At 40.2% G+C, this 135,595-nt stretch overlaps 1 protein-coding gene across 1 annotated transcript; it reads right to left on the reverse strand.

Annotated features, from left to right (window-relative positions):
* Positions 1 to 77,722: 77,722 nt before the first annotated feature.
* On the reverse strand, positions 77,723 to 120,789 carry LOC138241691 (SH2 domain-containing protein 4A-like). Its single transcript, XM_069195376.1, has 9 exons — positions 120,510 to 120,789; positions 119,234 to 119,598; positions 104,599 to 104,743; positions 102,021 to 102,141; positions 97,058 to 97,105; positions 93,203 to 93,247; positions 92,902 to 92,934; positions 90,349 to 90,493; positions 77,723 to 80,583 (listed from the first exon to the last, which is right to left on the reverse strand). Exons 2-9 carry the CDS (start codon positions 119,418 to 119,420, stop codon positions 80,357 to 80,359), a joined length of 951 nt encoding a protein of 316 aa, XP_069051477.1. The 5' UTR covers positions 119,421 to 119,598; positions 120,510 to 120,789; the 3' UTR covers positions 77,723 to 80,356.
* Positions 120,790 to 135,595: the final 14,806 nt, after the last annotated feature.

A 135,595-nucleotide genomic window follows, 5' to 3' on the forward strand; every position in this document is an offset into this window, starting at 1 on the left:
GCACAAAATATTTGGTATGGTTAATGTTTGTTAATCATTGTCATTTCATTCAAATCATTTTTAAATAATACAGGCATCAAATATTCTCAGCGCAAAAGAAAGAACAACAGTGTTAGGAATCTGAATTCCAAGTAAATTCTAGGAAGTGTGTCTACATGCCTCCCAAAACTTCTTGTCAGTCTCCTTGAGACAAAGAGTATTGAGCCCCTTGAATCCTGATGTGTGCAACTAAAGTGTGAAAGCTGTGTGTGGTACCAAGCTAAAGTGGAAAGGGTGTGAAATATGGGCTCTGAATAAGAACATGACACAGAACCCACAGCCTAGAATAACGAAAACAGGCAGAGAATGAAAGAAATGGGTTAGAGCACACGCTGGAGTACGTGACATCACTGCAGGTGTGCAGACTCTGAAATGTCAGTGGGCTGGACACACAGCAAGAAGAATGGCTCATCGCTGCACCAAGTAAATGCTGGACTGGATCCTCAAGTTAGAAAAGAGACCAGGAAGAGAAACGTCTATGGCAACATGATAGTATCAGGACAAGACAGTGCAGTGCAATCTGTGATTTTACTGTGTGACATCACACTACTAAAACGTGAAATTGGAAACGTTTCTTATTCGTTTGAGTTTTATATTTTGTATCACAACATCAACTTCCACCATTTCGTACTGCAAAACTCTATATGATGAAAATTATGTGCCCCGGAGAACTTCTTATGTTGTGTGTGTTTAGCCATTGTCATACTCTAGACACTGTCATATTCAATATTATGTGAGATAAGGGAAACCTTTAAGCCTGGAAAAGGGCAGATAGTGATTCAGGAGGAGTTTTGATGGAAGTATTCAAAATCCTGAAAGGAACTGACGATGCTTTTGAAGATGTTCTCAGGAACTTCTTCAAAAACATCAGTGCAAGCACCCCAGGCCCACCAGAGGAAATAATTTTAGGGAGCATGCAGAAAACAGGAAACACTTCTTCACATAGAGAGTCTGAAGCACAGAGGTTAGCTTGGACAACATGATTAGGGAATGTGTTCCAGGCCCTTATGGTGTTGTTAATCAGCAGTTCGGGAGGAGGTCAAATTCTAAACTTGCACTTCCTCTCCCCAATGTAAATACTCCCTAGCCGCTCCACAACTCTGTACACATCTTATCTACACCCCTCCCTCCACCCCAGCTTCACCCCCGCAGCTGCCACCCTGCTTCATTCCTCGTAGGTGAGAAGGGCTGTGAGAGCAGCTCTGTTCCTCGACCAGTGCTGTCACTTCTTCAGCGAGGAGAGTTAACTCCACTGGCTAGGATGTTAAGCGTGCTCTCCCTTTACATTCCTTGGCTCCTGTCCTCGTGATTAGGATCTGACTGAACTACTAAAATTATACTGTATAAAAAAGAGCATTTTGTATCTCACATGCTCCTAAAACATATTTTCCACTTGTGGCCTTAGGTCTTTTGTATAAGGATGGCAGGTTTTGACTCGGTCACTGCTTTTCAGGTCTTTGAGTGCCTAGATCAAATCCTAATCTTTGCTGTTCTAGACTAAAAATATTCAACTAACTCAAACGGTTTGAGCTTGAAATCCCTCTCAAACTAGGGATTAGTCATGTTGCTCTGTCAATGGATTAGGATTTAGTCTAGTTCCTTTCATGTTTACTGCCTATAGAGCAGCATCATTACTCTTGCAGCATGATAGCCAAAACTTAAGAGTATTCCAAATTTGACTAGTGCATCTTGTGATTTGAACAAAGCTTCTGGTGATCTACATTCTGCTCTTACATCAATGAAGTCAAGCATTTTGTTGTTCCATCACAAAATCAATGTTGTTGCTTATGAAAAGCAGAGGACTTTGGCTGTTCACCTAGAGGATAAGGCCTACCAGGGCCCTGGGGTTATTCTTGTATTATTCTGGTCCAGAACACTTCACTGCTGGTCCAGAGGTTTGGGAGCACAAGGAAAAAAAATACCATATGAAGGCCAGATCAGGCAAGCAACACTGTCACTTCACTTGTGATCCAACTTGTGATTCTTAAAAATGAACTCCTGATGGCTTGAAATATTTTGTAATGTTTGTCTAATTATGTTTACCTGTATATCCATGTAATTTTTTTTAAGGGTGTTCAGTTCTGCCACTTTAATCCAGGAGTCCCTTTCATTCCCTTTCATTCCCATACTCTACTCTCCCCTTTGTGCAGGGTGACAGCAGATTAGGGAATTCCCCAGCTCCACAGTCCACTGATACAGCTGCTCGAGTGAGGATTCCAGCAGGAGAACAACAGTTTTTGGTAATCTTCCAGGAGAATGGCTGCTCACAAATTCAGAAAGTTAACAAACTATATCTAAATTGTCAAGTTGTATACTTTGACTGAACTTGGAAACAAACCAACATACAGTAGATCATAAAAGAAATCAAAGCATTTTGAGGTTTGTATATCAAATGAACAGAATTGTCCCTATTTGATTTTGTTGATCTTCGATAGTTTTACATTTTATCTCCTTAGCTCTGAGTGATTCTTTGCTGCGTAACAGAGATTATTGTGAAGTCATATCTGATACTTTCTGTTGATTGATTCCTGTAATCACTTAGCTGAGGAGTCCTCAGTTACCATCACAAATTGAAATAGTAGTGTATTCTGTACCTAACAAAAACAGATACTCATTTACTTGCTATACAATCTATGTTTAAAAACATAATTAGGCCAGAATGGATGAATTATTGATTTTTTAACATTCCCATTAAAATGCTACATATAAAATACTTGTTTAAGAGTTTGAATTTACGGACAATGCAGAAATAGGCCTTGGCTTTCTTAGGTTTCGTTGCTGGAAATTGCACATTCTCAATTTCTCTTCATGATTGAATCATTTTGGGGATGAAGGTAACTCAGAATATGATTGGAAGCCCCTACTGGCTGAGACACACAGGAGCCTCCTGCTTATTTTCTTAATAATTAATTAGCAGACCAGAACCAAAAATTTAGAAACAGCAATTTAGAAAGCGATGCACATTCATTATGCCTTAGAGCCCTACAGATATGAATTGGGCAGAAAAACCTCACTGATATGAAACATTTTGTCTGAACAAGCGTTTTTACAAATACTTTATATTTTGGCAGATTTGTTAAAAAATTCAAATTGTAACCAGTCTGTTCTTTCAAAGTGCCAGAAAAATGTTTTTTTTTCAATATACAAAATTAGGTTTACATTATTTTGAATATGAACTTTAGACATGAACAACCAATTATTGCAAAAAATAAAAAACTAGTCTGAACCATATTCAATAGGCAAAATGTGTGAATCTATCTTGCATTGTCTCACGCTGATGAACACAAACTAGAATAACAGTGTATCTCATAGACTCTCAATTTAATGCCAACCATGCAATAAAGATATTTTTTCATAGTATCCAACAGTGTCCCAATGTTTCTGCAGAATAAATGCCTTAATCCTGACTTTCTGACCTGATATGGATGGAGTCTAAAGGTTTGTTCCCTGTACTGTAGATTTTGGACCTCATGGACTCCTGACGTTTTGCTGATTGTTTTGCTCATGGATTGTGTGTAGACTCGCAACCCATGGCATCTGTTTTTCATTTCTTCAGTTAAAATAGTGTGGGTGTTTGGGTGTTTTTAAGAATTGTCTGTTTTTTTCACTTTGACTGTCTTTCTGTTGCATATATAATGTTGGTTTGGGGAGGAGGTCAGTGTGCATTGGAGTTTGGAAGTCACAGAGTTAGAACTTTCAAACGCTTTTATGGTATTTTCACTTTACTAATATTTTCAGGGCTTTTTTTCACATTTAATTATATTTTTTGTAAATCAAAATGGTCCTTCACCAAAGTCAGACAGCAGCAGGGCTGGACCTGGCCAGTCCTGGACTGTCCTCTTCAGAAAAGCAGGCTGCTGCAGTGGTGTAGGTGGATCAGTAGGTGGATTAGAGTTTCCAATCCAATGCCGCTCTATGGTGACTGGAGACACTGTGCTGTAAGAGGTGTTTTCTTTTGGATAAGATATTAAATCTAGATCTTGACTTGAGGTACTAATCTCAGTTCCCTGGTTAAGTTCTACATCTGTTTTATGCAACACGCCCCCCCTGTGTTGAAGCAGTTTCTCTCTTTCCTGCCTGAACAACTGCCTGTGCAGTGGGGCTTCTGTCACAGAATGGCTGCTCTTCAGCTGTGCATGAGTGAGTCCCCTGCTATTAAAGTACTTCGGGATTGTTTAGGATGAATAGAGCTAAAGTTTTAGGGCAAAAGCTAATTTTACTGCTGAAATATATTGTCGCCCCATTCACTGCTAACATGATGTGCAGCTCTGGAAAGACACCCCAAACATTTTTCATTGTGTTAAGGTCTCCACCCCCTTTTTGAAAGTGGATAACCAAAATGCCAATGCTACCAAGTCAAAGGGAAACACTTAAAACAATTTTACTAATCCTTACAGTAGCATCCAAAAATATTTTTCTGCCTATTCTTTAGTTTTTATGTTTCTGAGAAAAGAGCTTGAGTTGCCAGCCCTGAGTGGCACTGAATGGTTTAAGGTTGTAATCCTGGAATGGAAAGTCATTACTGAAATGCATCACATGCCCTGAACTGTTAACTTTGCCCACATCAATCTCTCCTACAAAGGAAGTAAACATGCTAAAAAAAAATTAACGTAGCTAAAACGTTTTGCTAATAATATTGCTTGTACTAAAGATGTTCTTTTTGTGATACCAACACTAAAAAATAATGCTTGTATTCTAGAAAGAGCATTCTCATTCAAATAAGAGGATTATTAGTGGATTTTATTTCATTAGTCTTCACTTTGCTCAGCGACAGTGCGGAGGCACAGGTAGGGAGGTTCGGAGACTTGCTGCGGGAAGGATCTGCGTGCCTCACATCTCTGCACTGCTCCGACTCGACAGGCCCGATCAGAATTAATTGCATTTCAGAAACACAGACGCTTGTGTTGAGGCCAAGTTTAGGTCTTGCTGTGGGGAACCATTTAAAATTCTGCCTCCCATGTGGTTGCTGGTTTCAGCTTAATGACCCCCTTTTTCTGTCTGCAGCAGAGCACAGTCATTTCTGTTCAACAGAGAGTATCTTTTCCAACCCCTATTCACAAAGCCTTACCTCATGTGACACTTTTAATGGTGTTATGTTATAGCTTCTTAGAACAAACTTAATATTGCAAGACTTGGAAATGTGGAAGCCTGTGACTATATATTAGGAAATTTAATTTATAATTTGGTATAAAGGGGATTTGAAGTCTCTGGTTTCCAACATTATATAATAACCCAGAACACAGCATCAGATCAAGCTTATGTTATTTATGTAATTTATAAGGGAAACCAAAGCACATCATAATTGCATTAAGCTGTTGCAAGAGTTTGATGGGAAATAAAAAAGATTGTAACCACCATGAAAACACCCTGGGAGATGTTTATGAATGAATGGACAGCAATAGCAATCACTGCTAACAGTGTGTGGCAGAATGGCCAGAGCATGTGCAGCTGCAATTGCTAACAAGGAGCGTACTGCCTTGAGAATTTTTTGCAGTTAGCAGAAGGTGGCATGGTCCAGCTTATCTTGAGAAACTTAGCCATTTTTATTGCGCTGAATCATCCTTTTTTATTTGCATTTCGGTAACATTGTCCAGGAGGCTCCACAGCAAGTGCTCAGACCTGGTGCTCTAACATTCCTTTGTTTCTTTACCATCCTCTTGCCAACACACAGGGGCTTCATATCCTGATAAGATGGGAAGCATTCGTTCATCTGATCTCTATTACATTTTCGTCAATAGGCAGCAGGAGAACAAGGACTCCAGTAAAAAAAGGGGATTAGCCAACGAAGCATGAGCATTAGGTGAGTGATAAAGTAATATTGTTAAAATCTAATAGAGCTGGAACAAGTCAACATATAAAAAGGGATGGAATATTATTACTTAATACTTAGTACTTGCCGTCTGGAAAAAGACCAGTTCTGGCCGAAGATCAACCCTGTCATACCTCCCTTCACATACGTGGAATGAACCAGGGAGACAGCTGCCAGGGTGCAGTTGGGGTGGAGACAGGGAGGCTATAAAAGAGCAGTGGGTTGCCAGGGAGTATTTATACACAGGGTAAAGGAAGTGCGAGATTAGAGTTTGACATCCTCCCGGACATTTGCTAAATAACACCGTTTAAAGAAATATGTTCATTTAGCCATGGGACGGCCTGTAAAGTGGCTTGTGATATGAGCTGGGTTAAGCCAAACACACTGGTATCCATTCCTATGCTGTGACTCTGGAAGCCAGTTGGAAACCCTGCACAGAGGCTGATCTAACCTTCAGTTTCCTGCGGTAGAGAGAGGGCTGGAGTCTCAGAGTCAGGGCCTCGTTTCGCCCAGCTTCTGATCTCGTGCTCGTGCTACTGTCTCCTGTGTTTTTACATGTCCCCAAACTGATCTTAGGAGAATGAAAAAGTACAAAGGAGCACCGACTCATGTGTGCCAATAAAACTCATATCACAGAAAACGTTTTTCAAGTTTTTTAAAACTTAAAAAGACCTTTAGAGTACAGATCCACATGAACACATTAGTATGGCTTCCTAGAGCTTTCAGTTCCATGGTGAAACTGTTTTGTGGAACACAGCAGTTTAACACTAATGTGACTTCCCTGGAGGAATGGCTGATGCAGCTGTGGCAAACCCTGGAGGAGGATAGAGTTCAGCAGCTGGACGGTTCAGCGCCTAATTGGGTTATTGCAGTTCATGCTTTTTGTAAAGGGAGAGCGGTCAATGGTATAGGTGATCTTGAATAGGAAGTGGGCGGGAGAATTTGGTTTTGCGAGCTTCTTTTGGGTTTATTTATATGGTAAAAATAAGTTAATTTCTTGATCGCATGCAGTAGACTTTCCCCAATAAGTTATTCTGGACAACAGGTGTTCAAGGTTTCATCTGTTATTCACTGTATTTACTGGTCCTAGTGCACTTCCTAACCTGCCTTGACAGACAAAGACACACCTTGTTTAAACAAGTAAGAGCTCACATAAAAAGGCCTTAACACAATGCAGCCCACAGTGGTAAGACAACTGACCCCAAATGGTGGCTTATGCTCCATAATAGAGTTGCAGGAAGAACTTCAGGTAAGGAAATAAGTGCTTTCCTTTTGCTTCATTAAATGAAAAGATTTTAACCATGCTTAAGCCAACCCCATATCACCCCTTAGAAAAATGCAGTTTTTTGTTGTCCTGCAACAACAAACCCTTCACAACATACAGATCAGGAGGATCTCTGTTTAACTCATCAAGTTTGGGCACTGGCTAAAATCTCTACAGCAGGTACAAGTCTCATGGACCAGATCCTGTTGTGCCTTCTTTTACTTTATGATGCACCACTTTCAATGTTAATTTATTCAATTAATAAATAAAAACATTGCTAAACAAGACTTATTTTAAAATAAAAGTACCTTTTGATCAAACTTTGCATTGCTGTCCTTTCATAATGTGCCTGAGCCTGATCTCAAACACTGCTCACATGAAGGGCAGCACTGCCAGACCACAGGAAGCCTGCGCCTCCAGGCAGGGTTAGAGGTGGTGGTTCGAATGGAAATCTGGAGCAGAGGGGTGCAATGTCTAGGGCTGAGGTCAAACTACAGAGGTGGAGGTTGTGGCCTGAGTTTCTGTCCAGAGGAGGTGTCACCTGGGTCATTTCATTTAAAAAACATATTGTAGTTCCTGCACACTATATATAGAAAAGGACTGGTTTTGAACAGAGCTGTAGTGTCCTAGTTGTTTGGTTTATGGTCCTCGCACTACACTTGAAGTATATAATCTTCTACACACCTTGACAGGTACTTCTTATCAGAAGCACAGGACTGAATTTCAAGGTCAGTGTGAGGTGTGCAGAGTTCTTACAGTACTCAGTGAAACTTTACCTGACATATGCACTCTTAAAGCTTTGGTACATGTTAATAATGATACTCTAAAGGTTTTGAAAGTTTCTCCTGTTTTTCATTTTCATATAATAGTTTATCTGTTCAGATAACTAGGCATAATTGCAACGTGCAAGTATTTGTGTGGTTCTGTGTTGTTTGTAACAGATTTGAATAGTTCTGTTTTATGTACCAGCTAGTCCCATGTAATTAAAAGATAGAAAGATACCTCAGTGTACGGGGATAGTTACTTCATCTACAGAGAGACTGGGATTTTAATGAGTTTGAGAGTCCACAGATTGGAGACTAGTGTGTGACAGCTTCCTCAGTAAGACGAGGAAACACTGAACAAAGTGTGAGTTTGCTGGGCCTTCAAGAGGTTCTGTAGTCTTCCCCCAGGACATGTCTGTCATTTTAAGAAAATCAGCGTTTTTTGGGTTATTTTAAGCAAAATCATTTTAGCAAAAAAAAAAACATTCCCAAAGCAACCATTTGCAAGTTACTCTCTCTGAGCTGTTTGCATTGAAGATATACTGTAAATCTGTTTTTTGTCATGTTCTAAATCAGTCTTAGACAGCAAAGTTTTGTCATTTCTAAACAATTGAGTAAATATTGTCTCTTCGATATTGTCTCTTCCTCGTAAACTTACTGGGCAGCAGAGGCCTTGAGGAGAGAGGAGGGCAGTTGACTCAGGACAAGGTCAGTGCGAACTGCAGAGGTTTTCGCTGGTTGATGTGGTTTGTAACTTATTCCAGTGTTGCTGTGCTACCTAGTCAATAACACATGGGCTAGCTGATCAATAGAGAGTCAATACCTTGCAGACCCTGGTTCTTTGTGCAGTTACTGATTTAGCTTCTTCATTGTGCCTGCATAGTACAGTATGCATTCTCAAGTATGTATCCTAGTCAAATCAGGGTCACAACAGTGAATGTGAGATCTTCAGAAACATTTTAGACTATGGAACACAAAGACAGAGATTAGTGACTTTTTTTAGTTACTATTTACAATTATTTCCTTTAAGCCTAGAAACTGGTTATTTCGATATGCGTGTCTTCTTATCTTTACAGCTGTATTTAAATTCTAAGCTAAAGGGTCCCAAAGGTTCTATCCAGGTTCAGGCCCTGTTATCAAGTTACTGAACAATACTATGACAATCTCTTGCCTGGCGTTTCCTCACAAGCTGTATTCTGTCGAGCACCGCGTTTCATTAAGGGTATCAAATTTAAAGTCCTGTAAATCCAAACAGAAATACAATACCAGCTCCTAACTAAAGTTAATAACACGACTCAAAGGTCATCTGCTCAGGATAACAGCTCCTTTATATATTCAGTCTAGACCTCTTTATTGAGAGAGAAACAGGTGATGCTGCAGAAGGGCTGATGGGACATGTTGGTCTTGCTGGTGAACTGCTTACCTAAATTACTGGGGATCCCTGGGCTGTGTCTGGACAGTCACTGTGGTCCTTAGACAACTGTTGGCTAAATACTCTGTTCTCTCTTTATCTCTATTTTTGTTCTCATGTGTTTGGTGTGATCATGATCAAGAGACTGAGGACATTTGCAGTTCTGATTGGTTGAGTCCAGGTGTGCAATTCGGATTATTCGGGCAATTTTATTAAGGTGGAACGATGCTCTTCTTCTGCATAAGTAACTTCTGCATCTCTTAGTTTCGGCTGCACATTAGCAAAACAACAGCCTGTACAAGTGCTTCCTCTTTGCTGCTTTGATCCCCAGTCTTTACACATGACAGTGGTCACGGGCAACAGGCCATTCTGGAACATTGTGCCGTTTCTTTGTCTCAGCATCAGCTTCCAGGCTGTAATGACTTTGTTCATGCCTGCCTCTCCAAGATCTGGAACTGAAGTAAAGTTCAGTTTTTGAGTTTTGCTGTTTTTATCCCTCTGTCTCTCCCACTGATGTCTTTACAAACACCGGCACAATTTCTTTATCTATTGAATGTGATCGGCGTGAGGCCCTTATGTATCCAGCAGTGTCATGTTTTTCAATTTGAATCCAGAACCTCACGCTGCCTACAGTAGTGCAGCATCTTGCTTGAATTGTTGGAGTGAGAATAAAAGTTTTATCATTTTTAATAAGGCGTTTTGTGGTATTACGTCTGTAACCAAGACGTTCTGTGGTATTATATAATATAAAGTAAGATATTAAGTATATGAAATCCTATATAAAACTGAGGCCACAACGCTATTGCATACATATGCAAACTGTGATATCCAGCAGTGGGGACTAGGGGGAGCAGCTCATGAAGCAACATGGTGGAATATAATAGTGGGGCAGTCGTCTGCATTCACACAACCTCCCCAAGATGTCATTTGTGGTAGAGAGGAAAGAGTTCCCCCAGCAGCCGAGGTGCGAGTGAGGGCACGCCCCGGAACAAATTCCAGATAACACTCTGAAAGGGTATGTAGCAGAGTAGCATTAACCCTCTTGAAGCGATTAGGAAAAAGAGAAAATACAGACACAGTGCTCTTACAGCGACACGCACAGATCTGTTTTCAGGCGTCACTGCTTTCCAGACCCTGAACTCCCCCCCAAAAACTCGATTCCTTTCCTGTTTCAGACCTCATTAGAATCCCATAAGCCCTTCGCTCTGAACCGCCGCCCCTCGGGCTCTCTGTCAGCGTTGGCCTGCAAAGTGATTCACACTGCAGTCCTGGCTGCCAAGCGGTCAGTGCGGCTCACGCAGGGGCCTTGCGGCAGCCAGGATTTTGTCATTGCTTGAAAGGTGAAAACAGCTCTTCAGGTAGAGGGATGCTGCTTATGTGTACTTGAAACCTACCTCCTGATTCTTGATGACATAAACAGCAGGATGGCAGCATTAACAAGCTTACCATTTTAACAAAAATTGCATTGTGAATTTCTTTATAGAAAATGCACCATTATTTACTAAAATATCTGTATTTTCCAGTTTCTTTTATTTCTAAAAGAGATTATTCTGCGTGCAAAAGCGTTTGAGAAAACTCCCCCTAATGCATTGCCCTGGAATTACTGTGCCCTGTTTCTGTATGGTCTCCAAATCTGATCTTTTATGAAGCATGTGTAACAAGTTAGTGACAGACCACTTCTGAAATATGCAGATGGAGACCAGACACAGTGTCACATAGGTCTTGATTTAGTTCATTGCTGGGAGGAAAAAGGGCAGATCTAGAGTTCTATTTACATTCTTATTACTACTCCTGGCCTTCACTCCCTACTCCAGCTTCTGCTCAGAATGATCTGGGATTGAAGGCTTTCCTTTGAGATGAGCAACACAAATGCAATTGTCATTAAAGAGTGTAAAGAGAAAACGTGACAGGTGTCATTACAGAAAGCGCAATTACAGCATCATTTCTTGACCTTGCTGACTAAAAGAGGTCATGCCTTCTCATTAGAGCGCAGTGGAAAACAGCCCAGCATCTCCTCTGTGCCAATCAATAAGTAATGCGCCTTCTCAATGCTCTAATCAGTGTTACTCTCCGCACTATGTGTTACTGACGCTTTGAACAGGTCTCCTCGACCCTCCAAACGAGGCTCAAAAAGGACAACTCAAACTTCTTACTGAAATACAAGATATGTCTTATTTCAATAAGAAAATATTTCGAATATGCTGAAACAAATCTTTCAGAACAGTCCCCAATAAAGCCTTTTGTGACGTGTCTTCCTCTCTACAATCATGGAGAAAGTTTGCACACACTGGCTGCACTGGTATTTGTTTTCTAGTGAATCATACATTGGTAAAACTGTTTAACTAGCTGAGCACGTCCACATTTTGAACATCCAAGCCAAGCCATCCTGTGCGTGTGTGTGCATCCATGTGTGCACGGAAATCTTCAAAGTGCAGCTCATGAATCTGCGCAGGGGCCAGCGGTCACCCACACGCACAGACGCGCAGGCCCAGATTATGTGGGGCATTTAATGCGCAGAGGCTGTCTGGAGAGGTATTTGAACCTAACCTCAAGGCAGGCAGGGAGGCTGAGTCTGACTCAGCTCTCCGCTGAGACTGGGGGGGAGGGTGAGCAGCAGGGCTCCAGTGGATTCTGCAGTGTTTTCAGTCCAGTAGTTCAGTCACCAACCATGCCTATTAAATCAAGGGCCCCTTTCGAACAAAGACAGCCAATTATGCCAAGCTGTGCCGTGATTTTCCGTCTCTCTTTGTTCTTTCGGGCTGTTGTCCAGCGAGCTAAACCTGATCCCATCTCCGTCAGCTCCCTTCCCGACTGGCTCCGTCTGCGCCGGCAGAAAAAAAGGGGATTTGTTTTGTCCGCTGAGTCGCCTGCTCCTTCTGCTACGCCCATTGCTCTCTCTGCAGCAGGTGCACCAGGTACGGGCAGAAGAGTTTAAAAGGCAAAGCAGCCTGAGCTATGTAGAGCTTGATTGGAACAACGTCTGCAGAAACACTAGTTGAGGTCAACCAAAGCATACTATGAAAATGAAGATGAATCTGATGAAAAAACAGGAATATTAAGTGCTTGGTAAATACAATTCAAAGTTTTGCATTTGATTCTAGGGATTGATAAACATCTTTTCCTGTTGTAGTGAAGAAATATTTGTATACATGTTGTGAAAGTCATAAATGCTGGCCAGAGGTTTATCAGTTAGAAGACCGCTGAAATGGGCTTTACTTTTCTCTAAGCCAACATTCACCCTGCTCTCCAGTTTGAAGGACAAAGACTCCAAACACTCACATGCACTTGAACCAGACCTTCGCCAGGTGGATACTGGGCACAGAACACCTGAAACGTATGTACAAAGAGGCTGTTCGGGACACCTAACTCGTTCAGGTGCTAGTACCTACAGTAATTGATCCAAGAATCTCATCCAGGAATTTTTCAAAAGAATCAAGGCAATCAGCTTTGACATCATGCCTCTTTTGTAACCTTTCTCAAGCTCTTCTGTTCCTCTGTGTCAGGGTTGTCTAAGGTTTGACCATCACCTGAGCAAACACACTAGTTATTACCCAAGATAGGGTCTTATGACAGCTCATTAACAGTTCATGAACAGACTCATGCACAGCTTTGCACTTAGATAAGGGGCTAGGATATAGGGGAATGTCATTAAAGCACAGCAGGAAAATAAAAGTTTCTACAAAACAGATGTGTTCTTCTCCTTGAGCCTTTCTTTGTCATTGAAATTCAAAGCTTTTGTAAAGAGGAAAAAAGTGTTAATCAACAACCTCCAGCGGAGGAGCAAGAATTCCTCTGGTCCTGTATTACAGTTCTGTGGCTTCAACTTATCAGTTTGCCATTTTATGTTAAGAAAAAGCTCATGTAGGAAAAACAAAGTATTTTAAGATGGTATATATTAGAGCTGATAAAGTTTAAATCTATAATTAAAGAAATAGCAGATGTGTGCACATGGAATCATGGGAAATAAACAGCTGATGGGTGATGTTCTTTACTATGGAACTGTAATGGTACTCATGCAAACTGCACAACACACACCATCTCAGATAAGCTGAAGACGTGTGGCTATTGTCTACAGTTGAGGACAGTGATTTCAGATATAGGAAAGGTTGTCTTTTTTCAGATTTACAATGTTCCACTTTTTCTGTGCGTAATCTTTTAAACTTAAATTTAATCTATTTTCAATGCATAATGTTTGTCGGAACTAGGTATGTGCTGTTTTCTTTAATGTACTTATAACATACGCGCAAAGATTTTTAATTCATTTGATTTATTTGATTGCTAGTACCTAATTAATATGAGGATCTTATCCAGTCAGTTCTTGAAAGAAGGCAGGGTATTAGATTCAACAATGTAGTTGGGTAGCTTGTTCCAGACTCCTACGTTTAATGTGAAAAAAAAACTCCTCTTGTTCTCTTGCGTGAGTGTCATTGTTGATTTGGAAGACGTTTATAGCCACTTCTGTTCTTTTAAAATGAAAAAGAACAAGTCATTAGCCTGTCAGAGTAAGACATGGAAGACATGGATCAGGCTGCTCTTCTCTGGACTGAATCGAAATCATCTTCGATAACATAAGACATGGAAGAGGTGTTAGTGGGGCCAGCAGGGGGCGCTCACCCTGCGGCTCATGTGGGTCCTCATGCCCCAGTGTAATGACGGGGACACTATACTGTAAACAGGCGCCGTCCTTCGGATGATACGTAAAACCGAGGTCCTGACTCCCTGTGGTCATTAAAAATCCCAGGGTGTTTCTCGAAAAGAGTAGGGTGTAACCCTGGCGTCCTGGCCAAATTTCCCATCGGCCTTTATCAATCATGGCCTCCTAACAATCCCCCTCTATAAATTGGCTTCATTACTCTGCTCTCCTCCCCACTGATAGCTGACGTGTGGTGAGCATTCTGGCACACTATGGCTGCCTTTACATCATCCAGGTGGATGATGCACATTGGTGGTGGTGGAGGGGAGTCCCCATTACCTGTAAAGCGCTTTGAGTGGAGCGTCCAGAAAAGCGCTATATAAGTGTAAGCAATTATTATTATCATCTATATGCTGTATTTTCTATAACATGGAAATCAAGATTGTATGTTATATTTTAAAATAATTTCTTACTATTGCATGGGACACTAAGAAAATAAGAAAGGATACTAAAAATCAGGCTATTTGTGTTAATTTCTAGAAGTTGATCCAAAGATCTCATCAAGTTGGTTCCATATTCCCAAATTGTAACATAACACCCTTCAATTTAAATTCTGCAATTTAACCTGGATATTTTTTCTTTTTTTTTGTATTTCCCCACATCGTCAATAAAATGTGAATAATAACAGTTTCAATAAACACACACTGTAAAGGCCAATTCACACCGAAAGCGTTTCTGAAGCGTTTTTTAGCCGCCCGTCTCACGGAACAGATACGCCTCCATTTTAAGCCATGTTTCAATCCACACCGGCGGAGTCTCATGTCAGTCCTTCAAAATCGGTCCTTTTACGTGCCGAGTCTGTTCTTTTCCACTTGCGCGCCTGACAGAAGAGTAAACCCCGTAGAGATCCATCCAAATCACACAAAAACTCACACTTTAAATACCTTGCGAACTATATAAGCACAATCTACAACAATATTATGATCATGGTGGACCACTGATACAGTGCAACTTTTCACTGTCTTGTCACGAGCGCAATGACCAGCTGATGACACCGACACGGTGAAGTATTGTGGGTCCTGAGCCACTATAAACAGAGGTCTGTTGCTTGTTCACCCTCTCGTGTCGGGTTTTAATGAACTACACTGTGTTGTAATTACAGGTAGTCACGCTTCGACCGCTTCTCCCCCTCCCTCTCGAATGCTCCGTTGACTTTCCCGTGTTTGAGTACGGAACGCAACTGTCGGAGTTGGGCTGGATTGGACGGATGGTCGCTTACGTTACGCTTGCGCTGCGCCGACGTGTCGCTTCCGGTGTGAATTTGGGGTAAGACTGTTTCGTGCACAGCTTCTTCAGCTGTGGTGGTTTCACTGTTTTCTAGAGTTCAGTTGAGAGAGGAGTTGCCTCGTGTCAAGTTCAAGAAATGTGCATTTATGTGCTTTACCAAGCGCTGCCGGTGTCTCCGGTAAGGGGAGTTGTGTGTGTGTGTTCTGAGGAAGGGAGGGGTCTCCAGTTTTGTTGCACTTAAGGGTGCTTTAAAATTCCGCTATATAAATGGATCAGATGGTCAGTTTTCAAAATAGTTGTAAGGTTACATTTATAGATGCAAAAAGCTACCTACTGTCAACAAGTAGGATTAGGGTTTATTTACTAACGTGCAGTTAATCTATAACTCTACAGTACAGGCTGGTTATCATCACATTTATTTTCAGTCTATTAATACTTCGTTAATAACTTCCCGGAGAACGTCTGTTATTGCAGGCTGTCATTCCAACTGAGGATTTAATGAGTTCAGTATCAGCTTAATTGGACCAGTTTGACATGTCTTCCCAGCTCTTCTGTTGCTGGTACTTCAAAGAGACCTAGAAAACGCACAGACATACTGGCCCTCCAGGACCACGATAACAAACCTCTGTCCTAGACCTTTTCCAAGTGAAAAGGCTGACGGACTTGAAATGAATTAAATACATTAATTCTCTTTTAGTTTCAAATTGTGGCCCTTTGTTCTAATGTTACGATCTTTAAGAGACACTTGAGTCTGGTCACTTCTCAAACTAGATTGTTCTAGACTAAAAAGGTTTATTTCTTTTACTTTGTCCTTATTCCCCTGTAAAGAGAATTATTTAAGTTGTTCTCCTTTGAACACTTTCTGAGGTTAAAATATCATTTTTGAGGAGTGTAAACAAAAAAAGAACACAATATTCAAATCAATTTAAATTAAGCATTGTAACACTTAAGCATAACTTACCTGGACTGACATTTTGCACTCTTTCTGTACAGTCTGTTCACATTGTTATTGATTTCCCATCTTGCGTTGACAGGACATTAACCTGTGTTCATGAACACCCTGCTGTATGTAGCTTCCTGCACCTCAGAGTCACCCATGCGATATGCATAGTGTTTTCTTGCTACCAGTGACGATCACTTTGCTCTGCCATGTCTCTTCAGTGTGCCCTTTTGACTCTTTCTGTGTGCCATACCCCCTGTTTTTCATGTGCCAATTTAACTAGTTTGCTATCTGCGCAGAAGCTCAATCTTTTATATACTCCAGATGAGGAAGTGCGCTGGGTCTAAAGCACAGTCCTGCCCACACCACTGCTTCCATAGGCCTGATTAGAGGTTGTGTCCATTAGGATGAAGCTCTGTTTACTGTTCGTTAACCGGTTTTCGTCCCGTCTGTGTACATTTCCTTGGATGCCTATGGCTTTTATTTTGAGAGTCAGCCTCTTATGAAGGACCTTCTCTAAAGGGATATGAGATGAGCTACTTGTGTTCCGGGGACCCTGCTCTGGAAGCAGCACACAAGAGCTCCAGCTGACAGCACCCATCTGGAGCAATGCTGGGCAACCCGAATAGATCAGTTGGCTACTGACCACAAGTTAGAAGTAAGACAAATGGCAGATATCCCATGGTCATACTTAATTACCTGCTTTAAAAAATGGGCACTTAATTTTATTTTGGAAGTGCTTAAGAGACCTTGGGTGGTCTCCAAAAGCTGCATACACTCCAGTAATGTAGACACATCCAGCAGAAATATTGATTAGCTGTGTAGTGAAAAGCTCATGTTTTTAAGCTACACAGACACTAAAATAAAAGCTGTTAACCTAAAAAGAGGAAAATAATTAATCAAAGTGATTAAGTTTATTTTTTATGAAACTCTGTTTGATCATTATATCTTTGTAGAACCTCATGTTAGGTTAGGAGGGAGCAACCAAAGACAGGGTTTGATTTAAACTTACAGGAATGTGGGACTCACAAAGCAAAGGGAAGCTCTTAGACCAGAGTGGAGCAGAACTCATTTGCCTAGCTGTGCAATTATAACCTGCATGCAAACTAAAACGAGCTATTGGCTAAATATTATCATAATCAATAATGACTACCTTTACGGTTTAAATGGTTTGCTGACAGCCTGGGGCCAGATTCTGCCAATTAGTCAGATTGGATGAGGCCCCAGCCGGGTGAAATCTGCACCCTGGAAAGTGTGTGCGATTGGACTCAGGATTCAATCTGTCATCTCTCAGGCTCCTTCCAGTGCCCAAACTGCACCTCCCACATCAGCAACAGACAAACTCACGGCACCAGTGTCGGGTCTCTCAGTGGGCAACTCAAATGCAGCTAAGGACCCTGGGATGGGAAGTGAGGCCACAGTAAGAGGCTCATCTTCTGCTACTTCTGCTACTGCTGTACAGAGCAACAGAGACCCAGGCCAAGCAGACAGGTGTCCTACAGAAGGATAAAAACCTTTTTTATAGATTTCCGTGTGTTGCAGAGAAGGTATTATCAATGTGTGTATGTAATTTAGGAATTTCCTTGCAAAGATAAGTGCTGACAAACAGATGACCTGGGGACATGCCCACAATGTTTTTATCCACCATCGGCAGCGTGCAGCTGTCATCTTCTGCCTTTCCTGAAAGCATAGAGCTCAAGGAGGGATGGCGAGAAAGAGACAGCCAAACCCAGCCTGCACCCCTGTGGGATGAGGGGGAAACTGGAGTACGTGGAGAAATCCCATGTAGACATGGGGAGAACCTGCACCCCAACCAGAGCTAAACCTGGCACCTATGAGGCACGAGACACAAGAGCTACAACAAGGGTTGCTTGGGATCTGTTTTCTCCACGTGTGGAGTGGAACAGTAAATAAAAATAGAATTAGAGTCAATTAAACGTTCTCTGAAAATGGAGGAATACAAGTGTGCACATTTGTGTCCTGGCTGCTGTACGGCTCCACCAACCTTAAAGGCACCTGTATTCCTCATCGTGTGGCTTTATGTCAGGGATGTTCAGCCCTGGTCCCGGAGAGCTGGGGTGTCTGCAGGTGTCCATTCCAACAGGCTAAATCAGCTCATTGGCGGATTCACTTGGTAAGAATCTCAGGTTTTAACTGCTCTTCATGTCCTGGAGACACCTACACAACCTGCAGACACCCTGGTCTCCTGTACCAGGACAGAACAGGCCTGTCAGTGTGGTGAACAACATGTAGCTGAAGATAGTGTAATAGGGCCCAAGCCTAGCGCTGGAATACATGTGAAAGAGATGACCGTTTTGAAGAACAAAGGGGGAAATAAAACTTGTGAAACAAGAACCCTATGCATTGTGACTCACTTCATTGCATTCATTTAGTTTTGGTTTTTGGTTTAGGAATACTGTGGTCATTCTTAACACTTACTGTCATGTTGTAAGTCAAATTCTGACAATATAATTCCAATATGTACCTTAACTGCAGGAAAAGGTTTAAAATGGTTACACAGAATTTTTGTTTCCATGGCCTGGAATACAAAAAAAGAAAAAGAAAATGAAAAGAAAAAAACAACCCTTTCTTTCAATTTTGAAAGTGGTCTTGAAATTGGTCTTAAAAGTCTTACTCACCCACTCACATTGTGGTCATCCTGAACATAGTTTTCACTTAGTCCTGCCTTCCAAATAGAATTTCTGAACAATCTCATGCACTACTGACCTTGGAAAAACTGTTACGCAACTCATTCCGTGTACTAATTCACTTCAGATTTGACATCTAACTCTGTGACGTCTCAAAAGCTTTACTTTAGATATTCTGACTCCTAGACACGCCTGACAGCAGTAATTATAAGGCCACCTGCAAATCTTACCCAAAGATAGAAAGAAAGTAAAATAAACACAGTAGCCATAAACACTGCTCCTGCTGATATTTCAGTAGTTTGGTCAAGTTCTAGCTAATGTGATGAGATGAATATTAAGGGACAGAGGACTTACTATTTAAGTGTTTGGTGACAGCTCGCCTGGCTGAGGAACTGACAGCCCTTGCCCTAAAGTCAGAGCTGCTACCTCCATAAAACCCCCCAATTACCAACACAGAGTTCTCCAATAACGAAGCTATCAAGCTTTGTTTGATCGCGTGTTTGGACATGCAGGATTTCAAAGAAGCACCAATCAGAGACTTCACTGTAGCCTGGAGTGAATGAGAAGCATGAATGAAGGAGGTGCTGGAGAGGCAGTAGAGTCAACAAATCCTAGATCAGTAAGACTGATGGTGGGCAGTGGAACACGCTGCTCTTACCCGGAGAGAGAAGCTTGAGGTCGTTTACGATGAATGTTCGCTTAAGCGGTCGAAGAGGAGGGGGGTGAAGGGGAAAGAAACACATTGTCATAGCAACAAGGACTATGACAGGAGCTCAGGCACCCAGGACGGCGAGGGCCGTGAAGGGGAAGGCCCTGACCCCGTGCACAGTGGCACCATGTGCTCCCACCCGAGGGGGGGAGTGAGTGTAGGTGGCCGGGGGGGCTCCTATGAAGACAGTGGAAAGGGGCACTGGAGAGAGGGAAGACCCAAGAAAAACAAAGATTGGCTGGGACCATACAGGCCGTGGGTTGAAGGTCCGAGCAGAAACGGAGAGAAGGGGGCATGAGAGGAAGAGTGGAGTGTGTCAGGAGTCTGTGAAGGAGAGGAAGTGGCTGGGGCGCCTGGGAGATCCAGACAGCGGTGACGACGTCAGGAGACCTGGAAGAACAGAGGCTCACTGTCACTGCTGCAGGAGCTGGTTGTTTTCTCAGTTGATTTTGAGTCTTCTCAGATACTATAATAAAAATTAATAATTACTTACACAGGGATGGCGGGGTTACACCCCTACTCTTCTCGAGAAACACCCTGGGATTTTTAATGACCACAGAGAGTCAGGACCTTGTGTTTTATTTACATCTCATCCGAAGGACGGCGTCTGTTTACAGTATAGTGTCCCTGTCGCTATACTGGGGCATTAGGACCCACATGGACCCAAGGGTGAACGCCCCCTGTTGGCCCCACTAACACCTCTACCAGCAGCAACCTTAGTTTTTCCCAGGAGGTCTCCCATCCAGGTACTGACCAGACTCACACCTGCTGAGCTTCAGTGGGCTACCAGTTGTGAGTTGCAGGGTGATATGGCTAATACTGGTTCTTTAAAAAAGATTGATGGAAAAAGAACTAATAAACCCAGTCCTACTCTAAATCCTCTTGTTGGATGGTTTAACAGAACCGTCTAGTTCTAATCATCAACATCTTGGATCTGTTAGGTACATCCATCTAAAACTACTGTCAGCTGGAGTCAGAAAGACCAAGTGTTTGTTTTGCCTTAATCCTAACTTTATTTATCCTCTTCAGGTACCTTACTGCAGAATTCTAATGTTCGTGTGGATGTGGAGTGCAAGAGAAGTCTGACTCTGAGAAGGCTGAATTGATAGAAAAGATGCATGCATAGAAAACTCAGTAGAACAATATAAAAAGATTAGAATATTAAGGAATAGAGTACTTAATATTTTAGTGTTTGGCGTAAACACACCTAACTCGCTGACAGAGGAAATGACAGCACTGGCTGTAAAGTCCTTTAGCTACTAAACTATCATATGAGCAAGATATGGTATCTTACCTGTTTGCAACCTCTCATGTTCATGGTAATGTTTCAGTTTCATTATAATAGTATTTATACCCTTTTCCAGAATTGGAAAGATTTATTGTTTGACAGGAATATTGTGGTGATGTGGGCACATAATAATGATAACATCTTCTCTATCTGACAGATTATAGTATTGGTTTCTGCTCAGATATTATTTAAAAAGTACAAGACATTTAACACTACAGAAGCTCACTAAAACATTTCTTATTTGAGGTTCTGCAGTAAAGAAAAGCTTCCTATATTTAAACTGCTTGATCTCAAACTCAGTGAACCCAACAACTGTTTGAAAAGGTGAGAAATTCAACAGAGCCGGCAGCCAGCCAATCTCAGTGCCACTTAATATCCGAGCTGTTTGCACAGAACAGAAGCCATTTCGACTACCTTGCTGGCACTATTGTGTGTATGTGGTGTTCATTCCCGTGCTGTCAAAGAAAAAAATGCAAAACTTCGATAGACTTCTGCCTCCTTGAGTTTTTAAAAGTGTGGCTCATGTTGACCTTTCTATCCATTTTAACGTCTGCTTTGAAATTACAGAACGCCATTCGTCCTGGAACTGCAGGAATCCCTCACACCCACTTGGTGTTTCAGGACAGGGTGCTGTCAGGCAGTCGACTATTTCAGCTCAGCTGCACTGCGAGACCGCCGCAGGGGAGACCCTCACAGACTCCGCCCAGTCTTGCTGGCTCTGCAGCTGTCGCTTTCAAGCAGGGATCCCTAACCTTGAAAGCTGGGAACAGGCTCGTCCGATTTCATGGGAGAAACGGCCGGGTCTGGGCAAAGCTTGGATTGAACAAAATTAAGGAAAAGATGCTTTTTCATGGACCACAAGTTTGTCTAGGGGACAGTGTGGAGACTCCCACATGCAGATTACAATATTGCAGAGGAGAACAGGCTACGTGGCCCATGTTGTGCATTACAAGTGAGATTAATGTACATTGTAACTGGGTAGTAATACTAGTAACGTTCTAGATAGGAAGTGGAGGATCCAAAAATTCCATCAATGGGTTCCACAGTGTCAGTTTTTCAAACTTCCTCTACTCTTCCTTGACCACAAACTGGGAAGATCCCTGTGTAAATTTGTCTCAGTTTTCCCAGCCGTGATGAGCTGGATCAGTGTTGATTCATCCCTTTATGGTGCTCAGTGATTCTCTGATTAGATCTTTCTGGCGAAAAGACAATGCAAGGATGCCTTAGCAGACTATACCCCTCTCATCCTTGACAATACTTCACCAGTGATGTTGCCCCTGTAGGAGCAAAGCATTGGCAAAGTCTGGATACAAACCAGTAACTCTGCTACCTTGTCATCCCAGGTCACGTCAATTGTGATGTATATTACAGTTTTACCCTTGGCTGGCTGCTATCGTTTAAAAATGAATGAAGCTGCAATGAGTTAATTTAGGCCCAGCACTCGTGTGGACTTAATGGCTGGAGGACTGGAGCTCTTCCCTTGTCTTTTCACTCGCTGGGCCTGAAACCCTGGATTCCCCTACAGGAAACATTTTGTTGAAGTAGGGCATTCATTTCATTCGAGTGAACAAATTTGCTTTCCTCAGACAATGAAGCTGAAAAAAGGAACTTTCTTTGAAAAATGCTAAAATCCAGAAGCCCCTTCAAATCTTATGCAGTATTCAAAAACGTCTTGACTCAGGCTTTCTGCAGAGGATTTACTATGCTACTGCTCACCTCGGGTGTGTGTTTCAAATCAAACAGGTACTCAAAAAAGCATGTACAGTATGTGCAAGTGCACATATAAACTGAAAATATAAATCGTTAAGGCACTACATACATGTAGTCCATCATACATTGCATTAAACAAATTAATTCATGAGGTTATTTGTACAAGAACCTCAAGCTGAGCTTCAGTCACACCTGTTTTCAAATCTGAGGCTGCTGCTGGTTACAGCCTTTGACTGGAGAAGAAAAGGCAAATCCTGACTACACTGCAGTACCATCAGCACATCATCCTCATATGTTTCACTTAAAGTCTCCCATCCCTAGAAGAAAAAGAGAAAAATATTTTAAAGATGTTAACTCTAGCAAACGTACTAAAAACATATGAATCAATGCAATCAACACTTCTGTACAACGTTATGACAAAGAAACAGCCTGTTCCAGAATGGCAGACCTCAGACTTGACACTGGGTCAAGGCTACAGGCCTTCCTTCTAAGATCCTGTGATGAATTAAGGGCAAAAACTGCATCCGCCTTCTCTCTACAAACACAAGAATGCAGTACAGGCCAGATGTGAATTAAGCAACGGAAATATGGCCAGCTTCTCCAAATCAAACCAAGATACAGTAGGTTCACAACATCAATATCTAAGATCTGAATGTGGTGTAAAGCATGCAGCTTGCTTAGAGAAAAATGATGCTCGTTACTTGTTGTAATACAATTCTTCAGGTTATTTATGCTCATCCTAAAGGACGTTTGTGCTTTGAGAACTTAATATTGACTGCATATATAACTGACACGTCAGGTCAGAGTCAAACATTAAGAAACACACTGTGCAAGATAACATTCAATCACAGGACTTGGTGCAGGCTTGTAAGATTCTGGCAGAATCATACGCTTAATGGAAAACCTGTGTGTGTTGTACGTAAAGGATTAAATATGATTAAGTTCTGTTTCTTGGACATGTTTTCTGATTTTTAGAGCAGGGAAGGTGGAAATGGGCAAGCCTATGAATATTGATTATGGTAATGGAGGCTGGGCGTCCTGACCCGCGGTGGAGACTGGAGCCACTTTGCCCCAGCAGGGATGACAGAGCTCGCGAGAGAGAGGTGACCCTGAGCAGCCATTGTGATCTCTTTGCCCACGTGGTTCTGTAAAAGACAGATTTCCCCAGGAGACAGAGACAATACCTTAGAAAAGCAGTGGTTGTTTTTGCTGCATTAATGGAACAGATTTCTTGCGGTGTTCATTGTTAATGGGATGAAAAAATACAGAAACCCATATTGCATTTGATTATCAGTTGTACCATCTGATGACAGTTTAATATCACTATACAGTACAAGCTTTTTTGTGATGAGCAATAATTAACATAAAGGTACCGAAAGATTCAATGATGCCTCTGCCAGTCCACCTGCTCAGGCTCTGAAGTCTGCATTTGGCCTAGTACAGTATACCCTGATGTACTGATCCCTTTGTGTTCAGGATAAAATTTGGAAAGTGTAGCCATTTTGACAAACAAGTCCATCTGAGATGCTGTACCTGTAAAGGTCTGATTCTTGCCAGAAATCAAGACAGTTAAATGAAAATATCAATAACAATACCTACAGAAAGAAGTACTGGAAATCAATTTTAATACCAATTTTGCAAGAATGGATAATTAAATTGTGTTATTTAAGAATTGAAAAAAGCTGGACACTGGAAAGGTGCAGAACTATACAATTTCAAGAATACACAGTAATGCCAACTTTGTATGGAATTTGATTGTATGGATTGCAGTAGGTGGGTAGAGGAAGCCAATAACTGTTCTGTGGATATTGTTGTGAGTTATTGTGCTGTGTAATAAGCTGTCATTGTCATTATGTCTTGGGTGTTTTCCTTTTTTGTGTATTTTGTGATATGTTTAATGTTACTTGACTATTATTTTAAAACAATAAAAACATTCTTATAAAAAAGATTTACAGGAAGCAATTAAACTACGATTACAAAGTTCTATCAAAGCACCTTTTTTCCTTTTCCTGAGCCAACTGTTTTCATTCCCCCTGAAGTGTGATGGGAAAGTAAACATTTCTGAGTGGTGATAAAATGACTGGTCACACGCTGAACCCCGCAGGAGAAAACACTAGACGTTCTGGCCTCGCTGGGAAAAATCCAAACTGCTCTCGTGCATAAGAGGATGCAGCAGAGCACGGCGTCAGACTTTGGAAGACATAGATCTTTCTTCTCACCTCCCGAGATCTTACTAATGATCCCCTGCTGCTGCGCCCCTGCTGTCTCCTCGGACACCGCTGCAGTGCCGGGTCAGGATGTGGCAGCTCCTGCTCCATCGGGAAAGGGACTGGCCCACGCAGGCCCACCAGAAACACTTCACCGTTGATCTGGGCCTGCGTCAGGAGGAGGCTGGGCCACGCAGCCGGGGAAGCGGTTTGTTTGCTGGCCTCATTATGTCAGCCTCGTTCTGGGTGTAGCAGCCGGTCACAGCATGGCCCCCTGTCCTCACAGCGCAGGCCAGAGGCAGCCTGACGTTACTCTGAGATGACATGAGCAACTTGCGGCATGTGGACTGAGGATTCATTGTCTGAGGGCACTTTAGCTGAGCTCTGCGTTGCAGGCTGCGTGTAATTTAGCAATATCCAGCAGGTGGGTTGGAGGGAAAAAAAAATCCTTCCCAGAGTGTTTTTTGTCCCAGATTGATCTCTGGATGCACATGTGCTTTAAGTGCTGCAGCTGAGTTTTGAAGACATCGCAGCCTTTGTGTTCAATGAGGAAGATTCTGTAACTGAAGAAACCATCAGTCTGAACAGATTGATTCAATGATTCGCTAACCAGCAATGACAGTGGCCTGCCAGGAGCTCCTCTGAGAAAGGGTTTTAATGATTAATAGGTGAATTTTTTTAACCAAATTCAGCTTTGATTTAATTGAGAGAATGGGATGGACAACCTTATCGTGTGGGTAATTGGTGGAAAACAATGCCATTATTTCAAATTCTTATATATTATCTTATTATGCTCATATTCAGGAAAGACTTGAAAATGACACTGGTGGGATGAAGATTTTGTAAACACTGGGTTCTATCTACCAGTGAATTTCTTGACTACCAAGTATCCAAAATGAGGCTGATGGGCTTATCATTCCAGTTTGCCATTTCACATCTTAAGTTTCTTATGTTACTGCTGGTTTGGTCTTGTTTCAGATGTCATTACAAATGTTTGATTCAGTGGAATAGAAACACATTATGAAGTGACTGATAATCACCAATATTTTTCCAATTACTTTGTTTGCAATGTGCAACATCCAATGCACACAAATGCAAACCAGTTTCGGAAGACAATAACAGTGATCATATTTTTTCTACTAAATATTTTACCAATACAATAGTGATTAAATAACATTTTAAGTATATTTCTGTTTGAAAGCAGCCATGCAATTTTTAAACACATAATCCCTTTTATCAGAATGCTTGTCACCTGCACCATTGAGTGCTCCAAAAATCCCACTGAACTGCAGCAAACATTGGCTCAACGACACACCAACAGTAACAGAGGGAGCAGAAAAAGTGCCAGGAAAGAATGCCAACACAGTCAGTAGGCACTAATTGTCCGTGTGACCCTGAGAAGACCCCTAAATCACATTCACCCAGGAACCCTAACAACAATTCACTCCACAGAATGAATTTTAAAATGAACACCAACAAAATACGGCAGATAAGAGGAGCCCAGTTTTCACACAGGAGAGCACCCAATGAAATATTTCTGCTTCGAGATGCCATGGAGATCTTCCTGTTGCAGCAGATAGCGTTCAGAGAGGATTGAGGAACGAGTGTCAGAGCGATAACCTCACAAGACCTCCATTTTCACTTGGGTTTGCATTTGGTGACAGAACATTCAAGGCGTGGGCCATTTTTTATTCACCTGTTTTACCAAGATATGATGGCTAGCCCAGTGGGGGGAAAACAGTTACAGATCCAGAGACTGCGATATTTGTGATATTTCTGGATGTTTAGTGAAATCAGTGTGTCATATCAGGGACACAGGAACAAAGTAATGTGAAGCAGAGCACAGTCAACACTACATAACCAGCAATATTTTAACACTATTTTAGAAATTAGCAGGAAGAAAAAACAGCAAGTGAAAGCAAAACAAATACAAACGTGTTGCTTCCAAAAAGCGTTCAATCAGTGCCTGATCACAAACTTGCCTATTTGCTGAAGTCCAAAAGCACAGATGGTCTTCAAATCATTAACATTAATTGGCAATTAGAAATAATTACCATTTTTTTCACATTTGACAAGATATAAGCAATTCATTTCCACAATAATTATGCCTATCAACAGAAGTCTAGGAAGTTTGAAAATGATGCCATGTGTCCCCCAAGGACAAAGAGTTATTGCATTTACTTATTAGAATGCATTTTAGTTAGTTGTTCGAATTGGACTTTCGAACTGGACTTTCAATTTCATATTCAAAAGAGGTTCTTTGTTGATTTATAAAGGTTGAGAAAAGCCTGAAGTGAACAATCATGACTATTTTGACCAGCAAATGCAGAAAGAAAAACTGCCCATTTGTCTTGTATAGAGCAGTCTTTGATCAGTGTGTAATGCCAGTACTGAACCACCAATCTCCAATCAAAAGGTCCATCTCGAACCCGGGGCAGGCCTCTTCACTGTGCGTCCAGTTAAAAGGTCCATGAGCTGGACGCACAGTGAAGAGGCCTGCCCCGGGTTCGAGACGCGAGATGTGACCATACTGGAGGGGGAAAGATGAGGACAGAAGGTTTGCTGGATTTGGATCTTCAGGACCTTCATCTCACAGTGGATCCAGAAAGGCTTGGTGCTTATCAGCCTTTCAGCGACTCACATATCTTGTGATTCCATCAATTCCATTTTGTGAGCCAAAAAACATAATGCTATTTAGGCCCAATAGTCATGTCAACAATAGCAAATGTTTGGCCTTGGAGACCATCTTTCAGATGTCTGAACAGGTGAAAATTGGATGGGGTAAGATTTGGACTCTGGAGAGGAGGTGGTAGAGGTTTAAAACACAGTCTGTTTCAGGTGTTGATGGATTCCCAGGGTCCCATTCTCATACAGCACAGAGCCACAGTCATCACTGAAACACCACTATGTGAGCTAGATTGAGAAGCCCTTGAAGCAATTGTGAAACTGTGCCAGCTGGCACAAGCTGTGGACCTTTTAGAGTAAAACACTGAAACACTAAAATCGTACAGGGGGTGATTCCATTGTCATTGTTGCTACTGTCATAAATTAATGGGGGGTAATGTCATGAATAAATGGGGCTTCCATAGCAAGGTGAGACCTACTGGGATGGGAGACCTCTAAAGAAGACCAACTACTGCTCTGATGGTAATTTTGACAGACCACTAGGTGACGTTCCTCCCTCTGGATTACCATTTGCAAACCAATGCTCCAGTATGGTGACCGGAGACACTGTGCTGTAGGAGATGCTGTCCTTCTGGTAAGATGGTGAACTGGGCTCAGTAAACAGTTCCGTTTACAGGATCAAGATCTTGTGGTGTTTTTCAAAAAAGTGGTGGATTAGGGGTGATACCCCTAATGTACGGATACAAAAATGGGAGACACTGAGCTTGAAGAGGCTACTTATGAAAAGGACTGAGGTGCTTATGTTGACACATTATTTACAGACAATGTGATGAAGCTATTAAAAGAAAAACAAAATGCTAGGACATATAATTAAAAGAATTAATAAAATGAAGTGTAAAGTTAAAAATGTATAATGCACTAGCAAGACATAGAATATTTTGGTCTATAAAAAAAGTCCTTGGTGTTGCTCTTTAATCAGTCCAGAGAAAACCACCCAATACATGTGTAGGCTTAAAGGAGAATGCTATGTGCTATGTCAAAAACTAAAATAAATACATTTCTTTAGTCTTTAACGGCTAATGACTATGTGGGGGTCCAAGAATTTGAGGCAGGCAAGGAAAATGTCAACCTAGTGGGTTTGTTCAGAAGTACCACTGAAGGACTCAAGTGGAAACTATATGAAAGCGGATTGACAGCTGAGAATGGGAGGCACCTTCTTGCACAGAGGCTTCTGGGGTTTGGAACAAGCTGCCCAGCAGCAGCATGTAGCTGAAGCCAATAACCTGGGTTCTTTCAAGACATGACTGGATGAGATAATCTGATCTATTTGGTGGTTACTACATGGGCAAGTTTGACTGAAGGGACCCCTATTATTTGTAACCTTTCTTGTGTCCTTATGTACAGTCTAAATTCCACCCTGAACTCGCACAATCTTCCATAAATTTTCTCCTTAATTCAATTGCTGAGACAATTTCTCACTTTCCCACCGATCTGCCATGCAGTGGGGCTGCTGGCTGGCGTGTCACCCAGGTGGAACTGAACTGCAGTGGTGCATGAATGGACTCCCTACTATGTGCAAAGTGCTTTGGGATGATAAGTGCTATAAAAAGGCAAGTATTTATATCAGCGTAGCGAGGCAGTGTCTTGACGAAGCTTCTGGTGTGGATCTGTCCTTCATTTCAGCTGGCAGCTCCTGTCATTGTTAAGGACACAGAAGCCCAAATATTTTTAATTGGCCATTAAACATACTGTAGTATAAATACATAACTATTGTTAAATGATGAGAGCGGCCTTAACACAAGTGAAAACACCTGATATCATGAAACAATTACTTTACAATTCACCAATTGGCTTTTTTAAGTCATAATTACGATCACCAGTTTCACCGCATTCCAGTCTTGAGAGAGGGTGGCGTACTGACTGAGGTCCACTTCCCTGTCTGGTTTGACAGAGGCCCGCGTGTCTGTCTTAGACTGTTTGTGTACGGGTGTCAACACACCAGACAGGGCTTTCTCAGTAATGGCTCACCTGCTGCCAGTGAGAACCCAAAGAGAAATCCTCTCATTTCCTGTGCTGCTTGTGTCAGTGGCACGGCTCAGCGCTGGTGATTACGCACTCTGGGCAACGCAGGCAGCTAAACTGATTGGTAAATGGGGAGAGGGCTACTGGCGGCCTGTCTCACACTGCGCCTGCAGTCAATCCCATTTGAATTTCAATAACAAGGACTGCGCCAGATGCCTGGGAGCTCTAAGCTCTTCTTTAAAAGAGTTTATTTTTGTGCTTTTGGGCTGTAAAGTATTGGAGTTCCTGGAGATAGTATACGTCTGTGGGATGTCAGGAGCCCTGGCAGGGACTATATTGACGCACTGTAATTTGCTCATTTAATTGTTCCCTTTTAAAATAATTAGCAATGGTTTAATATTAATAGTGATGTGTGGCAGTGCTGTCAGGATTTGTCTTTGACTTACTCAGCTCTTCATCCCAAACAGAAAAGGAGTTTAGTATCTGCAGTATAGTGAAGGTTTCCTCTCTGCCTCCAGGTTTTGAATGTCAGCTTGCAAACAAAGGCAACACGGGATAAATGTGTTTATTTTTAATTGTTGCTTAACTTAACTATCTGAGAAGTCTGACATCAAGCAGAAGGGTAGAAATGAGATAAGTGGGCCCTTCACATCAGAAGAGGCCGGTTTTAAACAAACAGATTGTACTGTTTGCCACTGTATTCTTTGATTTGGAGTGCTGAACCCAGCTGTTAGTGTGCTGCATGTTGCCTGCTTACCGCAGTCATTGTGAACAGGAATGGTGTTCATGGATGAAAATGCAAGTTATGTTGAATAACAACATAATTTGGATAAGGAAATGACAAAACAGCACTGCTTGTTGTTTTTGTTTTTTTGTTGTTTTTTAGGGGGTTAGTAAATTTTGGTCTTGACTGAAAATGACTAGATGACTGAGATTTTGAAGTAAAGCACTTTTTTTCCAATGGAAAGCTACAAAATACAATATTAAAACAGATCCCTAAATGAATCCTTGAGGTTTTTGTAATTCTTTGCATTGGCATGCAGTCCTCTTCAGCATCCTGATGTGCCCTGCTCTGTCCAGTGAGTACTGTGCTCTGTATCTTTACTGAATTACAGCATCTAACTCAATATTACTGCTATAGATTGTTCATTTGTATAGTGTCTAACTGACAGCAGAACTTCTGGACTTAATTAGGCCTGAGACATCTTCTCTAAAGCTGAATTTACAACAGAACCACAATGTGCTTCAGCAGGGTCTTTGTGCTATGTTATCATTTAATACTCATGATAGGAACATTGAAATTGTACCTTTTTCCCATCTCTGCAACATTGCTCAGATACAGTCCGTGCTCTCTCTGATGCTGAATTATTGATCTGTGTTTTTATTTAATTAACATTAGAAGTACTGTAATGTCTTATTACTGGGATATCTAATAGGGTGCTAAATATGCTTCTGTATAGCCAGAATTCTGTGGCTTCCATGCTTTAAAAAAATGTGAGAAGTAGAGTGGATTTTAAATCTCTCCTGTATTCTTCACATTAACTGAAGGACTTGCTGTATAGTATAGTCCATTTCGTTTTGATCCAGGTCTTATTCTACCTGAGACTGTGCTCCACTCCATGGGCGAGAGAGCTTACTTCAGCGCAATTTCATAATTGTGGAACTCACCTCCCAGATCCATTAAAAACTCTATGACGGTAGTCATTTTTAAAATTCACTTAAAGGCCTGTTCTTTTTCCAACAGCTTTTAATTTATTCTTTTGTTTTACACTTGGTTTTCCCCCAGATTCTCTCTAGACGACACTTAGTTTAGGATGGCAACTACTGCTTAGTCTCAGCTCCTGTTGTGTTTAGGGAGGGACGCTATTTCCTTTTCAACTCTGCTCCTTTAGTCATGATTGACTGGCACTTTGCCAAAAGCAATTCTTTGCTGAAGCAACTTTGGGGAATAACACAAGTGCCCACCAAAATGATTCTGTTACTTTTTTGACTTGAACGAATAAATTCAAAATGTTCTGTAATGCTGTGGTTTGTCTTGATCACTCCTTTATGTTTTGGATGAAGGATGACCCCACACGCTCCTGTATGGCGCCCCTGGAGAAACAGATTGAACGCAATTGTGTCAGAGCAGCCAGACCTCCCTGGTGCACGATCAGAAACAAATACCAACAGGTGTGTTGGAATCTGAAGAGTCCTGGTGTTCTGGTCATGAAGTGTTTGTGTATGATTGCATTTTGAGTGCTTCCACACGCGTTCTTGTAAGTGGCATTTGCATTTATAAGGAGATTGTTTAATTATGTGTATATGCTTTTAATTAAGGCTGAAGTGCTCTGCATAATTAGTTGTAAAAGAAAGTTGGGGGACAGCTGCCAAGAGAAAGTCTTCAGGAAAGGGGACCTAAAAGATGTGACAATCTGGAAAATATTGTTTTTCTATCAAAAGGGCAATGTTCTCAGTGCAGTAGTGCTCTTGAATGAACCCATTTGGAATGCTCCATCCTTACTTTATCACCGTGTTAGAAAGACTGGGATATAGTGTATACTGACCTGTGGTGGCGTGGTGGCATGGTGGCGTAGTGGTTAACATTGCTGTCTTGCAGTGCTAAAGGTTCACTTCCAGACCTGGGGTGCTATTGGTGGAGTTCAAAGACATGCTGGTAGGTTCATTGGTTTCTGGGAAAATTGGCCCTGGTGTGAGTGTCTGCCTGTGTCTGGAAATGGACTGGTGTCCCATTCGGGGTGTATCCTGCCTTGCGCCTGTTGCTTGCTGGGATGGGTGGATACAGCTGTCACGAAGCGTTCTTTCAGGACCCTATGCAGACAGCACAATCCGGGGAAAAGGAGTGGGGAAAACATGGGGAAAAAAGCATGCAAAGGGGCTGGAAGGAAAACAGGGGGCATGTCCAAGGTGGGCTGGTGTTCAGGGGTGTGTGTCAAAGGCAAACAAGTCCAAGGGAGTCTGTAGCAAACAATAATCTAACTTCCAAAACCAGGAGATCCATTCAGACACAGACAGAGTTAAAAGCCGGAGCGGGTTCCAGGGAAGGGTGGGGGAATAAAAGGGGGTTAACGGGACCAGAAGCTCAAGTCCCGGACTCAGAAGTTCAGGACACCGTTGTGAAGCCTGTGCCGACGAGTCGCTCCTAAACTCTCTGTTAGGTGGGCTTCAGGGCATCAATCTTCCAAAGCTGAGCCCTGATTGGCAGGAACATCTGGCTTTTATAGGACGGGTGCAGGAACCGGAGGCAGGTGCAGGAGATGAGCACTAAACAAGGAAGGGCTGGAGCGTCCTTAAGAGGAGGGGTTTACGAGCGTGACAGCAGCAACTTGAAAATGGATGGATGGATTTACTCATCTGAAATCCATGGCATTTTGAAGTAAGAAAGGGCTTTATCAATTTTTTAAGACAAGAATTAGGACAGCTATGATGACAAATGTTGTGTGATGTTTTCCAGGTCCTTCAGACAAGTGATAAAACATAGACCATCTTCAGGTTTTAATCAGAAATTCAATATTACTATAGGACTTTAGGATCATAGGTAGCTTTACATTTGTGACAAAAACAAATATATAAACACAATGGTCATAGACACGTAGTATTTCAAATACAGCCTTAAGTAAAACAGTACAGGCAGGTAACAATGTCCAGGGGAGTTCATCTACTGATGGGGAGGATAATTCCACTGACAATGAATGGATTTGGGGATTATTATCACACAGAACTGGGACTAAGAGAAAGCCTCCTTGACTAAAATGTGCATTAAGGGGTGTTAACCCTGTCTTGTCTTGAATGGATCCCTGATTTTTGGACTTTTTGGACTTCCCTGGACTAGTTGCCTTCGCTACTCCCTCCGAGCACCGAATCACCGCCGTCACGCCCCCCTGTCTGTCAACCCCATCCAGTCCTGCTGTACCTCCTCCTGATGTCCTTCTCCACGTACTTCCGGATTATACTATCCGCATAGGGTCCTGAACTACGCTTCACGGGACCCTGGACCGGCTCCCGTTACATTTACAGAGTTTGAGAGGCAGAAAAGCAAGATATTCTCAGTATAATGTATAAATCCTTTTACTATTTTAGCAGATTTTGTACTTCTTTTGATATTAATTATTGATTTTGTCATGAATAAATTAACTCTCTCTTCCTGAGGTTTTGTGTAATGTTGAATTGCATTAGTCTTTTGTTGTTTAGATCTGTTATTGGTACTCTAAACAGCAGCCCAGTGGACGCTCCCCACACGGTGACCAGGGTTAGTTTCACAGTGCAGGCAGGGGCTGTGCTTGGGCTTGTTTGTGGAGATGACTCAGAGCCCTGCCCACTGTGAAGAGAAACATATTGACTGTGCATCCGTGGGCTCCCTGCTGTGCCACCCAGCCCCTCTTTTCCTGTGTTCTTTTAAAATGATCTCAGCAGCTCTGAGTGCTATATGGAGCATAGCGGGGTGGTGACGACAATGTCAGAAGCACTGGGGCAGCCAGATATGACCTTGCAAATATTCCAGGTGTTCCATCTCAGGTGTAGCGAGTTTCTTCACAAGCCATGAGCAGATTTGCTAATGCCTACCAGATGGGCCCGCGAGGCAGTTTCCGGAGACCACAGATAACACTGCTTCATCTCCGAACCCAGCTCTCTCTGTGTGGGATGGCAAACCTCAGTCACATGCAGCTTTATTGAATGGCACTGCGGGCACAAGAAAGACACGCTCATATTGCCAGCAATGTAATTTCACATTTCTGTAGATAGAGTAGTATATAAACAATACAACCATACAATACTGGAAGGGTCCCCTGTTTTCAGGATTTTTGCAGTCTGCTATCCTTTCCTATCACAGCAATCAAAATTAATAGCAAGTCAAAGTGCTTTTGAGCCATGGCTCAGCTAATCTTTAACTCTTTCCCTACACACCTCCCGCTTAGGGAAATCACCTGTAAGTGTGAGTAAGTTGTCTTAAAGCAAATAAAAAATAAATTAAATAAAATCAGCAAACCTTGGGGATTTGCAGTAATTTGCAGGCCTGGAAACAGTCACCTTGCTCAAACCTGAATCAGCTGCTTCTGCAGCATAATCAACTACAAAACACTGTAAATGTCAGCTCCAAAACATATGTTTCTGAGGCTGAGTTGTCATTTAATTTCATCTGCAAAAAGAACGGATAGACAAAAGAGAAATGATAACTAAATCTCCTAAAAATAGAACAGCAAGTAGAACAATTACCAGAGATCTCATGTTTAGAAACTGCCATGCATAAGCATACCAGAATATAAAATAGATGATGGAAGAGACCAGAGCACAGAAAGTATAAATCCCATTTGATGTGTTACAGTTTTCATACAAATAAAGATGTCCAGGTGACTGGTGCTACTGTTCTTTTCACCTTCTCCTGGGTTTTGGCTGCCCTTTTAACTGTCAGCACAGCACAGACGTGTCCCAGGAGCCAATGATGTCCTACTGGTTTAAGACAAACAGATGACCTCTAGCACATTGCAGCCACTGGCCTCTAATTCACTGTCATTAAATCTCAGAATCAAGGAATCATAAATTGATTTTTTTATAAAAAATATAGAACACATATTAATAAAACATTTAAGTACTCTGGTATTGTTTTGTGAAAGAAGCCATCTTTAAAAATGACCAATTCAGGTGAAGCCGTGCTTTTGAATTTTCACAGCCTCACCAAATCTTAAAATCCAGAACAGGAACAAGGAGTTAAAAGGAAAAGAAAGTAGCGAGGCCAGGCATTCCGAGCCCCGGAATCAGATGGTCAGGAAGCCGTGAGGAAGCCGATGCTGCCGGGTCTCTCCTGGACCCACATGTAGGCGGGCTTCTGGGTGTCCATCTCCCAGTGCTGAGCGAGGGGTAGCGAGAGCGCCAGGCTTGAATAAGGAGGGGCAGGACTGGGGGCAGGTGCACATAATCGACTAAAATACAAAAGGGTCGGCACGTCCTTTAAGAGGAGGGATCCCGATCGTGACAGTAAACACTTTCTATTACAGCACTAAATAACTGTGTACATCTTTTCCTGGATAATAGCAGCAAAAAAAGTGAAAAAATTTAAGCAGCAAAGGTATTTTTTATTGTGACATCATTTTAGAAAGTGTGAAAAGTACAAAGTATATGTACCAATAAGATCAGACCATTAAACTGGCTGTAGGGCAGGACAGGACAATAAGGGAAATCTCTTTCTAATTTCTCATAATGTCCTTGCAGTAAACTATTTTTGTCTTACAGTAAACAACACTGATACTATGAGTATTTGTGTTTGCTGATAACTTGGGATCTAGGAAAAATAATATGATTTTGTGTCGGAGTATAATTCATGCCATTTTAAAAAACGTTTTCAGACAGTTTTAACTGTCTTAAATCCTGTATATTTTATATAATATTTTACTTTGCTGTTTCCAATCACAATCTAAAAGGCTCACCTACACTCAACCAGTATGAGAATAATGCCGGAATATTTTATGGTAAATGTCAAAGTTTAAAATAACCAACACAAAATGTAACTTTTGTCATAAAGAAAAAAAATTGAATTGTTGTTGGGAAAATCAATGACTTGGGAATGTTGTCCCATTGTGTTACTTTATAATCAAGGATACAAAATCAGCCTTCTAATCAAATCACTTTAGTGCTTCCAGGTGTCCTGTGTTTATATACAGTATAAGACATACCTGTAACTGTCACATGCCAGACTTTTTTCCAGTTGACCTACAAAACAAGCTGTGGGCTTTTCCCAGCATGGGAAGTACATGCAATGACCTTGTATAATGACAGGTAGCAGATGTAGAAGCATTTTTATCTCAACTGACAGGCTTCACCAAACACAATTCACCATTCTTTATATCCAATATATATCAAATGTGGCGATTATTTTTTCATGAGGTTTACTTCCCCAGAGTGTGTTGAGATGATCCAGAAAGCTGTGTATTGAATGTGGTTCGTGAATGCGTTGCGTTGTCCCTGAGAGAAATTCGTTTCTGAGCTCTCATTCAGGCTTCCTGGGAACCAGGCTCTGTCTCCCAGGATGCGGCACTTTCTCCAGACTGGCTCTGCGCAGCCGATTCCCCTGACTGCGGTCTGTTACAACACATCAAAGAGAGAGAAAGCCTTCAGGAAAATCTGTTTTAAGCTTGCATGTTCCTGCTTAAGTGCCTTTTCGCTAATATTTAAGCTGTAAGCAGTTACTAGAAGGTAGAAAATAGTGTAAACAATGCTATTCAGTGATGCACACCCACGAAACCCTGCTCACCTCCGAGAATTTAAACTGAATTAATCTCCCTAATTGCAGTGAGTGCATTGCAAGTGTTCACATCCCTGACAGCAGCCATGTGCCAGCGTACATTGTCCTTATTCCACACACAACAGCCACGCAGAAGCATGGGGGTGGAACGTTATAACTGCAGGGCTGCATCTCGCAGCACGCAAGTCTGTAATCATGCAATATGAAGCCTTTCAAATGTTTAATTTTCACATTTCTGCTGAAATCATAATTCTATTCCTTGCTGTTACAGCATGTAGTGCCAGTCATCCCGTGGTGCCTTACATGTGGTTCTCCATCCACCACTATGGCTGAAGCCACCTGTGGGTGTGCAGGAGCCTTTCTGTTCCAGCAGCGCCAGTACATAGTGGATCAGGGGGAGATGTGCAGGGAGAAGAGAGGTTCAAGCTCAGAGTTGATTTTGTCTAGGACGTTGGATTTAAATACCCCTGTGTGGTCATAACATCTCATCTGAAGGATGGCACCTTCTACCACACTGTGGTCTGCAAACTGGGGCATTGATTTGGAAATTTTGGTTTGGAGGACAGAGCACAGCCATTAGGGTGTTTGTCCATCAAAATTATTCACAAGAGAAGCCCATTTTTCTTGAGAGATCTGCTATTCCAGTCAAGACCAGACCTCACCTTGCTGACGCTTCATGAGGTACTGATTTTTTATTTTTCATACAGAGAGACTTATACAGTTTATAACTATAATATATATTGTATGTAATTAATTATATATAAGGTATAATAGATACTTTGATATGAGACTTTCACATTGTTGTTAATATAATTTTTGGATTCTAAAGTAGTGATGATTATAGCTATGTCCCTGTACACAACACATACAAAGATATTACCAAGTTACATTTCTAAAACTTGCAAATTAACATTCCATGGTAGGCACCTAGCTGTCTTTAAAGTCTTAAAACTGGAATACAATATATCCTTTAATAGGTGATAAATTTAATACATACAGAGATTCTTGAGCACTCTCTCGGATGGCTGATAATTCCTGGCCTTGTTTGCCATCATACAGTAAGTGCACTATCATGGCCCTGACATTTTGTGCAGTATAGTCTTTCATCTGGCTAATACCTTGCAAACTACTAGAAATTAATAAACACATGTGCCAGTCTGTGCTCATAATCAGGCATCAAACACTTTAGCACTAACATTAGAACAGAACACAGTGATGTATGCAAAGAAGGGTCCATTATCTTTTAACCTTGAATAGAACTCGGGAAGGGTGAAGCCTAACCAAAGAATAGTCGGAGAGAGACCAGATTCTCTGCACTCTACCAGCAAGGAGCTCTTTTCTAAAACTAATCAGCTAGTTACCACCTCACAAGCTGTCTTCAGAAATACGAAGAGAGAAGAAAAGCTGCCTAACCTCCTGAACCGGCTAGTGGCTAGGCAAGCTGGAGAAAAATTAAACTTCATAGGGATGGTGACAACAAGCTTGACCAGACATTGTGATTTCCTTTGTGAAATGTTTATGGAACAAGAAAAAAAATATTTTGGTCCTCACCCGGTTTGATGGTGGTATTCAACTATACTTGAAACCTCACCAGCGTGGTTCTATTTAAAATGAAAATACAAAAGAAAAATCAGCTTTTGGACTGACTGACTTTTACCTTTAATACCTTGCATTGAAACTGCAAAATACTTGAAAAGCTATTTAGTGCGAGCGAGTACAGTGTGTGTCTGAGTGTGCCTGAGGCTCACTGTCTGGTTATGTCTGGTTTAACTTAGAGCTTAATTCTAACTGCCTTGGTTTTCACAAGTATATTGTTGATCTAGTTATTTAATTTATATTACTTATAAAAATAATGAAGAATAGAATTAAACAAAAACTAACTAATAGTCCCAGAAATGAAGAAAAGAATGCAAACCACAGTACAATGCAAGACAGTACAGGTACTTAATTAAGAGATTCTCTTGTGTGCTTCACTTTGCTTTTAAACTCACGCAAGGAATGAATCCAGGTCTGCGCTGGCATTGACCTGGACATTTGGATATTCACACAGCATGCAGGTCTGTCTGTGGTCCAAGTTAGGGAGAGTCCTGGAAAGAAATTGGCAGAATCTATGACTGTATATAAAAGTTCATTAACCTTCTCAAAGAGTAACAAAAGAGTATCTATTGCTGGCAAGTTGCTGCAAATGTTTTTTCTTTGAATATCCTCTGTTGTGCCCAATCATGGCTGCACAGGAACAAATGCTTATAAAACATATTTGCTACCATATGTGAATAAGACACTTCTGGATAGGGCATACAGTTATTTCCTTTTGTAGTACGAGATCTCTGAGATTTACAGGTGTTCCTATTCTCTCCATAGCAAACATATTTTAAAAGTCTGATTTAAAGGCTGTTTCACTCTGGGAGGACCGTTAATGAGTTGTTAAGAAGAATTATGTTCCTGAATGCATTCAATTTACTACAGTAAATTAGTTATATCTTCAGGTAATCCAAAATGTACTGCAAACCTTTTATTGCTTACTGTTGTAAATCTGCCCATGGTAAGAGAGAGAGCAGTCAGTCGCAGTCTGGGTGAGAATGAGAGTGGATCTCTGGGCCGTGCTCATTCTCACACAGCTGAGCCCTGTGTGGCGAGAGACGCCTGTGCAGTGGATCAGTGCTGAGACGTATTGGGAGCTACACCCTGCACGGCAGTCCACAGGCACCCATTGTGAGGAAGGAGCATATGGAGCTGTCTGGCTACTGCGCGCTGTCTTGCCCTCGGCGTCCCTGCTGACCACAACAAGACATTCAAGGCAGTGCAGATTGTAGGCACACTGGCCCCTACTCAATCGCTCCTCACCATGACAACGCAAACACCACCCGGTGATTCTCGGCGATGAATCCCAGTCTTGCTTGTGTTGGAAGGATGACTGGGAACATGCAAGATGCCTAGAAAATGACACAAGCACTGCAGTCTGTCAGCTGGGTTTGAAACACACTTCAGCATTGCAACCATGGAGCCTCGAAATTTGTTTGAATATTTTTAATATGCCTGTCATTTGAATGACATAAAACTAGACTCATCACATATTTGACATATTTATTTCCCACACACTTTTTTTTGTTCGGTAGGATTCTTTCACTTGCTGAAAATATATTGCATTTTACAGTGCTTATGATCCTTGATTGCTTTACGCTTGGACCAAGATTATATATGGTCATGTACCTGTGTAAAAATTAAAACAAATATGACTAATCTTACTAACTGAAACAATGTTTCTATTTTAATACATTGAACATTTTACATGCGACACAAAGAATAAAAATAATTGAGATGGTTGGATATTTCTATCCAGCAGTTCAGTGAGAAGTGAGGTATGGAGAATGAAATGCATCAGAGGTGTCCTAGCTGAAGGAACAGCAGCCTGACTCTAAGGAGGAGGCAGGATCCTCCTCACTGTCACAAGGAATGAGCCAAGGAGCCGCTGCAGGGGTGCTGATGGGGTGGAGGGAGGGTGTAGGAGAGATGTGCAAAAGGAAACTCAAAAGGAGAGATATATACAGTATATTCAGTATATTCATAGAAGAGAGGAAGTAAGTGAGATCAAAGATTCCTCCTAAAGTTATGTAACAAAACCATTTGGTAAGATGTTGGTGAGAATTTGAAAAGGGTTTTAAATTCTTTGAGGTTTGACTGAGATTGAGAGAGACAATCTGAAAACAGCTGCGGAGGACAAGGCTGCCTTGTCAGGCTGTCCATTCGGTCTGCAATGCAGTAACAGGGAGTCCTGGTTCGCGCTGAAGGAGGCCGAGGTGTGGGCAGTGAAACACCCAGCAGGTGATTCATACCTCACCAAGTGGTGGGGTGACAAGGTAGCCTGAAATGCAATAGAGATGTGGGAACTGTGTGAAAGGATTACACCCCAGTGAACATTTTAATAAGGAACAATGGACATGAGCTCGCACTTGGACTGCAGAATGAATCGGCCAGCTGGAGGTTCATGATTCAGATCCAGGGGATGCTACTGATCTATCTGTGGCAGGAAACGCACAGAAACTGATGCAAAAACTCTCTGTGACCTGAAGTGACCAGATGACATATTGTGTATTGATGACTCCCATCAATAAACGGACTCGTGAGTTAGCAGGTTTATCATGGGCTCTTGTCTGTTCTGTCCTCTCCCTGACCTGCAATCCCCACAGTGTGTGTTCCTGATTTCCAGGGCGATGTTCCTGATTTCCAGGGAATGATTTGAAGGACACCAATGTGTTATCCTGGTCTCCTCTAGGGCAACATGGGAAACTGCAGCATTGAGTCAGCTTCAACAGTAGTTTATAGTTACACGTTTGTTTTAAAACAAAAAAAGATTAGTCAGGCTGTTGCTTCTTCTCTCTGCTTAACTGACCAAAGCACATCTCTTCCCTCCTATTACTTTGACAAAATCCATTAGTATAACATTTGCTTAGGAGACAAATCAGAAATAAAATATCAATATGCACATGAAGTGGGCTATTATTCAGAAGCGTATTCTTTTGGACTTTTACAGAGCACAGAGTTTTTACTCTGTCTGAGGCAGTGAGCTGCAACAATCATGACACTATTTCCCATGTCCGCCTTTCACACAAAGTGCAGGGCTCATGGAAAGCAGACCATTAGGCCTGCGAGCTCTGTCAGGCAGCACTCTTTCTCCCTGGCTAAGTCCCCTCCTACACTTGTCTTGGGATTAAGAGTACCTTTCCTCAGAGCCTCCCTCATAAATATTCAGAGCTCGCTTCATGGGGGAGGCAGTTCCCAGTCTGCCAAAAACTGCACAGGCTGGAGCAAACCACAGAGCTGGAGAGGGGGTGGCAAAGGTGCGAGCGTTTCTGGGGTGTGATGTAGTATTTATATACTGTGTACACGTACTGTATAGAAAAGAAATCCAAAACATCAAAGTGGAAAGTTGATACAACGGACAAAGATGCTTTCTGAAGCGGATTCAGCCGACACAAGTTGGAAGAAAAGAAGAGGACAAAACTGAAAAGGGAAGGATGAGGAGTAATGTTTTGTCAGCGTACAAACGCTCCTGCTGCTGCAGTGTGTCAGGCCAGCTCCCGCGTGTGTGGGTGAGTGAGCCTGGGGAGGGGCTGCCGTGCGAACAGACGCGCCCGGAGACCTGCGGACGTTGCATGGATCCCTCCAATTTAAACTGAAACCAGCTGACAGCAGAGACGAGCAGAACAGCATCGGTCAGAGGAGTAGGAAACCCACTTCCTGCCTGACAGCTGCAGCAGGGATGGGATGCGATCCTTGTCTTATTGGAACCTGTAAATCTGCAACATGCTGAAAGACAGCAGCCCTTGTTTAACTTCCCCATTGAAGCAAATATTTAGTTCAATTAAGGGACTCGGAGCTGGGAATCGAAGGACAGAAGACCTGTTATAAATAAGAGGGGGCCATTTGGCCTAACCAGCTGATTTGGTCGCCAGTAGCTTAAATGATCTGAGCATCTCTTCCTACCACTTATTGAAGTAGTGCTGTTTGACAAATTCATCAGCTTTATGACATTTATGATATTTAGGGTGCTTTAACTAGTATTAAATATTTTGAATGCTACCATAGTTCAGTTTATTTTGTAATTCTTTGCCTTCTATAATTATTTTCCATTACTACACTCGAATATAAAGATATAAACAGGATGGCACCTTGGAAAAACATGCATACATACACAACGGTCTTCATGAATTGTCCCATGTTTTCCTAATAAGAGAAGCCATTAAAGAAAAAAACTGAAAGTGTGCCTTGTTTTCCAATGATCCAGCCTTCTTTTATTTCCTCAGACATGGTTTCAGAGAGACCCTTAACAGAGCAGTTACCCCTTACCTTTATATATGAAGCATTTGTTCTTGATTACATCCTTGTTCGTGGCCTCATCAGTCCTGAGTATCACCCACAGTAGAAGGGACGCTGCTGGTTTATAATGAGCTCTGATACAGATTAACACTGTAACCCTGTGATGCGAAAACCAGCAGCCAGAGATCATGCTGGCAGATTTGACACCTGTACTCAACAGGAATATTGGGAATGTACATCCTGTTTAAGAAGACACAGCGGCCCTTAGGAATTAAGATTGTTCTTGGACAAAGCCTGATCTATCCAACATGAACCAGAATAATTGCTTTTCTCTTGGAAGGAGAAAATGTACAGTAATACAAATATTTTTGTGATTGCAAGAGCAAAAATGTCAATTTCTGTAAAGTCAGAAATGTCACCATAGACACAGAGGTTTAAGAAACTGGAGTCAGTACAGTAGATCATGCTGTGGGACGAAGAGCTCCCGATGTTGGGCCACTATTGATGAATTGGAGAATGAGACCATGAGACAGGGAATTACTTTGGGTTATCTCCATTAAGGCCACATGTATCTGACTTAAGAAGTCCCCTCAAATGTAGTCTCCCTGTGCTTTAGTGAATTATTTGAAGTCATTACAAATTAATTAAAGAGTCATAAAAATGTGGAGTAATCCAAATTTTAGAATTGTGTGCAGGTGGAAAAACATTGTCTTAGACTTCTATCCTACTATTTCCAAGGCAGGTGAGTACACAAAAAACAGGAGCAGAAAAGGTAGGGGCTCTGCATGTTGCTTGGAAATATCGTGTTGTGTAATGTTAATCAGCGTTAGAACAGTAAGATTAAACAACACCCTTATCCATGTCCTTAACATCTCTAGACAAACCAGCTTCATTCTCCTCAGGATGCAGTTGGCCGTTAATTATTGGTATGTGGCCCTCACTTCAAACTGCGATTGTGTAGTGAAGTAGATGTCTGTTTCTTTAAAAGAGCAGGAAGCCACAAATTTCTAACAGAAGCAGGGAGAATGCAAGACTAGCACAAACTGCTGATGATGCTGGTCCCAGTGTTCTTATTTTCAGTTCATATGCTTAATTTAGCCATAAAGTGTACATACTGTATACCTTTAACTTGAAATAAGCCTTAGTACAGCTCTGTAGAGGGGGTTAAATCTCCTGCATCATAAAAATTCACTGACTTTAGCCCAGAAAGGCAAAGTCTAAGATGCAATTTTCCACCTCTTAAAACAACTGTTTCTCCACTAGATCACAGTTCGGTCAATAGTCTCTGGAAGGGCTGAATGCGAATGATTTCTGTTTGATTTTCCTTTATTTCACTTAAGTGTTTCATCTGAGTTCAACATCGGCATTTTGTTTTTGTAAGAGCCTGTGCTGAAGCCCCCTGCTGAGCTTAATTCAGTGCATCTTTCCTGTGTATTTTCGTTCTTGGGTAAAAGCCGGAGCTCTTAGGTTGTGTGTCGTTGCCCAGTTAAGGTGACATGTTCCACGTGTTGTACAATGAGGTGTCCTGCAGAATTCAGTACAGTCCTGCAGAAGAACCTAAGAAAAATCGCCAATGTATGATGTAAGCTGGGAGGGTGAGGATTTTCACACACAGGGACTACAATTTCACTTCCTCATTTGCATGGGTACAGTCCCGAATGTTACTAAATGGAGAAAACAATCCCTAGTCATTTTCCTATTGTAGAAGTTTAAGTCCTCCCTTCAGCACAGAATCTTGCATGTACTGTAGCAGATTTCAATGCTAGTTCAGAGGGTAGCACACTTTGCTGTTTTACAGTATATCTGTCCAATAGGGAATCTGTTCCTCAGAGGACCACTAGTTGCAAAGAGTGATAAATAAGGTAACTTTCAGCAGATTCAAGGGCAGTGGTGTCAGATCTTTGTGCTGGGGATTCCCAGTCCTTGATATCTTAAACCTATCCTGAATCAGTGGCTAAAGATCAGTAAATACTAGTTAAGTCTCTAACTTGTTAGGAATTTGAGAATCATTTGGAAACAAAATAAATATGCTGGTAGACTAATGTCCATGTGGCATGGCTCTTCTTCAATGGCAGGACACTCTGACTTGTGGTGTTTTTTAAGAACTTTTTCAGCACCAGACTGGGATGGATATCAGTGCTCGCTGGCATTGTGACAGGTGTCTTAATTTTAAAGTAATGCTGATGACACAGATGTGGTTTTCAGGCAGAAAAGGAAAAAAATAATTCTCACTACTGGGTAGGCAGATTCACACTAATTTGTGGACTTTGTTCGTGTTTGTGAAATCAGAAACATCTTCTTTACATTTTTTATACTTTGGACAGCACAGTCCCAATTCAGAGACTACTTTCAAATCAGCAAACCCTTTCAGGCAAACATCAGTAAAACATTTACTCATCAGAATACAGCAATACTGTGCAATGAACACTGATAGTGTTCTCTTATTCTGATATTCTTATATTTTAAGCGGGCTTTGTGTCAAGGTGAAGCTGGTACAATAGCTGAGGCATTTGGATTTGGTCTGTGATAGATTTGTTTGTATTTTATATCAGAAATTTCTGCTTTCCAGCACCTACCCTGGACAGACTGTGGTGCACAAGTGTTATCTGGCCCAGTCAATACTATCACTCCTCTCAGTTTTGGTGAGGGGATTGCATTGTAGATTAATATATGCCTATCCATGTTCTATACAGATCGATATTCCAGTGTGCTACATCACAGCAGCTCCTCCCTTGTCAACCACACAGCCAGTGCTTGCAAACAGTAGAATGCGTATGGAGCTGAACATGCAGTCTGTCCTCAGCATGCTTTATAAGTCATATAGAGATGACTTAACGTGCTTCCCATCAGGAGCCAAGGTGAGGCTCATTGTGGGTATAAAGTATGTGTCTAAGGTTGCCTCCATCTTTGCTTCTGCTTCTGCTGACTGGCAGTGTGACTGTGCAATTCATTAGCTCCTTTCCCTGAAAGGTGCTTTTTGTCTGTCAAGGAGATTTGTAACTGGAATCTTTGACAAGATATTGTCACCAGATCAAGCGACAAAACACACTACTGGCAGCACTGTGTTGAACGCTTGGCCAGCATAGCACTCCCAGTATGAGCGCAGACTTCTGGGAGAAGTACTTACCATTACATTTTCAAAATTCAAACCCCGGTAATTAGTAATGAAAGGCTCTGGCTGCTTCACATATGTTTTTAAAAAGCTAATAAACCTACAGCTCAGCAGTACCAAAGAGAGACTCTAGCCCAATACTTTAAGGTACAAAGACCAGAATCTAAGCAGTTAGCAAATGGATCTTGGGCTGCTCTAGTGGTGAGAGGCTCAACGCAGATACAGCGCTTTTTCAGCACCAGCCCAGGATGGGTATCAGTGCTCGCTGGCACCGTGACAGGTGTCTTACTTCTCACCACTGGTTGGCAGATGCATATTAAATAAACTATAAATTCTCCCCTGGAAGATCAGAGGCTAAAACATAGTGTTGTAGCTTTTTTATCTCGCTAAACTCCAGGGCTCGACAATCAAGGCCCCAAAGAGGCACAGAGATAAACCCAAGCCTCCAAACAAACACAATTGTCCGCCAGTAATCAGTCGACTGTCACAGTGTGCAATCAGCCTGCCGCACAAGCATGGCTCTCCCGTTACCATAATTTATGCAGTGCAATAACTTTTAAGATACCACAATCAGCGACGTGTGTGGGTTTGAGTCAAGATCATGGTGGAAAAAATCACTCAGAAATAAAAGAGCCAGAGGCATTTCACTAATTCCTGTCTTTCCTGTGGAAGGGATGCGGCGTGTTTTTCACACCTTTGGTAAGATTGTTTCTGCTTCCCATCGCTGCTCTGTGTTTGAAGGACTCTCAAGCTTTTCTTTTCCTGACTGTTTATTCAGATTCTCTGTTTCAAGCTAAGGAAATATTCAGTTTAAAAAACTAATTTGCTATTGGGTTTTTAGTTTTAGTCTTGTCAGACTATGAAGGTTAAAATAACCTCATAGTAGCTTGAAAACTTTTTTTTGAAAGTTCGGATCATTGAACCACAGACTAAGACAGCTGCTAAATAAAAGGTTTTTGGACGCAGCTTATTTCAGTGAAGTTACAATATATTCAACAGAACATATTTATCTAGTCCTGTTCCAATCTAAAAGCTTTCAAGAGGGTTTATAAGATGATGGTAGACAGGTGATTGGTGCTTTGTGTGATCCAATTATTTGACTTGAACAGGTTTTAAAATTACTTTCTATCACTCGTGTTTTGCATATGTGTCAGAGATACTTTTTCAACTTTTTTTTTACTTTAGCAGATGATACTGAGATTTAAGTTTTTGATAATTGCTAAACAAAAGAGATTCATTTTTTGTCCAGCACAATTTCAGTACTTATGCGTGTTACATTTTGTAGTCATTTTCAGAGGATACAGTAAGTACTAGGTAAAATCAAATTAATTTCTTTGTTTTCCCTTCTGATAACATTGAAAAGCCATGTTGCTCTTTTTGTACTCTTCCTAATTTTTGAACCACCAGTTCTTAAATAACTTGATTCAACACTATATTGTAGCTCTTGTAGAATAGTACAGGCGATTGAGGACCTCTTTTCCTCCGAAATGCTCACAGATCCATCTGGCTGAGAGTCCCAGAGTGCCAGCAGCACACGTGGTATCAGTTGGAGGGGTGGTGCAGCCCACACTGAAGAAACTGGAAGCTTATACGCAGCTGGCAAGTCACAGGGGCTGCTACTGAGTATGAAGTTCAGAACACCCTGCTGGGCTTAAGCCCTCCCAGCCCTGCTGGGGTTTAGTCAGTTGCCAGAGGACTATGGCCAGAGGTGACTTCAGACTTAGCCTGTGTTGCAACAGCAGTGTCTGGACTGAGGACTCCAGGCAGGCTGCTTTCTGGTTGAGCAGCAAGCAAGCCTGACCTAAATAATTGTTAATGTGGGTAGTAGTATCTGAATGCTTTGTGCATATTATCTCCCTTTACATCGTCAAAAGGGATAGTCCCAAGATAAAGCAGAATCTGGGTTTACTAACGTCCTCAGTGCCTCACTGTTTACAGAATCACAGCGCCCGTTAATACTCTGGGTAACAGTTTTTTTATCCACCTCAATTTAAATTATGACATTGAAAAAATTGGTTGTCCTTTAAATAGAGAAAATCAGATTACAGTTGTATGTGTGACATGCTCATCTCTGCACTGTACAATAATCTCTGTAAATAAAAATCTGTAAATGGCATAGCTTAACTCTTTAAAATGCTAGATAGATACTGTATTGAAAATAAAAAACATGGGCAAATGGGTTAAAAACCTGCTGGATCAATTAGAAAAAAGTGTCTCCTCCATTTCATCCAGTTCTATTCCAAATCATGGTTCAGTTCGTGGATTTATATGGTGTTCAATACTTACAGAGAGGTAATGTTTTTAAAAGAGAAAAGATGGCTCTGCTCCGACCTTGAAAAGCATCAGAATAGGGTCCCTGGACTGAGTCCCCTCAAACCACAGACCCCAGTGTTTCTCAGACACTTGCCTGACAGCAATAGGTTCTCCCCTCTGCAACTCAAGGGACATGATGACAGAGCCACTCTCCCTTTTATTTTTTCCACTGTGTTGAATGCAAAAGCTGTTAATATGTTCCTGACTAAAAAACATGTGATAAAATATCTTAAGCTTGAAAGAAAGACTCAGTTTTCCAAAGCACAGGTGAGAGCGTATGTTAAAAACACTTCCATCTTTTGGCTTTCCCATTTGAGACTTTGTTTCCCCCAGGAGTTATTTAACCCTGCAGTCCTACAGTCACACATGTTAAAACTAGCATGTTTAGCCAGGCTTAGAAGCACGCTGCCTGTTTGATGGAGAGTTAAAATATATCCTCGTCCCTAAAAGCCCCTAAAGTGGGCTCCAGCAGCGGCCGTCTGAGCTGAGCCCCCGTGCTTCACGGCAGGTTTTCCTGGGTTGTGGCTCGCCTGCTGCTGTCTCCCTGAGCTGCTGCTGCGAGGCGGCCTGGCTCTGGCTGGCCAGCGCTGCCCTGCCTCGTGCACAATTGGGGCTCCTCATTAAACACATTGCTGCCCACCGCCCTCCCCTGCTTCCTTCCTCTTCAGCCCCTGGTGCTTCCGCTGGGCCTGTGCGCGCGCGAGCCAGCTCCGCTCCCTCCCTGTGGGGGCCAGGCAGTGAGCATCTGTCAGGGCATCTGCCTGCTCCGCTATCTGCATCCTCACACCGCAGAGGCAGAACAACAACCCCGAACACTGTGCCATTTTCAGAAGGGGAGCTGTGTGCATTTGACACTGTTAAAGCCAGAGCTGTCGCTTGCGATGCACATTGCTTTCTGACAGAAACACAGGCGCACCAGGACATATCAGATGCATGTGAACCTCCAGTGCACAAGACTCCTGCGTCAATGAAATCGCAAAATCAATGTTAAGGTTTTGACTACCTGACTCCTTCCAAAATTTTGTCATTTGTTTTGCAAATCGGTTTCCAGATGTGTATACAATACTCTAAATGAGGTCACCAAGTAATAAATAGTATTTGTTTTAAAAATGGAAGCTGAAACAGGCCCTGTATCTTTCCTCCACTGCAGCAATATAGGAGCAATTGTTACTAAAGTAGTTTCAGTAGATTTAAACCTGACTTCTAGAGTAACATTAAACAATAGAAGAAGTGGATTTACTGTACTCATGTACCTGTATTAATCAATATGATAGAATTACTGCACGTGATATCCTTGACATACAAGAGAGGACAGGCAGCAATGTTAGAGAATGAAGAGGTTGAGAAACTGGACAGATTTCAGGAAGTGATCTATCTAGGCACAGAACAGAACAATAGGTAGATGATCTGCTGCAGTAAATATAGCAGTTTTAACAAACCCACAGAAAGTAACGACGAATAAGCTCCAAGCAAAACAAAAGCATCAAAGAAAAGGGATGGGAATTGCAGAATGACTGGTATGAAATACACAGTGACATTGAAATCACTCTTGCCTGGAACAAGAAAGGTGTTACGAGGTTTTATACAAATATTGAACATCATCAATGGAATTGGCACAGTTAAACCCAACAGACATTTCAGGCTCAGCAAAGCAGACTGGATCAGAGGCCACAAATGGAAGCTAAAAGCCGCTGTAATTAGGACACAAGGTTATTTTTTATACAAAGAGATGTGGGTGTCGGGAACAAACGACAACACGTTAGCATTTCGTGGCACCTCATTTCTCTACACAATAAAAAGATTTGATGAAGTGAAACCATGGAAAATAGACAGAATGTCCTCCTCTCATCTGTAATTTTTGTCATGTTTAAAATAAAAAAAATGGTTTTAATAGGACTGTGTAGTGCAGGAAGTGAATTTCCTTGAAAGGTCAAATTTGGATATACAGTATCTTATGTCAGGAGTAAAAACAGATTTTGGTGTAGCATACTGTAAAGGGTGCATTCCTGATACTGCCACAGACCACTCTGACTTAAAAGGAGAGCCTGCAAAGCTGTTTACCCTCATTAATTGAATATACTGATACTGGGGAGCCTGTCTGAGGCTGTAATTTCCTGCAGCAGTCCCTCAAGTCGTTTGGAGATACTGTGCTAGCAGGTGGCCTGATGTCTCGCAAGACAGAGTGGCAGGAGTTTGTTGATATTCTAGTAGTGTTCCGCTTGTTGGGAGCTTTAGATGTACGAGCACTTTTGGCAATAGTATGTATTAGCCTGGCTGCACTAGAGACTCTGACACGTTTTTAATCCAGTTATATACATACTGTGTATGCACCAAGAAACCGTTCTACCACATACAATCACTGCGTTTTACTGCCTGTCCTAAATTAGCTGCACTGCCTAGTAGCTGGTAAAGGAGATAGACTAGCTGTTGACTACAAATGCAGTAAAAAAGAGACTTTCACCAGATTCACTAAACCCTGTGGATTATTCAGTGGAGCAGTATGGTATTTTAATGAACGTAGCCAGTGAAGAAGAACATCCCAGCATCTGTGTGTATTTGTTTGAGCCAGGATAAACCTACAGGATGGCCAAGCTGGGTTTTGGTAGAGGCCCATGTTTTTTTTTTGCTAAAGACTCAGTGCCAGATCTCCTTTGTCCCTGCGTTGTGCAGCCTCCGCTGGAAAAGAGGTCTCGTTTGATTTTCTAATCTGAAGCGCACTGCTGGGAGTGGGAGTGCTGTCTTGAGGAGAGGAAAACTGGATCAGAATAAATCATTCTGACTTTGGAATCCCTCCCCACATACTGTATCTGGATGTGCGTGCTGGTGGTGTTCCTGTTTTTCTGTCCTTTGTTGTATAAAATCTGCAGCAAAAAAAGCAACAACCTTCCAGTTTATCGTGAAAGTTCCCCAAGGTTCAATTCCCAAGGTCTGCCAGTGCTGGAGGCACATCATTTCCATTTTCTAGAGTGGGAAGTGGCAGGAATATGCCGACCTATATAGTATGAACCATATAAAATGCAATATTTTTCTATAAGAATTCTTTTAAAACCAGTGGAGATTGAGATTTTGTTCTCACAGGTGTGTGTGGCTGTTGAAAATACTACTGAGCACAAATGAGACGTATTGTATTTGCAAAGGTTTCCAACAGAATATGAACGTTTACCTCCAGGACATACCATATAGTGGCGTACAGAGGCAGACACTTATGGAACAGTTAAACTTTCATTACTAAAATTAAATTATGATAATCATGGGTTTACTTCTTCAACAAACACCATATAGATTGTCCTAACTTGTCCTAATCTACTTGAACTAATAAATGTGATTATTCACATGCTGACCAACATGCATAAAAGATTGAATATAAAAGGGTCCATATGTGTAATTTTCATGCAATGTTATCAATTTGTTTTTAATATTCAAATGATCATTTATTAACTTCTGTACCTGCTGTCCTTGTACTTGACTTCAACTTCATTCTCTTTCTTTGAACCTTACAGTGTTTCCTAAGACTTATGCCAATTTAGATTGGGTGATTGGGCCATCCTGAGTCTTCCAATGTGCTGCAGCAGAGTCTCTCTTGCTGTTCCTAACCTCGTCAGGTTACCACTTTATTCAATCACTCATTTGTGACCACAAAGCTTCTAACCCCATGGGATTAAAGTTTTTTGGAGGGGTGTCATGTTCCTTTTGTGAGTTACTCAACCCTTTACTGGACAGGACAGACACATGAGCACAGCACATTTGCGTTCAACAGACCGAGAGTGCTAGCCCTTGGGTTTTGGAAAAGGGTGTGTCCTTGCGATACTTAGTTTTCTTGCTTTAAAAGCCATTCTGCCTATTTTGTCTAGGCGTTCTCCTAGCTATCAGAACATGTCATTTGAAATTATTGAAAATAATTGACCGTATACAATTTCTTGTATTAGGAATTTTTCTTTTCGCAGACCCCAGATTGCTCTCAATGAGACACACAGACAGGGAGAAAAGCTGTGGGTCAGAACGCAGGGTTGACCATTAATACGGCTCTGTCACAAAGAGTTTTTCAGGACCCTATGCAGACGGCAGAATCTGGAGGGGAGGGAGACAAACACGGGGAAAAAGACTAGGATTGGGGCTGGAACAAGAACAGGGGGACGTGTCCAAGGTGTGCTGGTGCTTTGGGGGGGCGTGGCCAAGGCAAACAAGTCCAAAGGGAGTACGTAAGAAAATCCAGAGAATGCAAAAGTCCAGAGCTGGGTGGTCCATCCTTGACAGACAGAAGTTAAAAGCTGGAGTGGGATCCGACGAAGGGTCGGGGGAATAAAAAGGGGGTAACAGGGGCAGGCGCTCCAAGCCCCGGACCCAGATGGTCAGGACGTTGTGAAGCCTATACCGTCGGGTCACTCCTGGACTCACTGGTGGGTGGGCTTCCGGGCGTCCATCTCCCAATGCTGAACCTGGAATGGTGTGAGTGTCTGTAGGGAAAAGGCTGAGACAGGAAGCAGGTGCACAAAATTGGGCCTTGATCAGGGACCCAACAGAGTAGGATTCTTCTGCCGGCCGCAGGATACGAACCAGCAACATTCCAGCCACAGGAGCAGATCCTGACCCACAGAGCCACTGCCCCACCCTGAGAGTGGACCTGAGAACACCTTTATTGCATCCCTGGAGGCAGAATCCTGTGGGTTGTTTTCACAGACTGCAGCGTAATCTAGGCAGGTGAGCAATACTACTATCACCATTTGTTTTTAATTACTATAGATGTATTTTTTTGAAAGTCCAAAACTTCAACACGAATGACAAAAGGTTAACCAAGAAAACAAAAAAGTAAACGCCATCTGTACCAGTTTTCTGATCTACAAGAAATTTCCCCAGAGTGGAGTTTGCTGTGTTTCTCTCCCTAGACTCTGAACACACAATGGTAGGGGTTCATTCTTAGAGCGACACAACCAGGTGTCACATGCATTTTTACTGCTGTAAAAAAACAACCACAAATGTGAAGGATATTTAATGATACGCAGCACCATGGCTCATCTCTGCATCTGCGTGTCTCTGATTATCTTTTTCTGTGCTTCTGCCTTTAATTTAACATTCAGAGGCGGAGCTGGCAAAGCGGGTATCAGGCTGGCTCTGCTGAAATGGCTGGAAAGGATGTTTATCCACAGTAAATGGCTTGCAGCTTTCTGGAAAGTGTCTGAAACCTTGCACCTGCTTCAGCGTAGCGAGGGACTTCAGATATTCCCTGCTTTCCAGGGCTTGAGCTAACAGTGTCTTTATGGATTTGTGTGCAGCATGGCAATGTTGAAATGAACACCCCAAAAGACAGCAAATTGTTTGCTTTTCGCCCACAACAGGGCACCCCTAACCCCATGTCAATGTCAGCTTCGTGAACCAGCTTCTGTATCAGGTTCTTATGTACAGGGCTGAGTTGTGTTTGCAGTGTATATATTAAGGTGTTTTTATATGTTTCTGAGTCAAGCTGCTTGTTTTAATGTCTGTGTGACGACAGCAGAGTTGAGGGGGAAATTGTTAAAGACCTCTACCACATGACAAGAATCAAATTAAAACACACGCAGGGGATCAAGGTCTTCTCTTAGTCTGAGCAATCATGATGCTTAAGAGTTGAAATGAAGTCTAAATATCTCCATCACCTGAAAAGGTCCTGAGGAGAAACATCAGCATATGGATATATCTATCAAAATTGAACCCTGAGTCCTGAAATAGTATGAACAATCAGACCTGCTTTTTGGGGATGAAAAATAACAATTTATTATATTTAAAAAAAATAAAATTCAGGATGTTCTAGGTTGATAAGGACACTCTTTCATTTCTAAAATATTTCCCATTATTGTTTTCCCATGCTTTAATAATAATGACACCACCGTCCTTAGAAACCACGGCCTGACTATCAGAGAGTCATGGTATCAATAACTACTAATGCTCCGTGACTGTGATGCATCATGAGGTTTTATTTAATAAACCTGTGGCATATTGTTATGGTACAGCCACCTCACATTCCTATGGTCCTGGGTTTGTTTATGGGCTGGGTGGATTTTGAAGGTTCTCTTTGTGTTTGCATGGGTTTTCTCCCGCAATCTCAGATTCCTCCTACCTCCTGAAGACAATACAGGCTCCTTTGAATTGTCCGTCTAAATGAACCACGTTGGGGGGAGCTGGGTGCCCATTTTCTTTACCCCACCCTAGCAGGCATGACTGGCACCTCTCTGCACTTCATTCAGACGTGAGTACAATCTGATAAACATGTTGTTTTGGATTCCATTGATCATGCGTGTGCATGATTTGGCATCAAATACTCCCATGCTCTAAGAGATCAAAACCTACTGTATTTGGTCCAGACAACATCAAGGCTCCCATCCACTGTCAGATCCAGCACTTGATCTTCTACCTGCTGGATACCCACCGTCAGATTTATTTATCTGTCCGTAGCTGATTTTCCCAGGCAGTTCGAAATTTGTGCCGTCCGTGTATTTTTAGACATTGATACGACTTGCAAAAATGAGCTCAAGCTGCTTCCTTCTCGTTTGACTGGAGGACAGTAATAGGTGACAACTGATCATAAACTCTTTGTAGTTTCAGTAAAAACAAAAAAAAAACTGTGTATTTGCACTTCCAGTCACATAATATAGAAAGGAAGTCCTGTTCTGGGCTCATCCACGACCATAACTAATTCAGTGCCTGTGCTATGAAACCTCTGTGCTCATTATATGGCATTGCCTCTGGCTCATCTCATGCCTCTTTGGCAGAAGTTGCAGGCAGCTCACAGCTCACCTTTTCAAGATGCTCAACACAGCTACTACAGGCGCTGCTGCTGCTTCCTGGAACATGGATTTGCAGTGGAGTACAACACAACCGGCGCTTACATAGCCCTGTTCATTGCAAGGCACCCCAGGGCACTACACATTAAAAACAGTTACAGAAACCATTAGCTCAATATATAATCCATCTCAAGGACAGCTTCGAGCAGAGAAACCTGTCTCGTGATTCGATTCAGAAGCTTTAGCTGTACCAGTAGCAACATTCCCAATGCAAATTCGAACAGGGTTCCAGTGGCAAGACAAACGCAAGATTCAAGCTCCTCCAGGTTTGAGGTTCGAGGCACAGTCTGTGCCATTTAGCATCTGTTTATCTCAGGTCGCGGGAGGGCGTAAGCAGCACCAAAAGTTACTCTAAGTGTAAGGGCCCAGGACCATAAAGAGACGCCCAGGCAGTATATTTCTGGAAGCCAACAGAATGAACAAAGAACAGGAGTGCTGGGCCTGGAGGGCTGTGGCCCAGTGATCTCCCTGAAGGCTGCTGAGAGGGACAGTACATGAGAAAAGAGAGTAACCAAATGGTAAAGACAGAAGTGCGAACACTCACGGTCATGCAGCATACACAGTACCATGGAGTTCAAGCATGTTCATAGCCTCAAGTGGGAGTGTGAATGTCCACCTAAGAGATAATGGGATGATCCCACTTGTAAGTGCACCACATTTCACTGGACTGCAATGCAGTTTTCACAGTTAAGCAGTGCAATTCTTCTAACAGACTTACTTCATAACTAACCATGTACTCCCCATTAAACATTAACCAAATACTCACCTGATAAATAAGACATATATCTTTATATAAGTCATCAAATGCTGAGTTTCAGAATGTGAATAGGGCTCAGAAACCATTAACCCTTATACAGTACCTGATGCATGAGCGATAATTTTATATTGTTTCACAGAAGTGGCCTTAGTACTGTATCTCCAGGGTTAACTTTATACAAAGTGTGTATTAATGTACAAATGGAAAATAATTTACAGAAGTTTTGATTTTACACATTTCCATGTGATTCTTTTCAATAAGGCTGCAATGTCTTTGGAATATTTATGACAATCTGTTTGAAGTGTAACTATCTGTTTTGCAGTAAAGCTGCCAAAATGTTTTCATAAGAAAATTATAAAGGTCATAGATGATAGGCCATTTGGTTTATAGTTTGCTGATAGCCAGGTGAACAGTGGAACTCTGCAGTATCTTGAAAGCTCCCACCTGTGTCCTGTGGTTCATATTTCACTGGTAAAACTGTAGTGAATTTGGTTGAATTACATCAGTGCGTTTGAGAATTTTGAATCTAGTTCCCTCATTCTCTATGCACCAGACTCTCTGTCCAGGGCTCTGTCTTTCTTTGTGTGGAGTCTGGTCTTCTCTAAAATGAGAGGACCCAAATTAACTGATCTCAGATTAAGAGCTGGACTAAATTAGACTGGAGCTATATTGTTCAGTGCCTTATACAAAAGCAGGAGAACCTTGAAATGTGTTCTAACTTTCACAAAGCCCGAACAGTTTACAGTTTTAGAACTGCAGATTTCAGGCCTCTTAGGTAGAATATAACCCCAAGAAGAAAACATTTTTAGTAGACTAATCTTGATAAATAAAAGGAATGTATTAATATTGTAAGAACAGACAGACAGAGCAAGGGCTTTATCCAAGCAATGTTACAGTACACATATCCTTGTAACATTCTTTACATGAGTTTCAAATAAAAGTATATTGCCAAAAGTAAAACCATGGTTGTTAACTCCTGTAAGGGTTTTATTTCAATTATTTTAATTTTAATTTTATTCAAAACCAACACTAAAGGTATGACCTTTGCAATGTTGATGTTGGGAACCTACAATATGAGCATAGCTTCAGACTTGTGGTAGTTTAGCTTAAGAAAGTTTTGTTGCCTCCATTTCTTAGATATCATCAGATAGATACGTACAATATAAAGCACAACTGTAGTAACATATTTGGTCTGTATTATAAGCAACTGGAGATTTTGCCTGTAACACTTCTACCTCATCTATAGAAGCAGTATTTTATATAGAACTATCCTCACCCTGAGGTATATTACTTTTTATTTATTGGTAAACACCTAAGATAATTATTTATACTTCTCCAATTTGCTTATCATTTAATTAAATGAAAGATCCCTCATCATTTTCAGCAAGCCATCTTGTCTCATCATTCACTGTTGTAACAAAAGCACATTTTATCCTTCATTGCAATGTTCATATCTGTATTTTTCTTGGCCTTTGTAACATCCTTTTTCACCCGTACTTGCAATTCATTGTACTCTTTCCTTGACTGGGTGTTACTCTTTTTTAATTATTCTGTAAAGTGCTTTCTTTCTCCTTAGATTTTGTCTTCAAATCAAATCGATTTATGAAATCATGTGGGAAAGTTTACCATGGACATGGGCCTCTGAGGATATGTCAATTCTTTACTGACAGATATTACTTAAGGGAAATATACCTTACAGTGATGTGCTAATTTAAAAACACAATTTTGTTTTACTATCAATGTTTGTGGTGTTTTCAGTAAAATGTCTACATGCTAGCTGTCTACATTTATTTATCAAACCATGTGGGCTAATATTGTGTGAACTACAGTATGTAGTTCTATTAGATTGATAATGGAGGTTAATTTTATAATGTAGAGCTGTGAAATCAATAGATAATAACTAATCAACAGCTACTAGAAGAAAAGGCTGACAGAATTTATTGTGGTTAGGAAAAAGTGTATTTAAATTTACTTCACAATGAGCAATTTTTGAGATGTATGATTTCACAGATCATGCAAAGAAGCTGTTATCTTCAAATGCATTAAGTCTGCTTAGAGTTCACAAAGAACATCTATATCAGAGATTTTCAGAAAATGTATTTGTCAAGATCAGCGAGTAACCTTATTTTGGAAAGCAATGGATATGGGGAAAATATGGTGTTTTTTGATTAATTAATACTTTACATCTTTTTAAATGGTGCCATTTAAAAGGTGTTTAAAGGGGTGATGTGGCCCTGCTGCTGTAGTGCTTTATATTTTGTTTAACTAATTCTTGAGATGAATCCATGTCTTTATTTCCAGCAGAATATTCCTCTACTGTAGCCCTTCATTCTCTACTGATTCATATCTATCTTATCCATTTACTTCTCTTAAACACTGTCCCATTCCTTCTTAGTCTACTTTTCAGAAATTGTAGACCTTTGCTTTGAATGTTACCTGTACAAATGTACTTCAAAGCATACCATATTATAATCAAAATCCCCTAATGGTTCCTTAATAGTTTCTGATGACTTCATGTCAACAATTATTGCTGACATGTAATAAGAGGTCTTTGTTTCTTTGGTGTCCAAATATGGGCTTCTGTTTTATGTATTCAAACCACAACCCAAAGGGAAAGCTGTCTGAATGTCTCTATCATGGTGAAAAAGACTGCGAACATTTTTATTTTTTAAATGGGTTTAATCTAAAGCTACCTTCACACAATGCTATGTTAATACATATCTAGAGAAGTCCCTTAAAAAGCCTGACAAAATAAAATCTGTCAGTAAAAATGGTTCATGAAGAGTTACATTTTGCAATTTTGAAGTGACCACTTTTAAAAAGATAATACCAGAACCCATACGCTGAGAATAAAAGCACATTGGATGTGATGGTGATTCCTTTGGACTGAAACAGGAGAAAAACAGAAAGCCTCAATCAGTTCTTTTTTTAATTTGTAACCGAAGGATGTGATGCAGTTTTAAGTTAAATGCCAGTAAAGTCTTTCCAAAGGTGCATACATTTATTAATCACTTTATTTGGTAAAGTACTATGAAATGGATCCCTATGACAGATAATGCAGTTAAAAGGTTTGAGCAATGATTTACATATTTTTTGTAGTTGACAAGCTGTAGATAAAGTCATTTTTTTAGAAACAAAAAAGAAAAATCCGAAATCTGATTTTATGATTTTACAATGCATGAACCCTTTTTTACTTTTAATTTCCTTATAGTCTCTTCAGCTCCTGTTTCATGGGAGCTGGAATGTCATTCGCCCAGATTGTTACATTGTCTCATCATCTGGAAGGGGGCTTGCCAACTTTTGTTCATGACTTGGATACAAATTAATCTTTGACACAGCAGAACACGGCCCTGCACGGAGACAGAAAACATGAACAATACATTTCCCTTTGTTTCCGTCGAGCTGTTTGGTGGGTTTCTAATTGGTGAGTGACATGTCCTCCCCTGAATCCCCATTCCTGTGAACAGTGTAAAGGAGTGATGATGCTTCGTGAGCTATCAGTGCTTTCGGGCCCATCAATCAGGCTGTCTTGTGGCCTCTGTGGTGCCTGAGAGCAGCACTGGTCTCCATTAAAGTGACTAGGTGGGGCTGCCGGAATGGATACAGTTCCTCCCTGGTATCAGGAGACCATACTTGGAGTCCGTCCCAGAAAGAGGGGAGAAAAACATCTTCCCTCACTGGCAGCCGCAAGCAGAGAGAAAGGCATAGGCCTGGAAGCCACTGGGGCCCCATCCTTGCGGCCACAGTAGCCTCCTTGTTCTGCATGATAATGACGAGAAGGCGATCTGACTCACGCCAATAACCAGCTCGTCCTGAGGCAGCTCGGTCTCTTTACAGTTCATGTCAGTGGAGCATCTGCACCTACAGTACCTTTGCGTCGGCTGGGAGGAATTTCTGAAAGAGTTTAAGAAATAGAGCAGCACGGAATTGTTTTATAAAAGTCGTTCTTTTAAAAATACTTTGATGCTATCCGAAGTCTCAGTTTTCTTCTTCCAGGAACCTGAAAGAACGTTTCCACGGTGTGTTCAGAATTCCCAAAAAAAAAACTCCAGATACCTCTAAGATTCTGCCTTCTGTACTGTAGTTTCTTATGAACAATATTTGTACAGCTGTCAGATTTATGACACAGTAAATAAAGATAATAATATTTTGTAATTCAATAACATAAGAACATTAGAGAGGTAACAAACCACCGGTTTGTAGTTAATTGATCTTAAGTCAGAGTCAGCAACTTCAACAACATGGCAGGGCAATGTATTCCATGCTCTCACAACTCTGTGACTTTACTTTACTGTGTAAAGAAATGCTTCCTGTTCTCAGTTTTAAGTTCACTTCCACATACTTTTAATTTATGTCTTCCAGTTTTCTGTTCGCTATAGTGTATCATATTCAATATGCAATGTGTTATTATTTAACCAATATGATATACTTTTCTCACACATCCTCACACACTTGACAAATGCGATATACATCACATGACTCTGCCCACAATCCCAGCCCAAAAGGTCGGGTCTGCCAGAGTCCCTGAGCCAGTTGTACTGTAGACAAGACCATGTTAAATTTTCAGTCATGGTGTTTCCTAGGTGTTGTTGGTATATGGGTTTACTGGACACCTGACATTACCCTTGTGGTCCTAACCTGTTGGGTATAGTTTGATTCTCAAGGTAATCTGTGTCCACAACGGATTAATCAGATGCTTCCAAAACAATAGAACTTAACTGCTTGTTCTCACTTAAACAACTTAATTGCATACCAGGGTTCCCATGTTTACAGGTTGTACATCGTTGATTATAGCAATTGCAGGGTCCCTGGCAATTGTTTCTGTGGGTGTGTCATGGTCTTAGTAGTGTGACAAAACCACATGAAGTAATAAAAATAAATCTGAGAACAACATGGTGCAAAATGAAGCGCGCTTGAAGTACTTTTAAGCTGAAAAAATAGTTTAAAAAAAATAAAACATTCAATAAAGTACTAAATGGTGTATTCAGTGGATATTCCAAACAAGCTTATAAACACCATGCTATGTTTGAGTCAAACAAACTATGTTACTACACACAGACAAGACTAACTTGCTACACCATGAGTGCAAGGTTAAATACAATAAGCTCCGCCCCTCAGCTCCTGTTGATGGACAGGGGAGCATCCATTTAATCTAGGGTTGAGACAGGTTCTGTAACTTAACATAACATGGAGGAACAAACAGATAAGGTCAGACTGTGGATCTATAACAGGTAAGAACTATGCAAACAACCAATACCAACATATAATGAACTTTTTTCCAAGTTGGCAATGATAAAAGGTGAGCAAATAAGATACTTATGATAGCCCTTAAGAAAGATCATGTGATGATGGTGTTCCCAAGCCCTTTGTCACAGATTGTATAAAACAAATTCACAATTTACAAACATTTACAACAATAATAGTGATTGTTAGGATGGCTTCTTTAATATTAATGCAGGATGATTTGACTGCTTTATTACATAGTTGTTTGTTTTACTTTATTAAGTCAAAGAGAATTGTGCTCTTTGATAATGTTTTGTTGGAGTAAGTGATCTTGTGTTATCATATCGCAGCCTGTTCAGGTTTTCTGACATTTTTATGCAGCTTGCAGATACTTACAATGTGGGTTTGAATCTGTCTAAATCACATGAAGACAGGCTCAACCAATATGCCAGTAGTTTACACACATGGTGTTGAGAACAGTAAACACTTTTTACAAAGACTGGGGGAAGCCAAGCTGACCTTTTTTAGGAAAGGACTGAATGAGGCCTCAAAAACTTCATTATGAGAACTACAATAAATTAAACCATCAGGCGAAGTGTAATAGATCTAAAAATCCGCTACATGCTTTTCTTTGTGTAGCAGATGATCACAGCTCATGAATGGGCCTGTGACACTGCAGGTCATCGCACGTCACTCAGCAGATCTGTTGGAAAGCACAGCCTGGCTCTTCTTTGAGCAGCAGGTTGTGCTATTGGGTGCCAATGATTTCAGGAGGGTCCATATATATTTTTGCAATTCAGTTGCCTGCAGCCAAGCAGCACGACTGACCTCTCTGAGGTTTCATGAGGATGCTGAAATGCCTGATTCCTGTGGACAAGGACAGTTGTGCCTCTTTTTCAATACATTTACAGCAAGATTCTGTTTCCTTTTAATATGTACTACAGTGGCTCAAACTTTTATTTTTAAATAACATTGCTTTCTAATTCATACACAGGTCACATTTATAGAATAAATACACCAGAGTTTCCCTCTGCATCTGCAAGTATAAACTGAAAACAACCTTCTTCCAGCCCTTGGACTGTGCATCACCTTGGGAAGGGCAGCGTGCACGTTTCAAGGCATTGATCGAACATTGTCGATAAAAACCAGAGGCGTGCCGACAGAGCCTTCAAGGTATTCTGTACTGGCCAGAGTGCACTGCAGTGAGCTGACTGTTTGCTTACATTGCACAGTGTACTCCAAGGCTTCCTTTATTGTTTGTGAAGAGCCTGTGGTGAAATAACCAATAGTAAAACTGCTTTTCTCAGCTGCTGTCCTATCATGAGTTACAAGGGATGTAAGCCTCAGCATGTCTTCTCCTGCTCCCATGAGGTCTGGGATATTTTTTAACAATAGGAAAGTCACATACTTTTTTTCTCGCAACTATCCAATCACTAGATCAGAAAGATTGGGCCTTTAGGGTCAGTGGCAGAAGGACTAAGGATTAGATGATTTCTCTTGATATTGTGGTACATTTACAAGAAAGATCTGTTTACTTTAGAATTCACAAAGAATTGCATTTAAGAAAAACTAAGAGAAAAGGAAAGTCTTCATACTAGATTTTGAATCAAATTTCATTGTAGCTGCAATTTTTTCCCCTTCCCAATGTTTTAATAATGCTTTGTAGTGTCAGGGTGCTCACAGCCATCACAGCTTGGACTCTGCAGACCTTGCACATTCAGGCTTGGGCTACGTCCACAGCCCGGTGTGACTCAGATGGGCCTAATGGCAGCGCACAGCTGGGTCAGTGCCAGCTGGGGTCACTTCCTGGGTGTGTGCAGTCTCATGGACTTGCACCTCTACCCAATTGGACCCTAAGGGTCCTAGGAATTGCTGCAGAGCTTGTGGTCTGTCTACAGAAGAGAAGGTCTGTCACATGAAGAGTTTGAAGGACAGGCAGGTTGGTGGGGCCTTTACCTCTTCATTCTCCTTGTGTGGGTATAGCAGTTGTCATTGTGAGTCAAGATGCTTTAAATAAGTAGACATAAAAACATGAGAGAGGAGGAAATTAGTAGTTAATTGATCCAAAGATCTCATCCAGCTGTTTCTTGAATGAAACAGGATATTGGCCTCAATAACATGACTGGGTAGCTTGTTTCGTACTCCCTCAATTCTTCGAATAAAGAGAGTTAAGTGTCTCCTGTTCTCAGATGCAAAAACACTTCCACCCAGTTTCCACTTGTGCCCTCCTGACTCGTGTTTCACTGCTCATTCTGACCTTATTCCTACTTTTGATGTTAATACATTGAATATAGTTAATTCTTAACGGCACCTACTACTTTAACCCTATTGTCTGTAAGAAGTGGCAAACATTCGTGAGGAACTGAGAAAATTTCCATGGTTTCCAGATAATAAAGTTCGCATTGATGAAGATTGAAATAATGGAAAATGTTAAAGATGAAATAGACTTCTGATTCAAAATCTAACTCATGAAGTGCTTGGATGCTCAATAATCACACTGTCCTTTGTCAACAATACACAGCCTTGCTCTCATTCTTACTCCCTATAAAAGAGTCAAAGCTTGACCTATAGCCAGAGATTAATTAGCCTGTTTTTATTGTGGACATTTTTTTCTGTGCTGAAAAAAGAGGAAATACTATGGCACTAAGCACTTTGATGTATAAAGGTTTTGGTGAAGCACTATAAATTTAAAGCATTTTAAGGAATCTTTTAAATGTCAGTACGTTGAAATGCCAGCAAACCTGTTGTCTTATCAAATATGCATAACATGGTAATGGAATGGATTCACAGAAGGCAAACATATCTGTCCAGTTTTTCCATCTTCCACCTCCAACCCCAAATCCCATGTCTTCCCTAAACACTTTACAACCATTAACCCTCACTCCCACTCTCAAACAGCTGGCCTTCATTTTGTGAGGAAATCATCCAGAAACACACTTAGTACATAATATGCATCATTTGCTGAGGATTTGGGTTAATTTAAGTTATTGTTTGTGACTGACATTTATTTTCAGTTAACTGGAGAGCAGTGGTTTTCCATCACCCCACAGCTTGTAAGAATATAAGATCTTAACACAACATTTGCAAATAAAAGGAGGACATTTGCACCATCTTGAATGTTTTTTTTTAATGAGACAATCTAGCCTTTCCCTGAGAGACAACAGGGTATTGGTTTGAACAACAGCTGGGTGGCTTGTTCCTTACTCCAATAGCACTTTGTGTAAAGTAGTGGCCTATTTTTTTATCCATTTTAAATATGCTTCCCCTTAGTTTCCCCTTGTCCTCTAGTTTGAGTTCTAGTCTTGACAAGGGATACGTCCACGGGGCTGTCTTGGTCACTCTCTTTTATGGTTGGAATACTTGAATGAGGTTCCTATATAGTCCCCTCTGTTCAAGACTAAAACATTCTCTTCTATTAGCCTGTTAGAGATGGACATTCCTCAACCCAACAGCTTCACCACTTGTTCCATGAGGTTCATTACAAATTTTGATAAATAGGAAGAACGTCGGAGGACTTTCATGAACAGTGGGTGAGAGCAGCTTGTTCAAAGCAACCTAATGTACAGCATGAGCTGGGCCTGAGCCCGGATGTCCTTATCTTATCTTGGTTATGATACCAGGTATCATTGCCTCTAGCAGCAGACCTACAAAATACTGATCTTGGGCAAATAGTTTTTTTTAAATGCATGAATAGCTTTTGAATTTTTAAGATGTTTTTGGACATGTTTTTGGACTTCTAATAAAGGAGTTTTGTACCTTCTAGTAGAATTTTGCTGCACAAAGGAGAAACTGCTCATACAGCTTAACTTTGCAGGTCGGCAGTGCTGACAGGGTTGGAAAGAAAGACATTGAAATAAGTATCATACTGTAGGTGTGTCTCCTGTCTCACTGCAGCCCTCTGAGCTGTTCTTCCTGTAATTAACCTACGGCCCCTGAATCACTCCGCTTGCAACATGGGGTGAGTGTAATATTGAACAGGGGTGGCAATGCATATTCATTACAAGGCCTTTCCAAAGACGCTCTAGGATACTGTAGGCCATCTGTAGGTAAAACTGAACATCCTCGAAATGCCTAACCTCAGTCTCACACACCTGTTCATTATCACATCCCACTGGCACACGAAGAGGTGGCTATTAGTTCTAGTATATATCACACTCTAACCTTTCCCTCCAACCACATCTGTCTTAGGCAGTTATGGGACCAGTGCTTAATGTCATCTGTCTGTGGGCATCACCTGCACCATTCTGTGCAATTTCTGGGGTGGCACTCAACGGGTCTCTGCTGTCCTTGATACAGCTGAACAAAGCAGGACTGTTAACATAACTTCCAGCTGATGAATTGAAAGAGTGGTCATGCTGGATAAATGCATCCTCTGCACCCACTAAGGGGCAATATGTACCAAGATGTGGATCATTCGTGTACGCAGAAAAGGTTGTGTTGAGTTTGCAAGAAGGAGCACCATTCATTCAGACCAGGAAATGAAGCTGGTACTAATTGAATAAACAGTAAATTCAAAGTATGTTTGCATTTAGAAAGAATAGAGCAAATACAAAAGAGCGCATGTTATCAATAAATTTACGGGCTATTTTAACTATTTTTAACTATGGCTGTTCCAATCTAGTCCAATTTCATCTGAATGAGCTACAGTTTGTGGGTGGAATGAGTCTGCCTCCCTTTTGAGTGTCTGTCCTCTCGTCATGCACTCAAGTCGTGGCATCTCTGGGGAGGTAAAAACGGCAATACATTCAGATCAAAGTTATCGTGAAGCGTTAAAGAAAAGTAATACAGTACAGAAGATGTTATTGTGAAAAAAAAACCCAAAAGAAATTACTAATTTGATTACAGGATCAACTCCTCAAAGTTTTTTTCTAAAAAAAATCTGTCTACTAGTTGTGTTTTTTAAACAAAATGATGATGTGAGTTGAAGTAGTGTCTCTGACGACTGCCCGAGGTTTTTATTGCACAAGTCTGGGGGCCTGAGCTTGGTAGCGAGTTGCTAACCCACCTTCCTTGCACATCTGAAAACTACTGTGAAATCATAATCCCCTGAGCAGGGTGAAACAGAGGCCTAGCTACCATGACCTCTCCAGTTTCCATGGATACAGAGCACTATAAATAAAACAGAGATTTTTTTTAAACCAGTTTGGCACAGCTAAAGGGGTTGGTGGTATTCGGGTTTTCTTCGCACACAGGCCTTTCTTTTACTCCCTTGTTATATATATTTTTGAGGGAAAACAAATCCCACGCTTACTGTAGTTGTGGTTCTTTACTGACACAAAATCCTTCATACCCTGACCCTCTGAAGAGAAGCCTTACATTTCTCTGCTTTGTCAGAGAGTGTTAAAGTCCACTAAATGTAAGCAGAGCAAAAGGTCCGAATGGATATAAAAAGCCTTTTGCTTCAAAAGACGTGGAGGAAAATGCGTTGCGAGGAAAGGATCGTGCAGCTGCGTGTTTTTGTAATGAATCAGGGTTGTGTTGCAGATTTTGTCTGGCAAGCTGACTCTCAGGAGGCTAGAAAATAATTTGGTCACGGCAGTGGGAGGTTGCTGGGGGTGGGGGTTGTTTGATGGGGGGGTTGAATTTCCAATGGCTTGCTGTGGTGAGAACAAGCTTGACACTTCATTCCTTTCCAGTTAATGCTGAACGGACTGGAAAAGATTAACCCTCTGTGTGCTCAATGTCTTCTTCTTTCATTGCAATCTAAAGCAAAAAGTTACTGTATGATTTATTGTTTGAAATGACTTTTACAATGAGGGACCCACTTATCCCTATCACTGGTTGACTATGGGATATTTAGATAAAAAAAAAATCAGTTTTGTTATGCTGAAGTGCTGTAACAATCACTGTAGTGTAAAACCTTTTGATTGATCCCTTGGTACATATTTTATGGGCTATGAAATTCAGAATGACCTTTAAGCCATGCTTATGTTAATAATAACACCTTTTGAACATGTGCATGGGTGGCATGATTTGTTTTCCTTTTAACTATAACAATTTTTTATAGTAACAAAACTTAAAATACAAGATATTAATTATGTGTTTACATTAAAAGCAAAATGAAAGGAACTAAATATGAGTAAAAAAACCTTTTGTTTAGAAATTCTGGTTTTGATCTAAGTTTTGTTTTACAGTATTCATATAACAGCCATGTTAAAGTAAAGAAATTAGATTTTTAATCTGTGATTATCTCAACATAATGAATATTTGACCATGTCAGTAAGCCACAGAAAACGTGTACTTGAATGATTTGGAGCAAAGCAGGGCTTACTAACCCCTGTAACCCAAAGTGTAGTGTTTTCAGTAGCGCTCTGAGAATGTTTTCATAATGTCATTGTCCTTTTAACAATTTCTCAGAATGAAAAGTGTAAAACAGTGAATATGTCTCTTCTAATTTTCTATGTTTTAACTTACTTCCTTTTGGTGAATGTTGTACCTTAAGGCCAGATATAGCCTTCTGCATTCGTGTTCAGCATTGTCATGGCATTTTACCAGTGTTTCCCTTCTCCCTAAGAGCATTTTCAGGGAGGCGAGCCTTAAGAAAGAGCTTAATAGCCTTAACAGAAGATCACAGATCCCCCTTGCACCAAAGGTTTATCCAGCAAAATTATTTGTAAAATGCCTGTTTACCATAAGTGGATATTTGCAATGCACCTGGTTCTCTGGTGGAGGTCCCAGATAGTTCCAACAGCCCAATGAGCAATGCAGATAAGCATGTCTTAAACCCACTGCTGTGAGCAGTGAGATCTGAAGACATGAATGTTATCAGAAGAAGAAGACGACATTTACACATGAAGGGATTGAATACCACCTGTAAGCAGCTAGAACTTCACTTAATCGTATTTGTTTTTTTACATTTTCTGCAGGACACCGTCACTAAACTTTGCAGTAGGACCACAGAGTTCCATCTGTTTATCAAAACATGATTTCATTGATGTTTTAGTTTGAGAAACTATCTGAAATATTTGAAGAGCGCTTTGACTTTATTTCTCATCTAATAATTAGTTTATGGTCAAGATTATGTCACAAACAAAAGGCAAATCTGTTACTCAAACTATGATTGTGCCCTGATTTTAAAATGTCCAGGCATGTGTAGCACACATACTGTACATGAAGTTCAATTCCACACAAACCACTGATTTGCATTTACCTTCCCACTGTCAATCAAGACAGACGAGATACAATGCTTCTCGTGCAACCTCATGCGGAATTGTAGATGCAGGTCTGAGCACCATAACAGGATGTTCTGACCTGGAACAAGTTCAAGAGCAAAGACAAGATTTAAGAAGATACAGCAGTTCTTCAGATTCTGGCAAGGGAAGAGGACTAAATGACCACTCAGGATCCAAGTACCCAACGTGAACTACTGGGTCAAACCAAATAGTTGCCCAAAGCTAAATTCTTTAATCCACTACGAGAGGCAAATTAACAAAATTAAGTTAAGCAGAAGTGGGACCGGAAACTGAAATTGCTTACACTTATATAGCACTTTTCTGGACACTCCACTCAAAGCGCTTTACAGGTAATGGAGATCCCCTCCACCCCCACCAATGTGCAGCCCCACCTGAATGATGCGACGGCAGCCATAGTGCGCCAGTACGCTCCCCACACATCAGCTATCAGTGGGGAGGAGAGCAGAGTGATGAAGCCAATTCATAGATGGGGATTATTAGGAGGCCATGATTGATAAGGGCCAATGGGAAATTTGGCCAGGACACCGGGGTTACACCCCTACAATACAATAGGTTACAATAGGGGTTGTACAGAACAAAGCTACCAAACCAGGAAATGAAGGGGTAAAGGTCAGTCATGGGTGAAGACGTTACTACGAACCAGACAAGGAAGGTGAACCAAATGCAATGTTCTCCTCCCTTTTATTTAACTGTAACTTCTAATTCTATTGTTTGCAAGACCCCCACCAGCATGAAACTATATGATATGAAACTGACAACAGTCCAGTCACATTCAATTTTGGGGTTTCTGATTTTCAGTGTTTTTCAAAAACAACAAAGTGGTTTAATTGTGGAGTAATGACAGTTCATTTAATCTGTGGGACTGCCTCATAACAGCTAAAGTTGCTTTTATTTCTCAACCCTACACTGTGTATACAGTACATGCTTTAATATTAATTAAATCTCATAATATCTTTCAGTGTACTGCAATTTTGTTGATGTGCTTGATTACCCATAAATTAGAATTTTGAACTTTATTCAAGCTACAGGCTTTTCTAAGATTAATTGTAACCGATTATGATAATAGAAACTGAACATTCTGATTGCTCAGGATGTTACTTTGAATTACTTTCCAAAATTGTATGAATCTGAGGTGCGGGGCAGTAATGGTGCTACTATAAGCTTCGAATCACAGCCTATAGTGTTCTGACCAGAGAGATAAGGTCCCTGCCTCAGCTAACAGGTTGTATTTGTGGCTGTGTACCCCATATTCTTACAACTATGTCCCAGTCTTCTCAAAGTCCATAGCAATATTATTTATATTCAAGATAAAAATGTAATTTCATTTACAAATTAATAATGTCTGCAATACTCATACCATTTCTTCACAGTGCAATGGAGTACAGCCTAGTAAATCATTAAAAGGCTAATTTTGCTCCAAGAGGCTTGAGTTTACATGTTCTGTTCTGCTCCAGTGCTAGTGCTGTACTGAGTACTTATAAGCAATCCATTGAAGGACTCAACAGCTAAATTAAAGTAGCAATTTAAGTTAAGCATTGATTTCCAGCTTGAAACACTGTTGTTGCCTAACATGAAAATGAAGTTGTTCGGGAGCATGCATCTTATTTTTTGGTATTCAGGAGCACAGTTGAATAAAATAACACATATTGCGCAAAGTTATACAGAGACATCCCCGTATTATAGACGTGTAATGGAGATGATCACAGAATTGCTGAGAGATGAAGTAATAAGAGGAGTAATTTAGAAGTACTTTAGTTTTTTTGTCGATGTGGATATTTCCTTGGGAAAAGTAAGAGCTTGCCCTGTATGATCAGTTGCACCTGATACTTACTAGCCAAATGTTTCAGCTGCATAACGCTCAAGTACAACCCAATAGCATGTTGACCCCGTGGAAATCAGGACAAGGCTCTTGGCTGATTCACACTCACATCTGTACTGAACACAAAACAGAAAAAAAAGTCAATATGGTATAAAAACGTCTCTAATGTGTAGGGTGCTCTTATTATTTTATTAATAAATTTAAGTTTACTTTAAATGTTGTGATTGTAAAAATCACTTCCATATTTATCATGTTTTGGCTTGAATGTGGGCTAGTTGTGAATCTTTGGATGTCTATATCTTGCAAGACACATCTTAGGTTAGGTTAAGAGTGTGCAGTAGCTGTGAATTATGAAAATGAATATTAATAAGCTCTGACCATTTCACTCTGTTGGGGGGGGCGCTCAGAGCTGCCTAAACAGATTTCTGGTTTCGTCTTTTGCATTGAAAATCAAAGACAGCCACCATGGAGATCTGATCAGTAAGACAGATGTACATCTATAGCTTCCAAGGAACTCCTCTCAGGTTTATGGTGCAAGTTACAGTAAGAGCAGTCGTTACGATTCGTGGGAATGAATATTAAATAGCTCTGGACATTTCACAAAATACTGAGGAGTTATGTACAGTATATCATATTTATATAACCTCAGTTGAGAAATTTGGGTCCTTGATCACTGTACATTTGTGCTTAAGATCCATATCCATATTTTTTATCCTTAAGATACAAAATAAATGTTTTTTAAAACATACAGGGAAAATTATATGTGGAGCAAAGTGTTTTCTAAAGGCAAATTGTACTCATTTACTGAGTTACAGTACATCTGAGAAAGAAAATAAACTCTGCAACTGGTGAGGAAGAACATGTGACCTCATCTTTTGTTCCCATCAGAATCTTTGCTATCAGAGTGACGTTTGATCATCAGTGTATTAATAGGGTGTTTTTAGATGTGATATCTTGCATTGTGAGTTACAGAAGGAAATTTGATAAAATTAGCAGAAATTGGACACTCACTGGAAGACTGCATTTCTGACTATCTTCTTGTGGTGACACTAGGCTGTAGCAAGACCCTGGGGTGAGTTAAGGAAATAACCACAATGGTCTACATGTCACAACAGATCTTTTTAAAGGCCTTGTTGCCTTTACGTTGAACCAGTGCAGAGAGCTGCTTTCCATCAGCCCGAGTCCTGATGTCTCCTTCACTGTCTGGACACAGAAAGATAAAGGACTGTTGCCGATTTTGCTCTTACATCTAGAGAATCTTAACCAGAAACAAATGGTAATGAAAAACTACTTTGTGCAGTTAACTCTGACGCGGAGTTGTAAGTGAATCATTGTCCTTTTCGAGACACGACATCTGATAAACTCTCTGCGGCTGCTTTGTCTTGGCAACATTTTTTAAAGGCTCCCTTGCTCGTGAAAGCAGCAGTAAATGCTTTGATGTTGGGGTCCCTTTGCCCGGCACTGTCTGATGGGCTCCCTCTGTGTGGAAAGCGTTAACAGTCTTCTCTCCTGCCGCAGTCTTCTCGCCTGCAGCTTTCTGCCCTGAGTCAAATTAATCATGTACGGAGACACACAGCAGGCATGTACTAGCCCTAGGCATTGTGTATCACGTCCTTACTGGAATCTGTCACATGGTGGGCTTTATGTTCTGGGCTCAATTGATCTTTTCTTGCTTTAATAGTGTCTTTAATTGTTGGATTGCCTGGCTGCTTTGCTTCAGTCAGACCAGTGTGTTGCCCCTTGCCAGACCAGTTTTCAGACATCCGCAAGAACAGAAACACTGGCGTCTCTCTCTCTCTCACACAGCACACAACAGACTCTTTTTTCTCCCACATCAGAGTCTTTCCAGCGTCTCCAGTATCTTCAGCCCAAACAGAAGCCTGTCCCCCAAAATATGGAAGAGTCTTTCAATGTGTGGCTTTGAATTGCATCAGCCATTACTGGAGCTTTCCATTCTGTATCTCTTATAGAAAATAAGTAAAAATGACACCAAAACAAAAAATATCAGAATGAAGGATCAAGACATTTAATTTCAGAAGCAACTTCTGCTGTTTCTTTTGCTACTTTTCTTTTGTTACATCAAATTCAATTCAAGTGTGTCCCCTTCTTCTAAAATTCATGGGAATTCATTTATATACAATAAGAAACATCACCCGGTTCGAGATTGCTGTAGTGTGCTTTTAAACTGATCCAGAATACAAATATAAACAGAATGGACACAAAATATCTAGACTTTATTCAGATATTCAGTTGCATCAGCAGAGAACGGTTTTCAGCTCACAGGGCTTGATTCATAAAGCACATGACTGAAGCCATAATTTAATGCTTAATGGTCTTGGCATTTTGCTTGTCTACTTGAGCAAAAATGTCTCTGAAGGGTAAAACTGTTTTTCAAGATTCCAGAAATTCATGAGTGAAATGTTTAAGAAATGACTTGTTGATGTTTCAATACTGCATGGTGTATTAACAGAACTGTTTTAGACTTTCAGAACATATAAGAAAATAAGAAAGGTGACAGGAGGCTACGGGCCCATCCGTTGTGTCTGGTAGCTGTACTCCATTAGACTCCATCAAGTTTTGCCAGAAGCCAGGGTATCGGCTTCAACCGCATGGCTGGGCAGCTTAAGAACCACATAACTTTTTGTGTAAAGAAGTGACTCCTGTTTCTAAGCACATTGCTTAGAAAGTATTATTTTAGCTGAAATGTAACGATCAGAAAGCAATTTAACAAGAAAGAAAATAATATATTTAACTGTAATTATTCAGTCCTTTAATCAGATCCAAGCTGTCACTGCAGAACAGATTCTCATTCACAATGATAACCAGTCCAAGAAGGTCACACCACTGTTACAGAGATGACGAACAGAAATAAAAGACAAAAATCAACAATAGTAACAGGACATGACAGTGCTAACAAGTACAGGTGCCAGACAGAAAAGATTTATTCACAACTGAAAACTCTCAGATATGAAGGTGGACAGTTTCAGCTCACTCTGTAGAGTGCTCCTCTCGTTACTCATATGTCTCACTTTGCTTTTCACGTACTTTAAATATTCTACAATCTGATTTCTCAGGAGTACTATAGATGTAAAATAACACCGTTACACAGGCAATTTCTTCTTTATTCATCGTGTCTCATAAATCACCCTGTAAAACAACAATGTCAGTCATTATCCTAATTATAGTGTTTGTTTTTTCCCCAGCTGTACTGAGTACTGGCTCCTTGCAGTTTTTATGTTTTACTTTTAATGACAAGCAGAGGGCAGCCAAGAGGAATAGAAAGCATTATAAGCTTTAAAGATCATTTTTGTTGTATAAATTGCTGACTTTCCAAACGTATATACAATAGTAACTAATCTTTGGCTGTTGTTCTCACTTTTCCTGAACATTTTTTTCTCGAGCTCATTGGCACTTTATGCATGTAATGTTACCTTCAGCCAGAGACTACTTCCAGAATGATTCCATGGTTCAGTTGAAGTTTTAAATGTGAATGAAATGTGTGCCTTCTTTAATTCTTTTAAAGTGAAGTGTTTCCATGCATTGAAAGTCTATGTTTCTTTCATTCAAGGAATAATGAAATATAGCTTTATAAAGCTTTATTTTCACCTGGAAAGTAAAACTTAAAGACAGTTGGAAGGGAAAACCGTTCCTTATAAGGAAAAGGTTTGCCACTTCAGTATTGTAGTTGGATCACAGAAGCAAAACTAAATGGTTTTTAGTTGCTTAAGCTTTGTCTACAGTTAGATACACAGTGTTGCATTTTTTCAATATCATTATAAAAATAAACTAAGATACTTATCATACACTAAGATACACTGTATCAAATAGATCAATAACACTCTTAAGGCTATTGTGCTACTTTTACTTTATATGGAGACAACTTGTAGTTTATAAATCCTTTGTGAATGATCATAAAAGGACCATTATGGATATATATGACTACTTTGAAATGCTTTGTGTTATTCCCAAATATCTTTCTTGGAAATAACTTCAATTAAATTAATAAACCTTGAAAGACATGAGAATGAGAAGAAAATATTGCTCAGCATCCTTGCAAGTCCTGAATTCAACCTGCCTCTGGGACCAGACAGGAAGTGTTCTGAAACTGTCCACCTTTCCAGCAGCACTGGAGTCACATGAAAGCTGAACTGTAGCTCATGGGTGTGAAGATTTGAAGAAGGATGGGGAAGTCTCTGCAGCCCAGGGTGCAACCGATGGTGAGTCAAAAGCCTTTCCTTCTTTTTCCTCTGCTCTATGCTAAATGCAGGTACAGTATTTTTTTTTGCAAAACCTTAAGTAATTATTTCTAAGGAGCTGAATGTGACAGGTGTCAAATGCAATCTGTTGAACACATTAAAAATTTACCTCACTGACAGTAGTTTCCCAGAAAAGTGAAGTTGCTACAGTAATGAAATGACATACAGTACATTAGAGAAGAGCAAGAGTTTGGCCTTTCATAATACATTGCTTTTAAAGTATCGCTTTGAATGTATTAATTTCTGAATGGAGTTCACTCTTAATGTATACCATTAACGTGTTATGAATAATCAGTCTCTAAGGTCAAATTAAAACCAGAATTTCTTTAATATCTCAGTGACATTTTTTATTTTTTATGCCTGTCAGGACACAAAACCATTCATTTTTCATATTATGTTCAGAATATAAAACACTTATGACATATCGTAAGAAGTTAAAATGGGCTTAACCCATTATTTAATTATTTTACGGTCTTTTATGTTGTACTGTTGTCCCTTCGGTACAGGATGTTGGTCCTTTACTCTACATTATTAATACAGTAATACTTTGTGAGGTGATGAGCCTTTGACTAATGCTTGAGTGGACTACTAGTCTTCTGTTCCCTTCGCTTGCAATAACCAGAGGAAAATGAAATTAACATTCTCCAGTCTTAATGATTGGATTGATTTCTCTACCCACTTTGTGCTGTTTTCCTGCATGCCTACCTCAGGAATAAGCACAGAGTATATATGTGATACTATTAATCACATACTGTACTTAATCACAGGTAAGCAATGGGTCAGTTTCCAAGTACAAGCACTACATCAGCGTAACACGAGTTTACGAATGTTCATCAACTGTTTTGTTTCCTTAAATACTGTGGAAAAGATTGCAAGTACACTGGGAATGTGTTCTTCCCAGTTCGTGTATGGCGATGACCAATCCTGGGGTTCACATGGTTTCGATATAATCATTTTTAAAGACGTTTTCTGCATCTCAGTGACACCTGATAGACTAAAATGAACGACTGGACATAGAAATAGCTTATACTGGTACAAATGCAGAATTTAAAAATACAGATTACACATGCCTTTGGACTATTTTCTGTGTATAAACAGAATAGGAACAGACTACATGTAATACCTCCCAGAGGTAAAGTAATTGGAGGTTAATGAATGACTTCTGTTTGCCACTGATCCCCAAGTTCTCAATAGTAGTACTATCAATCCTCTTGGATTGCAGAACTTCGGTCCCCTTACTCTCAGGTGCAGGTACATTGTTTTTCTCAAACTTCTCTTCTGCTGAAATGGGAGAAAATGCTGAAGAAAGCTGGTGAGATTCTTCTACTGTATAAGCAGAGTGGGTCCCAGTCATTACTGATCCTTCATGTGGTTCTCTGGGGAGCTGGCCTCTGCCATTCGAACCAGAACTTCTGTACAGCAAACGTTCTCATAATGATCTGCCATTCAATACGAATACCAGGGTAATTATTCCAAATGCTCTTCCCATCACACTAAGCAGGTTGACAGGAGATAGCTAACTAGGAATGGCCTCCAGAGAAAAATCCAGACAAGGAGATACTGACACCTATCTTTTTATATTACTTAATATAAAAGTAACACTGTATTTTCCAGATTTCTAACTGTTTTCAATGTTGATTCAAATAAACAGAAGTCTGCGTTTTGTGGTGAGCTGTACATATCAATAGCCTGTATTTTAGTTTAATGTTTTCAGTAGGATTTCCATTTCTTTTTACATGCTATGCATTAAAGGCATATTTATGTAAATAGACATATTAACTGTATAAAACATTGAAAGTCTCTGCAACTCATACTAAATGTTTTTGACATATAGAAATATGATCATCATCAAATAATTCTAGAGAATATATAATCTTCTGTACAGTATATTAAATATAGAATAAAATAAAAATGTGGGTTTTAGTTATATGTATATTTTTTCAAACAAAATTTCCAATATTTAATTCTATAACTTGAAGTATTCTTAAAGTCAGAAGATAAGAATCAGATCCGCCAAGTGAGCAATCCATCAAAAGACTTTACCTTCAGTACATCTTCACTGAAAGACTCTTTCAAGTGAAAATAATAGAATTAGTCTCAAACTAACATTAACTGATTGATGTAAAAAACAGCTGGAGACATTTAAAAGCATGACTGACTGCTCAAAGATTAAAGTGGATGGTTCTAACTACAGAACATCATAAATTAGATAATTATTAATGGCTATGATGTACAATGTGGATTTGTTAAAACTGTGGGAAATGTTCACTGTCAAATAGGAAAAAGAATAACTCAACCATGACATGACTCAAGGAAGGCAGAAGGATCTGGTAACAAACACTAAAACTGTCCTAATGTGCCTTTTATGATGAATATTTAAAAATATTAGTCTGATTGAACGCTGCTTTTAAAGTGTAATTCATTGAGAAAGGGTTATTGTAAAAAGACAGTTGAACTGGTGGATAATACTTTTCCTTATATTTAGGATACAGGGGACTGTGGTTATTAAGCTTGAGAAATAAAGTATCAAACTTTTTTAAAGTTTATTCTTGTGTTTAAATGCTTCTTGTTAAAATTGCTCAGGAAAAATGTAAACGCTAACTGTGCCAAATAAGTGTTCTAATTCCATAAGACCCTTTGTTTAATGGTGTGATTTATTCTTACATTATTTTGATACTAACAGAGCACAGGTACTGTACATAAGAGCTTAGTAAAGGTTACAAAGGAAAGGAAGACCATTGGTAATTAGTAGCAGGTTGATATGATGATCCTGTTCAAAAGTCAGGGTGTCTTCTTCAACAACTTTGCTGTGCAGCTTGTTCCATTGTTCCACAACACCATGAATGAAGTGCACCCTGTTCTCAGTTTTAAATGCACTTCCATGTACAGTAGTTTCCACCTGGGTCTCTTGATTTGTGTTTTGGTGTTCTTCATTCTGAAGACATCCACTGAGATTTTGAGTACTTCAATCAGGTCCCCTCAGTCTTCTTTGAAATGTCCAGTTCAGTATAAGACATTCTCTTAAGCCCCAGAATCTACCTAGTTGCTCTTTTGTGAACTGATTACAGAACAACAGTATGTCGTGTGTAATTTGGTGACCAAAACTGTATATCATTTTGTATTATTTCATAATAAAACTTTAACATAACATCTGTCACATTTGGTCAAAAAGAAGTGAAGTCAAAATGTCCACTAAGCATATATAGTTTATGTGTACTTTTCTAATATAATACAGTTTATGAACTGAGAAAATTTGATTTAATGGACATTTGGCAAGTTTCAACATCATCATCAACATAATATTTTTTGCTATATGTTAAAATTAATCTATCAGATTTATGCCCATTCTTACATTTTATCTAAGTCTTTTTGAATTTCATTCACTGCTTCTGCAGTTTGGTAATTCTTAATATCTAAATCTATCTTCTTATTATCTAATTCTTATACCAACATTTTGATATTGTCTGTGGACTTATTTTATTAACTACAGCAGAACCTAAATCGTTAACGTAAATTGGCCCTAGTACAGACCCCTGTAGTACTCCACTAATTATAGTACATCGCCACATTTTGTGTACTCACCGCTTATTTGTTTTCTCTTATTTCTGTTTACAAATAATCAATCCAAAGATGACTGCAATTTGAGATTTAATCTTTTATGAGGAACTTTACCTCAAGCCATCAGAAACCTGCTAGCATATCACATGCTCTGTGTGTGTCCATTATGGCTGTGCTCGTTGAAAAACATCCAAACACATGGTGAATTTAGTGCCAGCTGGTGGGACAGTGACTGGTTAGTGACAAGGATAAGCAACTCCAAATACTGTAGTTCAATAAATCAAATTTATTAAAGCTCTCCTCCAAATCCTATTAACAATTAAGATATTTACAGATTTAAAAATCAGTGCAGAAAATCCCTACTTTGTACATTATGAATTTATAACTTAAACAGTACAGTATTTTAAAGTCAGGGTGGTGTAAGGGGATATGAGTTCCTGCCATAAGATTTAACAACATCTAAATAAGGCACATTGCCATGCTCCTCTTCAACAGTTTGCTCCACTGACACCAGACCCCAAGACTTTGGGTTAAGAACATGTCAAAGTCATTCCTTTTAAATCAGTTGAACTTAACTGGAATAATTGCTGTATCATTGAAATATAATTTAAAATATTGTACTGTATATGAATAATAATATTTGGTAGAGCACCATATGGGTTTTGGTTTTATTTGTTAAAGCTGGTGCTGAGTGGGTACATGAAGCAGTAGAGCAATATCTGGGTACCACATGTCCTAAGGTGACCTTGAAGTAAACACAATAAAAGGAGTTCCAGATCTTTCAGAGGACAGAAGCACAGTCAACCCATTGGATCAGAATTATGTTAAGCCCTGGTCTCCTAATGAGGTGAATCTGTTTAGCTAACAGCTAATAGAACAGGAGATTTGCTTCCCCAGATCCTGGAACAATCACAAGAAATTAACTCCATACAAATAGGAAAGCATAACTATTTAACTCACAACACAAACTCAGATTTGGGTCAATACTTTCTGGTGTGCGAAGGAAAAAAGAGTTCCTTTCAGTGGATACTGGAACATGGTTAGAAAGGATCTGATCCCGAGGTCCATAAAGTTCAGCCAGAATTAACAGCCCAATGCATTTGTTCATGTTTCATTGCACTGAATACTTTTTATCCCCTCAGAAAAATATTTACAAGAAAATACAGTGCAACAACCCCAGTACTGTTTTATTGCAATTACAAAACATGTTCAAGAGCCCCAAATTTCCATACTGGCCCTGTGTTTTCCCTGTGTGTCACTTCAAACTTAAAATGAAAAGCCCGTCAACATCTGGATTAAGGCGGTGTGCTTTAGGAACTGTGCGCCTTCCTGTCTTTGGTTTACATGCATTTGATATCCAGCACTTCATTCACTGTTTCCACATAGAAAAGATTACGTTTCTCTCTGGTCCATCTGATCTCCAGCTAACACCCGTGGCGTATAATTAGTGGTTTGTGTTTCTCTGACAGTGTGTTCTAGAAGTGCTTTCTTCATGGAAAGTAATCCGAAAATGCAGTTAAAGTATGTGGAAGACAGTTTGTACAATGATCATCATGTGACATGTACAGTATGACTGCATCTTAGATCATATAAAAATGTCAAAGGTCTTTGTTTTGATTTGGAACTACACAGCAATTACACAGATGTCTTTTTTTAAATGACCGTTAGAAACACATTTTGATTACCTTCCATGGATTGTTTCCTTTATACAGTACATCTGTATGTGTGAGTGCTATTTGGGGCAGTAGCCCTGATTTGTAGAACCACAATGGACCAGACTTCAACAGTTCAGTGTAGGTGTGCTGTTAGTAGTCTTGTTTGTGATGATAACCTACATGGTGAAATTCGCCTGCCATTTTCAAGATGTTCAGTGCTGCTAACATTGATTACATCATTGGACTAAAAAGCCTGGGCCGACTGTAATGGCTTCTCGCTGTGCAGGTGCTGCACAAGTGATATCCATGTACCAGAATAACAGAATACAGGCCCTTATGTTAAACAATGTCATAGGATTACTGTATACAGTATATAATTTTTTGTAACTCACTGAAGGCCATATATTTGTATGTACAAAACCTTTTTGATTTCTGACCTTTCATTTCCTGAAAAAGGAAAGGAAAGGAAAAATGTATCTCAAAACAACACACTGCACAATATTTACAGAAATTCCTGTAGTAACCATTTAATAAAAGATTTAGATATGGGAAAGCGGTCATGGTGAGGTCACTGTCTCAAAACTGACAGTAAGACATACAGTATATCCTATCTGCTTTTTGTTCAAAGAATCAATTTGCACAAAATACCCATAGGGCAACAGCTGAAGTGACACAAATTAAATCTAGCAAGTTATTAAACTAAGCAAATCTTTATGTGAATTGATCTTTTGTTTCTTTTTTGTGTCCTCAGACGTATCGTCTCTCCTGTTGCTGTAGAACTGAGCAGAACTGATCTTCACCTCACATACACTTTAATGATTTCTATATAGACAACTAAAGAAAGTACATATTGCACAACAATACATTTTAAAAAGCGACAACACTATTATATAGAAAGAGTAAAACTCATGAACATTAAAATAAGCAATAAGTAAAAAAAGAAAAACAAATAACATCATCTCTGAGACAGTGTGTGTAGTGTTCTGTCATAGCTTGCTCTGATCTTCAAAGAAACAGAAAACAAGTCCTGCAGAGAACTTTCCGAAATTCTTGTGATGTTTTGGGAAAACAAATGCATGGTGCGATAATTTAACACCACCCGATTGATCCAAAAATTTCCGCCGAGGATGGGTCTCTGTCATTGCACTGAGCAAGTCTTCTGGAACTGCAGGGTCTGTCTCCAGCACGCCCCTCCCAGTGACCGCCTCAAGGCCACGGTGCTCCTGTGGGCGTCTGGCACGCGGATTACCTGAATGTGGAAGAAGACGCGATCTGCAGGTGAGCTGGCTTGGTGGGCACAGGAGGCTTGGCACGGGAGCTTTTCCCACTGGACACCTGAAGCCCGTTGAAGCTCTTGGCGAGCTCGGCCACACGACCGCGAGTGAAGCTGCCTTTCGGAGGTGCTTGACCATCTTCCCTGCCGCTCTCCGGGACTGGCTTCCTGGCTGCAGGAATTACTTTGAAATCTTTGCCTGTCAAATCGAGGAAAGAAAGAGGAAATCAGACGTTCAGCAGAGAAAACCACAGACCCCCACCCTGCTTTCAAGCCTCTGTAATAATGCAGGCAGGAGGCAAGCAAATGCCAAATTCCCCTCTCAGTTCCTCATGTGGCCTTGAGAACAAACCTCATGCCTCCAGATGCCTGCAAGGCAACGCCCATCCCCCCCTCCTCTCACCACAGTCACAGCCACACCCACAGTGATGGCAGCCCAGGGTCCATTTTCTCCAGCTGATGCACTGCACTCATGGCTGAGGACAAAATTTTACCCCGGTTCATTTCAAATCATTTCTTCTTAGCTCAGCTCCAACCCATGGCCTGATGAAGTACAGACCTATTCCAGTGTGAATCTGTTCAGATCTGTCAGGCAGCAGTTTCATGAATATATAAGGCCATAATACTCAATGCAGATGGAGCGGGTTGAGCTCTGCTAACTTGTATTGTGACTTTGCTTGAGCAAGAGAGTGGTGGTAGTTCATCTGGCAGGATACTTGTTATGGATGAGTCTTGGGTAACACTATTACGCACATGAGAAACTGATGATTATCTTTTGATGATAAAACCAGTTGTAACCCCTTCAGCCCAGCTTGCCCACTTCATCATTAGTAGTTAATTGATCCAAGGATCTCATTCTGTCCTTTCTTGAAACAAACAGGGTATCTTGTTCCAGACTCCCACAACCTTTTGAACAGAGATGTGCTTCCCTGTTCTTGGTTTTCTGGGATGACTTTGTTAGTGCCTATGAGGATTTTGAATCCTTGTATCGGGTCCCATTATAGCCTTTTGTATTCAAGACTGTCAGTGCAGAACATTCCCATTGATTAATTGGACGATCTTAACTTTTTTGTGGGATTCCTGACCCTCTTCATCCAAACAGAGTGCACTCAGTGTCTCGTGAATAAGTATTTCATCGAATACTGTTGGATCACAAGAAGTCCTATAAAATGAGTTTCAGCTGCTATATGGAATCACCAGGCCTCACCTAGCCTCACAAAAACTAAAACAGAATAGTCACCGCCCTATGCAACCTCCCACCCTGCAGAATTAAAGTTGCTTGACCCCTTATTAGAATGTTTCAGGTTAACTAGATGTCAACATCCAGATATTCCAGATGCGCTGAATGGCCTCCTCTTGTTCATAAGCTTCAGTTCATTTTTCAAGGATGGTGGAAGTGGAGCAGAGAAGAATGGCATTTGAATACACACATGCTTTTCCCTCTGGGCACTTGAAGAAAATAGATTGAGAGTCAGTAGAAAGGCCCCACAAATGTAGGAATACGAAACCTTTTTTTAACAAAATTATTTTAAAATTCAGAAACTTCCAAAACATTGGGCCCATTTTCAAAGTACTTGACTTTTTTCCTCTAAAATGCAGATTCTGGTAGCTATCTGTGACTTAAGAAACTGGAGCAGGGACACAGCTGTTCATTCTTGCACAGGGGAGATGTCTTTGTTGAGGAGACAGGGCTGCAGCCAAAACCTTCCACACAGACACTTCAGAGACACAAGAAAGCGCAGTGAGCTGCACTTATTTTTAGCCCTTCCCAAGGGGACCACAGATGTGCACACACACCCTGCCACTCCCCGGGCCTGAAACTCAGATCTCTTTACATCAGGCACTTGCATTTACAGGCGGTGGGTGGAGCTCTGGCAGATTCACTCGCCTATCGGCTCTGGGTCAGAATTTAGCTCATGTCAGAAAATTAAGTCTTATATTTCAGAAGTGCCCACTTGCTCCATCACAAGATAAAATAGGCTGCTCGGTTTTTTTTCTTTTTGTGGGTGTATAAGGAACATAACCCGAACAACTGAGGTTGTCAGCACTAGAGGAGCTCACTGACAGTTCTAGAACAGTAAAACCAGTACAGCTGCTGCTCTCTTCCCGTGACAATTCACACAAACGGGGCGCTGCCTGGATTCGTCGGTGGTGTTTCTCATTTTTAACTCAGGTGGCACAAGAGGTGCCCTGTCATAAATGAGCTCATGAAACACATGGCGGTGGTGAAGCTGTAAAGTACTCAAGCTCAATATTTAGGGAAGCTCTTCAAAGAGCGTATGAATAGTCAGTCAGCGTTTCCCAGCATTGGCAGTAATGCTAAGTAGTCCCATTATGTTACTACCATAAATGAATACTGAATATGCGATTTTAATTTTAAAGTCTGGTGTTATACATTTAAATGCAGGGGTTCATTACACCACTGATGCATGTCAATTGCTGAAACAGTCTCACCAGACAACCCTGGGCAATGCTGAGTAAGTATCACGCACTGACTCCCCTTGTATCTCAAATTCCAAACCCAGGAAGTGATGGACTTGTCCTAATACCCTACAGTACATGCTGGGTTAGAGGGGAGGGGAGCGGCTGAAGGTATTCACTGTACCTGAGCTCTTAATTACCTAATTGATATAAAGATTGCCTCAAACGGACCACTTCTGCATTTTTCCCCTGTTCCTGCAGATAAAAAGAAACCCTTAATCTCTGACAGATTTTAGAGGCTGGCATGCTGGTTAAAGATTTGAGTTAATCTGAGCTCTAATCTGATTCTGTAACCTGATGGTATGATGGTACATATCCACTATTCCATTGTACCCCCCGTTAGGAGCTGAGTGACCAAACAGGGCAGCCAGACTTGAACTGTCCTGGGGCTGGGATCCTGTGCAGTTGCTCCCTGTGTGCATTAATGAGAAAACCACTGGGAGAATTCATCCTGGCTGAAGAATGCAGAACAGGAATTACAAATGACTGCATTTTCCTCCATTGTTTCTATTCTAGACATTTTTTAACAGTAAAATGCTGAAGCCTGAACATGTATGTACTGTACAGTGGCCCCGTCCTTGAAATCTGCAACACCTGAAAATCTTTCAAACCGCAGCTTTTTGTGAGGAAGGAAAGAACAACATGAACTTCTACAGCCTCAGCTGCAACTTTGAGTAATTAATCTGTCTTCCCATTTAGATTTAGTATTCCTTTTCGTTACCGTTTGGAAACAAACGCTTTAAAGCTTTAAAGGTACTCGTCAGACATAAATTGGTAATTCACAAAGAAAAAGGGGCTTTGTCTCAAACACAATAAGTGGCAACTTTGCCAGCAAAGACTTCCAGTTACTGTATATAAGAAGGCTATCATGGAAATCAAAGATCACATTCACAAAGATTCAAGGACAGATGCACAACATTTTAATGCTGCCTTGATTCTCAAAGAACACAGTCTAATTTTAGATGACATTTTTAGAAGCTTTGTAACCAGGGAGGGAAGTTATAGGGTTAAGGATTTATTTTTCCTTTTCTTTTTTCCACCCTCATGACCCCTGACCCGCAGTTCCTCTGCTAATATCCTACTGGTCCCGTGCGTGGGCCACTTTAACTCCACCGGCTCTGGTTCAGGCTGATTGTCTTGATATTGTGTGTGGTCGCCACGGAAACCTTGGAAGAACTCCAGCGAGCAGCGGACACGCAGGCTAGGGTAGGGTTTCACACTCCTCAGAGTATCAGTGGACAGGACCTCTGTGCCGTGCATGAGCAGAATGCGAAATCCACTGTCGTTGAATGTGGAGCTTATTAAAGGGCCAGTGCTGTTTTTTTTTTCCCAAAACAAAACATATTTCACGGCCCGTAACCTTCATAGTTTATAGCAGCTTAGGCCCACCATTGACTTCAAGAATGTTTCCAGTTTTGCAAATCCTCTCACACACATCTTCTGTGCCCCCATGGACACTTGGTAGCTGACTAATGCACCCAAGCGCAATAAAGCTAAAAAAAGCGAGCCTGTCTGAGCACGGTGTAGCCTGGGCCACTGAGAAGCAATGGGGAAGCCGACAGTCCAATTTACTGCAGGAGTTTACTCACACACGTATCTGACTAGCCCTGTGCACCGCACAATGTTTTATTTATACCGGTCCCTGGGGACAAACAGGAATTAGGAATTAGGGAACAGCCAAACTAAAAAAGATTAACTCCCATGAAGATTTCAAAGCACTCAGGAAAAAAAATGAATTATTGGATAACGTCTAAATCTATGAAGCAACTGTAACTTTTTTTTGCCTTTAGGCAAAGCATGACTGACATGTGCTAACTGCTAAGGGAACGTCTCGCTGGAGACAGCTTGCAAGCTTTTGATTTACCAGTAGTGTGGAATCGTTTGTTTTATTTCTCCTGCCAAGGGCTCGTTCCAGTGACCTATTCATCAGGGGTGTCTTTCATCGTCATTTCACGTAAGAGATGATACTTTCTATATTTAAGCAGGCATGGGACTTTCTGTTTTTCTCAGCCTCCACCGCAAAGTGCAGCAGTGCACGGGGGACATCTCTGAGAGGATGGTTTCATTTGTCCCTTGTGTCACACCATACAGTAGATTAAACAGACTTACAGGTATGCATCCTGACACAGACCCCGTCAATCACACGCGTGTTACACAAGCACCAAACATTGCCAAAAATACCTCTTCTTTACCTCACTTTTCTCACTCTTGTGGATCTAGAATGTTTCATTCATGATCCATGCTTTTTGACTTCTCAAGAAATTAAAGTAGTGAATTATTTAGAGAGGTCTTTACTTCATGTGTGTTCTGTCAGGTGTAAAACTTGTGCTTGTAATTGAATTCCTTTGCGAGCTTGAGGTTTTCTGGATGTATATCAGGGTGCTTCATTGTCTGGGAAAAACATCTGAGTTTTGATCAAACTGTCCAGTTGTGAGCAACAGCAATACGTCTTTGGTTAAAACAGCTTAATGTTCTTTAGTGTCTAGCTGTTCTTAAGGTTAACCTTTGCTTTTTGTGAGTATCGGTCTTTTCATCACATATTATTTTCATTGCATGCTTGCAGACATTTAGAAAGAGTCCTTAAGTTTTCTCCTTACACCTCATTACACAAACACAATGGATTATACTGCTGTACTGTATATACTAATCTTTTTTGCCTTTCAGAAACACTGTCTAGGTGCTAGACACCAGTCAGCGTTGTGTTTTTTCACAAGTATTTGTGTGGGCAGACAGAGAGATTGTTAAATATAAGTAGCTGCTGTGAAATATGGCCTCTGTCTCTTTAAAACTCTCGAAGAGGAACACAGTTCTACACAAGAGCACCGAATTCCAGAGTGCTGCAGCTGTGAGCTCAGTCAAGGCTGGTTGCAGAGGGGTCACAGGAAAGGTGTGTGTGGCTGGAGGCTATAGCGTGCCTGGGAAGGCACTTACTGGCACAGGAGCTAGCAGCTCTGGGCCCGAAAGGGCTTGGAATTGGAATGCGTGTCCTTTCTTGTTGAAGGTGAAGCACAGGATTGGGAAGTATATTTCCAAAGGGCTGTTGTTAGGCTGGCTGTCCAAGCACAGAGCAGAAATTGCCGATGTATATCAAGCAGAAACTGTGGACCAATATCTCAGTGGATCAGCTGCGATCAAATGTGAAAAATGTGCCCGGTGGTCTCTGTTTCAACTACTTTCAACAACATTATGATTCATTTTATATACTGTATATACAGTATGCTGTACGTGTTGTTTCATTATGTTCCCTTTTGTCAGGTTTACACAAGATTTTAGGCCTATTTTAATTGTGGTGGAGTATGTACTGTAAGGTGGAAAAATTTATAGTCAGTGGGAAGTACTCACCAATACAGGAATGTAAAGCTATTTAAGAAATGATTAAAATGTAAATTTCAAATGTAAATTACTGCAGATCTTAATAATGCATAAATTGTGATTGATAAGAACATACAATAAGACAGGATAGAAATGAACACATGCAGCCAAAGTAAATATTATTTGCAAAGTTTTTTGGAGATTTTTAGATGGATCTTAGGTACAGTAGATAGACATGCTCTAATCATCCTAGTTTATCAAAGTAACACTTTACTGCTCCCGAAGTGAGTATATTCTTTCTAATTATTGCCGCTATATGTTCGTCTTTCGATAATCCTCCTATACCAGCCTGTGTCTAGGAGTTCTCAGAAACAGCAGGACAGTGTCCTCCTCAGCGCTGAGCAGCAGACCTCCAAGCACACTTCTGTTAAACAGGATTAGGTGCAAGCACATTTTGAAGAAAAGGAGGAATTCTGGTCACGAATCGAAAAAAAATGAACGCCATCTTAGGCAACAATGTCTTTCAGGTGGTGGGGGGGATTCTGGAGGGGGCACTGCAGGGCCCTCCTGCCCCAGCGGTGGCAGGGCGCCGTGAGGCGGAGCAGACGGGCTCGGCTCAGGTAACAGCCAGGACAGTGGAGATGCAGTGACAGATGCTAATGTGCCTGAGACAGTGAGACAGAGCGTATGGCGGGGCTGGGGGCTGCGGAGAGATGGAGGTGATCTGAAGGCTGGGGGGGGGGTGGGGGCGGCCATCTGGGACACAGGCTGCAGAGGTCCCTGACAAGATTCAGTACCTGCGCCACTGCGGAGACGTGACAGCTGACTGGCCACCAGGACAAAGACAGGCAAGGGGATGGGGGCTGGGGGGCACCTTCTCCTGGACGGAAAGGCTCTCTGGAGCAGCAGACGCAGGTTTCTTTATTTTCTCCATTTGTGCACCTTCGGGGACGTGCAGGCGGTCCCCTCCCTGCTGTGTATCAGTGCCACACAATCTCTTCCCGAATCGCCTTGGAGTTGCTTCGTCATGCGCTTGTACGCATCTTTTCTAAGTCGATCATTCGAGCACCCGAAAGAATTTCAGTTTGGTGAGACAGTGCGAAGCAGTGACTTTCACCCCTGAGACATTCAGAAAATGTGAAAAACAATCAAAGACATGTAAGGGAAAAAAAGCAACTCGGAGATATCGATTCAATGTTTGAAAATTAGCTAAAACATGATATGGACTCAAACCATTATTCAGCTGAATATGCAGCACATAATACTGACACATGACTCTCGTTTATTCATATGTAATAGAACATTTCTTGAGCCTGAGCTGTGGTGAATGGTTAAAAAACGTCACATTCTACATGCTTCATTAGCATTTAATATTAGCCGAGGATTGTGTGGTGGTGTGTGGGGGGGTGAGTTAGCTGAGCTGTTGGGGTGCAGCCGTGGTAGTGCGCGGTACTCCTGACTGCTTGGACCAACAGCTACACATTTTGTGAAGCAATACACTCTCAGTTTTAGATTTTGTAAATGGGCCATGGCAGCGTATAACACTGAAACAAAAACTAAATTAAATTAGATTGATTTACTTCTATTGTTTGAAACATTAGAAAGCAACCCCTGCCAGTTCTTGTTCTTTGCCTTAAGAGAAAGGTCTGAGTCCGTGCAGGGAGGGATGCCAGACCCCACCTGTATATACTGTAGGCAACACCTTGAAACCTGAGACCACTCCGGACCTCTGTGGTTTGTCTCCTGAAAGAGACGCCTTTCCCACAGAGATTATAGCTAGCTCGGAAACACTAGCTGCAGCCTATGTGCCTGCCCTGGCTAGTAAACACATACCTCGGATTCTTCTACTGCTCTTCCTAAAATCTAATTGCAGACAACATAGTGAAGAGGTCAAAATCTAATTGAAGACAAAGTGGTGAAGAGGTTTCTACTAATTTTCTCAACTGAGCTGCATATTTGCAGAGTTCAGTACGTGAAACGCAGCCCTGGACTAGGTGATGGTAAACCAATACTGTTCCAGCAGGTGGGATATCAAGTCTATTGTTTCTCCCGCATAATCTCGTCAGATCTGCTTTTGACCTGAGGAGTGTAAGATTTATTGCAGCACACTAGTGAGCTGGTTTCTGCCTTTGCTCTGATCCCTACCTTTAAATTAACTCTCAAGACATCCTCTGGCCTTCTGAAGCACAGAAACTAAAAGAGTGTTCACAGGGTATTCTGTGTTTGCTTACAGCAGCGATAGGGCTGCTTAAATGACACACCGTTACAAGCAATTTGTATGGTATAGTTTTAATCAGATAAAGTTGAAATTCACAGTACCACATTAATTTCACAACTAACACACTAACTCTGCTGAGGAGGCTTTGGTAAGTCTTCTTGCAACAGCCTTGTCATGCACTTTTTTGGCAGGTGAAATCCACTAGGTGGAGACATTTTTGTGTGGTTCATTTGATAGAGATGTTGCTGTACTTTTTTCCCTTAAGTTCTGCTTTTTCCCCACAGAGTTTTTAACACTGCCTTCATCAACACACGAGAGACCAATAAAATGAAGATAAAAAAACTAAAACTGACATCAAGGTCTGTAACCAGACAATGGGGATACTATTTAAAATATATTTATTATATATAAAATAGACATTTCATAGTGAAGCACTGTAGTATCTAATGTGCAGAAGACACCACCGTACTGTAGCAACTAAACAATATTTTCCCTCAATATTCTCTGCTGAATTCCCAAGCTTGCAGTTTTCAACCATTCTGCCCGTTTTAAAGCCTACCGTATAAACAATGTGGAGATTTGTTTAAGTGATGCTCTGACAGTGCATGTCTTCTGTTTTACTGCTCGTCTTAATCACACTAACAAATCCCAGAAAAACATACATTGGTCTCAAAGTTTCTCTTTTACATGTTGAATCACTTTAATCACAGGGGGTACCTATCCTGTGATAAAAGCATAATCCCAACTAAAAACATCTTCCATACCCAATAAGTTACTTGTGTAACATGCGCATCTCTGCCCCGCTGGGTTTCAATCACTGTTGATCACAGGCTCAGAGAGGACACAGGGCCAGGAGCGCACTGTGCTTTGCCGAAAGAGCCGGGTCTGACCCACAGGAGAATCCTACACTGTCTAAGTCTCGGGGGAGTGATGTCATTTCTGTAACATGCACAGTGCACTGAGCCCTGTTACACATGCAGAATGCAACTAGGGGAGAGTGCCGCAGGATTGTCACATGAAAGACATGTTGCAAGTGAGAGTGCTTCAGAGAGGAAGTGCTGCAATGGGTCAGGCTCCTGATCAGGTGGAATATTAAAGTTCTGTATAAATACACGCTGGAGCTTACAGCAAGAAATCTTTATGGCTTGTAGGTGGGTGTAGAGGATGAGAAGAGACTGTGCAGCACTCAGACTCACCAGAATCTTATTAGAAAAATAATAAGACCTTGATTGCAGCAATTGTGTTTAGATTTTGCTCCCAATATACCGAAGCTTGCAGATAGAACTTCTTTTCCCTTGTTTTTATAAGATTCCTGGCATTTGATCAGCTGATGGCTTCAGAAATTGCTAAAGGTTATTTTTAGATAACAAGTCGAAACAGTTTGTTGGAATACACAGAAAAGTGGAATTGTGTCTCAGAACAAAGAGGGAAACAGGCTCTCAGGCTTCAGAGAGTACAATGCAGTCTTCATGAAAATGTGAAATAAACTTACGTATCAAAAGAGTGTTTTTAATATATTTCTTTCAACATATTCACATCCAAGAATGCCGGAAGAAAAATATTTGCTCCATGCACATTTCAATACCAAAGTCTAAACATGTCCAGTTAATATTCTGTACTGTTTTAAGCCTCTTAAAAAAACTGAGGTTCCAGATTTAACAGAATGTCCCATTTTACAAACATTATCAAATTGTTCTCTTAATTTCAAGGTCAAAGATTGTACTGAGCTATGCAAAATTATTCTCTAAAAGTTTTTAAGTTGTAATTGAGATCTTTAGAAGTTTTGACAGAGAAAGGTTTGTTTTTTCTAAAGATGCCAATGAAATAAGATCAGTACCAGTGCCAGACAGGCGAAGCTTCACATTCAGCAGTGCAACAATGCTGATGAGGAAGCATTCAGTTAAATAAGAAGAGGTCTGTTTTCTTTCTTAAGTAAAATTACCATTTACTTACTTTTGTCGCTGTTGTTTGCCTGTGACTCTACATGTTCTTGCCTCACTTTAACAGAGTCTCTGGATATCGGGTGGGGCCGATAACACAGCTCAGGGTCTTGAGGATCAGCTGGTGAGGTGTCGCTGTCATTTTCTTCTTCCAGCTCCTGAAGACGTTGACATACGTGTGTTAGGGTATGTCAGCATTCCACCTGGTTTCGTACTGTGTGATATTCAGCTAAAAAGCTTAGAGATCTGTTAAGCATGGCCTTTACACCTTCTAATTTAATTATCATGGAATGTTTTAAAAATTGTACCGATTCCCTCATTTCACAACTTTGTGATAAGCATGATCATATAATAATATAATATTGTTTAGTGTATTATGTAGAATGATGACTTAACGCCTTGCCCTATACTCAGATAATGATACAGGCCAGAATTTGTTTCCATGTGAGAAGGAATTCAGATATATTTCTACAATTCTACTGTACTGTTTTTTTAAACTGAAGTTCTGTTTCAAATACACACTATAGTGAAACGTGTGTAATACTCTACATTCAATGCATGATAAACCACCTGCAAGAGCTTCACACTGTTGCGATTAAACAATAACATATATTTTTCATACCTGAATCTATTTTTCATGCATTGAAGGAGTCAATTTATTTTCTTAAAATAAGTCTCTTATACAAGTAGTAAATACATGCAGTGGTTTTGAAATCGTACTGCTTATAACCATTCCTGAAAAAAAGTATTTTCTGCAGTGCATTAGAGGTAGCAGTTTCAACACATTTTAGCATGGCTGCACACCAGAGGAAAAGAGTGCTCCCTAGCCAAATCTCTGGAGACTTCACTAGAATTTCATCCATCTGTGATTGGCCCTCAGACCGTCATAGTCAATTTAATTCCAAGCTCAAGTTTTTCAGCCATCTGCTCAAGGGGAACAGCTACCAGCATTTACTCCCACTAGTGTTCCACTCAGTGGAGATATGAGTTGTTTTTTCCAGCAAGAACTGCTTCAGGTTCTATCCCATGGATGAGGCACTGCCTTCGAAAGCTTTTGAATGTTCTCCCATGAATCATTTTTTCTGAAGCCATAACACTATGACTTAACGCAACCTACACTGCTTTGTCCTGTAACATTATCCAGTACTAATAATAAGGTTCACTTTCGTCACAGCAACACTGGTTTGCTTTATGTCATTTTCTTTTAAATTGCAATCTGGCACAGGCACAATGGAATTATTCCCAAGGGGCTGTATGAAAATGTGATAGGCATGTCTCTTGCTGTGTACATGCTTAGCTTATCGGACAAAACCCATGTGAATAAATTTTGTATGTTAAGGGTTGTAGTTGTTTTCTTGTTTTTTCTTTGCCGGTATGTGCTTTCATCCCTGTGATATACAGTATAAATGCAGCGTGCTACTAATATGAAACCAAGAAATCCTTCAGTCTCCCCTGGGGGGCAGGACTGTTGTGTTCCACATGTGTTACTGGAAATGCCCCACATGCTTGCCGTATTTTCCCAGAACGTTCCTAATCCTGTTTTGAAAAGGTGCCTATTGAACTTGATTTGAAAATCTTGATTTTGAAAAAAGAATATTGTTTATTCTGGAACGTATAGAGAAGGTCAAAGGGACATGTACACAGCTCACAGGTCTGGATCTCCAGGTGCTGTGTTGGTGTTTTGTTCTATGCAGCTCCTTATTTCCAATAAGGTGTGCACAGCTTCAAATAAAGGTCACACACTCTCATAGGTTTTATCAGAGTGTTCTGCTTTTTATCTGCTGCTTTTTGTACATCCTTCCGTTCATTTTCAGTACCTGCTTCATCTGTAGGGATGCCAATTGTAGAAGGAGGACACCCTGGATGGGGAGCCAGTTCTGGGTGGTTTCAAAATGTAACAAAAATGTTTCATGTTCAATTAATGATTGACTGATTTAATGCATCTTGGATATTGTTATCATGTGGACATATAAATGGGAAATCAACCTCTAGCAATAAGAGGGGAAACTTATCATGATCATAAACCAGGAATCAGGAGTTTGCTGGGTGCAGCAATAGGATCCCTTTTAACCTAATTGAAAGTTTTGGTTAACTGCGTAAAGTAATTAAGACTACAAAGGTATATGCTTGATCCTAGCCACTTATTTTAAAGTATTATGCCAGTTTTAAAGCAATTTTGTTCTGCACAGAAAATGTTTTCAAGAACTGGACATGGGCTGCTCCAATAGGACACATCTGATAGACCAGGTACTCAGGGATTGTGATTCCTCAATCAGGTATCATTTGGGCATCAGATACTAAATATTGTAGCGCTCTCAGGTTCACGTGGGTATGTGCCCACGTGAACCTGAGAGCGCTACAATATTAACAGCTGATCTTTTGAGATGAGTTAATCTGCAAAATGGAATAGCTTATTACAATGGCTCAGTAAGGTGAGATGTTCATACACAAGTGATGGAGTGATGAGTCCAGAGCTAGTTAGACACATTGCAGAGAAATATTATCTCAATCACCTTGACCTTGCAGAATCGTCACCCTTGGACTTTTAAACCAAGTGAATACTTACTATAGAGGAAGACTGTGGGTCCCGATTTGTTTCCTGTAAAACAGAGGAGGAAGAAACAAAAATGGAAAGTTATCACATAACTTTTGCACATAAATTAAGCACAATAGGAAAAACGTAAATCATAAGAATGGATAAGGTGTTCATACAGTAGGTTTTTACAAAGCACAGACGCAATGCAACTTGTCTTGTGTAATATACTGTAGGGTATCTTATATGGATACCTTTAATAAAACTAAATTCTTCCACAGATTAAATGAAGAAGCTCTTTGAACTCCTGGGTGTGTACAACATCAATACTTACGTGCTGAGAGAATGCCTGATAAGCCTTTGTGTCTTGAGGTATTTCCTGCAGAGCACAGAACAGAACATATAAGCTACAGAGTAATGAGAGGGGAAAAAAACGTCAGCTGTTATAAAGAAACAGAGGATATTTTCTTCACCAGGATTCCTATCCCTTTTCATTTTAAAAGTACAGTGTTTGACTCTGTGTTTCAGAATCAAGGGAGATCTCTTTTAAAAAATATTTGTAATCAAAAGCCTTTATGTTTGCATGTGTTGTGTTCGTGATGATGCAATGCATACAGTCACTGCTCCTAGACCTGACACACATTTATACTGATGGCATTACACACACAGTACAGTACCTCCAGTAGCAAGCTCAGTCCTCAGTGTTTAGAAGGCTGGTTTATGAACAGCCATGCCTACTTAAGCTCTGGCCAGGGTTTTGGTCCATAATGTTTGCACAATCATTTCTGAACACTGTCCAGTGGAAGACCTCCCTCCCTAGCTTTCTTATTTGTCTGTCCTATTTTAGTTCATTTTGGAAGGCCATGTAAGTTGAAAAAGGTTAGGGTGTTATACACTAATTAGAGAAGAAGGAGTGATAGAGACATACGTTTTTTATCTTGAAAGCTGTTTTCAATTTATTTAATCTTTTTAAGCATTAAGAATTTAATTTCTAATTTCTTTGCATCCAAATATAACACAGGTGCATCACGCCTGCATGCCAGTATGTGACAGAGCTGCCCAACACAGCTGTCTGTAAGCGCAGAGCAGACAGGCAGACAGCCAGATCAGATTGTAGTCGAAGGAACCTGTCTCAGTCCCACGCCTCCTTATTTAACAGCCTCTCCATGGCAGCTTAGAGCACAGAGAAGCAGGACTGAAACAGGTCCTACAACTGACCTCAGCAGACTGTGGGCTCTGTTTTCTTTTCGTTTGCTTATTGTTTTGTGGATCTTTGTAGGGAAACTAGTTGAAGGAAATTAAGATAAATCATTGTGGTGAGACTCTACCTGGCTCCAGACTGTTGGTATTACTCAGATTTCTGGTGAGAGCACATCTTGATGGGCAGTACCCCTGCCTCACATTTTCAGTTCCCTTTAGTTGTTTCTCAGAACTTTCTTTTAGCGGGAGACTTGGTACTGTACAGTATGTAGACACAATACGCAAGAGCCTGTACAAACAGATAGGAAGATGGAAGAAGCAGCCAAGATAAAGTGCCACTGGTGCAGTGCAGAAAAGCCCAGTCAGGAAAGCCTTGCATTAGTGGAGCCATGGTTACAGAGCCCATCAGTCTCAAAGGAGGTTCAGAGTGATCATGTAAGCAGTACAGGATAGTGAAACCGCTGAAATTGTGCTGGTCAGTATAACAGAAATCTCCAGAATGCAGAAAATTGATAGAATCAGCTCCACACAATATAAAATGTCTCAGTTGTAAGGTAGGATGGACTATGGATATCAGGGAGACTGTTCCCAGATGTCCACAGATTAAGCTCTTTGGCATCATCTCTTACATAAATTTTTGTGTGTAGTTCAAACATTGAGAGGTTAGTGGGGCCTAAAGCGAACAATAGAGGAGAACAGCATCTGAAAATCCTTGAGATTTTAGCCACCATGTAAATACTGATTGACAAATAAAAACAAAGATATTTAGTCCCACTTACAAGGGGTGGGATTGTGTAGGACCATGTCTGGCCCATGAGAAGGTCAAAGACTTTGATCTCAATCACAAGCAAAATGAGTACAAGCTGTCTTTGATACCTTGATGTCTTATTGAAGGAAAGAGATACGTGACCTTCTCACAGAGCTGTGGGAGATTCATTTGACAAAGAAAAAGTCCAGGAGTTAGTTTGGTTGAAGACATACAGTTTTCCTTTGCAAGACTACTTCTGGAAAGCATCCAGGCTAATTAAACATTTTATCTACAAGGAAACAGCAGGAGGAGTTTTTCTTCAACAGGAAGTTTAACCCAGAAGCAAGGGGTAGAAATGAAGAACAGCAAAAAGAAGTGCCACTTTGCCAATGGGCAAATTGTTTAAAAAGGTACAACAGAGAATGAAAAACAGTGCTATTGCAATGTTCATTATTAAAAACATTCCACATTCACTGCCAGAAATCAGTATAAATATCCTAAAAATATATCTAATCCTGACCAGAGCCGAAAGTATTCGATACGGTATATTTATATTTTATATTGTTAAGTCCATGTTGCACCACGCCAGAGTTTCATGACAACATTTTTGGCTAAATATCCAGCTAAATATCCAACTAAACTACACAAATGATCTGTGCTTCAGTTCTGATCAGGACACCAGGGCCATCGGATGCAAATCAACCCTAAACAGAACACATTCATATATATTCTTCACAGAAGGGATGAAGTTCTTTCTGTGCTCATTACACTCCTGGCAATGCTGTCCAGTAACTCAGTTTGTATTTTCTTTAGCCACATAATGGTCAACCTTGACTGTTAGTTGCTGTTTGGCAAATCTGTTTTTCATGTGGCCATGGACCTCTGCCCCTGTCCCAGACTGACTGGTGATCTTGGACACATGGTGTCCTTATGTCAGGGGTGTCTGAAGGTTCACAACTGTCCCACCTCCTCTGGGGTGTGAGTTCTTCTCCCAAACCACTTTCTAATCTCATATCTGATTACAAATGTTCTTATGTCCTGTTCCTGGTAGGGTAGAAACTATTCCTTAAACTTCTTAATGATGAGAGTCACTGTTGAAATGGTTTTATAGCTTTCAATACTGTTGTTGAAGCTGTTTTTGAAGTCTTTTATCTTATATCTTCAGACAATTAAATCTTATATCTTCAGATCTTGGGTTCATATAAAATGAGTCAGAAATACAGTATATGCCATTTTTACTGTTTGATGTATATCCTTTCCCTGTTTTACCTTTAAACTGATAAATGTTGATTAAATGTTAATTAGTTCTAGCTAATTAAAACCATATTTGTTTAAGAAGGAAAGCTCACAAAATAAACTCTGAATGTATAGAGGTACAGTATATTCCATTGTATATTGGTATTTTACACAGAAGCTAGCCATGCTGTAAATGTATTAGGTTTATCAAAAGTGTTTTCCATTAAGAAAGAAAAAAAGGAGTAAGAGTGTGAGACATCTGGCTATTTAACTGCGTCCACCTGTAGCCACCACATAGGACACTTTGGAAGATTCGGGGGTGGGCTAACTTTTATCACTGGCTAGCATCTAGACGCAACAAGCTGTTCGATTTTGCTGCTTCGGACCTCGGCCTGCTTACAATAACATTGGTTAGAGCTTTAAGAGCATTCAGAACCTCCAGGTCTGGATCAGATGTTTACAAGATTTTGGGTATTAACAGTGAACTCCCTCATGCCTCCAGTGGACTGGCACACAGAAACACCAGAATCTCCAAGAGAAAATCAAGGAGGACTGTTTCTCTGCATCTGCAGATTTTCAGACAGGAAGAGAGGGATATTTATACACTTTTATTAAAAAGAGTCTTTACAAAATCCAGTCAGGAACATGTGATGCATCAAACATGATGTGATCAATGACACAAAATATCAAGACACTAGATTTAAAGATCACGGAAACACAAGGAAAGAGGAAATTCAGTACCAAGCAGTTTCCCTCATCCTTGAGATGTTGTGAAACTGTTCTGTCAAGAATTTGGCAGATTTGATATTATGCTATTAATACCTTTCAAAACAGACACATTAACCTTACATTTAAATTGAAACTCATCTTTCTCATACCTAAGGCATGTCCTTGTTTTATGTGTAAAAATGGCAGCTCTTACACAGAGCACATTAGACAGAATCTGGCACAGAGGAAGATAAATAACACTGTGACGATACAGAACCACATCAGACTGCGACTTACTTGAGAGTGGAGTGATCCTGGAGCAGTGTTTGAATGTGCAGGGATCCCCTGCGTAAAAAAGAAGTAACAATATTGATCCAAAACAACCAGAGAAACTTGCACTTTCTGAAACACAGAAAAAATGTGTGATAATTTCTACTTTCTGCAACTGTGAGGTTGAATATTGTCAGCAGCAGTACTGAGGTGCCTTATTTGGCATTTCAATGATTGAGAGATCTACAACAAATGTTCTTATGCTGTACATTTTGTGTTAACTGACATTCAAATGAAAAGTGATTGACATTTAAAGCCAATTTATTAACAGCAACAACACTTGGTCCCTGATTTTGATAAGGTGGCACACTGTATTTATACAACTATTTTCACTCTAAAAGATTCTGAGAAGGATTCTCCACTGAAGTGCAGCCCCACCTGGGAGACACACAGCGGCCATTCTGCACCAGCAGTCCCACTGCACTGATGAGACAGAGAAGTAAGACATTGCTTCACCAGGGGAATTAATGAGGGGCTTATTGGGAGCCAGACTGTGCAAGCTCAGAATGGAATTTAGCCAGGCCACCAGGGATGACACCTCTACTCTTTCAAATAGTGTCATGGGATCTTTAATGACCAAGTAGTCAGGACTCCTTTTTACCGTCTTCATTAACATCTCAGTTACAATACTGTGGTTTTGGGATTGAAATTCTGGTTCAGGGGGGAAGGGCTCTGCTTACTGGTCCACCAGGACGGGAGCAGCACCCTGGTTTTTCTTTGCTGAGCTGCAAAGGTCTGATGTGATTGAGCCAGAAGGTGTTAATGCCACTGTCAGTAATAATATAAATCAAGCAAGTTTGTTGCACCTGGAAATGTTATACAGATCCATTTCCTGTCCTTTAAAAATGGGCTTTAAGGGCTCAAGTTTGGACACAACCCCAAAGGTTCCACAGCTGTACATGGGCAGAGCTTCAGGCTGCTGTCTTGCTGCCGCTTCTGAGCTGAACTGACTTGCACATTCTGTTACAAGGCTAATTAACGACCTGCTTCTTGAGAAATGACATGTGTATGTCTGAGTGATGAGCAAACGGCCAGGCACACCTCACACATTCCTGAACAAGGCTTGTGACCACAGCTCTCATTTGCCATGTTTTGTACTCTGCTATACAAGTGCCTTTTGTAAATTAATATAATGGAATGATTAAGAACTTGTTTGTTCTGCTGACTGCAATAGTCTAGTCTTTTTTTATTTTAGAGTACACAATCTCGTGCTTTTAGTACTTGATATTAAATTTGATATATTTTTCATATCAAATATAATTTTTTTAAATTCTAAATTAATCTCCAGAACGTTAAATAGCAGCCCAAGTGTGATGTGTTGGGAAAACAATTTAGGTATGGTACATTTTAGCCATTGTGATTAATAATTTTATTTTTATTGGGGAGCGGTGAGATTTCTAAATTAGCTTCTTATTCAGGCAATCCGTGCAGGGGATTACTGGGAGTCAGGTATAGGATCCGTTTATGGAATGATCATTTCCAGTTAAAGGTGAAAGAGTATAAATGTACTGATAGATTGTAAATGACACAAGGGGCTTGCTGAGCCACAGATAAAAACCTTTCTCAGGATAAAGACTTTTTCACCAGAAAAGGCATTTGAAGATACATTGTAAATTTTGTATTAAATTCGACAAGCTGTTGTTTTATCTGATCAAATCAAATATCAAATATCTCCTGGATGACAAAATAAATGGATGCAAACTGACAGCACTGGTAAACACAGTTGTCTTATTTCTGAAGTCCAAGTTATTAATCCGGTATAGATTAATCCAAAAGAAGCTGATGTGGTTTTGGAATCACAATGAGTGTCTTTATGGCCACATGCATGTGCTATTTGAGGGTGAACATTGTAGACTTCAGTGGTGCCGTGTAAAATTTTACAAAACAAGCTCTACCAAGTCATTTTGAATGAGTCATGTAATTAATCCCTGCATTATCAAATGCTGTTACAATAGTCCACAAGCATTGAATTTAATATTGTGTTTATACATTTGATGTATGTCAGATACTATATACAGTATAGGTACCCGCAACAAAAGTCATCAAAAAAATAAATGTTAATGCAATAGGTGTAGCTCTGCAGGAAATACACAGCCCTTTCTTCAAATGCATCCACAGTGAATTGAAACAAATGTTCCAGTAACTTCCTTGCTCTGGCTGTAGGTGACCTTCTGCAGACAGCTATTAATCATGCTACCAGTGGTTGGTCAACGTGTAGGACAGTATCCACTGGGAAAATAATCATTTTGGCACAGAATTAATCACACAATGACCTGTCTATGTTAAGACTTACTTTTAATTTTGAAAGGAAAACTGTTGATTTTTTATACCTGATAGCTAGGTTTGTATACGGCCATTTTCTCTTCTAGTTGAAATCTTTTATGAATGTTGCTGAACAGTCACAAGGCCGTAATCACATACAGCTCACAGACACTACTGTACCTCGTGATAACAGCATCTTCTGAAAACATACAATTTTGTAATTGTACCAGTTCTGTTTTTATAGCCCAAGATTAATAATATAATCATAGTTCATGTTTTCCTGTTTAATAGTTTAATGACTGTTAATAGTTTGCATACTTTGCTTCATTTTGGATTGGATTGATTGTACTACGTACAGTTATTTTTTCCTGTTGACTGAATGCGGAGACAGTGGTGTTGAAATGTGTAGCAGTGGGTGAATCAGCCAGTGGAGTGGAAGACTGTCTACAGTTCACGATGACTTCTGGAGTGGAGAGGACTGGGCTCCCCCACAGAACAAGCAGTCCTATGACTCAAAGCACGGTGACATTTATGGCCTACCAAGCCTCAAACCCATCATAGTCAATGGTAATCTAGAGTTGTGATTCACTAATTTCCCTGTTGTGTAAATTGCTCTCCAGGCCATCATCGTGAAAGAGTTTTTGTTCAGTATTGACAGGGTAAATAAAGAACTTAATAAAAAGAAATGTGAAGGCTCGTTCAAAAAGACAGCTTGGAAGTTTCCATTTTTACCTATTTGGTATCTGGGACATGTAGTAATATTTATAACTCATGGCTGTGGTACTCCTGTATGACCTTATAAATGGTTCATGACAACAGGGTGCTGCCTGATAGCTGAGTCAAGAAACAGCTGGATCACATTCTCAGCACCGGGGCCTCTAAAAATTCTTGAAAAGATGTGAAAATGTGCTCTGGTGCCAACATCTTCAGTGACCATGATCTTGTCATGACCAAGGTTCAGATCAAACTAAGGCCTAACCAGGAGTTACCACCAAGGCCTGGTGATTTAACTGCAGAATCCAGAAATGTGTTGTATGAGGTGTATTTCTCTTCTGGGAAAATAATCTAATACATTTAGGAGTCCAAGGAAGATCCCTGGGACAACTTAAAGGAGACACTTAGATTGCTACCAGCCAGGGTGTCCTGCTGAAGTCTCAGGGAAGAAAAGAGCAATACGTCTGTTATAAAATAAAAGTCCATGGGTCAACAAAACAAACACTGTGGCAAACCGAGGAAGCAGTCTGTGCAAGAAGAGAGAAGAGAGACGACAAGATAGTATGATGACAAAGCCACTCGAGGGGAAGCAGCAGCAACGAGACGTGATCAACAAGGCTCTGCACAGGTGCTAAGAATGCAAACTCCAGGCCCACACATCATACTTGGATGACAGTCACCTGCCGGAAGAGCTGGTCTCATGCAGAAGGAAGACACTGCGAGGTGGTCCAATCTTAAAGACTTGCACTTTGACTGTCAAGACAGAGACCACTGGGGCATCACTGTGGCCCTATGCTGTCACACACCCACAGCTTGATGGTGAAGATGAACACTGAGAATAAGTCTAGTTGTATTTGGGTTCAGTATTTTTTGTTGTTGCTAATAGCTTTGAATTTAGCCATCAGCAGGGCTTTTAAAATGTGTTCTAGGCCATGCAAGACTGTGGCCCACTGCCAATTTCTCTTTTACACCTGGAAGGGAAATAATGAGAAAACTCAGTCCAGAGTCAGAGAAGTCAGGCTCAGTCCTTCCTGAAATAAGGTCTATACTGTGGCTTTATTATTATTTTTTTTCACAGTTCAAGGTCCATAGAGTAAAAAGCTCCATCCTTTGGTGCACCAGAGAAAAAGCAAATCCTCCTCACAAGCTTTAAAAAATCACTGTTGTTATGGCAACACAGCAAGACCTCTTGTCTGTAGCCTGGAATTTTGCAATTTTGCACAGAGAACAACTCGAAATAAACAACAGCAGGCCGGACGCTTCACAGTGTGGAAGCCAAAGGCCTGTCAGAGCAGCTGTAGCAGCCAACACCACATTCCAGATTCTGTACAAGATGGAAGCTGGTTCAGAAATGTCAAATAAATACACTGACCTAATAGCATCTCCTAAACTTATAGATTGTGCTAAAAAATATTTCATGACAATAATATAAATTCAAAAGTCATAATGATATAATGCTCGTAATACAAGGTTAGTAGGGAGAAATTACGTTTCATACACAAATCTGCAATGCAAATATTGTATGAATCACATTATTAATGTGCCAAACTTGTTTTAGAAAATTGCATGTTAATTAAACTATTCTACCTAAATGCTGTCAACATACTTTGTTAACAGATATAGAATATAGGCCGACCAGCAGACCACAACTGCTGACTTTGACTTTAAATATACAAAGTGGAAACCACAAGTCTATTGAGATGATATGGCTTTAAGTTTCACATGTTCCACAGGTGGACCAAGCTGTGAACTGAGCTTCCTCACTGTGTAGACTTCTGTGATAAATGCAGGGAACATCTCTCATTTCTGCCCTGTGAGCTGGGCCTCTGAACTGTCTCTTATCCCCCATTACGCAAGTGACCCTGTGAAATCTGGGCGGGCTCACACACCACTTGTCAAAAACCAAGGTTTCCATTTGTGTTTTAAATATCAATCAGTTATCTTAATGCCTGACCTTGAAATGAAGCTGTATCCCATCATCCTGAGCAGCTGGGATGTTTTCCTTAGTCTTCAGAAAAGGTTCAGAGGACGGCATTTTATTAAGCAGGTGGCTCTTCAGGTTGCCCGTTTCATGCCTGTAAAAATAAACAGATAAGTATGGTATGTAGCTCTGTCTGCAGGTAGATTCATACCCCCTGGTTCAAGGTGGATTCATGTGTTACTATTTTTGAATCACCATTTTTTATAGGGGTGACATGGTGGCCTGGAAATCAGTTCCTGCTGCCTCAGAATTATTGGCTCCTGGGTTGGAGTCTGGACTGGGGCTGCTCCTTTGTGCAGTTTGCATGTCCTGCCCATGTTCACATAGATTTTCTCCAGCAGCTGCTGTATAGTTGTCTTCCACCTTCTGGGTCAGGAACAGTCCAAATGTGTGTGGGTGTGCTCGCTCCACTGGGTTTGTCCCTCCATCCAGGTGTCAGTTCCTCCAGGACAGGCTCCGAGGTGCTGGGACACTTCATGCACGAGCAGCTTTTGGAATAATGGGCGGAACCTTGTTTGCTGCATGATATGGCATTACCAACTTTTATTTAACCTACCCATGTGATTAAGATGTTCATTCCCCCCCTTTTTTTCCAGAAACATTCATTTTTGTTTTCGGTACGTCTCCAGCACCATTAAGCCCATCTAAATGTCATGAGACATAAGCAATAGAAAATGGAGAATTAAATGGAAGTAAAATAAAGGATTTTGATGCTTTGATACTCAATGGGATATATATACCTAATAGACTCTTCTCTATTCCAAAAATAGTTTACTGAATACTTATCTAAAAAGAAAAAAAGAAAGTACTGTATGTGAAAATATATAGGAATGTTTATGCTTTTCAAAAAATGTAATTAAGAATACATTCTCCTGGTATTTTTCCTCATTCGTAGAAATATATTACCCCTTGCAACAGAGGGTATGTTGTCCATCCATGTATTTTCTAACAGCATTATTCAATGCAGCGTGGTGGAGTGCTGAAAACTAACGTGCCAAGCACTGGGCAGAATGCAGGGTTCATCATGGCCAGGACAGTGTCCCGTCCTCTTGTTAAAAATGCTGGAGACAGCTATCATAACGTAAACGAACTAGATACCCATGTGAAATATGGAACAGACCCCACAGTTGTTTTAAAATGACAACTTTAGAAAATCAATTGACAGAAAATAACTGAAATAAAGGAGTAGTGGATCTCAAAGGAAGATAAAAACTCAGTGACTGTGTGTTTGTAATAAGTCTTCCCAGGAAAGCGTTTGCTGTGAGGGGAAAATCCAGAATTAGTTTCTCATAATGGAGTACAGACCATGACCAAGAAAAAGAAACTGGTAGCTACAGTATGCAAACAAAATGGCCAAAACTAATAACTGGAAATGTATAACGCCAACATTTCCTAGTGAGAACTGAACTTCCCGCCGTTTCCAGCTCCGAAGTAAATCACCACATACTGGTGTCAAAGAACCTTTCCCAGGTGTCTTGGGGACATTTATAGCAAAACAACTCATTTAGATGGAGAAAACACCAAATACAACCAGCACTGGCACTGGACCAGGGTTGTGGGGGCTGGCGAAGGGACTGACAAGGAAATGCATCATGCACAGCAGATAGAATGTTTGAACTCTTAACCTCAAAGATGAAACAGCATAAAAGTGAAAACAAGAGATAGATTATCAGTGTGTTGTGCAGACCTTGCAATAAACTATCCTCTTGTAACCAAAAAGGCCTGACATAACTTTTACAAACAAGAGATGTAGTGTAATTAAAAGTGTATCAGAGAGACAACTTGGGTCTGAAGAATTGTTTTTCATCCTAATGACCATAAAGATATAGACTAATTCAAAATTACATAATCCTAAAGGAGAAGTTTGAAACTAATGTGCAGATCTTCTCTGTTACATGAAAGTGTCTTTAGAAATGTCTCAAATACAGTACATGCCAGTATGCTGCTAGAGTTGTGTTTCTTAAGAAATGTTTGGGTAAAATAATTTTGTTTCATTATTTGAGAAACTTAGTATAATTAACAATAGATGATGACCTTTTCTTAATTTTAATCCAGTGATATAAATGGGTGTAATGTTACACAGAGATGAATATAAAATTAGAAGGAGGTTCTATCTGTGAGAACACAAAATCACATTCTGCCGCTGAACACTGGACGAGTACTCCTTTCTGAACTGGAGGTACGAGTCAAGTGGAATATGGTACCTGACTGTATATTTGCTAGGTTTTGTTTTGAATTGGTTGAAAGTCCTGTCCTTATTATTGGAAAATAATCTTTAGCTCTGAAGTAGCAGCAATTTATTTAAACTTACAGTCTGTTAAGTTATGTTTGAAAGTTAAAATTACTTTCAAACTGTAAGTAATTAAATAAGTATACGAATGTATGCCCTCCTCTGGATTTCCTAGGGAACATCTGCTGGTTTATTTATATCAATTGTAAAAGCAGTGACTTGGGCTGTAAATCTCCTGTGGCCAAAATGTTTCACACTCTTTACAATCACTATACAAAAACACGGGACTCAGCAAAAATTGTTGGAAGACTATATGCATACCTTCTAATGAAAGATCCTGACACTTTTCTTCCCCCCCGCTCTGAAAAGATCAGCTCAGAGGTTGTGCTTCCCAGAGATTCTCCGATGACACACACATGGACATCTCCATCCTTCCCCAGCAGCCAGCTCACGTTCTTGGTAGAGGCTGGAATACAAGCAAGCGCTTAGCAAATCACCACAGCAGGATAGAGGTTAGTGTCTGTAGGTGGAGTTCACTGTGTGTGGGGGGGTCTTATTAAGCCTCACAGGCCTCAGTCCAGAGGCCGATGAGTAACATCCTTCATTTAGCAAAGAATGCAAGATTTTTATCTGAAGAACATTTGACCATACAAGTAATGGACTACAGTAGTTAGGAATCTTAACTAAGATCCTTTATAAACAATAACAGGACAACTGTGAAATATAATAACAAATATAATAAATATAATTACACTTCTCCTTTTAATAGCATTATGACTTCAAATACAGTGACAAACATTATGAGATTAATGTTTTGCTTTCTTAAAATTTTGAAGTGGAGTGAAGGATTATTAAATGTTCGGTATTTTGACCGACATGTGTCTCGGTTAAGCCAGTCTCTACATGGAATATGTTAAGAATCACCATGCTATTCTCCTCATCTCAGAACAGATGGAAAGTTATCCATCTCTGGAACAAAAACATAATTTAGTAGCAATATCAAAACATCTTCAATCATTTCAATGATTTCTTTATATGCACACTGTATATAGATACAGGTTATAGCAAACAGGCTAACCTAAGTTATACTCTAAGGTATATTCTTAAAGGGTAATTAAAAACATTAATTTTAAATGTTTTAATTAACATTGAATTGAGTGTTTAAATCAAAATTTATCAATAATGCCAATTAAGCTGACTCTGATATGAGTCGCTTTATTTTTTTTATTAAACATCCCAGTACTGAATAAGTGTTGGTATGATGCTATTGAAATTTTTTTTAAAATAAAATTGTGTAAACTCATTTTAGATGTGATATACTAAGCCATTTATTCTGCTGGTTTTTAAAACAGCTGAAATCCCACTGAGAAGTCTACCCTTGTTCTGTATCTTTTCAAATACTGTACATAAGTTAAACCCTAAGGGCTGTAAACCTGTATCCATGTTTCCTTTCTTAGATTACATAGAAATATACAATAGCTATCAAACTATTGATTTTTAGACAGCAATTGTTTAAGGTATTTTATTTTATTTTTCAATCTGGGCATAGGTGTTGAAGAAGCTTTTAAAAATATTAACTTGATATAACAAAAATCACTCTTGTGCAGCTATCTTTATATATTTGTCTAAGTTTTTGGATAATGTGGATCAGTAAACTTCTGGTCTTTTTCAGAAGATATTTGTGGTATTATATAGCAAATGATGATACCTGGCTACAAAGTAACTTACAGTTTTCTTTCACAACTTTTCCAAATTAATAAGGGAGTCCAACAAAGTTCTATCTGGGGTCCAGCTCTGCTTTCAATCTATATTAACAGTATTGTTCAGGCCAAAGTCAGTTTTATATCCATCTCTATGCCAACAACACTGCCTCTTAAACTCAGCACTGCGATGACTTTGTCAGCTGTAATGACAGATTTGCAGCTTAGTTACAATAAAATTAATCTTTCAGCTGTGTCTTATGCTACACATTGATCAAGCTATATTTGTGCTATTCATAAAAACTAATTGAGTTCCCTCACCTAATGAAAATCCTAAACTTTTTTCTTCAAGTAAGATAGAATTTGAGCAAATAACAGTAAATATCTAGTCATATACAGTACAGCAAGTAGTATTTTAATTTCAAAATGCATATGAACAAATTCTGAGATAGAGTCTAGATTTGGTTTCCTAGCTTTTACCAGTTCCACTGTCTGTACTCCCCATCTTGGACCTAATGTATTGTACTACTCATCAGTGGCGGCCTAAATACTACTCATCATTTGCTATTGTTATTCTGTTAATGATTGGTTTTATCTGCATACAAGACAAATACCTCACTTTTTTAAGTTTATTTACAGTTCTATAATTAGGAAAAACACTTTTCTTTCTTTGTATTTCAATACAGTTCTCTGTGCCATCTTACTACCCAACGTGATTTTTTAAAAATCAAATTAAAAATATTTGCAAGAAAACCTACCAACATAGTGTGGACATTATTTCAGTTCATGATTGCTCATAACTGAACTAGAATAACAGCAGAGTGAGCTGAAACTATTCTCCTTGAATTCTCGGGGCATTTTCAGTTGTGGTTTCATTGTGTCTTTCATGGCTTTGATTTATGTTGCCATCGTGACATTACCATATCATTTTCAATATTGTAAATGCAAGTTTATACTTTCGTGACGTATCTGATCAAGTAATCATCAACAGATGAACTTCATTTCCACAACAGGTAACAGTGGGCATTTACTTCTTTAGACTAATTGGTACAGAAAAGTCTTACTTATTGTCCTAGGAAATACAATAATATTCTATTTACATCTTGCACCCACAACTCATTGACTCAATATAATTGAGCGGATTTGATTAGCCATATTTGTTTTGTTTATTATGAACAAGGACAGATTCGTACATCTACCAAAACTCAAACAATTACATTCCCCTTTTACGTGCTCCTTGAGCAACTAAGAAGGATAAAGGTTTCTAAGACTTTAGAAATCATGTCTTTCAGCAAGAGCTGGTCAGTGTTAAACCACATCACGAGGCGCTGAAGTCCACAGGCATTCAGACATGAGACAAGCTTTGCGATTGCCCAGACAGCCTGAAGGGCCTGGAGCAGCGGCGGTGTTGAGCTGTAAAATGGTTGGGAAACAAAGACTCCTCAGTGTAAAATGGAGCTGGCAGGCGACATTAACTTCTTACAGCTCTTCTGACTCTGGTGGCAACATCGAGAAATTGCTCTCACTTTTCTGTGAAAATCAGTGGATATGGCACATTCAGTAAAACACGCACCCTCGCTGTCTTTATAAGAATACCACCAGCCCTGGTGCCAGCATTTCTTGTGCCTGTCACATGTGCATTTGCATCTGTGCACTGCTCTCTGCTGCCATTACGAACATGACTGCTGCTGTCTGTGCTCTTGAAAGCTGGAGTAACCGACCAGAAAAAAAACAAATTATTTATTATAATTCTACAAAAAAGTGCAGAGTGCAAGGACGCTGCACAGCAGACTCTGAGTGAGACACAGAGGCTACACGCTCTGCGCCACTAGGCCACATGACCTCTTCCCATTGCTTTAGATACACTGTGGCTCTTCATGGGTTTGAGGGCCAGAGGCACCTGATATCAGCCGATTACGTCATGCGATCTGACTCGAGGCGTTCCCTGTTAGACAGGTGTGTTTCAAGCATGTGATCAGTCGACTGTAGTGATAATGAGATGTAGTGAACTGAAGGGTCCCTTAGCTGTCCTTCCCAATGTCACGATCGTAATCCCTCCTCTTAAAGGGCGCTCCAACCCTTTCGTATTTTAGCTCATTATGTGCACCTGCTCCCTGTTTTGCGTCTCCTTATTTAAGCCTGGTGCTCTTGCTATTTCTGTCTCAGCACTGGGAGATGGACACCCAGAAGCCCGCCTACCAGCGGGTCCAGGACAGACCCGACGGCATAGGCTTTCTCACAGCGTCCTGACCGTCTGAGTCCAGGGCTCGAAGCACCTGACCTCGTCATCCTGTTTTTATTCCCCGTCCTTGTACTGGATCCCATTCCAGTTTTTAAACTTGTCTTGTTTCGTCTTGGATGGATCTCCTGGTTTTGAACTTTGGACTTCGCCCCGGATTTCTTCTCTGGACTCCTTGGACTTGTTTGCCTTGGCCACGCCCCCCAAGCACCAGTTCACTGTCGTCACGTAGGTCAACCTGCCCTGATCCTCGTCGTCTTTTCCCCCGATGTCCTTCTCTACTTACTTCCAGATTATACCGTCTGCATAGGGTCCTGAACTACACTTCACAGGAGCATAGACTGGCTCCCATTACACCCACCATATCAAAGGATATTCCAGCTCAGACAGTTAAATCTAGCAGCTATCAAACACAGAGCCTCCATTCAAACCCGCAGCTTTCAGTACATCTGACCACTCTGTAATTTTGTAGATTGGTGGAAGGAATCCCATTCATATACAGTATATGTACATCCTTTCTTTATAAGACAGGAAGAGAGAATAATACAAAAAACAGAATTCAGCAGATAACAGCAAGGCTGTTAAAGATGAACATTTGTCATTTTGGGAGGCTACTGAAAGAGTAGAGTGATGTTTATACTGCGGTATTTGAGGGATTCTGCGAAAAAAGTCCATTTCCGTACTTTTCCCAGGTGGCATCTGGAGACAAACTATTTTAGACTATAGAAGTGTGTGTTATGTCATGGTTGCTGTTACATTCTCTAATCCAACAGGCAAAATGCAAAAATACTTAAAAACATGTATCCTGCCAAGCTGGATTCCACAAACAAAATGCATTTGTTTTTTCTGTAACCGAATCAATAGTATCACACTTTAACATTGTTGTTTTAGGATGCCTGCTGGTATTATTACCAGGGGTTATTGTTCAGGTGTGAAAATGAACTCCTACTTGGCTCCTACCTTATTCTGCTGTAAAACAAAAATAGATGCAGTGAAATTCAGAACTGAATTATTCCAGCAAGGGATGAAAATATGTGTGGTTTCAACCATGATAATGTGTGATTTTCAGAGGTTGTGCTGTAAAATATTTGTATGTTGGCATTCAAAGAAATTGTCACTTTACAATGAGCAATTCCTTTAAACCATAAAATTGCAGTGAAGTGAACATGACATCAGGAAAAGTTCTGTAGCCAAATGTTTCTCCATAAGTATAGTGCTCCAGAATCCAACCTCGCATGTTCCAGTAACTCCATAACATCTGCAGCTTTGTTTTTAATGACAACAGGCACTTTCCTGTGGAGGATGTCTTAATTAGAGAGCTGCTGAGTCTTTTGATCTGTGATTTAAACATGGAATAGAATGGCATCCGAAACACAAAATAGAACTGCCATCAGTCCCAACTCCAGCAGTCCAGGAAAACCCCCAAAAGATCCTGTAAGACTCCCATAAAAGCATCGACTATTAGACAAAGACGTAAGAAAATAGAAAAAGTTAATTGATAGATACTGTAGATCCTAATAGATATTGGTTACTCAGGAGACTAAGTAACAGACACATCTGTGGAGTACCATGCTCTGCATTCTGTTACTATATGTTTTTTTTCCTGCTGTTGAAGTATGTGCAGTTGCAACAATTTCATCAAGACATGACAAGGGCTCAGACATTAGAGATCTGCACCCTCCTGATAACCAAGGAGACTGACTACACCACTTGACTAAGTGTTGCTCTGCTCTGTCCTCCTAGGATCCACAGCAGTCTCAGTCATTGATACACCAGCACTTACTTTGCTGTCGGTTCCAGTGTCCAAGCCAGGCACCTCCACTGTTGAACGTGTGTGGCTGAATCATATACAGTAACTTCTCCCTGGATAGTCCATTACAGTGTTACCCCCAGCGATACTGGTAGTCATACACCTGGGTGGGCTGGAGCAGTTTGGGTAAAGCCTGTAACTCAAGGGTTAAACCACAGTGCCAGCTGTATACCCTGAACCCACAGCTGTCCAGGTATGAGCCTGTTTTCCGAACCATTACATAGCACCTCCCAGCTGTAGCCGGCAGCAAATCCATTTGCCAACATATCCAATACAACATTCGAATACAATTTACCACTGTAACAGTTACACAGGTGAGATGTACAGTACAAACTGTACTTATATATATTTAAAAAACAAGGAAAAACTTAAATAAAAGCACAATGAATTTGAAAAAAATCAAAAGGAGGCTGCTTGTTTATGCGGCAGGCAATATCTTATTAATTTCCTCCAGCAGATTCTTTGGGACACCCAAGATCATATTTAAGGAAGTGCCTATTATTTTCAATGTACTGCCTCCTAACTGGGTTTAAAAGTTCCCAGTTAGGTGAATGTCATCAGTTTTTTCAGAAGAAAGGTGAGGGAAATCAGAGCTTCACTCTGCATTTAATCAGCTTGTAACATTGCATTGCAAACACCCTATTCAAAAGTGAAAAAGGTAACTACACTATGAAAGGTAAATACATCCAAATGTTAGTTATCAGCATGTAGATTTTGTCAGGGAATGTACACTGTATAAATCCCCCGAGTTTTTGTTCTCCGTAAAAGGAAGCTGCCAACATGAGCTACTGCAAACTCTAATCAATGCTGGTCGAATGCTGTTGATACCCTGGAAAAAATCTTTTTAGCAAGGCATTTTCATTGGCACAATGAACAGTTAAGACTGTGAAAAAGATTTGTTTTCACATTAAAACTGTGCTCAGTATTGTGGGCTTCAGCTGAGGATGTGTACTGTGTAGCCAAGGAAGCTCTCTATTTCAGTATTGTAATGAATTACCAAACATACTTACATTCTTTTTCATTTCTCAATACTAAGAGAAGGGGCAGCACCCAGGAGTCACATATTACTGCGAGTAATGAGGTAACAAACACAATTCATCCTGTTCTATAAAAGAACATGTAGTATATAACATTGTGGTACTAAAGTCTAACGTATTTTTAGCTTTAAATGTAGTTGTTAAACAGAAATTCAAATTTAAATCTTGCACCTCACTCTTACATGCACCTCTGCATCTGTGCGCATCTGTTTTCACTCTTCTCCTCACACCCCATCTTCACCCAGTTGCCTCCTTGGTTTATACCTCGTAAGTGAGAGGGTTTGCTACAAGTGAATAAATGCCGAACGCTAGAATACTGAGTATTCTCTCCTTTTAGATTCATCTTCTCATCTCATTGTAATTGGAATTTTACCAAACCTCTGAGTACAGAAAGACTGACAGAAGACTGGACATTGTGAAGAATTCAAATTCGTTCTGCTGCCAACTCTAGAAACCAGGGCAGCACTTGATTGAGTGACTGATAAGCGAGTAAACAGTTAGGATTAGCATCAAGATTTAAAAAAGCAGTATTAAACAAATCCTGCATTGATTCAGGGTTCATTCAACAGAGCACAGACAGTGATTTGCTGATCCCACCACGTTCCTGCAGCCCAGACTCTTCCTTTACTCCTCTAAAACTGCAGCCCTGGAGAGATACTTCATCTGCCACTGTAGGTCTCGGTTTTGGACTCTCTGCCAGAGGCTTTGACAGAGGCCCCTGCCTTCCCCTGCTCCTGCTCTACACCGAAGAGGCATGTGCTCTCCTGTATCACAGTAACTGTGAGTGTAAGAACTGCACTGGTTCTTTCTGATCGCTTCTTCCCCCTTCCTGTGACATCAGGACAGTGTTTATGTTATGGAGATCTTTTTAAAGTAGGACAGCTGCTTGCCCTCACTTTGGAACACATGGGAAAGGACCTACTGAAAGAAATGAATGCGTGATTTGAAAATGCAAACCCTTTCTGAAATTGTTCTGGGAACTAAATGCCAGCAGAGAAAATTACAATACCATAGATTTATGGCAGTCAAACTATCCCAGGATGTTGTTAACAGTGGCCCTATTTAACAATCAAATTTTATCAAAAGTGTATCTTTCAGAAACACACCTGATAAAAAGTTTGGAAAGGTCTTTTTTTGTTCTTTCAAAACCCCTTCATTTATTCAATGATCCTTTCACTAGGCATGGCAAAATACATAGTAATAATTGCTTGACCATATTTCCTGAAAATGTTTCTGTACACTGAAAATTTAACTTTTTCTGATGTACTCTGTGATTAATGGAGTTTTGGACATTCAGGAGAATGACAAGTCCATCATATCTTTAATTTTCACACAGGAGGCTGACCTGCCTTGTTTATATGGCAGGTCACCTCCCCTCTAACCAAGCAGGTTAAAGTCAAGGTAAGCTCATAACATTCTTCTTATGTAAAAGACTATGGACTTGTCTGGAGTACCTGAAGGAAACCGAGTGTGTTTCTGTTAACTGCAAGTTTCTATTAACATTAAAAATAGAGAAAATGCTGTCGTGGCTAACACAAACAGGAATTACCTTTTTGTTCTGTGGGCATGTTTTTTTTAATCTCAGTCACATGATTGTTGCTCTGGGCCTCAGTAAAATTGATCTGAGTCCTGATCTGAGATCTTTAAGGTCTGAACATTTCATTGGCGATTTCTCAGCTTTCTCTGTGAAGAGGGGTATTTTACAAACTATTCAATACCGCCCACATAATACGCTTTAATGCATCATCATCGTTTCCCTCTACTTGTAAGTTTCTTTGCAATACATTGTGAGAATTTCACAGGACTTTCTTCCTAAACTTTGAAACAACAGCTACAACAACAAATCATATCATCAGTGCCAGCCAAGACAAGAGAGAGATGGAAAATATGGATTTTTAATGTTTAAAATTCTAGCAATTTCAATGTGTAACACTGAACCAATCTACTCTCCCAGAAAGCTCCCTCAGCTGAGGCATTAAGGGGGCCTTGCCCAGACTTTGAGTGTCTCTCAGCAGCATGTGCTCAGTCTGGGCAGGCCTGTCTGCCAGAATACCCTCTGCTTGGTAAATATACCCACTTCTGTCTTCCTGCTCACACCTAAGCTTCCCTTTTTTCAGTCTCAGACTCACAAAAGGAGGCAGCCTGCCTGACAGTGGGCTACAGAGCACAACTGCGCAGCGCTGTTTTTCCGCGATCATTCTAAGGGTGCGGCAGAAACCTGAGAAGGAAACAGGTGAAACTGGTGATCAGGAGTTACTTTTTTATTTCTGAAACCACATCTTATTTTTTAAAGCGATCTTCCAATTTTGTTTAGCATAAGTAGTGTTTGCTCTAGTTGCTCCACACTGTTCTAATGCTCCAATCCTTTTAGTACCAGTACAGTATAATGGCAGGTATTGTTCAATATGCTTAAATGCCTGTCTTTTGTTAAAATATTGCATGAAAGTTGTTAAAATGGGCCACCCGATTTCTTATAATTTGAATTTAGATTTATCCCAGTTCAGGTTTTCATTCTGATCTTCTATAAAAACAAAAGAATTACCAGTCTGTTTGGAAAACTAAACCACCTAAATGCCATAGGGACTGGCATGTCTCCTTGCTCCTTGCCAGGCACAAAAGGGAAGAGATAATAGATAGATACAACTATCTAAATGTATTGTCTTTTTTAGGGTATCCGCTCATATCTATTGTTTTTACTTCTGCATGCAATGACTGTGTGCATAAGTACAGTAGGTGTAACACACAACATTGCTTTCATTTTGCGTCACCTGGCTGTGTTATTACAAACTTTCACCTCCTTTCCCAGCATGTACCTGCTACACCTCTGCCTTCTGACCGGCCAGACCTGTGCCTGTCATTTCCAGGCATCTGAAAAGAACTGCAGCTTCCCCCTGCAGTGCGTCACTTCAAGCCTGTGGGAATCTACAGGACTACACACCTAATCCTGGCTGCTAAACTGATGTATTTGCTTCGCAAAGAAGAAAACACACACCCAACTTGAGTGGTGTTTAGACATTTTAAGAACGTTTAACAAGATGGTCCAACAGGCATGACTTTCTAAACCTTTACATTATAGTGTGCACTTCAAATTAAAAACCAAGCTGGGTGTAGTAATGCACAGTTGTGTGGAAACCACAGTAACACCAAGTAATTGTACAGGTTTGGTAAAATCACAGGGAAACTGTGGCCATACAGTATGTGCTAAACTTTCATTTGGTTGGAAACAGATAATAAGCTGTTGTACCAGATTGTGTACGGTGTACTGTTATCAAAGGGTTTGCATCTAAGCACTTCTCAGAGAATCAGACAACACAAGTTCTTCTTTGATACATTTTAAAGACTACAATTTAGTCACTTATAAATCATTTCTAGATTACTTAATGCCACCCAAAGAGAATGACAGCTTTGTTAAAACAAATGAGTGAAGTCCAGAGGCATCTGGACACCAGAGTTTTGCTTCCCTAAACTGCTTCTCACTATCCACTAAGGAGTGACTGAAAGTATTACACTGAATTAAACAACTGTCTATTACTTCTTCTTTAAATACACCAGTCAATTGTTCGCTGTTGGCACTGAGAAATCTTTTATGTTTTGTAGTACTTCATTTAAAGTAAATCAGACTTCTGATAAAAAATATTTTCTTGTTATATTTACTTTTCATAACAACACATACAGTACAAACAAAACAAATATAGCAAGTTCCTTAAAAGCAATAACATTCCCGTTGCTCTCTAACTTTAATATTTGTGAAGTGTTTTTGTGGAAGCATTCTTTTTCAGGTGTGATTCAGCAGCACCATTTTCAAAAGGTTTTCTCAAAATATTCTTTGTGCACTATTTTCCTAAAATCCAGCTATGGTTCTTCACAGTTAAGTTAACTTTTTCCAAAACTGACTAGCTTCCATATGTTATTAAAGAGAGGAGAAATGATTATTTCTTTCTTCAGAGTCTTCTCCATTATTCAGAGACAAAACCAAGTGTAAAGGATGTTGCAATAACTCGTGTCTTTTAGCAAGATGACACAATGTGCCCTTGATTCCCCAATGTGCTTCCATTGCTGACCTCACGCTGTCTCTGTGCTGTCCTCACACTGTCTCTGTGTTGTCGTCATGCTGCTGTCAAGCTGTCATTCTGCTATCTTCACACCAATTTTCTGTTTTAAACAGGGATAATGAACCGAGAAGAATTTAATTTGGGAAAAAGAAAACCTGGTTTTCAGATACAGAAAATAGTTTTGTTTCAGTTTATGGGTGTATAGATCACAGACCTTACAATATCAAAAGAGAAGGTGATAAGTGTCTCTAACTTTAGAAGCAAAGGGAAATTATAGTCCTAATCATGGTATAGTAGATAATGTCACGGTATATATATATTTAACCCCTCTGCCAAGGTACCTTTTTGGCTACATATAACTCATACACAATGAGGAGTACTGCCCTTGTTACTATGCTATCACATTCTGCAGGCTGGTACTAACTGATGTATCCTCATGTGTCCCCTGCTGGTATTTTTATAGATACTGTAGGTGTCAAAAAATCTTCCGAAGGTATTTTCAAGCTAAATTAGAGCACTTTGGGTATTTAACTGTGCCTCAGTCCATGATCCTTCCTTTCCATGGGAAGCAGTTAAAGGCTTAAATAAGGATAATTATACTGTATTGGCCTCATGACTATATAAATCTCTTAGTAAAAGTATTCAATTGTAATTCGAGTTCTTTCTAGGACAGACTCAGAAACGTTTTTTTCTGATACTACTGCGATGTAATGTAACCTTGCAGGAACAACTTTACTTTTCTTGCCTGGATATTGTACTGAATTTCTCAAAAGCAGATCAAGACAGAACTATTACTTTAATGGCAGTTGGCTGAGCCATTTACGAGCTTTGAGATTCTGCAGAAATGAACACTTTGCAGATGCTCCTGCTGTTTGATCAGCACAGGGGGTATTACTGTCAGATCCTGTGCAGGTGAACTCCACATTTCACCTGTTTTGCACTGAATAATACAGCTCAGACATTCTATTTCTCCAGGGAAAGTGTAGGAGGTTTCTCCAGTCTTTTCATTCACCTGGTCTTTCTCCTGTAGAGTCGTCTGTACTGGAGAAGCTGCATATATTCCTGTCTGAACTAAAGGAGTCAGTTCAGGACACAACAAAGAGAAAATCTCCAGGCATTGACGGTGTCTCTGTTTAAATTTATATAACAGTATGGCCCCAGTCAGGTCCCTTTCTATGTGAAATTATACAAACTGCCATTCAGTCAGGTTAGTTTTTGAGGGTTGTTAACTGCTGTAACCATGCCAAGATGCACTCACCTTAATAATTAAATTGGTGCACAACCATCAGACAGACCTTAATAAAAGGTATCTTGCCTCTGATAGCATTCGCTGCCTCCTCCATATTAGGCACGCAGCGGCAGACACTACCTCACACTGTCTTTCCATTATTCCAGAAGGATTTTGACTCAGAGCTGGACATGCAGATGTGGTCAAATTGTTTCTGCTCACTGCACCTGTCCCAGCTGTCTGACCTCTGCTTATTGCTCCTTTGGTTTGAAACATGGAAAGTGGGACCACTGAGATGGGGGGCTGTAGTTGAGGGATGTTGTACACTGTTCAGGGTCTTGTTGTTTTTCTGTTCTGAGACAAGGTAGTTCTCAAAAAACTCTTTTGAAAAACGTCTGTCCCACCTGTATTAAAAAAAAGGTTTCAACTGAGAGCCACTGGCTATTTCTGACCCGTTCAACATGACCCTTCAATATGACCCCTTCGTATTAATTGCTCAACCGTTTCTCCATCCAGGTTATTCTGAATTATAAATAGCATTATATGTATTAATCCTTTCCAGTCAATCAAGTCTTTTCACTGTGGTGTCAATGTTTCTTTGATAACGTTTTATTAAATCAGAGAATTTTTGTGAATTTCATGAACAGTGAAGCTGGGTGAAAGAACAGCATTGTTCATTCTTCTTCATCTGCAATAGTGACTAGTTCATTCGTATCTTTGCATCCCTAAGCAGATAACTGTCTCCTCTTTCCTAATTTATTACATACAGACAGTCATCCCTCAGCTGTACAGCTCTCCAAAAGTGCAGCACACTCTAAATTTGTTGTTTCCTCTTTATATTCTGGCTCTATTGTTTTGGACAGGGTATTGGAAAGCTGCAGAGGAACTGTAAGCTCACAAACTCCAAACCTCTTCCTTCCACATTCCCAGGTGCAAGACTCAAAAAGGAAACTGTGCAGGGAATAGAAGAAAATGTCGTTAAAAGAAATCATGCCAGCCTGCCATTACACTTGTGCTGAAAGTTTTTCTAGGTGCCAGGCTTGTAAAATATGTAAAATGCATCATTGTGTTTTGCTTTTGCACGCATTCATTATCCAGTGACTCAATCAATACCTTGCAGCATTCAAATTAAATAACGAGATCTTTTCATTGAAATGAACAGCTGCTCCTTGGAGCCCTAAGACTTGCCAGGCTGTAGTCTAAGGAATCTTGTGCACAGTGTTCCTATGGCTTTAACTTCACAGATAAAGAATAGTCTGTTCTCCTCTCTTCCATCTCACTCTGGCGTTGGGTTCGTACAAGAACACTACAGCATTTTTGCAGAACTGTATTAAACTTTTTGCACATGGAAACCTTGAAATACCATATAACAAAAAGGTCTTTTTGCTAAAAGGAAGGATGTTTTTTCTTTTTCTGTAATTAAGGTTCAAACAGATAATGTGGAGAAAGGGTAATTTGTAGTTAAGTCAACTGAGTGGATAATAAACAGTCAGTTGTGGATGAAAGAAGAAATATTATATCACAAACAGTTACATTCATATATACTGTATATATTCGTAACTTAGTCCAGCAGTAATTTTTTGCCAGCCTACTGTACCAGTCCAACTTTGTGGCTTTTGTCCAATGGGACCCTGCAGTCTTCTTCCAGGTATGACACTGTATATATTTGTTGGATGGAGTTTTTTTTCTAAGCCATAGTAAATTGTTAAAGACATCATATTCAATTTTCTGTGCTTATTTGTCAATTCTATATAGCATTATTACTTCTGAATTTTATTCACGCATTCACATGTTTTTTCATTTTAATATTTTTCCTCTCCTCCAAGCTATTTTTAATCCTGGAATTTGTGAAGAAACAAGTTGGGTATATGCCATTGCACCCCCCTTCACAAAATAATGCTTTTTATTGCCAATTCAAACCATTTCTTCAATTTGTGCTTTTAGAGAATTTGAAACCTCTGACTTGAACAATGAAGAGAGTTAAAAACAACAGCTATCTGGATAGGCAGGATTCCACTTCTGCCAGAAATAGTTCAGGATAAACCAGTTACAAAACAATTTCTCCCAGGCTTGTGAAATAAGCGCTTGAAACACAAATGTTTGTTTCATACGATTGGCTAGTGAGTTAGCTTGTTTCTTAAAGAACAAATTTTCTCTTTCCGAAGGAAATCACAAGAAGTATCAGCCCTTCAGAGAGGGGGAGACCAGGCCTTATTTCCCACTCATCTCAAACTTCAAAATTCCTGGTTTAAGCAGAGGCATTCCTTACATTCCTGTTGTCAGAACTCACCCCTGATCTACTTATCTCGCCAGCTGCCATTCTGGCTGGGGGATGGATTCACCACTAAACAACACTAACAGAAGTAGGAAGTGGAGAGATGGCACAAATACAACATTTGGCTGTTAGCATTCTTTTTTTCAGCTACTTGATCTTTATTTCCTTTTTTTAAATATTTTTTCATTCTTATTTTAGTTGTCATTGTGATGCAGTAACCTGATTACTGTACTCTAATCGAAAATCAGTTAGGAAAGTGTTTCCATTAAAATCTTCTGATGACATAAACGCATGTGTTTCCTCACAGTTACTGAATTGACCAAAACATTTTTTGTTGAGGAGTACAGTCAGGTTTTTGAACATGGAAAATCTTTATGTAAAGAAAAAAAACAGTTAAAAAACAAATGTTTGTTTTTATCCTGTGTATTTGGAAGAGCATTCATGACTGGATTTAAACTTTAGAGCTTAAAAATGTTTTTAGAGGACAAGCAAGATTAGTTTAAAGAAACCCACATAACATGAGACAAATGGAGTGCAGCCTGTCTGGCCTGAGGAAGCGAGTAACATACAGTCCGCAGCTCCACCACGGTGCTGCAAGCATGCGCATGGCCTTACCTTTCCTCGGCTTCGGCTTGCCGAGGACAGAGCTCGCCCCTTCCTTCTCCAGACTCTCCTCCCTTTCCTTCCAGCGCCTCACTTGTTCCTGCCTCATCTTCAAGAACAAAATCTTCTTCTGCTCCTCATTAAGAGCCTCCAAAACATCCGGATCTATGTACATGTCTTTTAAGATCTGCTGCAACATGTTCTCTCAAAGGGTTGGGCCAAAAGCTGGACAAGGGAAGCTGCTTTTCTTTTACAGGCAGAATGCCGTACAGATCAGTGTGATTTCTTTAAACAAAAGATTCCTTTATCATCCAGGGAGTGTGGAGGTCTCTCATACCTTCTATTCTTTCTTCAGCAATCAGTTGTCAAATAGCCATCTACAATGCACAAAATTGAAAGCTTTAGTTACTGTAAAACATCTGGAGTTCAGCTGTTTCTCAAAGTTGGCAAGTTGAAGCACGTTGCAATAAAAGCATGCAATTACTGTTGATTTATTTGTTAATATGCCATCATGGAAAATATACTGAAATAATAGGATCACATTGACATTCAGTTTAAGCAATCCGAGTCAGAGCCCTGCTTTTCTGACAAATACCAGCATAACTGGCTAAAAGGACATTCTTTGTTTCTTTTCGCTAATAAGGGAGAGTTCAAGTCACTTTCTAAGTATTTTTTACCACACACACTTACACTTTCTTAACTTTCGCTAAACTTTCACCACACACACACAGATTATTGCAGGAGTAGAGACACAAAGAGGCTAAGTGAAAATATGAAACTCTTCCTTTGGTCTCTACAATTTTTCCCAAAGGATACATACAGTATTCCCTACATAAGAACAAAGACAGTTTTTCATGGCTGTAGGTCAGTCTAAAATCTTTCACTTTCTTTAGTATGACGGTACTTTAAGAAGCTCCATTAAACATGCAATGTCATTATTACACTACACTGTTTTTTCTAAACAGTTTGGAATGTTTCCTTTAAGAGAACAGACACAGTGAAAATTAAAGTGCTTTTCAGATAATCAGTATTGGAAAGAAAATCAAACAACAATAGTAACAGCTGCAGTAATAATAAACACACGAGCACTCTTAAAGAAAATAAAATGAAGCAGCTTAGTAATGTTATTCAGCATTCCCAGTCTGCAGTTAAATTACTTTGTAGAGCTTCTTAATCTGTGTGTTTACTGCACTAAGAAAAGCTCTTCTGAGTGAGACTGAGACTTTCACACCAGTCTGACAGGTCTCTATGAAAACAGTTCAGCACGCGAGCGTAGGATCTTACTTACAGAAATCCTGGCCATCCACTCTGCACTGAACACATCAGCAGAGATTCCTGATCCACTGAGGGAGTGCAGGCTGCAGTGTGTTTTCATGCTTTTGTAGCTGGCTGGGGTGGTGACGTCAAAGCATTCCATGTGCTCTCTGTAAGAGCCCTTCTTATTTAAATGTAAAGCAGAACAATAAATTGGTCAGGAAACAGAGCTCAGCTCAAATAGCTGAGGGATTAACTAACAGCTAGCATCCTGTTGAACAGAATAGTGGTGGCAGGGGGAATCACAGTGAAGTGCTGTTTGCAAAAAACATCAAAAAACAAAATTAAGAAATCAAAACTCTTCGGTCTGCCCAGAATGAGAATTCCTGACTAACTGGCTCTGCTGGCTCCTCCTGTTGTCCCATGTGCAGTTTCTTTTTCCCCTCTCTCCTATTCCTGGAAGAATTCTGTTAAGTGGATGATGATGATAATCCACTCCAGAGCCCAAAAAAGCTAAACAAGTCCATTAATTCTGTTAGGTAAACCAGTTATCTGACAGAAATAAAGAAATATTTAAACCATCACCTTGATACCTGAAGTTCACATCGCAACTAATTTAATTAAAAACCTTTTTTCTATTTTTTTTTTCAGTGGGGCCAACCACCCTGAGTAGAACAGTATTACACAAACTACTGTACATGCAATCGGTTTCACTCTTGTTAGGCTTCGGTCATCTGCTGATTTGCGTATTGATGGCTGAGGCACTGCAGGCAGCCCCTGCTCCTGTCTGATAGCAAGGCTGCAGCACATCGATGAGAGCACGAGCCGTGACTGAGCCATGGAGCCTGGAGACATTGCTTCTGTTTGTGGCTTGTTCCATTCTCTCCCAGCTGGATCAATATTAATGTTGTTTTATGTCGTTGGGGGACAATGCATTGGCTTATGTACAGTATCTGGTATATTCTTCACCATAGGCACCAATTACTGTCAACACCTTGTCATATATTTTCAAGAGATTTTGTGATAGGGCTGATTTTTAAAGCCTCGAATATGAATGTTAAGTCTTATTTGCAAAACTGGTAAATGCTTTAGTAGGAGGAGTCTATTTTTTATCATTTTTAAATTATTAGGTTGCATCATGTAGACTTGCTTTCCATTTTCACAATTACTTTGTTGATGAATATTTCACTCATATGCATATACTTTCCTCCCTCGAGTAATTAGCATTGATCAGCTGTTCATTCAATAGATCAATAGAAGTCAGATCAATAGAAGAAAATCAATGATCAGTACTAGCTGGGCAAATTAGGTTGATACATTTATAGAAAACTAAAAGCAAATTCAACGTAAGGGTAACTGACAAAGAAATACTGAAAATAAAAACCAGGCAAAATGAAATTAATTTCCTGACATTTCTAAGAGCCTGTATTGGGGATCCAGAGTGTCTCAGCTAGTAAAATCTCAGTGCTAAGGTTGAGCCCCAGTCAGGTGTTGTCATTGTTTAGATATTGTCTTCCTGGTCATTGATCACAGTGTACCTGGGGCTGGTGCTGCTGGGCTCCATTCTCCGTGAGCGCTCATCTTCATTTAGTTGTGAATGTGCTGGGCAAGTGTGCGTCCACTGGACAAGTGTGCGTCCGCTGGGCAAGTGTGTGCGTGCCGGACAAGTTCGAGCGCGCTGGACAAGTGTGAATGCGCTGGACAAATGTGAGCGCACTGGACATGCGTGAGTGCACATCTTCATTTCACTGTAAGCACACTGTAAAAGTGTGATCGTGCTGGATGAGTGTAAACACACATGCTCATTTCCCTGTTAGCAGGCTGGATGAGCGCACACTTCCTCCTTTCCCTGGGCATGGCCTAATTAAGTAGGCATAGCAGTGGAATAATTATCGCTTACTACCTCTTAAATAATTCAATTACATTAATGGCTGCTTTCTACAGGATCAATTTCCATAATATCTATGAACTATACCCATGCTGTAGTTTCTAAATAAATCTTATGACAATAAAGTAGAAAAATAGCCTGTGCTAGCCTTCAATAAAAAGCCTTCATACTGTATGTGATACCCCTACAGTATGTACTATTAGACTTCTGATACTGATTAGTTAATCATGGACAGCTGCTTAGCATATAGACACTTCTCATGTGCTGCTCAATAGTTCAATTTATTATTTACACTTCATTAAAATTAGACAGAACAAATCTACTTTATCAAATAGCAATTGTATCTGAAAATATAAAAAAACATATTAAGAAGTAAAAAGAAAAATAGTCTATTGGGAAGAAAGCAACAGAGGTGGTGATCTTCATTAGGTTTTTTTGGACTGGACCTATCCAATGTGTAATTCCAAAATGCTTCATGACACTGCAATCATTTTTTTATATATCTCTACCAGGGATCTTAGTTTCTTCAATAACGATAAATCTCAGCATTGATTCTACTTGTTTAGTCTCCTATATAATGCTACACATCTTGTGAGCAGTCTTGTGTTTAGAGAAGTCTTTCACTGGGATTATCGTTTATTCAGCATTAATTAACCCACAAGGACACTTTATCAAGTGCATCACAGTCCAAATCACAGTTAAATACTCTTTGATGTAATTCTCATGTCTGGAGCATGAATAGCAGGAAAGCCAATTAGTCAGGAAGATTTAACATCAGACAAGACACATCAAGAAAGAGGAGGTTTTTTGTAAAGTAGATTTGTAAAATTCTACTGGATGTTAATTAACTATGGGCAGTTTTAATTCCAACCTTTGAGTATCATGTGTCTATCAAGGAGTGTCTAATTTTTAATTAGGTGTCAAAACTAATAGTAACCAAATGAACTAAATGGGCCAAACGTCCTCTCATTTGTAACATTTTTGTGGTCTTAATTAATTAATCAAGAACAGCTGTCTTAGGGTGCATTTAATTATAATCATTTCCACCTTAGTCGAGGTTTACTGCCCGATTTACACATTCATTTCTGTTAGTTTAGGGAAAACTTTAAAAACATGTCATGCTGCCAAGTATCCTGGGATTGCAGGGCCAGGTGGCAACCCTGGAGCTTTTCTTTGTTTATTTTTTCATTCATTTTTTGTTTCTTCTAGTGGTCCCTTTGACAGGAAAAGGCATTTCTCTGGAGCCATCATTGCTATGATAATCTGGCACCACTTCTGTGTAGAATATACTCCCCAAATAGAAGTAAGGCTAGCAGACAGCAAAGGTGTACATTTCCTTTGAAGTTACACCTGCTCTTCTGTGCTTTTGGGGAAATGAATGTGTATGTGTGTGTGTGTGTTTTATTCAACAGTTAGAATTTTCTAAGTTATAGTGTATGGGGAGGGTTAGTTGTGACAATACACACAATGGATTCAGGAACAGTTCCAATTCCATGTTTTCTGCTGTTATGTTATTCAGTTATTTAATATTAGTGAATTTCCCCCCATACATACTATTTGAGTGTGTATTTGTTGGCTTTGAACAAAGTAAAAAGATCAAAACTTCAGTGAAAGTTTCCCAGATGATTGTATTTTTAAGGAAAACATTTAGTGAAAAGTCTAGAAATCAACAGTGTAATTACACTGATTATTCATTATGGATTTAGAAAAGGTAGTTTAACAAGCCTGTCATTGCAATGACAATAGGCAACAGTAGAATGTATCATATGATAATTTCAGGATCCAGAAAGCTTTTGAAACAATACCATTTTAATTAATTGTTAATTCTCTGATGGAACAGAATAGGTGTTCTGCATAATTTATGTATGTGGGGTGTGAAAAGTAAATATTCAGAAAGAAAAAGGGAAAAAAACATTTAACTAGGTTAAGTTAATAAATGGAGTTCTTCATGTATTGGTTATAGGTTCACTCTTCTTTGTGTTTTATATAGTTCTTATATAGAAAATCTTCAACTGGGCAATTGCTAAAGTCATATAAATTTGAACAACAAAGTAGGGGCGCAGAAAACTCTGAATGTTTCTATTCAGAACTGGACATGTGCCTAGCAAATTGACCTCTTAACATACTGTATAAAGATTAGGAGATATAAACATCTCAAATATACAATCTTTTTTGTCTTTTTTTTAACCCACCTCCACCCTCCCAACTTTGGAGGACTTTTTTTTTCACTCTCTCATTTTTGTTCTTATTAGACAATAACAAAAAAAATACATTCATAAAAATATTTTGCACATATACAATCTAATGGGTGTTATAGAGTTTGAAGAAGAAAGTAAGGAATACTGTATGTTTGAGGTGTTTTGGATTATTTATCATAGCCTTTATGTACACAAATCTGGGAAGAAATAAAAATGAACAAATCACTCAATATATACTGGCAAAAATAAATTTCCATCAAGTAGTTTTTAATTCTTTTTTTTTACATTGTTTGATTCTTGATCCACTGTTCTCCCTTTTACTTAAATAACACCAATTCACATTGGACATTAGTTAAATGTCTTAAAACTACGAAAACAATAACCAAAAACATGGATATAAAATGGACAATACAATATTATCCATTTAAAATTTGGAAATGGTTAAATACATTGCAAATAAAAGTTTATATAAATATGAAATATTTCACATAGTTCAATATTTTAGGGACACAGATACTTTAGCTGGCACAGAGTTATAATAGGCATGACAGCAGAAAAGGTTTAGTTTTTGTAATAAATGGGTCCCTCTACATTTCTAGGAAATGCACAAATAGTAAAGTCAAAATGGAACACATTGGCTCTGCACTGAAGCACAAAGAATGCAACTCAAGAGTCCTATTGCTGAAGTTGTACAATCCCCTAACTACCCCACATACAGGGAGGCTCTGTGTTTCACAAACTATAAAGAAGCCTTGGAGACAATTTAGAGGCAAACAAGAGACACAACAGATGAGTTAAGAATGGTGGAATTCAGCCTTTTTAGAGTCAGTAAACAAAGTCTGAAGGTGATTGATGTCTTCATACTTTTACAGGTAATGAATACACTTGACCCCAATTATTGATTTCAAATTCAGTTCAGAATTCATAGCACGAGGACATATGGAACCACCTCCCTGATATCATCTCACAGAAAGTTTTGAAAGAGAAATAGCATTGAATGTGTCTTTACCTGAACCCTACAATCTATGACGTCTCTAAAGCTCAGAGCATTGTTTGTGAATGTTTGTGAAAGTTTGTGAATGTTACTAATGCACCACAAAACCCCACACTCCCGAGCAGACAGCCTGCCTAGGAGCAGCTGCTCTGGGAAACAGAGGGAGTGCCCCCCACCCCCTCCCCAATGTCTCCTACTGCTTTGGGGAGATGGAAGTCCAGCAGTTGTCTGCAGAGCATCAGGTTTCACCAGAAAGTCCCATTAGTGCTCAGTGCCCAGTGAAACATTTTTTTTCAACAGTGAGGGCTTTGTGCCAAGAAAGTTATGCCTTTACAGGCAACTCTGAGAAGGCAGACAAAGAGAAACTGACAAATGACCTCAGGGACATGTGGTACAGGAAACTCTTAAATGAATATAGAAACAGACGTCAGCAGTGTAAAGTCTGCATGTTTGGGGGGTTTTCATATACTTAGATTTTTAAAATCCATTACAACAAAAGTTGATCAACACCGGATCATCTTTATTGGAGTTTGCCACAGAAGCGCAGTGGATGGTTTACAGGAATAAGTGCTGCCAGTCACAAGAACTACCACACTGTGCTGCCTCAATGACAGAGTGGGAGCCTTAGGTATCTTATGGTTCTAGTGTGTCAAATGTTCTGTGGCAGCAAAGTTTGTCCGGGAGATCTTCTGAAAGGGTGATTTTGAGTAACAGTCGACTATTTCATGGTTCAACTAATAAGGCATATTTAGAAACAGTAACTGCAGTTCTATCTTGTAAAAAAGAGATAAATTGCTCTTTAACTCATCTCCATCCCAATACACAGGATACTCCTATCCAGGTGAGCCTGATGAGATCTTTCTGCTTCCTCCTGGGCTTAACAATCTGCACAGAGCTGTGGGTGATTGCAGCCTGTAACAGGAGTGATTGAAATTAAGCTGAAGCGCCCGCTTTGGGAAACTATAATCTTAAACATTTATCTCGGTTACAGGACTTAAAGTAACTGGCTGAAGCCATAGTTTCCTCCAGGTATTTAGTATATGGTGATTTGAATAGGTAAAACATTGTGGAGCTTACAAACACTCCAGGAATAGTGTTGTGCACCCTGCTACAGGAACAAAACCTCTCTACGTATACAGTACAATCATTTCTCATCACTCTGCAAATCAGGTCATTTACATGATACTTAATAATGTCCTGCTGCTTTCTTTGTTTCCACATTTGCAACTTGGCAATGGAGTTTCTAGATTCTATTACCTATCGAGTCTTCTGAGCATCCAGAAAATGAATTTTATAGTAACTTTGGTGTGCTAAGAGGTGTACTGTACGTTGCTCTTAGAACTGAGCTGTGCTTGCAGATAGGAAGGCCATAATGAGTCTGAGGCATGGTTCTTCCCCATTGTGGTCTCTCACCTCGCATTTATTTATTGCGCAAGAGTTAGCAGATAACATTAGCTCATCACATAGCCTTATAAATCTGCTTTCTTCCTGAAGCCCACAGTAGGGCTGTCAGGCTGTGGCTGCTGTGTGAAGGCTTGTTTAACTGCATCTGTACTGTCTCTAAGGGCCCTTGTGAAAATTCGAGTGCAGTGGTGGAAAATGCCGCTGGCCAGTCTGTGACAGACAGAGGACAATGGACCGTTAAACAAGCGCGATGCCTGATTTCCCCAACTGGGTTCATTAGATTCAGAGAATGCACATTCATTTAAGGTACATTTGTAAATATCTCAAATGGAGAAAAGGTCATAAAATGTCATGTTTATTTAGCAGCATACCTTTCCATTGTGAAGCAGTAGAAAAATCTCATTCTGTATATCAAATATGCACGGCTTTGTTCTTCTCAAAACAAATCTAATCACAAGAGCATTTTAGTGTCCAGAGTATAACACAGAAACGGAAGAGAAATAAAAGTAAGACATCATATTGTACAGGTCCATTACGATTACGTGAAAAAAGTAAAGATCAGGCAAACAAGAATGGGCAAAAGATTTGCTTGGCCTGCAGGGTTTCTTATTACATAGAATGGTTGTATTTTTCCTTATGATTTGCACTTGTGCAACAGTTAATTTTATTATACTGTATTATTTATATTATTGTGTTGTGTAAAACCATCATCATTTAAAAGTTTATAGCAAATTGTTAACTTGTGGCATTGTGTGCAAAGCTAAATTAATATTGTAAATAAACAAACAATGATTTTACAATGACCTTCAGTAAACATTTAAAGAAATGCAATATTTACTCTACCGCTGTTTTACAGTATTATTAGCAGTAGTGTTACATATTTTGTATTATATATTTTTAATAGATCATTTAATGTATTCTCCTGGAATAAAAGAAGCATTGGCACTTAAAAGTTTAACCTGTGTAACCTGAAAGATTTGCCAGTCACTGCAGCAGGCAAAGCACAGGGAAGGATGGCTGCTATGAATCAACATCAGCCACAGCTTTAATAACTAAAGCCAAATCACATTGAAATGCCAAAAGGTTCAATTTAACCATAAGGTTTAAAATCACTGCATTATGACTAATATTGAAATCTTCTCAATCTTAGTAAAGAGAGCCCTAAGTGTTTGGGAACAATGTTCACAGACAAATATGAGTGTTATTGCAGCATCATGCATAGACTCTGTGAAGGTGCTATGCTGGCTACATACAGTAGGAACATCAATCATGACCTTGATCTGAAATTGGTCTTCAGGCTGAGTGGGATATGTACCTTTCATTTCAAGGAGATTAATGAGAGCAAAAGAGGAACAATGCTGGTGAAATGTAATGAATACAAATATTTTTGCTTTTGTTTTCTTAGTTTCCTTAATTATTCTAAAACATCATCCAGGTGGGGCTGCACACTGGTGGTGGAGGGGAGTCCCCATTACCTGTAAAGCGCTTTGAGTGGAGTGTCCAGAAAAGTGCTATAAAAGTGTAAGGAATAATAATAACTGTGAAAGGAAAGAAATTTCTACTGCTGCTGTACTAGTGAATGAAAAAACAGGTCCAATGCACAGCCATCTAGAAGAGAGTGCAGAGCTGTGCTCCCTTTGCACAGAGTCACAGAGCGTGCTCCAGAGAGAGTCTGACTGTAATGGAGTGGTCTGACGCAACAGCTTCTCTCCAGAGGTCTAGTGCACAGCAAACCCCATCTAAGTCACACAGCCTGGTGGCCGAGGAGCAGATCCAGGTGAGATACAGGCTCTTTATTAACTCCAGAGCCATGAGAATGTTACAGTAAAAGCAGTGGACATAGTTTCACAACCCATTTGTGCATGTGTGTGTAAGGACTGTGTAAAGACTGAACTGCTACTAGTACCATTGCCACTGAATGGGGGGCAGCTGTGGTTTCTCTGGGCCTGTGGTGAATCCTGCCTTCGTTTTAATTTGGTACTTCCAGAGTCTTTGGAGAAAAGTCAAGTGATTAAAGGTTCCAAGTCCTTCAGAGTAGACACTATCTACAATATTAAAAAACACATATAACATATTAGTAACATATTTCACAACATTGTTTGTGTATGTGTTTTTTTTAACAGGTTAAATTACTTTGGGTTCTTACAACAGAGTCTATCAATGCTGTGTATCAACCCCAATAATTATTCACAGGTGTACACATTCTCTTAATTCAAAATCTGACCTAGAGAAACATAAATGTAGAACCTCATTTTTACGGGTATTACAGTTAATCAATGTCAATAATCAACCTATCAAATCTACTCATCACATCTCATGACCATAATGAAACCTCCAGATGTTAAGGGCTCTAGTAAGCGAACAAAATGTACACCTTTTATTGCTGTCTGTCCCTAGTCCTGTCTTTGTAACTGGAGATGGTGGGAATAATATCGTAATATGAGTTCAAAGTCCAAATGAATCTAAAGCTGTTAAGTCTGGTTCGTTAAAGATATTGGTTAACTGGTTAGACCAATTGAATTATTGGTTCATTTTTTAGATCATGGTTAGTTGATGGTCTGATAATTGTGCTCAGACTATTTACCATTAATGTCTTGTTCTTGAAGATGTCATATTGTTCTTTTTAAAGAAAGGAAAACCGTGCTGTTCTCAGCAGGAGTGCACACCCAGCAGGAGCTAAGGCTGACCTGGTAAAAACAAAAACACGCTGAAGTTGAAGACTAGCATGGCTCCTCGTTCTATCTATGCAGGAAAAAGAAAAACTGATATTAGAAAATCTTTTTTTTTAAAACATGTTAATGGTGTACTGTTAACAGCATATATTAATATAAATCAGCACAAAAAGAGGCAGTTGTCAACCATGAACAACATTCTTGTATCAACTCACTTCTCAGTTTTAACTAATTGTGTGGCTGTGTTGTGCTGATGGTCAGTTAACTGATATTGTATACACAAAGCACAGTAAGATGTCTATTTAGATAGTGCTGCTTTTTAGCGCAGTGAAAGAGTCTCTGTCAATCTATCTTTCTGTCAGTCTATGTTTGGTGTCACACTTGAGCTTTTCTAGACTGCTCATTCTCACCTAAAGGATCATTTGATTTCCTTCTCAAACTGGCTGTTGTTTATCACACCTGATTTGAATAGATAACTCACATTCCTCACTTGTTTTGTGTTTCAAATTCTGAAGTAATTAGTTTATAAGTTAGCTATGAAATCAGAAAATCAACTGAAGTAATAACTACAATAGCTGTATTCTCACCAAAGGTGTTCAGGATTTGTGAATGTGTTCTTTCTTCTTGAACCTGGGAAGAGACATAATACACAATTATTACACAGATGTGGAGTGGTGGCACTGGCTAAGAAGCTGTGCCTGTGGCTGGAAGGTTGCTGGTTCAAATCCCATGGCTGGCATAGGAGTCCTACTCCACTGGGCCCCTAAGCAAGGCCCATAACCCCAGCTGCTCCAGGGGTGCTGTATAAATGGCTGCCCCTGAACTCTGATCCCAAGCTTCTCTCTCCCTGTCTGTGTGTCTCATGGAGACCAAGCTTGGCTATGCAAAAAGACAAATTCCTAATGCAAGAGATTGTATATGGCTAATAAAGTGATCTTACAATTAAGCAACTGTGTGAACCCTGCCATCATTTGTTCTATATGGGTGTTTTAAAATATATTTAGACCTGTTAGCTGAGAAACTAATGTTTCTGAAATTTTTTTTTTCCATTTTATTTTTATTATTGCTGGATAGAAATAGGTTAAACAGTGCTTCATCAAACTAAGCCACTAAACTAAGCCGGTCTCATTACCTTTACCGTGAGTGCCAAGACGTGCTTTATTAAGAGTATGAGGACACAGTTAAATGTTTTCTCCCCATTTCACATTCAGAGAGTGAAATGAAGAGAGATAAAGGGTGTCAGTAGTATTCCTCCTATTTGCAGACCGATGCACTGTGGTTTTGTAGGAGTAGGCTGTCTGACAGAACTCTGAAAACTTGATCTGGCTGCTTTGAGAGAACTTGATAATGAATCAGTTTGTATTGTATGTATACAGACTGTATTATGTATAGCTTTAAATTAAAAATTTGTATGCAGACTTAAATATGTGTTGTTGTTTTTTCTATTTCTGTTATTTTTTAACTTGTAAAAATGAATGGAACCAAAAAATGTACAGTACATAAACATAGCCAAGATGACCCTTGGTCTGCAGATGGTGTAGAACATTAGATAAGATTACCAGCAACAAATCAAGCCACTTGATTTATTTTTCTTTCTCCTGGTTCATTTACTTGGTACTTCTTCCCATCCTTTTGCTAGGCAGGGCAACAGCTCTTTGGAATTTATTTTAAAACCCCTTTCAGCATCCTTGCACTCAGCTTGAGTGATCGTGTTTGCTCAGTGACTAAGATCTTCTGATAGTCACAGCCAAAAAGAGGTTTGGAAAGAAAATATTCTCAGAGCTGACCCCATATGCTCACCCCCATGGATAGATCCTCGCTCCTGCGCTTGAAGTATGCAGGAGTTAACAGATACTTGAAGAATTAAGAAAATACATTCTCCCTTACCTGAGACACCTACAGCTCCAGCCCCTGTACAAAGAAGGATATTCTGCACTTGCATATGTGTCTATGTGTCCCATCACTGTTCTTATTCACCTGGCTTTTTCTGGGGTGATGTTACCATACAAACCTGCTTATGAATTAGAAGAGAAAAGTTTGCAGGCGAGACAGAATCCCTTCTTTCCGAAAGTTAAAATATTGCATCTTTAATATTTTCCGGGCACGAAAAGGTTTGCATCATGACTATTTTGTTTCTAGGTCACCTGTTTATGTGTGGAGTATCTGCACTTTTTTGAAGACAATTTTTATTTTAATTGCTTTAATGTATTGACATACACATTGTAGGAGGGGTCTTGTTACAAAAATACAAATTTGAACTCATATACATCTTTCTGAAAACATAGAAAGTATGTCCGTAAAAAATGTACCAAATTCCTTATGTCTATTAGTTATATATTAAAGTAGAAAAGTAATATAAAAGGTAATATAGAGAGTGTATTCACTGCAGCAGGAGAAAGGAGATCTGTTTCTCTTTTTCCTAATGTCAAAACATTTGCCAATCAGTATGAAAGCAAGTTTAGGCCCAGCCTGAAAACATCATTCATATTCTTTCCACCAGAGAGAGCCAGAGTTCTGTAATCTGGACTTGTATATTTCGTGCATGTTTAACATTTTTAAGATGTGGATTTTAATTATCTTACACTGTTCAACCATGTATTATAAATAATTATCCACAAATTAAAACGTCTCAACTTTTTCTTCTTTTGTGTGTATGTTATTTAATAATAATAATCCGTTATTTCTTTGTGTATCTGTAGCATTAAACTGTAACTGCTTTCTGAACAGGTCCAGCAGTTTGGATTTGGTGGATAAGGTTATGTTTTATATTTGAATGCAAGGCCAGTCCAACTCCTGAAAGTAAATTGGGCTATTTAGTCCGTTATACTTGACAAGAAACACCCTCCAGGACTTGGAAGGCCCTAAAAGAAACAATTTCTGGAGAGCTAGGGGACAGAATTGTGTTTTCCATGCTGCTGAGGTTTTCAAAAGGAAGGCCGTTATCTTTCATGCCAAGGGTAGTGTGAAATTGACTTGTGAAGCCCTCGCTGCAGCCAGGCCTTGTGTGTCATTCAGGCAGACAGAGAAAACCCAGAAATCATTGCTCCACTTCCACTGCAGATTCTTAGCATGAGGCGCCATCTACTGGTCATGATCCGATTTGCGTCTTGGACTCTGCCCAGAAACATGATTGGACTTAGTACAACTTTAAGATAAGATAAGATCCCTTTATTGGCCATATACAATTTCTTGCATTAGGAATTCATCTTTCCACATACCACAGCTTGCTCTCCATGAGACACAGATACAAGGAGAGAAGCTTGGTGTCAGAGCGTAGGGTCAGCCATTTATACGGCACCCCTGGAGCAGTTGGGGTTAAGGGCCCTGCTCAGGGGCCCAACAGAGTAGGATTCCTCTGCCAGCTGCAGGATTTGAATCAGCAACCTTCCAGCCATAGGTGCAGATCCTGAGCCACAGAGCCACAGCTCTGCCCCTCTTCCTCTAAAAGGAAGGTTTTATGTGAACATGTATAAAACAATATCATTCTCAGAGCCAAATGAGGGATATGCAATTGAGTGAAGGTCAAAATCACAAATTTGTACAACCTTTAAGAAAACTATAATAAATCTATTGCGCTATATTTTGAATAATACATGGCCAAAATTGATTTGTACAAAGGCAAATATTCTTGCACATGGCTTAATCACTGCAGACAATTTAAAGTAGTACCAAATCACAAACCATTAAATGTTAACTTAGATATCATGTCAAAGAGTTCATCTCCAGTCCAAGAGGCTCTGGCAGATTCCACTACGAGCAAGACTGAAGAATGCCATTCAACTGTTCAGATTCCATAACGATGCGGTACAGTAAGAATAATAACTGGGGACAGAGAGGATCCCAGTCAGGAGACTAATGAAATGACCTTCAAGACCTGGAATGTTAATTGTTCAAAAGCTTCATAAAAGACCTTAACTATTTGCCAAGTGCAAACAGGTTTTTTGGTAGCATATGTCACATTAGATTGAAAGATGACCATACAATGACACACACACATGCCGCAGTGCACTTCTCCGAAGAAAATACAGCAAGCTGTACTGTATGTGAATACAGACGTACGATTAACAGGTCTGTATTGTCCAATGAGTCAGAAACTGAACAGTTTCCAGGGCAAGATTCCAGGCATGTGGAGAGGCAGAAAGAGGAGGACTACAATGAGAAGTCTTACTGTCAAGGCTGGTGGCAGCCTCACGGCAGACCTGTTGTTGATAGGGCCAGCACGGTTCCTAACTCATCAGTTATTACAGAGTCATCAGATTCTGAAATTTTGCAGAACATCTGCAGCCCACTTCAGGATTCGGACTGCTTTCTGTGATGCGACTTCAGGTAATCACATTTGTAAATATACAGAAACAGTATCATCTTTCTATATTCTGAGTGGAAATAAAGTCTCTGGCACTTTCCAAATGCACAAATGTGAAGTGTCTATTCCAGTGGGGTTTAGTACGACATTACATTCTACAGAAGACCCAAACACTTTAAAAACATAGCTGGTATCTCTGCTGCAAGGGAAGAGCTGAAACACCCAGTATGAGTAAGACAAGAACAAGTGGGCACATCTGGCTTATCTGATACTCCATGTGTCATGTAAAATCCTGCTTCAGGATGTTACACATCTGTCCACACCTCACCTCATCCTGCAAAACGTTATGAAGACATCAGAGTGGGTCCTACAGCTCTCATTGGTGTAACTCACTGTTTCCCCTGGGCTGTGGAGCTGCCTTCGAGAGCAACAACACACACGCCGGAAGTGGCAGGAAGTGCGTGGATGGGAAGCTGGTCTGTGGTAAAAACATTCCTTTCCATTTATGTTCCTGGGGTAGGAAATCACCTGCCTTGTGCTTGCTAGAGTACTGGCATATAAAACTGAAATAACTTCACAATGGGATATGAGACGGTCTGAATTATTTGCTGAATACAGAAACAAGCAACATAAAGTCACTCAACAGGACACCACTGAAACTAGAAATATTTGAAAAAATGTGTACTGTATATTACAGTCAAGGCCAGCTAATGATCAAGAAGACCACACTTACAGAGGGAGCATCTAACAGCTATCCTCAGTAACATGCCCCTTTACTTTAAAGAAATTAAAGAATCTGTTTTAAGTTCATTCTGGTAAATCCTTAGAGAAGGACTCTAATTAACTGTAGTCTAACCCCCTCATCATATCTCAAATATATTTAATGTGGATCATGCTGGATAGCAATCTCAATTTTCCCCTGTTGTTCCTTTTTAAGCTGTTATTTGTTACAGCGGTATAATTAGGAGCATTCAAGGGCTCAATAAGCCTTTTTTTCCCAAACACAATAAACACAAATGCAGAAATAAGAAGAGGAGAAAAAGCAAACTTGAAAACAGTAAGACACACATAAAAGTGCAGAGAATCTGAGAATGAGTCATGAAGCAAAACAAATCTTTTCTCTACTTTTTGGGGTTTTCAATATTTATGTTAAAAAGTCAGTTTGGTCTGGAGCAATCTATGCCACTGACATGTCAGTAATAACAGCATCCTACTTAAAGCTAAGGAATCACGCCATATCAAGTAGACAACATTTGCCTGACAACTGGGGACCACATTTAAAAAACAGCAGGCTGTGGTCTTGGCTTGGCAGGGCACCTCGTTCCGAGAGCATTCCTCCTGCCAAATGAACAGCTTGCTCACTCTGCAGTGTTAACTGCTCTCTGCATTAAGGGCCACAGCCGAGTCCTTGAATGCTAATGGGACCCTGCTATCACACGCCGAACGACAAGGTCACTTGCAGGCCGTTTCGCTCTGTCTTTCACTTGCCGTGTATCAGAAGAAACCCCCCCCCCCTCCTCCCTTCGGAGAACAGCTGCTCGAAATGAACGTCCTTTCCGACCGTGTAGGGCTTATTCGGCATTGAACTGTGACACAGATTTCCTTAAAAAGAAGGCAAAAATAAAACACTCATGCAGTACTCCATATATTCTTGTATTTAT

Source organism: Lepisosteus oculatus, chromosome 11, assembly GCF_040954835.1.
Source record: "Lepisosteus oculatus isolate fLepOcu1 chromosome 11, fLepOcu1.hap2, whole genome shotgun sequence".
Classification (NCBI taxonomy): domain Eukaryota; kingdom Metazoa; phylum Chordata; class Actinopteri; order Semionotiformes; family Lepisosteidae; genus Lepisosteus; species Lepisosteus oculatus.

Excerpts from the sequence above, each read along its gene's own strand:
- LOC138241691 (XM_069195376.1), bottom strand. The coding sequence starts at position 119,420 with ATGTTGCAGCAGATCTTAAAAGACATGTACATAGATCCGGATGTTTTG. Across the intron at positions 102,142-104,598 it reads TCAGGATCTTTCATTAGAAG|GCATGAAACGGGCAACCTGA; the intron begins GTATGCATATAG and ends TTATTTTTACAG. Across the intron at positions 90,494-92,901 it reads ACCCACAGTCTTCCTCTATA|GAGCTGGAAGAAGAAAATGA; the intron begins GTAAGTATTCAC and ends CAACGTCTTCAG.